The 144,179-nt window shown below is 42.7% G+C and overlaps 3 protein-coding genes across 6 annotated transcripts in view; 1 reads left to right on the top strand and 2 right to left on the bottom strand.

Moving 5' to 3' along the window:
* The window catches only part of akt3a (AKT serine/threonine kinase 3a), a 134,044-nt gene extending 91,987 nt beyond the window's left edge, over positions 1-42,057 (bottom strand). The window contains exons 1-2 of one of the 2 annotated variants that reach the window (XM_021576349.3): positions 41,743-42,057; positions 24,709-24,973 (exon numbers count right to left, since the gene is read on the bottom strand). In XM_021576349.3, coding sequence (XP_021432024.1) covers positions 24,709-24,754 — 46 coding nt within the window. In that variant the 5' untranslated portion in view covers positions 24,755-24,973; positions 41,743-42,057. Of the gene's footprint in view, positions 1-24,708; positions 24,974-41,524 lie in introns of both variants that reach the window. The other variant, XM_021576348.3, reaches the window with a different exon arrangement.
* A 36,567-nt stretch (positions 42,058-78,624) lies between these two features.
* Positions 78,625-87,769, top strand: zbtb18 (zinc finger and BTB domain containing 18). 3 transcript variants are annotated; one of them, XM_021576345.3, is made up of 2 exons: positions 78,625-79,050; positions 83,107-87,769. In XM_021576345.3, exon 2 carries the CDS (start codon positions 83,121-83,123, stop codon positions 84,765-84,767), a length of 1,647 nt encoding a protein of 548 aa, XP_021432020.2. In that variant the 5' UTR covers positions 78,625-79,050; positions 83,107-83,120; the 3' UTR covers positions 84,768-87,769. The 3 variants fall into 3 exon arrangements, with proteins under 3 accessions (XP_021432020.2, XP_021432019.2, XP_090069043.1); XM_021576344.3 differs by having other exon boundaries at positions 78,712-81,138; XM_090212917.1 differs by lacking the exon at positions 78,625-79,050 and adding an exon at positions 81,402-82,776.
* Positions 87,770-99,224: 11,455 nt separating this feature from the next.
* Positions 99,225-124,990, bottom strand: adss2 (adenylosuccinate synthase 2). The gene is made up of 13 exons (XM_021576342.3): positions 124,650-124,990; positions 110,259-110,361; positions 109,388-109,456; positions 109,217-109,267; positions 107,453-107,519; positions 105,945-106,052; positions 105,754-105,835; positions 105,504-105,630; positions 104,598-104,752; positions 104,029-104,153; positions 102,960-103,057; positions 102,601-102,750; positions 99,225-102,449 (listed from the first exon to the last, which is right to left on the bottom strand). The coding sequence occupies exons 1-13, from the start codon at positions 124,863-124,865 to the stop codon at positions 102,397-102,399; spliced, it is 1,404 nt and encodes a 467-aa protein (XP_021432017.1). The 5' UTR covers positions 124,866-124,990; the 3' UTR covers positions 99,225-102,396.
* Between the last annotated feature and the right edge of the window lie 19,189 nt (positions 124,991-144,179).

Raw genomic sequence — 144,179 nt, 5'->3', positions numbered from 1 at the left:
TTTAATGCCAGAGGCTGATACAGGAGAGAGAGAGACCAGCAGGAATACAGTGACCTGAATCCTCCACTGTGGTTAAAGGGATGACACTTAATGTCAGCCAGTTGTAGGCATTTTTCTCCCACAGCCTACTATGATTGTTCAATTCTACATATGGTCAAGAACAATATCTAAGTTCTATTACCAGTTAGTAGAAGAAGAAGTGGGGGCTAAACATTATTTAGTGTGGCTGGTGGCATGATGACAGAGGCAACATGGCTTGTGGAAGCTGTGACTGAGACGTCTGGAGTGGCTGGAAGCTGTGCTGCGTCGGCAGGGCTGGGGATGGGCTGCAGGGAGAAAGCTTGTCTTGCGTAAAGCACACACACAGGGTAAGCAGCCTCAATAACGTCACAATCTTAGATTACTAGCCCTGAGCTCCACATAATCACATTAACATCCTGGGCTCTGTGGCCTTTAGGAACATTAACTAGGTAATGAGGGATTCGGCTACTTTACTGCCACATGCACTGACTGTATAAGGTTCAAAGTTTTTTTTAAATATCTTTTATTGTTACATACACCAGATAGGTGCGGTGAATTGTGTTGTTTTACAGGGTCAGACATAGTAGTACAGCACCCCTGGAGTAAATTAGGGTTAAGTGCCTTGTTCAAAGGCATATCAACAGATTTTTCACCTTGTCGGCTCAGGTATTCGAACCAGTGACCTTTAGGTTAGGTCCCCTAGATGTACCTGAGAGAGCATCACCTCTGGAAAGGAGCTGGTGAGAGGATGATTAAAAATGCTGTGTACAAAAAAACAGGGAACAACAAGGGGATCAGTCAAAAGGAGCTTCATAATGCAGCTGCTGCTGAAGTGGATGGAAGGTGGTCATCACGTCACCAGTAGGCAGTCCCTTTCACCTGTCAGGGCTTTAAGTCTAAGCTTTGCCCTTTTGACATCTTAAAAAGAGTTTGTGAGGGTTGTGAAGATGCAGCTCAAAATGCACATTATGTGTGGTTCAGAATGTGTCCCTAACCACCACAGACAGTATAGAGGTAGTTCTGGCACCCAGAACCAAATCTTCAGAACGTACTGGCCAGGAACTCAATTTACAGTAACATTTTAATGTAGGTCTGTCACAAGGGCCTACATAGATGGGTATGGGCCTTGTTGTGATTGTCACAGATAGGATACAACATTCTGTTGGTGACTGCCACCACACAGTTGGAAGTGAGTGAGTCACTGCTCAACAATGTACACAGTTTGTTAAACCGCACTGTATCCCTTCCTCCGGATGTGGGTGTGGATGTCATTCACTACAAAAGCCCCCAGTGTCTGTCAGTGTGGCTGGCGCAAGCTGGCTGTGAGTGCGCATGTTTATCACTGTTGTATGTAAATGAGGGAGGAAGAGAATAAAAGAGAGATGCAAAAGAAGAAAGGGAGGAAGATAGTCAGAGAGGTAAGGAAAGAGGAGAAAGAGAGTGTTTTGACTGTCTACTCTGTGCTGCAGTCGAGAGGGAGAGAAATGGGCGACACAAAGACAGCGGCGGCGGGTGATTGATATCAGAGCGGTCTGGCACTGCCACCTGATCCACTCGGCTCCAGCAGCACTGAACTCACTGAACTCACCGAGCCAAGATGGCCGTCCAGCTGGAAGCGAGGGGATGGGTGCACAGCAGCCCAATGCCCACTCGCTCATCACTGATGTCTCAACACTGCTGAGGGGTTTGTACTGACAGGCAAGCACAGTGGCATTCCCATGCATAGACACACCCACCCACACATCCATTTATTCTACACATGCTACAGTGCATCTTCTGGCCATGATTAAAGAGAAGTATGGATCATCATTTTGGTTTATGTATTTTAACATCCTACTGCCTCTCATTATAGCATGTCTTAGGGACATCGATAATATGCATCTAGGATTTCCTTTTCTGAGATACTAGGCCTATACAGTTTAGAACTCTGTGTAGCCTAAGTGCTAATGTGGGAAAGTGTGGATGTGACCTTCGACAGGAAGCCTCACCTCAACCCTCACAGCCATTAATCTCCTGGGTTACCATTCTAAAATCATATCCAATCATATACCTGGTGTATCAATGTCCCATCCTAACTCGTTCCAGACGAAAATCTATGGTTTAAAAAAAAAAGTTGAATTAAACAGGAGTCTAAATGCCTTCCTTCCTTCCTTTAGAAATGACTGGTCTTTCTGGGGTTCCAGTTCCAGTGCCTACCTGCCAGATGCAAACACTTCTCTGTTCTGCCTTCTTCCAAATAGAAATGAGCAGCAGCTCTCTGCCATTGAAAATGTGGCTTTTCTCCGGTCTGCTGCCGGAAGATTAGCAGTTGAGGGGAAGCTTGAGATGCATAGCTGTTTTCACACAGAAAGGACTACCTTCACACAGAAAGGACTACCTTCACACAGAAAGTTAGAACACATGAAACAAGGGAAAGATGACAGGATATTTTTTCTTCCCTTCTTCCTCATATGACATCCGCTGAAGACGTAGTTGACTTTGCATATTCTCATTGGGCTGTTAGCAGCACAGCTTGCTTGCCTGCCTGCCTGCCTAGTCGAATGTAGTCCAGCAGAATACTGTAGTCAGATGTGCTACATACATGGCAGTCATCTGACAGCCTAACTATGATGATGAATGTGAGTGAGGGCCAAGGCCCCAGTGTCCCAACCAAGACCCCAGGGTTAAGTAATAGAAGCACACTTTGAAAACAACCGTTGGCCATCTTGGATGCTGTCTCCAGTTCAAATACTGAACAAAAATATAATATAACTATTGTAAAATAGATTATACAGATTTTACTGGCACAATATGTATAAAATGAAGGTAGAAGCGTAAGTGTTATTGTTTCTTAGTTTACTCCAATTGGGGGAGGGGTGGTAGGTTTGCGGGGAATAATAAAGGTATATTAAAAAAGAATGTATGTATATATGTATGTAGGTATGTATGTAGGTATGTACGTAGGTATGTATGTATGTATGCAAAGCACACCCACAACATGATGCTGCCACCCCCGTGCTTCACAGTTGGGATGGTGTTCTTCGGCTTGCAAGCCTCCCCCTTTTTCCTCCAAATATAACAATGGTCATTATGGCCAAACAGTTCTATTTTTGTTTCATCAGAGGACATTTCTCCAAAAAGTCCGATTTTTGTCCCCATGTCTTCAAATAAAATCATTTACCTTTGAAGAACTTCTGATGTTTTCAATGAGGATACTCTCAGTTAGATAGCAGATGCTCAGTTTTTCCAAAAAGATTCTTTGTGTATTAGAAATAGCTCCGTTTTATACATCACATTTGGCTACCAAAAAAAACCCGAAAATTCAGTCCTCAAAACGCGAACTTTTTTCCAAATTAACTCCATAATATCGACTGAAAACATGGCAAACGTTGTTTAGAATCAATCATCAAGGTGTTTTTCACATATCTCTTCATTGATATATCGTTCTTGGACGCATGGTTTCTCCCCTATATCAAATGGAAAAGTACAAGCAGCTGGCAATTGCGCACCGAATTCCACGCAGGACACCAGGCGGACACTGGGAAAATGTAGTCTCTTATGGTCAATCTTCCAATGATATGCCTACAAATACGTCACAATGCTGCTAAGACCTTGGGGGAACGACAGAAAGTGTAGGCTCATTCCTTGCGCAATCACAGCCATATAAGGAGACAATGGAAAACAGAGCTTCAGAAATTCTGCTAATTTCCTGGTTGACACATCATCTTGGTTTCGCCTGTATAATGAGTTCTGGGGCACTTACAGACAATATCTTTGCAGATTCTGAAACTTCAGAGTGTTTTCTTTCAAAAACTGTCAAGAATATGCATAGTCGAGCATCTTTTCGTGACAAAATATCGCGCTTAAAACGGGAACGTTTTTTATCCAAAAATGAAATAGCGCCCCTAGAGATCCAACAGGTTAACATACTCACTAGTTAACTACACATGATTGATGATATTACTAGTTTATCTAGCTTGTCCTGCGTTGCATAAAATCGATGCAGTGCCTGTTAATTTATCATTGAATCACAGCCTACTTCGCCAAACAGGTGATTTAACAAGCACATTCGTGAAAAAAGGACTGTCGTTGCACCAATGTGTACCTAACCATAAACATCAACGCCTTTCTTACAGTCAATACACAAGTATATATTTTTAAATCTGCATATTTAGTTAATATTGCCTGCTAACATGAATTTATTTTAACTAGGGAAATGATGTCCCTTATCTTGCGTTCTGTGCAACAGAGTCAGGGTATATGCAGCAGTTTGGGCCGCCTGGCTCGTTTGCGAACTGTGTGAAGACTATTTCTTCCTAACAAAGACAGCCAACTTCACCAAACGGGGGATGATTTAACAAAAGCGCATTTTGTGAAAAAAGCACAATCGTTGCACGAATGTACCTAACCATAAACATCAATGCCTTTCTTAAAATCAATACACAGAAGTATATATTTTTAAACTTGCCTATTTAGTTCAAAGAAATTCATGTTAGCAGGCAATATTAAACTTGGGAAGTTTTGTCACTTCTCTTGTGTTCATTGTACGCAGAGTCAGGGTATATGCAACAGTTTGGGCCGCCTGGCTCGTTGCGAACTAATTTGGCAGAATTGTACATAATTATGACATAACATTGAAGGTTGTACAATGTAACAGCAGTATTTAGACTTATGGATGCCACCCGTTAGATAAAATACGGAACGATTCCGTATTTCACTGAAAGAATAAACGTTTTGTTTTCGAAATGATAGTTTCCGGGTTTGACCATATTAATGACCTATGGCTCGTATTTCTGTGTGTTATTATGTTATAATTAAGTCTATGATTTGATAGAGTAGTCTGAGCGGTGGTAGGCAGCTGCAGGCTCATAAGCATTCATTCAAACAGCACTTCACTGTGTTTACCAGCAGCACTTCGCAATGCTTCAAGCATTACGCTGTTTATGACTTCAAGCCTATCAACTCCCGAGATTAGGCTGGCAATAATAAAGTACCTATAACAACATCCAATAGTCAAAGGTATATGAAATACAAATGGTATAGAGAGAAATAGTCCTATAATAACTACAACCTAAAACTTCTTACCTGGGTATATTGAAGACTCATGTTAAAAGGAACCACCAGTTTTCAAATGTTCTCATGTTCTGAGCAAGGAACTTAAACGTTAGCTTTTTTACATGGCACATATTGCACTTTTACTTCCTTCTCCAACACTTTGTTTTTCCATTATTTCAACCAAATTGAACACGTTTCATTATTTATTTGAGACTAAATTTATTTTATTGATGTATTATATTAAGTTAAAATAAGTGTTCATTGTTCATTCTGTACTGTTGTAATTGTCATTGTTACAACAAAAAAAAAAATATATATATATATATATATATATATATATATATATACGTACATATATTGCATCCATAAGTCTATATTATATATATATATATATATATATATATATATATATATATATATATATATATATATATATATATATATATATATATATTTAAAACAATCGTCTGATTAATCAGTATCGGCTTTTTTTGGTCCTCCAATAATCGGTATCGCCGTATAAAAATCATAATCGGTCTACTTCTAATCACAATCACACCATGAAACATACAGCCCTGCCCTTTTTCTTCCCAGAGAGATATGTATTCCTGTCTGCACAATGAACTGAGAACCCAACTGGCTGAACGGACTCAGACAGTATATCCCGAGAGAGCCATGTTTCCGTGAAACAGAGTATGTTACAATCCCTGATATCGATCTGGAAGGAAATCCTCGCTCTGAGCTCGTCAACTTTATCATCCAGAGACTGAACATTAGCGAGTAATATGCTCAGATCGGAAGGTGGTGTGCACACCTCCTGAGTCAGACTAAAAGTCCACTACGAGTACCTCTTTTCCACCGGCGGTGTTTTGGAATTGCACTGGAGGGTATGAACAAAGGATCCGATTCGGGAAATTCCTGGTAGTAATGCTGATTAGTTACCACCGCTCTGATATCCAAGAGTTCTTCCAGGCTGTATGTAATAACATGAAACATTTCCTGGGCTAATAATGTAAGAAATAACACATAAAAAAACAAAATACTGCAAAGTTTCCTAAGAGCTAGAAGCACGACAGCCCTGTTTGTCGGGCCCTTTTTTTAAGCCGTCTCCAATGTTGTTTTAGAGAATTTGGCAATACGTCCAACCGGCCTCACAACCGCAGACCACATGTAACAAGGGCTATTACGGTGACCATATTACCACAAAACACTGGTGGTCACGAGTCATGAAGGCAGTCAAATTCTACGTGATCAATTAGGTTTCTCCAAGCTCTGACGCTGCTGTTGGTCATTAGTAGCCTACCAAATGTGCTAACTGCCTGGTACTCAGCACTCTATTGTCCCTCTAACCACTCTGACATCAATGCAAACGTAATCGAAAATCTCATGAAACACTTGAGAGCCCATAAACTCATGTTGTGCAACATTTATATAGGCTAGGCAATTGCGTGAGAAAACAATGGTGGCCTCTATTAAAAAGATAGCTTTCTATGAGCTAGGCCTACAATATTTATTTCTCAACTTACCTAATATTAAGCACATTGCTTCTCTTTACAACAGGAGTAAAGCCTACCTGGCTGGCATTAAAAAATGTATCATGGAAAAAGCATCCTCCATTCGCTATTTACGTGCATAGATGACCTGTATTTTTTCCCATAACCCTGTTTCGAGACAGGTGCCTGATAATGGTCCATTCTAAATCAAAACAAATTTCGCACATATAGTAAATAGTATATGTAAAGACAAGATTAAATAAAGAATAGTCTGATGGGTGACAATATTAGCCTATCGCTTGTGAATTATATATTATCCCTTGTAAATGATGCCCAGCGTAAGGAAAGAAACAATGCCTTTTTTTGTGACTTTTTCAAATCATAGTTGCACATCTCATGTAGTCTAGCCCATAGGCCTATATGTTTTGATAAGGTTTGTATCACAACTAACATTCTGATCTGGTGCGTCAGCCTCATTGCGTAAATTAGGTTTTTTGATGCTAGTGGATGTATTAATTTGGGATCTATCGCATCCCACAACTGTCCCAGATTATGTTTGAAATATGTATTTCTTGCACACAATAGGTCAACTTTTATACTATGGGGATAGTAGATTAATGTAGGCTAGTGCTTTTGCTGTTTGTTAGGCCTACTCATCTTGTTCTTCCAATATCTTCAATATGCACCTCAGAATTGGATAAGGATGCGTGCAGTTGCGTCCCCAATGTTTCGGTCTCCACTTGTAGCCTGTGAGAAAGACCCGATCACGTGATGGAGAGCCATATGAGTGAGAGGTGCTTTGGAGCACACAGCACTCAGGGAGAAGTTAATTATAATTATTATATTCAGCCCAAGGGCACAACAGCCACTGGCAGCAAAATACATGGATTTTTTTTAAGGGGCATTATGGCCACACAAAGGGGATGACGCCAGAAAGTTTGAGGCATTATCAAGTGCTTGTCAAATTGTGAATGAGAGGCTGATGAAGTGTGTAAAGCCTGCACAAAAAAACAGAGCTCACGCCTTTCATACAACTTTTTTCAAATCATTGTTAGAGTCGTATCATGCAGAATTAGAATGTATTAAAAAAATCAAAACATATAGCCCAAAAGTTGTAGAACAACTAAGGTTACATAAATAACTCTAAATTAAGCGTATAGGAGGACCTGTTTCTTTGTTAACCATTCAACACAGAATAGCAGTGTGTGCTCACTCCCTCAAATCGTTAGGAGAAAACATCCTATCTATTTTATTCAGCTTTGTTCAATTGTATTCTTCATACCATAAAATTACATCAAATAATGCACGGGAATTGCAAGCAAATCTTGTCTGCTAAATGAACTAGCGTAGCCAACAGCCAGATGAGGACCTAACATAAGGACAACTCAGAGTATGCTATTCTGTTCTTCTGAAATAGACTCCATTTACTTCATATCATGCTTCTTTAGACCGGTCTAAATTCTGGATTTATTGTGAAGGTGTAGGTTATATTACATTATTATTAGACTTTTGAAAATGTAGATGTTCCAAAGGTCTACGTCAGTGGCTTGAGATGCTGAATGTGTTTATGTTAATTAACGGTCAATTACAGTGAGAGCGGCAGTTATTTGCTTGGCAATCACTGGCTGACGAAATTTCATGACCGCCACAGCCCTACGTGTAAAAACGCCAGCCCAGGACCTCCACATCCGGCTTCTTAACCTGCGGGATCGTCTGAGACCAGCCACCTGGATAGCTGATGAAACTGAGGAGTACTTCTGTCTATAATAAAGCCCTTTTTGTGGGGGAAAACTCAATCTGATTGGCTGGGCCTGGCTCCCCAGTGGGTTAACCTATGCCCTCCCAGGCCCACCTATGGCTGCGCTCCTGCCCAGTCATATGAAATCCATAGATTTGGGCCTAATGAATTTTGACTGATTCAATTGACTGATTTATTTATGTGAACTTTAACACAGTAAAATAGTTGAAATTGTTGCATGTTGTGTTTATATTTTTGTTCAGTATACTGTATGATCCCAACCAACTGCTCCTCACAGAACAGCGTGCACACGTCTGACTCTTCCATACTGATGCCGAAGTGGGACACTTTCCCATGAAAGATTCATTGAACACTTAATGAAAAGTGAGCGTATAGTTCGGATGTTCCACTGCTAAAGGCAAACGCGTCATCACCACGACTGATCAGTATCTGTTGCCTAAACTGATAGTTCAGGTCAGCAGATACTGCATGCGTGTGTGGCATCAACCATGAAGACTTCTGGCATGGTATCCCAATGTTCCTAATGCCTCACAGCTGATTACATATTTATGAGCATGGCCACTATATCCTCGGATTAAAAACAAAGGAGACCACTACACTGAAATCCTTTCAAGAGCTCTGCAGTGAATTCGATGTGCCAAGATCCCATTTTTTTTTAAATATCTTCAAATTAGACATGTAATTTCCTCATTTACCTCCAAGAGGAGGTTTAGAACTCAGTTGAATGAAGTTGAAACCCTTCTTGTCACAGCACAATCCATTAAAGGCAAAATATCTTACATCTATAGACTCCTTTCTGAGAAAGGAAGCTCCTCTTTTACTCCTTTGAAAATAATCTGGGAAAAGGACCTTGGTCTGACTATCAGTGATGAGTTATGGGCGGAGGTTTGCGACAGGGTATACTGCTCCTCTACCAGTGTAAAAATGAAAGAATCTAATTACAAATGTTTGTACAAATGTTATTATACTCCTTTGAGACTCCATAGAATGAAAACAGATATGTCTCCTAACTGTAAAAGATGTACCTCTGAAAGCGGAACCTATATGCATGTATTTTGGAGCTGTAGGGAGATTGCCAGATTCTGGCAATCTGTACATACTGCTGCACAGAAAATACTAGAGGTACAGTTTGATATGACCCCGTGTATCTATCTTCTTAATGCCCAGCAGGACTTTGTTCTTGATCCTGACAGAGAAAATTTGCTTATGACTATTACATACTTTGCTAAGAAATGTATTCTTCTATTGTGGGCCTCTAATACCCCTCCTACATTTAAAATGTGGATTGACCAGATTGTTGACTTTCTTCCTCTTGAAAAGCTCACTTATGACCTCCACAAGAGACAGCCCAAGTTTGATAGACTCTGGTCTCCACTATTCAACTATATTTCAAACTGGACAGAGTGAACGGGGTGACTAGGGAAATGCGCAGATACATGTTGTGTAAGGTACTGTAAAACCTAAAAATGAACTATTGGCCCGTCGTCTCAGCGAATGCTTGAAATAGCTGATAAGAACCTTGATAGTGCTGCTGCAAGTGTTATGTTTTTTTTTTTGTGTGTTTTTATTTTAATTTAGTTTTTGAGTATGTGTGCGTATGTGTGTGTGTGTATGTATATGTGCGTATGTATGTACGTATGTATGTATGTATGTATGTATATATATATATATACACAGTGCCTTGCGAAAGTATTCGGCCCCCTTGAACTTTGCGACCTTTTGCCACATTTCAGGCTTCAAACATAAAGATATAAAACTGTATTTTTTTGTGAAGAATCAACAACAAGTGGGACACAATCATGAAGTGGAACGACATTTATTGGATATTTCAAACTTTTTTAACAAATCAAAAACTGAAAAATTGGGCGTGCAAAATTATTCAGCCCCCTTAAGTTAATAGTTTGTAGCGCCACCTTTTGCTGCGATTACAGCTGTAAGTCGCTTGGGGTATGTCTCTATCTGTTTTGCACATCGAGAGACTGACATTTTTTCACATTCCTCCTTGCAAAACAACTCGAGCTCAGTGAGTTTGGATGGAGAGCATTTGTGAACAGCAGTTTTCAGTTCTTTCCACAGATTCTCGATTGGATTCAGGTCTGGACTTTGACTTGGCCATTCTAACACCTGGATATGTTTATTTTTGAACCATTCCATTGTAGATTTTGTTTTATGTTTTGGATCATTGTCTTGTTGGAAGACAAATCTCCGTCCCAGTCTCAGGTCTTTTGCAGACTCCATCAGGTTTTCTTCCAGAATGGTCCTGTATTTGGCTCCATCCATCTTCCCATCAATTTTAACCATCTTCCCTGTCCCTGCTGAAGAAAAGCAGGCCCAAACCATGATGCTGCCACCACCATGTTTGACAGTGGGGATGGTGTGTTCAGCTGTGTTGCTTTTACGCCAAACATAACGTTTTGCATTGTTGCCAAAAAGTTCAATTTTGGTTTCATCTGACCAGAGCACCTTCTTCCACATGTTTGGTGTGTCTCCCAGGTGGCTTGTGGCAAACTTTAAACGACACTTTTTATGGATATCTTTAAGAAATGGCTTTCTTCTTGCCACTCTTCCATAAAGGCCAGATTTGTGCAATATACGACTGATTGTTGTCCTATGGACAGAGTCTCCCACCTCAGCTGTAGATCTCTGCAGTTCATCCAGAGTGATCATGGGCCTCTTGGCTGCATCTCTGATCAGTCTTCTCCTTGTATGAGCTGAAAGTTTAGAGGGACGGCCAGGTCTTGGTAGATTTGCAGTGGTCTGATACTCCTTCCATTTCAATATTATCGCTTGCACAGTGCTCCTTGGGATGTTTAAAGCTTGGGAAATCTTTTTGTATCCAAATCCGGCTTTAAACTTCTTCACAACAGTATCTCGGACCTGCCTGGTGTGTTCCTTGTTCTTCATGATGCTCTCTGCGCTTTTAACGGACCTCTGAGACTATCACAGTGCAGGTGCATTTATACGGAGACTTGATTACACACAGGTGGATTGTATTTATCATCATTAGTCATTTAGGTCAACATTGGATCATTCAGAGATCCTCACTGAACTTCTGGAGAGAGTTTGCTGCACTGAAAGTAAAGGGGCTGAATAATTTTGCACGCCCAATTTTTCAGTTTTTGATTTGTTAAAAAAGTTTGAAATATCCAATAAATGTCGTTCCACTTCATGATTGTGTCCCACTTGTTGTTGATTCTTCACAAAAAAATACAGTTTTATATCTTTATGTTTGAAGCCTGAAATGTGGCAAAAGGTCGCAAAGTTCAAGGGGGCCGAATACTTTCGCAAGGCACTGTATGTACCAAGGAAAATATATAGATTAAGAAAAATAAATGCTTTTATTTGACTTAATCATTCATTTTAATTGTATTTTTATTTTTTCAAAAGTATTATTATTATTATTTTTTTTAAAGCCTGTCACATCTGTGAATGTGGAATGTGTTTTGTTGGTTGATTGAAAAACCAGAAAACTTAATAAAACTTTAAATTGAAAAAAAAAACAAAGGAGGTCCTACACACCCACACACTCACAACACCGAGTGAGTCTACAACACAACAGCTCTGATTGGCTAGGTAGGGATAGGCTTATGGAAGACACCATACGTACGTCAATGCAGCATAGACCGGCAGAGTCCAAATACTCTACAACCCAGCTAGCACAACATGTTCTAAGAACCATATGTTTCTTAGAGGTTGGTGAGAGTGTTGTACTTACTATGACTGTGATATATGGTTGTCTTACCTAGGTACCTTAAGATGAATGCACTAACTGCACATCGCTCTGGATAAAAGTGTCTGCCAAATGACTACAATGTAAAATGTTAGATGTTGCATGGAACCTTCCCACAACTTTCTGGGAATGGTGCAGGATATTTGCTTAGCTTTGGAATACTCTCACCACATTTAAAGAACTTGACAAAAAAACATTTCATTACTTTAACAGAATGTTTTCCACATGGTTACATTTAATTACAATATTCTAGGAATGTTATCCAAATGGTTTGACATTGGGAAAGTTCTGAGAACTTTAAGAACCAACATTAATTTTGGGAAATGTCAGTACTTCTATACTGTATGGTTCTATAGTTGCCATGGTGCCTAGTGGCAGAATCACTGTATCAAGGGAAATATCATTTTATTTCTGACAAAGATCTACATATATTTCAGGATGCTGTGTATCCCTGGAAATAATACAAATTCATGTAAACATCGCAGTTTTGAACACATAGCTTCTGCAAAAAAGTATCTTGGCACAACCCGGGTATGGGGTAACTGGAGCCGCAGGACAGGGTAAGTTAAGTTGAGCCGCAGGACAGGGTAAGTTAAGTTGAGCCGCAGGACAGGGTAGGTTAAGTTGAGCCGCAGGACAGGGTAAGTTGAGCCGCAGGACAGGGTAAGTTAAGTTGAGCCGCAGGACAGGGTGAGTTGAGCCGCAGGACAGGGTAAGTTAAGTTGAGCTGCAGGACAGGGTAAGTTGAGCCGCAGGACAGGGTAAGTTAAGTTGAGCCGCAGGACAGGGTAAGTTGAGCCGCAGGACAGGGTAAGTTAAGTTGAGCCGCAGGACAGGGTAAGTTGAGCCGCAGGACAGGGTAAGTTAAGTTGAGCCGCAGGACAGGGTAAGTTAAGTTGAGCTGCAGGACAGGGTGAGTTGAGCCGCAGGACAGGGTAAGTTAAGTTAAGGCGCCTACAAATTTCGGAACTGAATTTAATATTACCACTACCTTTTTAAAACCATGTCTATGTTAATTTCCCAAAAACAACTCAACGCAATCACTTGTTTGCCTTTTAATAATTTTAAGCATATTTTAACACAGTTGACAGTTGTACGTTGTTGAAGAACAGTAAAAAACATTCCCTCTCTGCTTCAGTAAAACGTTTCCTACAGGTTTTCTCATGGTTCCATTTAAAGTCATTGAGCTTTGTGTAAAAGGCAGTTTCAAGCAAGAGACCCGTTCTGGGGTATAACGTGTTCTCTCAGATCGACACCCATGAGTTTAGCCAAAGCCAATCAATACCAAGAGTGTTCCTCAGATCGACACCCATGAGTTTAGCCAAAGCCAATCAATACCAAGAGTGTTCCTCAGATCGACACCCATGAGTTTAGCCAAAGCCAATCAATACCAAGAGTGTTCCTCAGATCGACACCCATGAGTTTAGCCAAAGCCAATCAATACCAAGAGTGTTCCTCAGATCGACACCCATGAGTTTAGCCAAAGCCAATCAATACCAAGAGTGTTCCTCAGATCGACACCCATGAGTTTAGCCAAAGCCAATCAATACCAAGAGTGTTCCTCAGAGGTTGAACCAAAAAAGTAATAACATCTTGAGTCAAACCAGCCTCCATTCCTACAGCTCGCCTCTAAGCCTTGCCCCCCAGACCGAGGATCAGCCTAACAGTGCCATAGGTATGGGCCACCCCCTGCTCCTTTTCCCCTTCAATGGCAACATTAAAGCGGGTGGCAGCTGACACGGTCACACTAGCCAAGATGTCCGTCCCTGATAAGACCCTGAACAGAGGTCCTGTCCCGTCTGCCCTGAAACCTGAGCACTGGACGGGGAAAGAGCACAGACAGACATGGCTGAGTGGTCTCTCTCCCCCACTCACTCCTTCTCTTTCCTCCTGACTCGAGTCATCAGACTCTTGACATTGAGCTCATCATTACAGGAGTGAACTCTATGATCCTGCAACTCTTCACACCAAACACCAAGTTTGAGCCAGCATATGAGCAGAGAAACAAGGGCCTGGTAATACGTACCAATGGAACCCTATAGAACAGGGCTGCCCAACCCTCTTCCTGGAGATCTACTTTCCTGTAGGTTTTCAGTCCAACCCTAATTTAGTATATCTGATTCAGCTAGTTAAGATCTTGTTGAGCAGCTAATTAGTAGAATCAGGTGTGTTAAATTAGGGTTGGACTGAAAACCCACAGAACCGTAGATCTCCAGGAAGACGGTTGGGCAGCCCTGCTATAGAACATCCCTGCTGAAAAAAACAGCATAGACCAGAATAGGCTGATTATGCTGGTCACCTGCCTTCGCTGGGTTTTCGCTGGTGCCTTGTGTTTTTGCTGGTGCCTTTGCTGGTGCCTACGCTGGTGCCTTCGATGGGTTTTGGACATTGGTGACCAGCATCAAAGTGCTTTATTATTTAAAGACAGTACATGACATATCATAAGGCCTTCATTTGAGGGCTTCGTTTTTCCCTAATACAGTGGCCAAAACAGGCCTGCAAGTCACATTCTGCTGGCTTGCAAAGTGATGTTTAATTCCTATTAAATGTTGGTATCCAACTATTTCAACTTTTATTCGCCCACAATCTGCATTCAGAATGACTGCCAGGGTTAGAAAGAGGGTCAAAATGGGAACAACCATTTCAGTACCGTGTGCAATAAGTCCAACTAATAAGTCCACCAAAATGTATGTTATTTATCTTTGTGTAGAATAAGATGAATTCATCAAATCAATGTACATGCAAAAGCACAACAAACCAAAAAGATATTGAAACAAACAATTTAAAAAATCTAACTGCAGCTCACTTATGACCTCCACAAGAGACAGCCCAAGTTTGATAGACTCTGGTCTCCACTATTCAACTATATTTCAAACTGGACAGAGGGAACGGGGTGACTAGGGAAATGCGCAGATACATGTTGTGTAAGGTACTGTAAAACCTAAAAACGAACTATTGGCCCGTCGTCTCAGCGAATGCTTGAAATAGCTGATAAGAACCTTGATAGTGCTGCTGCAAGTGTTATGTTTTTTTTTTTGTGTGTGTTTTTATTTTAATTTAGTTTTTGAGTATGTGTGCGTATGTGTGGGTGTGTATGTATATGTGCGTATATATGTACGTACGTACGTACGTACGTATGCATGTATGTATATATATATGTACCAAGGAAAATATATAGATTAAGAAAAATAAATGATTTTATTTGACTTTATCATTCATTTTAATTGTATTTTTATTTTTTCAAAAGTATTATTATTATTATTATTTATTTATTTATTTTAAAGCCTGTCACATCTGTGAATGTGGAATGTGTTTTGTTGGTTGATTGAAAAACAAGAAAACTTAATAAACTTTAAATTAAAAAAAAAAAATCTAACTGCAATAGAGCATGCTGGGAAATATGATAATATGTGTGGTTTTGCCAGACCAGCTTGACCAGCTAGACCTGGGATGGGTAACTGGCAGCCCCCCTTTTGTAGGCCCATGGAACAAAAGGGAACTCAGTCTTGCTCTCAACTTACTGTTTAGAGTTAGAATAGTAGGATACACAAGGCACAATTTCAAAATTAGTTTGTGCATCAGCAGTTACGTTATGTCAGTCACTGACTGTCACTCAATTAGCCCATTAAAGCAAAACATTTTTAGATTGGTATGTTAGCTGGCCACTAGACCATATCCATTTGTAGTAATCATGGTCAAATGGGGGGGACAACAACATTTTGCTTAGGGCCCCGAAAAGGCTAGGGCCGGTTCTGACTGCATGTGTGGGTATGGATGCAGGTTTTCAGACACGTGAGCCACTGCGGCCCTTCGTGAGTTAACTTTTTTGTGGCCCCACTCCCATCAAAGTTGCCCATCCCTGAGCTAGACCATGTTGGACCAGTATAGACCAGCTTGGTCAACAGCATACCAGCATAAACTGGTCAACAGCATACTAGCATCAACAGCATCCAGTACCAGCATGAGCTGGTCACAAGCATACCAGCATGAGCTGGTCACCAGCATCACCAGCTGGTCAGCCAGCCTAACTAGCTAGGCCATGTTGGTCACACCAGCATGACCAGCATAGACCAGCATGTACCATCTTGAAATTTAAGCTGGTCTATGCTGTGGATGTTAGCCTTGCAGGGGGATACTGGATCTAGAGAATGAGTGAGAAGACTCTCTGGATGGTATGACGGAAGGCGGAAGATGATTGAGTGCCAGTGATGATAGCAAGCAGACAGAACATTCCAGGAATGTTTAATGAGGGAGAGGAATGTTCTAATGAAGTAATTTAAGCTGCTCGATGCGTCCCTGTTGTTGTTCTGACTACTTTGATAAATGTGTTGACTGCAGACAGTGAAATATGTCTTCAGTGAGAGTTACAGTCTCATTCAGAGAGGAGAGAAAGGAGTTGACTATCTAGATGAAAACAACCATTTGCTAATTAAAAAGTAGAGAGTGTTTCTCTGAAAAAACTAACTTTGAGGCTCCTTTTGGGAGGAATGCTCTGTTACATATCTAGTGTATGGCCAGTAATAACTCTTCCATTATCATTAGACTGTTACAACTAATAAAGCCAACTTTATCAAAGCATGCTTTTCATTCAGTAAGCCTTAATCAATCAAATCAAACATCTCATTTTATTTGTCACATGCGCCAAGTACAACAAATGTAGACCTGACCTTGAAATGCTTACTTACAAGTGTAGACCTTACCTTGAAATGCTTACTTACAAGCCCTTAACCAACAATGCAGTTCAAGAAATAGAGTTAAGAAGAATATCTACTTAATAAACTAGTGATTTCTTTTTTTAAAGTAACATAAGAAAATTACATAACAATAACGAGGTTATATACAAGGGAGGTACCGATGTGCGGGGGTACAGGGGGTACAGGTTAGTCGAGGTAAAGTGACTATGCATAGATATAAAACAGCGAGTAGCAGCAGTGTAAAAACAAAGGGGTGGGGAGGTCAATGTATGGCTTTCAGCAGTCTTATGGCTTGGGGGTAGAAGCGTTAAGGAGCCTTTTGGTCCTAGACCTGGCGCTCCGGTACCGCTTGCCGTGTGGTAGCAGAGACAACAGTCTATGACTTGGGTGATTGTGGAGTCTTTGACAATTTTTTGGGCATTCCTCTGACACTGCCTAGTACATCACTGGGGCCAAGCTTCCTGACATCCAGGATATAGGTCCTGGATGTCAGGAAGCTTGGCCCCAGTGATGTACTGGGCCGTACACACTACCCTCTGTAGTGCATTACGGTCAGATGCCGAGCAGTTGCCATACCAGGCGGTGATGCAACCAGTCAAGATGCTCTCAATGGTGCAACTTTTTGAGGATCTGGGGACCCATGCCAAATCTTTTTAGTTTCCTGAGGGGGAAAAGCTATTGTCGTGCCCTCTTCACAACTGGCTTGGTGTGTTTGGACCATGATAGTTTGTTGGTGATGTGGACACCAAGGAACTTGAAACTCTCAACCCAGTCCACTACAGCCCCGTCGATGTGAATGGGGGCCTGTCCAGCCCTCCTTTTCCTGTAGTCCACAATCAGATCCTTTGTCTTACTCACATTGAGGGAGAGGTTGTTGGTCTGGCCACACTTCCAGTTCTCTGACCTCCTCCTTATAGGCTGTCTCATCGTTATCAGTGATCAGGCCTACCACTGTTGTGTCGTCAGCAAACTTAATGATGGTGTTGGAGACGTGCTTGGTCACGCAGTCATGGGTGAACAGGGAGTACAGGAGGGGACTAAGCACACACCTATGAGGGGCCCCAGTGTTTAGGATCAGCTTGGCAGCTGTGTTGTTGCCCACCCTTACCACTTGGGGGCGGCCCATCAAGAAGTCCAGGATCCAGTCACAGAGGGAGAGGTTTAGTCCCAGGATCCTTAGCTTAGTGATGAGCTTTGTGGGCACTCTGGTGTTGAACGCTGTGCTGTAGTCAATGAACAGCATTCTCACATAGCTGTTCCTTTTGCCCAGGTGGAAAAGGGCAGTGTGGAGTGCGATTGAAATCGGGTCCTCTGTGGATCTGTTGGGGCGGTATCTGAAGCGGAGTGGGTCTAGGGTTTCCGGCATGATGGTGTTGATCTGAGCCATGACCAGGCTTTCAAAGCACTTCATGGCTACCGACGTGAGTGCAACGGGCGGCAATCATTTAGGCAGGTTACCTTCGCTTTCTTGGGCACAGGGACTATGGTGGTCTGTTTGAAACATGTAGCCTACAGACATTAAATTACATGTCATATTGATATTGATCCTGTCCTATACATTCCCTGCTACAGGTTACAAGTACAAAGTAAGAGTAAACACATGCTGGGCATTTTCATTACATTTGGTAAAGATCAAGCACTTCAACCCTCAACACAGACATGGCAATAGCATTTAGAGTCTAAACACCCCAACCTCCCTAGTCCTCCTCTCTCCTGCTCAGACAGGGCTCAACACACAGACAAGACACGCAGCAGACGTTTACACACACAGAGTGCAGTTTGGACTGAGGGATGGATGAGGGTAGAGCAACATGAAGAGCCTAGTACTATGTGATCCACTATCTGAGGATCAGAACACATGGACCACATCAGTCAGCAGGCTGATGACTAATAATAATGCAGCACAATCATTAGAGAAGGCCGGCCCTGGGCCATCCACACACACACACACACACACACACACACACACACACACTGCAGTCATGGCTCTGGATTGGGCCGTGAGTCAGCAGCACCCTAACCCTGTTCCTCTGGCCTGCACCCCTCCCTGGACAGCAGCAAACAAGAACTCTCCCAGCCAGTCAGACAGACAGCCAGCAAAACCTCACGCAGTCAGCCAGCTAGTCAGACAGACAGCCAGCATCAAGACCTCTCCCAGTCAGCCAGCAAGTAAGACCACTCCCAGCCAGCCAGAAAGACAGTGAGCAAGCAAGACCTCTCCCAGACAGCTAGTCAGACAAGACTGTCAGCCAGCCAGCCATTCAGCAAGCAAGACCTCTCCCAGTCAGCCAGCAAGTAAGACCACCCCCAGCCAGCCAGCCAGTCAGCAAGCAAGACCTCTCCCAGACAGCTAGTCAGACAAGACTGCCAGCCAGCCAGCCAGTCAGCAAGCAAGACCTCTCCCAGCCAGTCAGCCAGCTAATCAGAGAAAGCCAACAAACAAGACCTCTCCCAGTCAGCTAGCAAGTAAGACCTCTCCAGACAGCAAGCAAGTAAGAACTCTACCAGACAGCCACCCAGACAGCCAACCAGCCAGCCAGCCAGAAAGACAGTGAGCAAGCAAGATCTCTCCCAGCCAGCTAGTCACGTACAAGACTGCCAGCAAGCCACCCACCCAGCCAATCAGCAAGCAAGACCTCTCCCAGCCAGACAGACAGCCAGCCAGCTAGAGAGACAGCCAGACAGACAATTTTCTGTATATACAGTAAGTCTGTCTGTGTGCGTGTGTGTCCTTGATGCATCACACAGACACGCGCGAAAGGCTGAGTCGTGACTGTGGAGGCTGCACTCCTCCACTTAATATGCGTAGATGGAACGCGCTACCAGGCAGGCATACGCACGCTGGGGCCCATCATGAGGAGAAGACTGGAGGCAGACAGGTCTGATAGTAGTGAAGCCACACTGTATTATCTACTAGTGCTCTTGGAGAGGGGAGGAGCAGCTAGACATGTACCATAAGTGTGATAAGTTGATAGCAAATTATGGAAACAGACCAGACAGGTCACATCACATTGGCTGCTGTCTGTGTCTCACTTTCTTCTGAGTCATGGAGGAGATTTCCAGGGAGTTCCCACTAGCAGCCCCCACCCCACCACACCCCACCATGAGGCCTGGGCGGAGGGGGAGAGTGGGGAGCCAGAGGAGTGGTTCAATGGCCACTGAAGTGTTGCTCTGTGTGGGGTCAGATGGGTTCTCCCTGCCAGAGGTGACTGAAGGTACAGCACAGTCAGCAGAGCTGGTACCACCAAGGTCAGAGTCAGAGAGATAAAGAGAGCGTGAGACAGAGCTTCATTCATGCCTCTGCACAGCTTCCACCCCCTCCCACCCCCACTCCCATTTTTCCCCAGTCATAACCCCTGCAGTACACAGTGTTCCATCACTGTTCTGACTGAGACCGCAGCAGAGCAGCCATGTGATCCCAGCAGCCCCAGAGCACTCATTATGCACACACACACACACACACACACAGGGACAGGGAGGTCTGCTCTTAACCAGAGATGATGACACAGACACGCCATCCAGAACCAATCCAAGGGGGCCATGTGGGATGCTTATCTGAATGGTGCAGATGCCATCCATTTCCCTCTGTGCTTCACCATATGCTAGAGAGAATCCATGTAGATCTGTGAGGGAGATATCTAAGAGATCCACACTGCAAAAGTCATCGAATTATATTAATACATGTCTTTAAGTGAGCCCCAGAAGCAGTTGGACTTATTCCATCAAACCCAGTGACCGGATTTCAGGAAGTAGCTGAAAACAATTCACTTTGGGTTGCAATAATACACACATGGAAGAATGCTGCTTTTGATTGAACAGGGAAACCCGTTTACAGATTTGGACTGAATAGAGCCTAGTAGTGTATTGTTCTACCTTCGTCTCCGATCTGCTGCTTCCAGGGGATGAGGACATCATTGGCCCAGAGTTCAATCAGCACTTAGTGAATTGAGTGTGAGAGCATGGATGGATGGAGGGATGTAATGCAGGGAGGAGGACAGAGGAGCTGGTCAATCATCCTCTCTTCAGCTGGCCCCCTCTCAGAGAGACCCATTCAGCTGGTCCGTAAACAGGAAATTATGTCACCCCCAGGCGCCCCCCTTTCCCCTTGTATCACAGCTCTGTTTTCACAAACTCACCCAGTAGACACAGCCTGTGTCAGGCCAGGGACAAAATAACTTTACTGCAGCAAGGGAAACACAAGCAGGAAGGCAGGCGGTTAGAATGGAGTGGGACAGAGCGCAGAGGGAAAATAGATGAGCGAAGGATGGAGAGAGGAGAGGGAGGGGCAGAGAAAGAGAGGGTGAACAAGGTCATGTTGGCCGGAGTCCAAGCCCAACAAAACGTGCTCTGTTTCCCAGGCAGCTTAGGGCCGAGGCTCCTCTCGTCTCCCCATCTGCAGGCTGCATGGCTGGAGAAAGGCGTGGCCCCTCCCCTCCTTGGGAGGGAGGGAGGGAAGTTTGAACGGATCCCCCAGGTTCCCACATGGCTTTATATGGGATGGAATGGACAGCGCTGGAGCATGTGCACATCTGGGAGGCTCCGAGAAGTTGACTCACACACACACACGGTGTGATTATGCTTAATCTTACTAGTGTGCTCAAACGGTGTTGTGTCATACACTGCATTATCTTTCACTCACCTACCCGTGTGATTTGCATTGAAACCGATGCAACGGCTGCACACTCACATGACCTCTGCACAGCTAGCATTATAAAGCTCTACGGTTCAGACATTTCCCAGATAACTCAACAGCACTCTCGCTCCCACCCGTGCTTCTGGTTGTCTCCCTCCCACCCGTGCCTCTGGTTGTCTCGCTCCCACCCGTGCCTCTGGTTGTCTCGCTCCCACCCGTGCCTCTGGTTGTCTCGCTCCCACCCGTGCCTCTGGTCGCTCCCACCCGTGCCTCTGGTTGTCTCGCTCCCACCCGTGCCTCTGGTCGCTCCCACCCGGGCCTCTGGTTGTCTCCCTCCCACCCGTGCCTCTGGTTGTCTCACTCCCACCCGTGTCTCTGGTTGTCTCGCTCCCACCCGTGCCTCTGGTTGTCTCGCTCCCACCCGTGCCTCTGGTCGCTCCCACCCGTGCCTCTGGTTGTCTCGCTCCCACCCGGGCCTCTGGTTGTCTCGCTCCCACCCGGGCCTCTGGTTGTCTCGCTCCCACCCGTGTCTCTGGTTGTCTCGCTCCCACCCGTGCCTCTGGTTGTCTCGCTCCCACCCGTGCCTCTGGTTGTCTCGCTCCCACCCGTGCCTCTGGTTGTCTCGCTCCCACCCGTGCCTCTGGTTGTCTCGCTCCCACCCGTGCCTCTGGTTGTCTCGCTCCCACCCGTGCCTCTGGTTGTCTCGCTCCCACCCGTGCCTCTGGTCGCTCCCACCCGTGCCTCTGGTTGTCTCGCTCCCACCCGTGCCTCTGGTTGTCTCCCTCCCACCCGTGCCTCTGGTTGTCTCGCTCCCACCCGTGTCTCTGGTTGTCTCGCTCCCACCCGTGCCTCTGGTTGTCTCGCTCCCACCCGTGCCTCTGGTCGCTCCCACCCGTGCCTCTGGTTGTCTCGCTCCCACCCGGGCCTCTGGTTGTCTCGCTCCCACCCGTGCCTCTGGTTGTCTCGCTCCCACCCGTGCCTCTGGTTGTCTCGCTCCCACCCGTGCCTCTAGTTGTCTCGCTCCCACCCGTGCCTCTGGTTGTCTCGCTCCCACCCGTGCCTCTGGTTGTCTCGCTCCCACCCGTGCCTCTGGTTGTCTCGCTCCCACCCGAGCCTCTGGTTGTCTCGCTCCCACCCGAGCCTCTGGTTGTCTCGCTCCCACCCGTGCCTCTGGTTGTCTCGCTCCCACCCGTGCCTCTGGTTGCCTCGCTCCCACCCGTGCCTCTGGTCGCTCCCACCCGTGCCTCCTCGCCCCCCCCCCCCCAATGCATTTCACTGGAATCCCTTGCAGAGCTTAAAGCCTTGATTCAATCATGTCTGATGAAAAACAAGCTTTGTCCTTAAGCTAATTTCTTGGTTTAGGCTAATTCTGCTTGGAGTGAATCAATACTTCAATACCATCAAATAGCACTTCAACTGCAAGCCTTGACACTGTGTAAGACCACAAAAGCATTGGAATAATGGTTCTGTACTATGGTCTGGAAAATTGCATGCAGACGCCTCCTAAAAAGCTGCATTCCATTTTGATAGACAGACATGAGCTCTGGGAGCTTTAGAGACAGAACACAATGTGACTGTGCTGCAGGCCTAAAACCCCAGAACAGACTGTGGCTCATCACATCTAGAATAGATGCCATTTAACAGACGCTTTTATCCAAAGTGACTTATAGTCATGTGTGTATACATTTTACATACAGGTGGTCCCGGGAATCAAACTCACTATCCTTGTGTTGCAAGCACCATGCTCTACCAACTAAGCTACGGAGGACCAAGACAGCTAGAGATCCTATTATAATAAGTCTGTAGTCTGTAGCAGAACCCCTAGGGGTCAGAAACCCCACAAATCACATCAGACATTAAGGTCCACTGACCATCCACTTCACCACTTGTATTTTGTCCATAAAAATCTATTTAGGCAGCAGCTCAATGAGAGAGCAGGAGCTGGAGGAGTGTACCTGGAGTCTTCTAAATCAACTCAAGTGTGTCAGACATGGACTAGGGGCTCATAATTCAACCAAATGGGGTGGCAAGAGTGACTGGAGCCAGCCAGTGCCATTGCTGCTCACATGCTTGGATAGACACACACACACACACACACATAAACTAAGGATGTAAGGCAAACTAAGGCTGTCTCTAATTTAGTACAGCACTGAGAATTTTTAGGTGGTTCGAGAAAAATGTTGAACACTCACAATCTGTCAGAGAGGGCACCCACCCAGGGCACCCACTCAGGGCACCCACTCAGGGCACCCACTCAGGGCACCCACTCAGGGCACCCACTCAGGGCACAGACTGAGGGGAAATAGAAGGCCATCAAACAGACAGAGACCAAGACAGAGAGTGAGCAAGGCACCAAGACCAGTGTAGACCAGGGGTGATGTCAGGGGTGATGTCTTGTCCATCTTCATCAAAAGATCTCAACAGAGAAACCGGCCAGTGACCCACGACCCTGAGATGACATGCTCCTCACATGTCAGAGCTGTTGTGCAACAGGCCAAGTCCATAACATCAAATCAAGCTTTATTTATACAGCACATTTCAGACATGGAATGCAACGCAATGTGCTTTACAGGAAAAAGATAATAAAAAACAATGAAAATAAAAGCTGAAATATTTAAAAACCAAATCTAACAAACTTTATTAAATTAACTAATTAATTAATTAACTGAATTAAATGAATTCTCTCTCCTCAGGGTTTATGTCAGATTCAGCACAGCACCCCTGAAGGACTAGGACCAGAAAGGGACACCAGCATTGAGTCAGGGACAAGGGAGGTTGTTTCATGTCTAGTAGAAGCAGAAGCCGGCAGCAGACAACAGCTTAAGGCAAATACAATTTAGCCTCTATTCCACACACAGTAGGGGAGACCAAGTCAAATCGGAGTAAAACAGCCTTGCAACATCAACACTGGGGCACTCCTTCCCCTTCATTTAACAACAGCAGCCAAACACGCACGCACACACACACGCACACACACGCACACGCACGCACACACACGCACGCACACGCACGCAACCACAGCAAGCTAAGCTCAGACAGACACTCAGAAAACCATGTACATACTACAGGCACATGCTGTGTGCTCCCACTTCCCCTCCTCTCATACACCCACACACACTGTTCTCTTCAGACACAATCAGACTGAAGCCATGCCCTGGCGTAATGCAGCCAGCCAACCATAATAAAGAGACTTGTCTCTGGGGAGACACACAGAATAATCACCCATCCATGTGTTTACTCATTTTCTCTCTCTCCCTCTCAAACACACATCTCCATGTTCTCTCTCACTCTCACTCATCCCAGTCGGTTACAAAACAGCCCATAAGAGGAGAGGTACTACTTACCCCTTTTTTGCACCCAGCCTTCTTTGACGATGGTGACATCGCTCATGGTGCCTCCCAGCCTCGATGCCGGCGGTGTTTCTCGCCCTCCCTTACTCGCGCTCTCCCGGCAGCTCGCTCAGTTGCTCTCGCTCTCTCTCACACACTCACATACAAGTGGTGTGTCGCGTCTTCTCTTCCTCTCGTGGTTGTTTCTTCTCTCCCTCCCCTCCCCTCTCTCTCTCGTTCTCTCTCTCCAGACCTTCCCACTCTCCAGTGGTGACTCAGCCTGGAAGGAAGTAACAGGGGGGGAAATAATACATGGATTATTTTCTCTCTCTCTCCTTGTCGTTCCCCCTTCATTCTTACACAATCTGACATGACAAACAGCAGTCATTGTGAAGCCAAATAACATCCCTCCATCCCACCAAAGCTGCTTTTCCCTTGTTGCATTGTTTTCCCCTCAGCAGTTGGACTCTCCTGTTGATACTTCCTATTCTTCCCTGAACCACATTCCTATGCTGTTTATTATTAAATAGCTATATTGCAATGTTCCTGTCTTTATTGGTATTTTTATATCCGTATATTATTCAAAACAGGATAAAAGAAAGTGACAAACATCTAACCTAAATGTTCCCTCTAGTCTAAATGGCCAATAAGATAAAACAAAGTCAATCAAGCATCAAAAAAGGTATTGATTATGCTATTAACCCCATAGAGTCGATGTCCGCGCCCCTGCAGAAATATAATTGGTATAATAAAAAAATCCCCATCAAAATCCATCAGTTTAAGCTGATCAGTTGTTTTGCCTGGGCTGCATCTCAATCCACCGTGTTTGTCCGACCATGATAACATTTTAAAAAAGGTATTCTCAAGGAAACCGCTGTAGCAAACGAACGGTTTGGCCTAGAAACTATTATGACCCCTCTAATGAAAGATGAGACTCTCACGAACACAATCTGAAGGTAGCCAAGTACCTGTTACAAAGATGTATGGAAGTACAAGGGGTTAAATACATGTCATAAATACATACAAAAATAGTTTTCTGATATTTCTTATCTCTCAGGTATAGGACAGACACTTCAGAACAAACTTACTTTTGATCATTTTTTGGACTATCTATTTATCCATGTAGGAAGCTGTTATTCAATGTGTTTCTATGGGCAAATAGCAGTAAGGCCAAATTCAATATGTTTCCTCCCCCCCCAAAAAAATATATAAATGTTTTATACCTTAAGGGGGTCCTACAATTCAAAATCAAATAGCTAAAAATGATCCTTGGTATGACCATCTTAAAACAATCCCCCCCCTCACCCGGCTTAGACTCTCAAGGATTAACAGGGTGAAGATCAAGCTGACCCCGGATTTGATGAAACAGACAAACAGGAAAGACAAACAAAGTGTCTCTTCTCACCTATGCTATCTAATCTAATACCTTGCTGACTTTACTCCACTAATGACTAGACTAGTAGGCACACTCAGAGGAAACATTCTTCCTTATTAGAGTTCAAACCCCCCAGCACCTTAACTAGAGGGCTAAATTAAAAACCTGAGTAAAACAGTACGACACTCAGTTACTTCATCTCTCATCTGATCTGAGCTAAGGCCTGAGGATTCATTCATAAACGGTGGTAGTATTGGAGGGGGCGGTGGGTGGGCAGCTGGAGCCTCTGGTGAGAAGCCAGGAGAACAGGATGGAGGCTGTAGTGGCCGGGGAGAGGCTTGTGTGGGCTGTGGGGGCACATCACTGACCTGAAACTCTAGGATACGATACGCCATTCCTAAAAATAACACTGTTGTCAATGACCCTATGCTACCTTTCAAAACTTCCATCGAATAGGCTGTTGAGTGAGCCTCTTCTTCAAGTCTGATTTATCTAAGCTATCATCTTATCGAAAATGAACTTCGATTCGTAAGCCAATGCTAACTAGGGTTAGCAGAATGACTGGAAGTGTAGCATGCTAGCAGTTACCATAGACTTCCAGTCATTGTGCTAACACTAGTTAGCAATTGCACTAATGCTAGTTAGCAACTTCCTTCAAACTGCATGTAGAGATATTTAAATTATATCCATGAGTTCATCTGACTCTGGAGAAGTAAAGGGCTTCATTGCCAAATTCCGGAAGTATCCCTTTAACTAGGTTATGTGTTTAATGTTCAACAGCAGGAGTTGATTTCCCAAGACCACTAGAGCAGTATTGATTTTGCCAGAGTGGTTACTTACTTACTACTTCTGAAAACAGCATGTTCTCAAAACATTACAGACCCACTAAATTGTTCAATCAAATTTGTACGACACTGAGGAGTTCAAAGCGCCAGTTAACCTATCGACCTAATGACCAGCTACAACAGAAGCCTCAGAGAGTCATGTGACGATCTCTAGTACTGCTACAGGAGTGTGCCTGGTCTTCACTGGAGGCGCAACATAACCATTGTTCCAAACAGTATTAGAAGCAGTGGTCACTCTGACATTCACGAATTCAGAAGTGTCTGACCAGTAGACAATATTAATTAATTGGATTACTGTCCTGTAAACGTAGGCTACATAATATACAGGACAGTATGTCATAGCCTTAACCTATACACAAATGCTATTTTATGTGTGTGTCATAACTAGAGTTGCAAAGGGTCGGAAACTTTCTGGTAAATTCGTGGAATTCTTCTGGAAATTTTGCATTTTTTTATTTCATTTTTATTTTACCTTTATTTAACTAGGCAAGTCAGTTAAGAACAATGGGACGTTAAGCCAGGGAATATGGGGAATTTAGCTTAAATTCATCAAAAAAAGTTAGCTTATAACAGTGAACCTTTTTTTGTGGGATACACACAAGGCAATTCTAGGTCTTGTGGCATATTTTTGTTAAACTATCCCTAATTCAATGGAATTGTAACCCTCTGCATGCACAGTGCATTCTTCCATCACATGTACAGTGCACTCCATCACATGTACAGCTGATTCTCAATATCTTGCATACTAATGAGATGCTATTGAGCCCACACTACTACACTGTCTGAGCCAAGGATTACATGCTTTATGGTACATTTTCATTACAATACTGGGTGGGGTGAATATATTTTTTTATGACATGATTTTTTTGTAAATAGTAGCCTACAGCAAAGTGTGTTTAAATCATTTTAAACTTGTTAACAATTTCTGCTAGTTAGTTTTTGCTACCATGTGGGTTTTAGCATTCCTTAGCCTGCTAACTGAGGAGTATTAATTCACCCGTTTCCATACATGTTTCATTTTAAAACATTTATCTTACAAAGGAGTTGTTTAATCTAACTGCTTAACTATTTATCTGTACATAGAATTGTATTTGGGGATTTTTACGATTTTTTTCCTAATCTTTACAGGAAAATGCCACGGGCACTATCTGATGTGTGGAGGCATTTCACTGCAGCTAATGTAGAAGTTAAGGCTGTGTACATTTGAAAATACTGTGCCAAATCATATGTGAAGAATGCAACAAAGATGCAGAATCATCTGGCCAAGTGCATAAAGTTCCCTCAGCGCTCACAACAAGCAACCTCTGACAAAAGTCCCTCTACTACTATTCAGGGTGAAAATTATGATTCAGACACCTAAAGGCAGTCATCAATGACCTTGGACCACAGAAGGTATTTGCACTGGTGACAGACAAAGCAACAGTTCATGGTCCTTCTGAAATCAGACGTTTTTTTGACACAATGGTGGAACGTAGTCAGAGAAATGCTGATGAATGTCTTGCTCGAGCTGTGTATGCAACTGGCTCACCCCTGATGCTCACAGGCAATGTGTATTGGAAGAGATTTCTGAATGTTCTTCACCCAGCATACACCCCTCCAACCAGATATGCTTTATCTACTCATTTGCTGGATGCAGAGTTCAACAGAGTTCAAGTGAAGTTCAAGCAAATCATAGAGAAAGCAGACTGTATTGCAATCATCTCTGATGGGTGGTCGAATGTTCGTGGGCAAGGAATAATTAACTACATCCATCCCTCAACCAATATTCTACAAGAGCACAGACACGAGGGACAACAGTTACACTGGTCTCTACATTGCAGATGAGCTAAAGGCAGTCAACAATTACCTTGGACCACAGAAGGTATTTGCACTGGTGACAGACAATGCTGCGAACATGAAGGCTGCTTGGTCTAAAGTGGAGGAGTCCTACACTCACTTCACACCAATTGGCTGTGCTGCTCATGCATTGAATCTGCTCCTCAAGGACATCATAGCACTGTAAACAATGGATACACTCTACAAGAGAGCCTAGTAAATGGTTAGGTATGTGAAGGGTCATCAAGTTAAAGCAGCAATCTACTGTACCTCACCAAACAAAGTGAGAAGAATAAGAGCACCACATTGAAGCTGCCCAGCAACACCTGTTGGGGTGGTGTTGTCATCATGTTTGACAGTCTCCTGGAGGGGAAAGTGTCTCTCCAAGAAATGGCCATATCACAGTCTGCCGATATGGACAGCCCCATCAAGAGGATCCTCCCGGATGATGTATTTTGGGAAAGAGTGGTAAGCCTGAAACCTATAGCAGTAGCCATTGCACCGATTGAGGGAGACAATACCATCCTGTCTGATGTTCAGACTCTGCTTGCAGATGTAAGTGAAGAAATCCATACTGCCCTGCCCACTTCCTTTGCTACAAGCAGAGGAAATGCAGTTCTGAAATATATCAAAAAGTGTGAAGACTTCTGCCTGAAGCCCATAGACGCCGCAGCGTACATGTTGGACCCCAAGTATGCTGGCAAGAGCATCCTGTCTGGTGCAGAGATCAACAAGGCCTATGGTGTCATAACTACCGTGTCTCGCCACCTTGGCCTGGACGAGGCCAAGGTTCTTAGCAGACTGGCGAAGGACACTTCCAAGCAAGGGCTTTGGGATTGAGATGCAATATGGCAGTCGTGCCAACATAGCTCATCAGCCACCTGCTGGAAGGGACTTTGTGGATCTGAGGCTCTTTCCCCTGTTGCCACCATCATCCTCCAAATCTCACCAACATCAGCCGTCTCAGAGCGCAACTGGTCCTTGTTTGGGAACATACACACACCAAAGCACGCAACAGGCTGACCAATACAAGGGTTTAAAAATTGGTGGCCAACCGGGCAAATTTGAGGCTTTTTGAGCCTGACCACGAGCCATCCTCAACAAGGTTGGAAAGTGACAGTGAAGATGAGGCCTCAGAGTCTGATGTTCAAGAGGTGGACATTGAGGAGGTCCAGGGAGAAGACATGGAAGCCTGAAAGGAAGACAACCAAAGCTTTAGTTTCTAGACTATCATTTTGTATGTTGAAAATGTTTTTGGGAGATGCAGTGGATCATTGGGAATCATTCAATATTCCCTTTCTTTGGTTGTTCAGTGAAATCATCCCATGTGAAGAGTCAAATTGTTTTTTTATTTCTATTATGTCTACTTATGATAAGGTAAAAGGTTTATGTTTCTGTCTCCATATGATATGGTAAATGTATCCAATATAAAAAAAACATCTCAATTTAAATGGTATTAATATTAATTTGTATATATATATTTCAGTTAATTCCCATATATTCCTGTTAATTCCCACGGAAAGTTTCCACCTCTGAATATTCCCCAAAATGTGCAACAATGCATCAATGTATCATGGTCGCCTGTTACTTCCTGTTTACTTAATATGCAAATAAAGGATTTGACAGACAATAGTTTTGTGAATGTCTATGTTACGTCAAGGACCAGAAGAGTACTGTGAAATGTACAAGGAATTCAACCAAATCCGATAGCCAGTCCAGAGAGAATCAAACCTGCAAGCATTTCAATTGTGGTGCCATAGAACCTTGCCTTGCCACATTGTACTGTGTAAAGACTCACCATAGGCTAGCTTAATAAATCAAAGTTAGTGTATTCCACTGTGGAGCTCTGCCTAGCATCAGTATTCAGATCAGACCTGCTGACACATCTAAGAAAAGCCTTGTCATATCAGGCTGGGGAATAAATGACACACAACTCCACAAAAGTGCCAGTTATCAGCAGTGCTTGACTTAGGTAGGAGCTCACCCAAGCTGAGTACCAGCACCTAAAAATGTTCTACTGCTTGAGCTCCTGTTCCTCTTATAGAATATTAGCTCAAAAAGTATTGTGGAGTTCCTGCACCTAAATGTAAACAGTACCGGCACCCAAAATGAGCACCGGAACCAATTTCAATCCAAGTCAAGCATTGGTTTTTAGAGCAAATCTCCTGACGGCAGTTTGTGGTGAACACTCGGAAGACCCACAGTCATTCATTAAGCTAGAGCCGCATCAACATGATCCACCGAGTGTCTACCACAGAGCCGGTGTATGCACAATACACCCAATACTCTCTCTCCCACACCTGACTGTCTGTCACAGTAGAGTAACTCACACCTTCACTACATCGCAAAATCACACAGGATTACTGACACATGCTACAGGAAACAGTAGAGCTAAACTGTTTGGCAGAATTCCTCTGCAGATGCATTTGCTATTTGTTTTGGCTCTCGTTTTCTTCCGTGACATTTTTAGATGTACAGTCACACAACAGGTCTTTAGGTATCTAGTTAAGTCAATTTGACCAAAGATGCCCATTGAGAGAGCTACCGTGGAGTTGGCAGTGCAAATGATGCTAACTTAATGAAATGTCACCCTGGTTTCCAAGGTTCTGTAGCCTATATAACGCGATACGCATTTACAGTGGGGCAAAAAAGTATTTAGTCAGCCACCAATTGTGCAAGTTCTCCCACTTAAAAAGATGAGAGAGGCCTGTAATTTTCATCATAGGTACACAAAATGAGATGACAAAATGAGAAAAAAAATCCAGAAAATCACATTGTAGGATTTTTAATGAATTTATTTGCAAATTATGGTGGAAAATAAGTATCTGGTCAATAACAAAAGTTTATCTCAATACTTTGTTATATACCCTTTGTTGGCAATGACAGAGGTCAAACGTTTTCTGTAATTCTTCACAAGGTTTTCACACACTGTTGCTGGTATTTTGGCCCATTCCTCCATGCAGATTTCCTCTAGAGCAGTGATGTTTTGGGGCTGTTGCTGGGCAACACGGACTTTCAACTCCCTCCAAAGATTTTCTATGGGGTTGAGATCTGGAAACTGGCTAGGCCACTCCAGGACCTTGAAATGCTTCTTACAAAGCCACTCCTTCGTTGCCCGGGCAGTGTGTTTGGGATCATTGTCATGCTGAAAGACCCAGCCACGTTTCATCTTCAATGCCCTTGCTGATGGAAGGAGGTTTTCACTCAAAATCTCACGTTACATGGCCCCATTCATTCTTTCCTTTACACAGATCAGTCGTCCTGGTCCCTTTGCAGAAAAACAGCCCCAAAGCATGATGTTTCCACCCCCATGCTTTACAGTAGGTATGGTGTTCTTTGGATGCAACTCAGCATTCTTTGTCCTCCAAACACGAAGATTTGAGTTTTTACCAAAAAGTTATATTTTGGTTTCATCTGACCATATGACATTCTACCCAATCTTCTTCTGGATCATCCAAATGCTCTCTAACAAACTTCCAACGGGCCTGGCTTAAGCAGGGGGACACGTCTGGCACTGCAGGATTTGAGTCTCTGGCGGCGTAGTGTGTTACTGATGATAGGCTTTGTTACTTTGGTCCCAGCTCTCTGCAGGTCATTCACTAGGTCCCCCCGTGTGGTTCTGGGATTTTTGCTCACCGTTCTTGTGATCATTTTGACCCCACGGGGGTGAGATCTTGTGTGGAACCCCAGATGAGGGAGATTATCAGTGGTCTTGTATGTCTTCCATTTCCTAATAATTGCTCCCACAGTTGATTTCTTCAAAACCAAGCTGCTTACCTATTGCAGATTCAGTCTTCCCAGCCTGGTGCAGGTCTACAATTTTGTTTCTGGTGTCCTTTGGCAGCTCTTTGGTCTTGGCCATAGTGGAGTTCGGAGTGTGACTGTTTGAGGTTGTGGACAGGTGTCTTTTATACTGATAACAAGTTCAAACAGGTGCCATTAATACAGGTAACGAGTGGAGGACAGAGGAGCCTCTTAAAGAAGAAGTTACAGGTCTGTGAGAGCCAGAAATCTTGCTCGTTTGTAGGTGACCAAATACTTATTTTCCAACATAATTTGCAAATAAATTCATTAAAATCCTACAATGTGATTTTCGGGATTTTTTATTCTCATTTTGTCTGTCATAGTTGAAGTGTACCTATGATGAAAATTACAGGCCTCTCTCATCTTTTTAAGTGGGAGAACTTGCACAATTGGTGGCTGACTAAATACTTTTTTGCCCCACTGTATAATGCACAATACTTTGCCGACTAACAAGTACAGTCTCTATAAAACTACTGATGCCACCAAGTACATTACAATATAGCCTAACATTTGACCTGAAAGTGTGTGTACGAGACAGTCTACAGCAGCATGAGTAACATACACATTATGTAGTCCTCAAAGTGAACACTGGCTTGAGTGGAGATATGCAGGCCTCGGGTTATCACAAGTACTGGCATGATTTAATATACTGTCCCCTTTCCTGTGTTCTTGGCACTGTATGTTCTAAGACCCAGGCCAGCACTTCCCTTTTTTCTTGGAAAACCAAACTGGACAAACCAGATAGCAAATGTCTTGTATCTGACTTTGTGTCTTACTAAAGGTGCTTTTGACCCCAATTGTATGAATGAACCCGACTAACTGAGTGGACAATGAGTTGACGAGGTGAGTGAAATGAACCTCCTTATTGAATACAATGTACAGTACATGCAGGGTGTTATAGTCATTAGTGAGTACCCTGCTCACCTCGTCCAGATATTTACGTTATTATCCTGTTGATATGGTCCAGATTCTGGCTGAGTGTTGAAGGGACAGGCAAGGGAGGGGAGGCATCAATGAACATAACTTTTAAAATGTCAGTCATTTGTAAAGACACTGTACTAGGCTAACAGGGTCAGCGCAGTACTAACGTTAGCCGCTTGGCAGTAGCTGTTGGTTGACAGAATCTCTTACAGGTGAAAATCCCACAGGTAACTTTATACAGTGCCTTGCGAAAGTATTCGGCCCCCTTGAACTTTGCGACCTTTTGCCACATTTCAGGCTTCAAACATAAAGATATAAAACTCCATCAGGTTTTCTTCCAGAATGGTCCTGTATTTGGCTCCATCCATCTTCCCATCAATTTTAACCATCTTCCCTGTCCCTGCTGAAGAAAAGAAGGCCCAAACCATGATGCTGCCACCACCATGTTTGACAGTGGGGATGGTGTGTTCAGCTGTGTTGCTTTTACGCCAAACATAACATTTTGCATTGTTGCCAAAAAGTTCAATTTTGGTTTCATCTGACCAGAACACTTTCTTCCACATGTTTGGTGTGTCTCCCAGGTGGCTTGTGGCAAACTTTAAACAACACTTTTTATGGCTATCTTTAAGAAATGGCTTTCTTCTTGCCACTCTTCCATAAAGGCCAGATTTGTGCAATATACGACTGATTGTTGTCCTATGGACAGAGTCTCCCACCTCAGCTGTAGATCTCTGCAGTTCATCCAGAATGATCATGGGCCTCTTGGCTGCATCTCTGATCAGTCTTCTCCTTGTATGAGCTGAAAGTTTAGAGGGACGGCCAGGTCTTGGTAGATTTGCAGTGGTCAGATACTCCTTCCATTTCAATATTATCGCTTGCACAGTGCTCCTTGGGATGTTTAAAGCTTGGGAAATCTTTTTGTATCCAAATCCGGCTTTAAACTTCTTCACAACAGTATCTCAGACCTGCCTGGTGTGTTCCTTGTTCTTCATGATGCTCTCTGTGCTTTTAACGGATCTCTGAGACTATCACAGTGCAGGTGCATTTATACGGAGACTTGATTACACACAGGTGGATTGTATTTATCATCATTAGTCATTTAGGTCAACATTGGATCATTCAGAGATCCTCACTGAACTTCTGGAGAGAGTTTGCTGCACTGAAAGTAAAGGGGCTGAATAATTTTGCACGCCCAATTTTTCAGTTTTTGATTTGTTAAAAAAGTTTGAAATATCCAATAAATGTCGTTCCACTTCATGATTGTGTCCCACTTGTTGTTGATTCTTCACAATATATATCTTTATGTTTGAAGCCTGAAATGTGGCAAAAGGTCGCAAAGTTCAAGGGGGCCGAATACTTTCGCAAGGCACTGTACTTCATACTGTACAGATGGTGATAGTGCGAGAAAAATGTGAGAGACTCTGAACTGAAACCTTGTGATCAGAGTGTTAGAATCCTACTGTAGCACCATACTGTAACACCATGCAACCAGAGTACTGTATCCTTAGAGTACTTTACAACTGCCAACATCCTCCACCAAAATATATCATAAGAAAATGTTCAGTGAGGGGCAGCAATGCATGCATGCCTCATTTCAAATTCCTAGGTGGTATAACAGAATCTATTATCCTGAGATCAATATCAAATAATGCCTCCTTATAATAATCAAAGGGGCCTTAGAGGCTCTTTAATCCATGAAAATGTGTAGATTGCATTTCAAGACAATAGATCATATTTCAATTTCATTGTCTCCGAATTGCTGTGCTGAATACTTGAAGTAATAGCCTATTGCTTAGGGAACGTTTGTTAGCATCGTAATGAGTGAGGTTAGAATTCTAAATGTATTTTGGACTGAGCTGTGAAAGCAGCACACCAGATAACAGCAGTCTTATAGGGAGAAAAACAGATCAAATTGTGTGCCATGTTTTATAAAAGATGAACCCACCCTGGCATCACCCAAACATAAAAGTGAACTTGGAGATGGAGCCTCCCAGAAAGATCTGTTGTTGGCTGGCTGTGTAGCACATTGAAGCCTATAAAATCACTGGGGTGTACAAAATGGGTATATGATGGGGCTGGAGGGGGTTTCAGCCACAGCCTTATGGGTTACGGAGCTTCCCAATCATTGCATTGCACAGAACGCTGCTGGATTTCATATGACTGTCAATGAATGACCATAGTATAAAGGATAGGGCACATAAAATAATAAAAGGAGTCATAGAGGATGTGGTGACTCAGCCTGTCTGATAGCTCAAGTCTGTGTAGTACTAGTCTCTAGTAGTAGAGAGAGGCGGAAGAAGGACCGAGAACTGACTGTCGATATCATGCCTGGCTCTTCATGTGTGGCAGAGGCAGCAGTGTGTGCTGCTGGCCACCATTCCACAATGTTCCCCTGCACCCTCCCTCCGCCTCAGACAGATTGAGTGACAGACACGGTGGCGAGCTGAGATCCAGTGTGACGAAGCCCCAGCCCTGCTGTTGTAAGCCTGTCACCGCAGAACAGTCTTCAGCTGTGCTAAAACCAACAACGCTGAATTCAATGTCTTGATGTAGTCAGAGAACGTTGAGATAGTAATTTCATTTCACACACGGGGATGGAGAGTAGTGATGGTGTACCTATACCAAAACTCCAGTATTTTTCCTTCATAGCTTGTTCTCCATCTTCTTTGTAAATAGTGAGCCATCTTTTCAGCACTTTTATTTCTCGTTTCTCAAAATAACTTGAATTATCTTCACAAGGCACTGAACATATGGAGCCATACACATGGAGCCATACACATGGAGCCAATAGTGACTATGTAACCTCCAACACTGGGTTGTACTTAGTTCCCATAGCAATATGAAAGGCCAATTAGTGCCCACTGCCCATCAACACATTTACAAATAAAACACTTTCAAATCAGAACTACTAAGTAAACTATAGAGTGAGAGGCTGACCTGACTCTCACTGTGGGGATGGACCTAGAGGATACAAGCAGAAAAAGAATCTGAAACGCCTCATTCCATTCAAAAATACACCATGAAGCATTTACAATTCCCTCAGCCCTGGAGGCTGGAGCATACAGCAGCAAGAATATAGGCTAGGTACACATAAATTAATTCACAGCTGCTGAAATTTAGGAAATAAAGAATACCTAGAATGATACAAGCACCCAAGCATTTCTGGACAAAAAACACTTATTTGGCTAATGCCTGGCTTGATTCTGTTTTGGGGGATTTACAACAACATTGAATTTACTCAAATGTTTTCTTTCTCTAAACTAGATAGATAGTGTGCAAAAACATAATGCTTCATCATGCAAACACTGTGACTAGTGTTGCAAAATTCTGGGAATTCCCTGGTTTTCACAAAATCCCGGCTGGGGATTTCCTGCCTATTCTCTCCTGATTCCGGGAATCCTCCAACCGGGATTTTGGGAAAACCAGGGAATGTATTGAACGTTCCCAGAATTTTGCAACCCTAACTATGACAGGCCTTGTTCCCCCAAGAATCACTACAGAAGGATTAAGTAGCCTAAATCTATTTCAGGAGCCAAATGGGCAATTCCACAGTAACAGAGTGATGCTGAGACTCACTTTTTCACTTTAAAATATATGTCAAACAAAAAACGATGATTGCAAAGTTCAACTTTACTCACAAGGACTACTTTTAACAATTTCCACAGAAAATTTTACAAAAACACATTTAGCCTACCTGAAGAACAGTGCAAATGCAAAGTTGGGTAATAGAATGATGGTTTGTACAGTCATTCTGTTACCAAATTTTGCATCTGCACTGTCTCAGCATCACTCTGTTACAGTGGAATTGCCCGCAGCCTCCTCCCATTGAGAGCCTTTTAAGCAAATAGCCTACTATCCCAGACAGACCATCCACATTCCCATTGCCTACACAAGAGAAAAGTCATGGTGTTATATAGGGCTGGGAATTGCCAGTGACCTCACGATACAATAATATCACAATACTTTGGTGCCGATACAATATGTATTGCGCTTCGATGTTCCAAACATATTGCTCACCATTTGTCTGCTGCAGAGGGACAAGAGAGAGTCATGAGAAAAATGTTTTAATCAGTCGTGGAAATAAAAGACCTGAAAACAAATTGGCACCATATCTAAAAATTAGATGGAGAACAAACTATGAAGGAGAAATACTGGAGTTTTGGTGCAGGTACAGCTAACTAGCGCACAAATAATATTGTGATATTGTCAAAACTAGAGGTCGACCGATTTTTCAACGCCGATACCGATTATTGGAGGACCATAAAAGCCAATACCGATTATTCGGACAATTTTTTTATTTTTTATTTGTAATAATGACAATTACAACAATACTGAATGAACACTTATTTTAACTTAATATAATACATCAATAAGATCAATTTAGCCTCAAGTAAATAATGAAACATGTTCAATTTGGTTTAAATAATGCAAAAACAAAGTGTTGGAGAAGAAAGTAAAAATCCAATATGTTCCATGTAAAATATGTGCCATGTAAGAAAGCTAACGTTTCAGTTCCTTGCTCAGAACATGAGAATATATGAAAGCTGGTGGTTCCTTTTAACATGAGTCTTCAATATTCCCAGGTAAGAAGTTTTAGGTTGTAGTTATTATAGGAATTATAGGACTATTTCCCTATTTCATTAACCTTTGACTATTGGATGTTCTTATAGGCATGTAATGTTCTATTGGATGTTCTTAACCTTTGACTATTGGATGTTCTTATAGGTGTAACAGTATAGCTTCCGTCCCTCTCCTCGCTCCTCCCTGGGCTCGAACCAGCAACACAACGACAATTAGCGCGCTCTAACTAGCTAGCCATTTCACTTCGGTTACACGAGCCTCATCTCGGGAGTTGATAGGCTTGAAGTCATAAACAGCGCAATGTTTGACGCACAGCAAAGAGCTGCTGGCAAAACGCACAAAACTGCTGTTTGAATGAATGTTTACGCGCCTGCTTCTGCCTACCACCGCTCAGTCAGATACTTGTATGCTCAGTCAGATTATATGCAACGCAGGACACGCTAGATAATATCTAGTAATATCATCAACCATGTGTAGTTAACTAGTGATTATGATTGATTGTTTTTTATAAGATAAGTTTAATGCTAGCTAGCAACTTACCTTGGCTTACTGCATTTGTGTAACAGGCAGTCTCCTTGAATAGTGCAACGAGAGCGAGACAGGTCGTTATTGCGTTGGACTAGTTAAGGTTGCAAGATTGGATCCCCCGAGCCGACAATGTGAAAATCTGTCGATCTGCCCCTGAACAAGGCAGTTAACCCACTGTTCCTAGGCCGTCATTGAAAATAAGAATATGTTCTTAACTGACTTGCCTAGTTAAATAAAGATTAAATAAAGGTGTAGAAAAATATATATAAATAAATAAAATTTTGCAAATCGGGCGCCCAGAAAGACCGATTTCTGATTGTTATGAAAACTTGAGATCGGCCCAATTAATCGGCCATTCCGATTAATCGGTCGACCTCTAGTCAAAACTATAGGATATATCGTCCCCAACAATATCCCGATATGTAACCGTATACATCTTTCCCCATCACTAATGTAATACAGAACATGACAGACAGCTGAAATAATAGAAAGATGCAAATTGCTGACCTATGTCTAAAAGCCTTGATTAGAATTATTGTATTCTGTAGACAGTATAGTGTAAACAAACAGTATGCACATGCCCTGGCTGGCATGTTTTTAATTTGTTTATCAACAGACTGCATAAGCTCCTTAAGATGCATTAAATAGTTTTTGAAGTGGATCTGAAATGCATTTAAATGACGCTCCCATTTGTGCATAATCAACAAGACCCTGGTCAAGGGTACAAGTGATTCCTTAGCGGAGGGATATCATGTTGCTCTACACGACTCCTGCAGCGCACTTAAGAATCCAGATAAAAACTAGGCCTACTGCTCTGTAACCCAAGATGGCTTCTGGAAGCACTTAGTACATTAAGCCTAGCCACACACTTCCTAACTTCCACTTCCTTTAGCATCAAACATCTTAGAACAGACCCAGGACAGCAGCTGTTGTCCAAAGGCATTTACCCTCCTAAGAAACTCTGGAGAAAAAAAAACTGATATGGAAGTAAAGCCAAGTCAAAATGAGTTGTCTATCAAATACAAATCTATTGCCATTATCATCTGCACAGACTAGCCCACAAGACTAGACATACTATTTTATTTGTGCCTTTTGAATTAGACATGGATTAGGATAATACCAAAGGAGCAGAACAGTGCCTGAACAAAGAATGAAAATTCATAAGGATCACACAGAGAGTAACAAGAGAGAGCGAGACCGGTGTTTTGGTTTGAAATTAAGGAAATGAAAAGGTGTGATTGAACGCTGGCGGATGCTGATGTCTGATGGATTCCAGGAGTTCCTCTTATCTTGTCAGATACTGAATTACCTCAGTATCACTTGTCAACTCTTATAGCCTACTGTATGATTTACATGGAGGCAGCGTTAGAATCCTAGTTGTCATAAAATGACAAAGCCTATCACTGTACCAGTGGTTATGGGCAGTGGTAGGGGTATATGAGGGCTCTAGGGGAAGCCATCTTCACTCCAAATGTTTATGTAAAAAGAGGAGCAGGCAGCAGTGTTAGTCCTCATTATAAAGTGACAGTGTCACAAAGTTGAGTGGGTCAAGACATCCTGAATTATATCAGTCTGAATTATTATAGAGTGCTGCAGAAATGCAGACATAAACAAAAAAAAAGATTTAGTAAACATTGTTGGCACACAAAGTATCAAATTGACATAGGGTTCAAAGGGTTTATGGAAACAATGTGGCTGCTTTTTGAAAATTAGCATGTTCCAGTTGTTAGGCTGATGCAGCCCACTGTAGACGAAAGTCGATGAGTGAGGTCGGGGGAGGTGCATCTGCGACAGTGGAAAGTCGGACACTGTTGTGGTTTTCCAACAGCATGGCAGTGTCAACGTAGTTCTCAAAATAAACATGTCTCTAACCCCCATATCACACACTCAAACTGAAATCATATGTCTGTACAATCAATTGATGAGAGATCATAAATATTATTTATTTGTATATATCCACTGTATATATGAATCACAGAAAAGTTTGTTCCCGTTTCGTCGCTGGCTCAAACAAAAACACCATAACGATTGGTTGAAAATAGATCCTCCTACAACGCAGGCGATTGCTCCAGGTTGAAGTTGGTGAGGAGCAACTGCAATGCAGTCAACATGTAGGTGGTGCAAGTCAGACAATTTGTATCCCCATAATGCAACACACTTTGAAAGGCGGTGACACAAACTTCACAAAATCTCCTTGAACGCGCCCAATGATAGCCTGCCAGCACAACAGTAGCAACTGCATCATCTCACCTCAAGAGCTGTCAAGCAAACGCATGACGCCAATAGCTTGCTAGCAGATGAGCTAAATAATTAAGAATCGACTTTACAGGCATGCATACATTATTCTAAACTATTCAGATACTTGACTGTATATAATATTTAATGCCTGACGTAAACAATTTATTCCTTCGAGATTTATAGTTGTTTTTTTAATTGGAGGAGGGGGGGGGGGGGCAGAAAGCAATGCTGAGAAAAAGCACACACTCTAGGCCAGATCCCGACCCAGACCACTCCACCTCCCTCCTGTCTACTGTCACGCACTCCCAGCCCCCAGCCTCGTTGCAGCATCAGCATCATCTTCACGTAGCAAGCACTACAAACACTCTCTGGCTAACGTTAGCTGTCAGTGGATATTTTATTTTTATTTTATTTTATTTTACCTTTATTTAACCAGGCAAGTCAGTTAAGAACAAATTCTTATTTTCAATGACGGCCTGGGAACAGTGGGTTAACTGCCTGTTCAGGGGCAGAACGACAGATTTGTACCTTGTCAGCTCGGGGGTTTGAACTCACAACCTTCCGGTTACTAGTCCAACGCTCTAACCACTAGGCTACCCTGCCGCCCCGATATATATAGCTTCCACCATTCTTGAATACTACTAACTTCACATAAACACAGTATCAGAAGTATATTTTCAACCGTTTTGTAGCATAACTATGGTTGCTGTCATAATGATATTACCTGACTGGCGCGGGAAGTCGTGGGGAGAGCAATGGGTTCCCCTATCGTGCCTGTACTTTTTTAAGCTCGCGCTTTTCTTGTGCGCATGTGAATAAATGAGAGACAAGCCGCTTTGGCCGGAAACACAACGAGAGGATGAACTGTGTCGCTGCTGGAATGGCTTCAAACAATACGGAGAGGTTGTGGTTGCAGAAAAAAGCGACAGCAACTCCTCTTACCCCAGGAACCGCCCACTGGGAACCGCCGCTGGCAGGTTCTGATGCTGCAGGTTGTTGTTGACGTTCCGAAAACTCGTGACGTCACGCCCAGCCACTTCTCGGACGGCTTTCCTGGCTCTGTCTATCCCTGTCCCCGTCTGCTCTGTACACCAGGCAGGCTGGGTGGTTGTCTGTTCCTTATTTTGCTCACTCTCCTCCGTGTTTCTCTCTGCTAAGTCAACCCTCGCGAGAATCAGGTACTTGGATAAGAGGCGCATCCCTCTGTATATTTCCAACACAGCCCATATCACACACACATACTGAGTTATTTATTTTACTATGCTGCAGTGTAATCCCCAACATTTCATACAGGATTATGCAATTCCATCATTATGTAATGTGTCGTGTAGCCTAAGGTACATAGGGTAAGTGAAAGAATATGTGAAATCATGAATGATGATCATTGCTTTGCCTGAAATATAATGTAATGTTAATATGCACTGTTAATATGCATCTGATACTCACTTGTTGGACGTAGTTAGAAAGTTGGACACATAGTTTTCACAAAGTGCGACAAAATCTACAACAACGTTTTTGCAATTGCCATAAGTAATATAATAATATAATAGAATGTTACTATAGAGCTATTCAATTGTATTATATTATATTTATCTCTGCTGTTTCTGTAGTGGAGGTTTCCGTGCCTGCATGTGAGGAGACATCATAGAGGAAGTGAAAACAACATAAACTGATCTGATTCACATTAACAGACGATCAATCTGTTTCACCTTAACATCTGGAAATAGCTCTGTTGAAGTTCTACATTGTGTTGCACCGACAGCTGAAAACTGCTGTGTGGTTGTCTCTTTTGGTATATTTTGCTATAGTTTACCATTGTAGCTTGAGGGGGTATTTCTAAGGTTAGAAGAGTAGTAACTATAGCTTATAGCTGATTCATTAATTCATTCATTTATATCCCAGTTTTTTATTTATTATTATTTTCTTCAAGAAGTACATTGGTTTTTGTTTTCTGTCTTTTTGTTTCATATTTAACATGTACAATAACATATTTTTCATTTGGATGTAATCACTATTGCTGTTCTGTCTCAGTTTCATCATGATATTATAACCTTAGCTGCCTGCAGTTCATAATACAATCTAATACAATTCTATTCAGATTAGTGCAAACTAGTACACCAGCCACCCATGTGGTGAAAGATTGAACTGCACCCTGCTTAGAGTTAAAGTGCCAATATGTAACTTTTTGTGTGGCCCCACTAAATTCACATAGAAATGTGGGTTATAGATCTATCACTCTACTAGAAAGCAAGTTTAAGATGCGTAATCACATATTATCATGTCATTACATAGTACTACTATATTGTTATTACAGTTACTACTGTGTAGAAAGTGTTACCGAGTTTCATGATGTGTCATGCCTAAATTAGTGCCTATTATTCTGTAATATTATGAAGGCTTGATTTCATTCATAGAGGGGATGTTTAGAAAACTAAGTTAACTTAGATGATATGGTAGGTGCTTAATCTCTCATTCAATGTTTTATCAGTCTGTAATTATTTTCTCTCCTGACATATTTCATCCGTTAATAGCAATGATTCATAGATGAATAGATACTGTCAAAAAATGTAATATATTTATATTTACAATCCACACTTGCGTGTCTTATTAGTATATTCTAAATATTTTTATTCAAACAAAGTTTCTGCTCAATCTCATATGTAGATGAGACAGTGTAAGTTGAATGATTTGGTCCAACAATTTTGTTTTCAGGTGGTGATGATGAGCTTGATATAGGCTACAGACAGCAGCTGCTCTAGAACTGTCCCAGTCAGGTACGCTAGAGGAAGCCTTGTGGGCATTGGGTCCCAGAGGCTGACTCCATACCCTCACAACTCCACGTGAGGCCTGGAGTGTGGGGGGTCAGACTGTGGCTTAGGCCCAGGCTCCCTGACTGACCCAGATGGCAGAGGGAAGGACACAGAGGTAGTATAGGGGGCAGAGGCCTGCTGGGGCTCTGCTGTTACACAGGTGGAGCTGGAGGCGAGCGTGCCACACTGTATTGTGTGTTCACAGGGCTATGGGCTCAACAGACGCCCTCCCTCTGCCATCCGTCTGCTCAGGGGGGAGCTCAACCTGACCACCACACAGGGGCTAAGGGTGTTCCTCCCTGCACACACTTACACACAAACAGACATGTGATGTGAACACATTCTCACACTAACACACACACACACAGACGTGCACACACAAGAACGTGCACACACATGAAAATGCTGACACACACACACATACACAAACATGTTTACACACATAAATTCATAACACCTCATCCACTCAAAAGGGAATCTTTTTCACACAAACACACAAATTACACCAAATTGTAAATTCTTGTTGACCAGAGATAAGCGTGCGTAAATGAAACAATTCTGTTTTTATACACTTTTCTCTCTGTGCATATAGAGAGACGTTGTGCAATATTTTGGGACATGTAGCATATTTGAAATGGAGTAGATTTATAGTATTATTGTTAAACCCTATTTGTACACTTTTTTTACACCTTCCAATATTTTATGGATTGAACTTGAGTATGAAAACTTTCAGGAAGAATCAAACCAATGTAACTTTTTTCATCAATATGTTTTGTGCGAAATGGCTCTCCAAACCATTTTTTTTTTCATACATACTTTCCTAACACTAAAATGTGCTTAAATAATCGACAAGATCAGAGTATTTTTAAATCTACTAGTTGGTGCTGAAACTGAGAGGAATATACATAGATGGCTTTCTTTCATTGATTCCTATATTCTGACCCTGTTCTCTTAATCTATTCTATTGTGTCTGTCAACAAAATTCTAATTAAAGGTACACTATATTTAAAGGGATAAATGTACTGAAGATAAATGTACTGAAAAACTCCACGAGAAAATCTGTTGGCCAGCAAGTGGGAGGGTTTTCAGGGGTTGAATGACATTTATTCAGAGAGCTCAAGGTAACCACACCTGCAGAGCGTGTTATTCGACTGAAAAATGTAAACCTGAATACCAAATAGTGAGAACAGAGTGCGTAAGAAAAGGAATACATTCCTAAATCAGGGATTAGGCCCATTGTGATTAATCTGGAGTTAGAATATGTAGGCTGGAAAAGGTCATTTCCATGCAAAACAACATGTGAGCATGTCAAATGTGGTGTCAAATGAATGCTAAGACTCTGTTTTTGATTCTTTTATTAAGACAAATGTTTCAACCATTTTCTATCCTAAATATTAGGAATAAGCAAATACTTTGATTTCTGGTCAAACAGATGGAAATCTATGAGAAAAAGTCTTAAAAGTTATTAGAAAAACATCAGAACACTATAATGTAAAGATCCCTGTCAACTAATTCTGTATCTTTAAGACATTTTCTAATTTCTCTCCCTCATGAGAAGGGAGGATAACTTCACAGAAGTAACAAGTTGTATTGGTTTTCTTCCGTTGAAGGAGAGGAGGACCAAAATGCAGCGTGGTTAGTGTTCAACATGCTTAATAAGGACAATAAACGTGAACACTACAAAATACAAAACAACAAATGTGGAAGGGGGGGGGGGGGGTGACTAACACCTGCCTCTGATTGAGAACCATATCAGGCCAAACATAGAAATAGACAAACTAGACATACAACATAGAATGCCCACTCAGCTCACGTCCTGACCAACACTAAAATAAAGAAAACACAAAAGAACTATAGAACGTGACACAAGTAAAGGTAGACATACCAATTAGTTCTAGTTTTTTTGCTGGTATCTATTTAATTGTATGAGTTATTAAGTGATTCAAACATGAATTATGTTACGATATTGGTAATAGAATTTCAGAAAAATCATTAATGGAATTATTCAAATTAAATTGGATACAATAGGATATCACAGTAGTCACAAAACACAGATGGGTCACCTGCTAAAGTCCTCCCTTCCACTGACAAACTGTTATGTTCAGCTCTTAGGGTCACCTGCTACTGTCCTCCCTGGCATGTTCTGCTCATAACTGTTTTCTTTCTCTTTCTGTCATCTGGTGGTCAAAGCAAGTCTGGACAAGCCCTCCCTCTCTCTCTATGCCTCTCTCTCTTCTCTCTCTCTCCAGTAAATGTCACCTTTCCAGGCTCTTATTGACCTGCCCATGAGCCCCCTCACTTTCCATTTCCTGTAAACCAGCATCCTTACCCACTGAGCACCGACCGACACCGGACGTCCATGGACGTTGAAAAGTAGTTGAAAAATGGTCATTTCGTCCTGGCCTTGATTTCAACGTCCCACAGACATCGTTTTTTCGAATCTGAACCAATCATAGACGTCTCTGTTTCACAAGTTTGGAGAGCATGGTACAGTACAGTAGAGCACAGTACAGCAAAGTAAAAAAATGTAAAGTTGCGTAGAGTGTTGCTCAGTACAGTAAAGTACAGTAAAGTACAGTCCTGTACTGTACTGTAGACAGTGGTGTAAATTACTTGAGTAAAAATACTTGAAAGTACTACTTAATGAGCGGTGCTCATTAAAATAATAGCCAGGGTGTAGAATAATACCCGAATACAAAAAGGAGGATATTGCATATTTCTACCTTTGTGCACCTTTTTGGATACATCACCATGAAGAGAATGTTATATCCATAATTATGTATTTCTGTGTAGTTCAGATCAGGGACCCATGATGAAATCTGTAACCGCAATTCAGTTACCGGGTGTAAATCCACTTCACTTATTGTAATTCAATAACCAAAATAGATGTTTTCAAAGTCAAGGTGTCATGTCATAGCTGACAGCCAATTATTTCAGCAGACATCTTAGAATTTTAGAGCAGATATTTTTGGAAAACGTGGTCACATGAAAAACTGAGGGAGATTTTACTAAAATTCTGTTACCAAATTTTGCATTGGCAAAGTTCTTCCAGTAAATGTGTTTTTGTCAAATAAAAACATGTTAAAAGTAGTCCTTGTGCATAGAGTTGCATGGTTTGTTAAACTTTGAAATCAGTGTTTTTTGTTTGGGATACAGTACATATTAAAGTGACATTTTTTTGTCTCAGCGCAATTCCATTTTCGTAGAATTGCCCAACACTTTATTTAGATTTTCATCTTGTCCTCTATCACTCTGGGGCCACATTTATCACTTGAATGCTGTTGTTAGCTGACCCAGAATTGACAATTCTGACCATATTTTCTCCCCTCCGAGAAAGCTCTCTTGCTGCACACCTTTAACTGTGGCTACAGCTGCTCTGCTCCCTCTGCCTGTCTGTCTGCAGCTGTCCCCCTTCTCACCGGGTCCCTCCCTCCCTCTATCCAGGGCCACATGGGCCCCAGTGACCCCTCTCTTGGACAGACATGAAAGGGCAGAGAGATAAAGCTTCCCTGGGCATGGCTGGACTGGGGCCCCTTGGCTGGCAGACCGCCTGAGCTCTAGCTCTGCTGTTGTTGTGGAATGTTGAGGGGTTCAGCTGGCAGAGTGCCCTCCCACCCACAGGGAAACGGGGGTCCAGGTTGGTGAGAGCAAAGTGGGCACAGTGGGCCATAGGTCGAAGTTGGGCATCGTCCCGGTGGTCCACGGCATTAGCGTGGTAATGGGACAGCAGAGTGTGTGTGTTAGAGTTTCATATTTTCCAGAGAGTCTACCAATTTTGCTTCCTGAGAAAATTGCATGAAATTACCGGGCATCCCGGTATTCCTGTTCAAACCAGAAGTGCTATTTAAAAGCATATAATACCAGCAACAAAAAAAAATGACATTATAATATTGTAAGTGGAGAAATATACACATTAATCTATCTTTTTATTTTTGTATTCATTGCAATTTAATCAACTCAAAGTTTTCTCAAATTCACCACACTATTTTGTTGTTGCCCAAAGGCCGGCAGATGGTGATATTGAGCTGTTTAATCTTACCGTCCAAAGGGAACGTATGGAGCCAGCTATGCACTCGTATCCCCCTGGACCGGTTCATACATAAAACATTCTCCATTCGGACTGCAAAGGCGTCGATTACCTCCTTAACTCGATTTATTGTCGATGAAGTGGGAAAAAACAGGAAAATATGCGTATTTTCTTTAAGGAACATCATTTTCCACCACCTAATTGCTAGTCATGGATGTGGCTGTTCGCGTTCAGCCAATCAGGTTGCAGCAGTCTGTTGTTTACCCTTGGTCTGAACTAGGGTAGCATTAGAATGCTAGGGTAGCATTAGCCACCCTACCATGGCGGTGGAACATTTGTTTTTTCCCTCCTTTTCAACATTAAATCGAGTTAAGGAGGAAATCGACGCCTTTGCAGCCTGAATGGAGAATGTTTTATGTACGAACCGGTCCACGGGGGAAATTAGTATATTGTCGGCTGCATATATTTCCTTTGGACAGTAAGATGAAATGACTCAATATCAACATCTGCTGGCCTTTGGGCTAATTTCGTTCATGTAGCGTAGATAGCCTAGGCCTATAGTTATGATGTCTAGTGAAAATGTGTTTTAGTCGACCTTGGACTGAAAGATGTCAGGCAGCTTGTTGACCCTTTTCTCTCCATTTGCACCTGGTTATTGGGGGAATTTGGGAAGGTTGTGGCTGTTTTTACTTCATGATAACCTGCTTATTGTGGTGACTGTCACATGGAACATAAGATTCTCTGCTAAACAAACAAGCCTAGGTTAGCGGAGATTCAGCAGTTGATCAATTGCCCACGAATCTGACCAGTATCCCACCGTGCTCCCACTTTTGTTAGCATAATATCATGAAACAATGTTGCAAATGTCTATTTCCTGAAGCGTTTTTTTTGTGGGAACAGTGTATCAGCCATTTTGTGATTAGAAACAGTTCATATTTGAGCCACTGCCAGTGCCACATAATACATGTTAGTGGAGATTTGAATGTGAGATGGAAATTGAGATTGGACATTGTCTACCATAACTGCGTCGAGAGGCTGTGTGTAGCCTGCACATACACTGCCTTCGGAAAGTATGCAAACCCCTTGATTTTTTCCATGTTTTGTTATGTTACAGCCTTACTCTAAAATTTATTAAAAAATCTCATCAATCTACACACAATACCCCAGAATGACAAACAGGTTTTTGGGGCCTCCCGGGGGACGCAGTCGTTAAGGGCGCAGTGGTTAAGGGCACGCCAGCTGTGCCACCAGAGTCTCTGGGTTCTCGCCCAGGCTCTGTCGTAACCGGTCGTAACCGGCCGCAACCGGGAGGTCCGTGGGGCGACGCACAATTGGCCTAGCGTCGTCCGGGTTAAGGAGGGCTTGGCCGGTTGGGATATCCTTGTCTCATTGCGCAACAGTGACTCCTGTGGCGGGCCGGGCGCAGTGTGCGCTAACCAAGGTTGCCAGGTGCACGGCACATTGGTGCGGCTGGCTTCCAGGTTGGATGCGCGCTGTGTTAAGAAGCAGCGCGGCTTGGTTGGGTTGTGTATCGGAGGATGCATGACTTTCAACCTTCGTCTCTCCCGAGCCCGTACAGGAGTTGTAGCGATGAGACAAGATAGTAGCTACTAAAACAATTGGATACCACGAAATTGGGGAGAAAAAGAGGGGTAAAATAAAAATAAATAAAAAAAAAACAGGTTTTTGGATGTTTAGCAAATGTATTAAAAAAAATAAAAAAATAAAATATCGTATTCAGACCCTTCGCTATGAGACTCTGTTTCCTCCTTGAAATATTTCTACAACTTGATTGGAGTCCACCTGTGGTAAATTGAAATGATTGGACATGATTTGGAAAGGCACACACCTGTCTACATAAGGTCCCACAGTTGACAGTGCATGTCAGAAAATAAACCACGAACGATTTGTCCGTAGAGCTCCGAGACAGGATTATGTTGAGAGCTGGCCGCCCGGCCAAACTGAGCAATCGGGGGAGAAGGTCCTTGGTCAGGAAGGTGACCATGAACTCGATGGTCGCTCTGACAGAGCTCCAGAGTGCCTCTGTAGAGATGGGAGAACCTTCCAGAAAGACAACCATCTCTGCAGCACTCCACCAATCAGGCCTTTATGGTACTGTGGCCAGACAGAAGCCACTCCTCAGTAAAAGGCACATGACAGCCCTCTTGGAGCATGAGACCATGAGAAACAAGATTCTCTAGTCTGATGAAACCAAGATTGAACTCTTCGGCCTGAATGCCAAGCTTCACGGCTGGAGGAAACCTGGCACCATCCCTACGGTGAAGCATGGTGGTGGCAGCATCATGCTGTGGGGATGTTTTTCAGGACTAGGGACTGGGAGACTAGTCAGGATTGAGGGAAAGATTTGTATTTGTGTTTGTATTTATTATGGATCCCCATAGCTACTCTTCCTGGGGTCCAGCAAAATTAAGGCAGTTGTTCAATTTTAAAAACATTATAATATATTCACTGTGTGCCCTCAGACCCCTACTCCACCACTACCACATATCTACAATACAAAATGAATGTGTTCATGTGTGTATAGTGCGTATGTTGTTGTGTGTGTGTATATGTATGTCTCTGTGCCTATGTTTGTGTTGCTTCACTGTCCCGCTGTTCAATGAGGTGTAAGTTTATCTGTTTTTTAAATCAAATTTTACTGCTTGCATCAGTTTCTTGATATGGAATAGAGTAGTAGTTCAGACAGCTCGTGCATTCAACATGTCAATTCCTCTCATAAATACAAGTAATGAGGAAGTCAATCTCTCCTCCACTTTAAGGCAGGAAAGATTGACATGCATATGATTAATGTTCGCTCTCTGTGTACATCCAAGGGCCAGCCGGGCTGCCCTGTTCTGAGCCAATTGCAATTTTCCTAAGTCCCTTTTTATGGAACCTGACCACATGACTGAACAGTAGTCCAGGTGTGACAAAACTAGGGCTTGTAGGACCTGCCTTGTTTATAGTGCTGTTAAGAAGGTAGAGCAGTGTGTTATTATGGACAGACTTCTCCCCATCTTACCTACTGTATCAATATGTTTTGACCATGACAACTTGCTCAATTTCCACGTTATTTATTACAATATTTAGGTGAGGTTTAGGGTTTAGTGAATGATTTCTCCCATATACAATGCTATTAGTTTTAGAAATATCTAGGACAAGTGGCGACCCATCATTCAGGGCAGGTGGGGCAGTTGCCTGGTTTGCATATTATTTTGGCATGGGGAACACCACATCACCGCCAAGTCTAAGGGTAGAGCTAGAAAGTTCTAGCCCCTTGGGTGCTGCCATACAGTTACATTAGAAGTGCCCATCCAAGAAGGCTCAAGGTGTCACGAACGTCGTCAGGGAAATGACTGGACCAAGGTGTGGTGAGCGTACATTTATTTTTTATTCTGAATGTCGCCAACAAAAACAAGACGCAACAAAAACGACCGTGAAGCTTACTAGGGCTATACAGGACACAAACAAAGTCAACTACCCACAACTAAGGTAGAAAAACAGGCTGCCTAAGTATGATTCCCAATCAGAGACAACGATAGACAGCTGTCCCTGATTGAGAACCGTACCCGGCCTAAACATAGAAACAGAAAACATAGAAATAAAGAAACTAGAATGCCCACCCTAGTCACACCCTGGCCTAACCAAAATAGAGAATAAAAGCCTCTCTGTCATTGGCCACAGATAAAATTACGTCAAATCACGTTATACAGTATGTACAGTAGCTTTGATTGTCAACATCATACTTTCAAAATCTTAGCTAGCAGTGATCATTATGAATCAAGTTGACAATCTACTAGCATATATTTTTTAATCCTTGTCATGTGAAGAGAAATAATGAAGAGAAATTATAGATAAAACCTATCGGTGCTCATCGTCCATTGGACATAAACTTTACACAACAAGTTGGAAATCGCAAATTCAACAATGAGTGGTTTGGAAGGAATCAGTGACAGTGTGACAGTGGCAACTGCAATGCAAGCATTGCAAAGCAATCACTAGCCTGCTATTCAGTGGAGTGGCTGTGTGGTCCCAAATCTGGGATTAAGGGGCTCTTTTCCAAGTTTAAAATTATAAACATTCAACTGTTAACTCGGAACTGCGAAAACTTGACATCAGTGAGTTCAAGACAACTGGGAAGTCGGGAATAAATGAGCTCCGACTTGGAAAATACGTTTTGAATGGTCATTCAAATTGGAATTGTTAATCTGGCCATCTTTCTAGAGCTACGACCTGAAGATCAATGAAGTCATCATGATTCAACCTTGTTTTTTCTGAGTTCCCAGTTGTCTTGAAAGCACCATAAATCCAGAGAATGCCAAACTTTGATGACAAAATTTGCCTACAAAGGACCGACGTGCCACCTTCCTGTTCAAGTGAGCACAGCCACAGTTTGTAGCCCATATGCCTCACCCTAATAATTTGGTCTATTTACCCCTCTTAATTTTGCCTACTGTTCTGACTTGGTGCTGCACATGTAGCCTATAACCTGTTTTAGAGAAATATAATCATCAAATATTGTCAGAGCTTTCATTGTCTGCTTATATGCCCCCTTTATTTATCCTAAGCTTCTGACTTGGTGTACAGGGAAAACACTGTAAGAACGGCCTATGTTCTGAATTCTGTCGCTGTACATTTCAAAAGTGCTAAACAAAAAGTTATATTGACTACGTCCGTCCTAGCTCGCTCATTAATGTCTTAATCGAAATGACAGATTGCCTCTTATCTGCTTGTTTTCCCCTTATGCCATAGTTGTACATCTCAATTGTCATTAGAAACCACATTTGTATAAGCAAGTCAGCCGTATCAGCTATGTTTTTTTTAAAGGCAGTAAATGAGGCTGAATTAACTGTTTCGCTGCCAGACAAGGCTCCGCTGATAGCCAGGTGTAGCAGTGGTAAGATGTTGGGACTGCTGTTGGGACAGCTTTATGTAGGCCCTAACAGTTTGTGGGCACCGTTTGTCACTTTTATAGTGCAATTAATGTATTGTTTAGTGTTGTTTTGTGTATTGGCTCTGCCGGCATGCATCCCACTTTTTTATTTTTTTGCCCCACCAACATGCTAAAATCAGCACTGTTTAGGACTAACTTATTCCTTGCCACCCACTCTGAAACTAACTGCAGCTCTTTGTTAAGTGTTGCAGTCATTTCAGTCACTGTAGTAGCTGACGTTTATAGTGTTGAGTCATCCGCAAACATAGACACACTGGCTTTACTCAAAGCCAGTTGCATGTCGTTAGTAAAGATTGTTAAAAGTAAGGGGCTTAGACAGCTGCCCTGGGGAACACCTGATTCTACCTGGATTATGTTGGAGAGGCCTCCATTAAAGAACACCCTCTGTGTTCTGCTAGACAGGTAACACTTTATTCACAATATATCAGGGGGTGTAGAGCCATAACACATACGTTTTTCCAGCAGCAGAATATGATCGATAATGTCAAAAGCCGCACTGAACTCTAACAATACAGCCCCCCTAATCTTTTTATCATCAATTTCTCTCAGCCAATCATCAGTCATTTGTGCAAGTGCTGTGCTTGTTGAATGTCCCTCCCTATAAGCGTAATGAAAGTCTGTTGTCAATTTGTTGACTGTAAAATAGCATTGTATCTGGTCAAACACAATTATTTCCAAAGGTTTACTAAGTATTGGTAACAGGCTGATTGATTCTTAGGTAGCGGAATTACTTTTTCTTCCCTCCAGGCCTGGTTGCACACACTTTCTAGTAGGCTTATATTGAAAATATGGCAAATAGGAATGGCAATATTGTCTGCTATTATCCTCAGTAATTTCCCATCAAAGTTGTCAGACCGCGGTGGCTTGTCATTGTAGATAGACAATAATATTTGTTTCACCTCTTCCAAACTCACTTTACGGAATTCAAAATTACAATGCTTGTCTTTCATAATTTGGTCAGATATACTTGGATATGTAGTGTCAGCGTTTGTTGCTGGCATGTCATGCCAAAGTTTGCTAATCTTGTCAATGAAAAAGTCATTAAAGTAGTAGGCAATGTCAGTCAGTTTTGTTATGATTAAATTAATGATGGGGCTGAATTAGCCTTTTTTCCCAAAATATAATTTAAGGTGCTACAAAGCTTTTTTTTTACCATCATTCTTTATGTTATTTATCTTTGTTTCATAGTGTAGATTTGTATTTATTTTTATTCCGTTTAGTCACATGATTTCTCAATTTGCAATATGTTTGCCAATCGGTTGTGCAGCCAGACTTATTTGCCATTCCTTTTGCCTCATCCCTCTCAACCATACAATTTTTAAATTCCTCATCAATCCACAAGGGTTGAACAGTTTTGACAGTCATGTTCTTAATGGGTGCATGCTTAATAGTAACTGGAAAAAGCCATTTCATAAATGTGTCAAGTAAAGTGTCTGTTTGCTCCTCATTACATACCAACAAATATTATTTATGTCAACTACATAGGAATCACTACAAAACCTTTAGTTTTCCTATATATGGCTGCTATATTGTGATTACTACATCCGATGGATCTGGATACTGCTTTCAAGCTAAATTCTGCACCATTAGTAAATATATGATCAATACATGTTGATGATTTCCTTCATCTGCTGTTTGTAACTACCCTGGAAGGTTGACTGATAACCTGAACCAGGTTGCAGGCACTGGTTACAGTTTGAAGCTTTTTCATGAGTGGGCAGATTTATGAAAGCCAGTCAATATTTAAAGCATTCAGAAAATGTACCTCTCGGTTGATATCACATACATTATCAAGCATTTCACACATTTCACACATATTATCCAGATACTAATTGTTAGCACTTGGTGGTCTATAGTGGAGAAAAGTACAGAGAGATCCTTGATTTAAAAAAAATTGCTCCAGAGCGCTCAGGACCTCAGACTGAGGCGAAGGTTCACCTTCCAACAGGACAACAACCCTAAGCACATAGCCAAGACAATGGCTTCGGTACAAGTCTCTGAATGTCCTTAAGTGGCCCAGCCAGAGCCCGGACTTGAACCCGATCAAACATCTCTCGAGAGACCTGAAAATATCTGTGCAGCAACGCTCCCTATCCAACCTGACAGAGCTTGAGAGGATCTGCAGAGAAGAATGGGAGAAACTCCCAAAATACAGGTGTGCAAAGCTTGTAGCGTCATACCCAAGAAGACTTGAGGCTGTAATCGCTGTCTAAGGTGCTTCAATAAAGGGTCTGAACACATAAGTAAGTGTGATCTTTAAAAATAAAAAAAATTTGAACGCACTTGCAAACATTTCTGGAAATCTGTTTTTCCTTTGTCATTATGGGGTATTGTGTGTAGATTGATGAGGGGAAACAACGATTTAATCCATTTTAGAATAAGGCTGGAAAAAGTCAGGGGGTCTGAACACTTTCCGAATGCACTGTATAGTAAGCAATTATATTTATAGAAGCCATGCACGTAGCCGAAGGGATGTTGTCTATAGGGGACATTATGTTGAATAAATGGTAGACTGCTAGCGCTGTGATGACTGCTCTAACGTTTGAATCTATAACTAGAGGACTCCTGATATCTCCAGGAGTAATAAGAATAATTTTTGTCTTATTCTGTTGTTGTCTAGTACTGCCTTTTTTGCTAGCTAGGGCCAGCTACTTGAATGTTGCTGTCTGTCTTCCTGGCCCTGGTGTGTGAATTTCTGAGTGCTCATAACTTGCAGTTGATTGTTGGGACATCAACCAGGAATAAGGGGCAGGGCAATTTGTGACTGTTGTTGTTTTAGTAATCATTGGCTGTTTTGGAGGGAGAGTATGGAAGGTGTGCTCTCAACCTTTGCTAGGAAATGAGCAATTAGTATTAGTACTTCAGTCTCCCCTGTTTTCTCAGCGGCAGCAGTGTCAGCAGCAGTTTCGTCTTCAAAATTAAGACTATCGCCAAAACAAAGACGGTTCTGCTGAGTTGTTCTGCGGAGTTATTCAAGGAAGCAAAGAGAGGAAGGCTCAACACCACTCTCTCCCTTGAGTATCTTACCTAGTAATTTTCAGATAATCTCGTTTTGCTCTTTTGTAGCTTTGTCAACTATGTGTTTTCTATACCTGTTCGCTCCTCTCCCTGTAAGCTTTACAGACACTCATCATCTCTTCATCTGACTACGTGTTCTCTCATAGACAGAGAGCATCTGGTCGTCATAGTGGTGGCACAGGGCTACTCATTTCTCCTAAGTGTTGTCATCTATCGCCCACCAGGTGCCCTTAAAGAGTTTCTCAATGAGCTTGACACCTTGATAAGCTATTTTCCTGACGATGGCTCACCGCTCTTTGTACTGGGTGACTTCAACTTCCCCACGTCTGACTTCGATTAATTTCCTTCCAACTTTTTCTTTCTCCTCCTTGCCTCTTGACCTCACTCTTTCCCAGTCCCCTCCCACTTACAAGGCAGGCAATTGTTTCCTTTTCTGTCTCCCTCTCCTCCAACCCTACCCACTCAGCCCCTACCCAGATGTTCATGCGCCGTCGCAATCTTCACTACTCTCTCCTCTTATATCCTATAATCTCTCCCTTCTGCTAAATCCTTCTCCCTCCTGACTCCTAATTCTGCCTTTTTCCACCTTACTCTCCTCCTTTTCTGCATCATATGACTCGCACTGTCCCCTTTCCTCCCGGCCGGCTCTCCCCTCTTGCTCCATGGTTGTGTGACCCATTGCGAGCTCACAGAATAGGACTGCAGGCAGCTGAGTGAAAACGGAGGAAATCTAAACTTCTGGGGGACCTATCATCCTTTCACTCCCTCCTCTTCCTCTGTAACCACTGCTAAAGCCACTTTCTACCACTCTAAATTTCAAGCCTGTGCCTCTAACACTAGGAAACTATTTTCCGCCTTCTTTTAAAACATTTAATCACGAGCTATTTAAAAATTATTTGGCTGCTGTACCCTGGGAGTTGATTTATCTAGAGGATGATTTAAATCACGCTACAGAATGTTTTATTGATTTGCTCACTGAGGTAATGTACCATCATGCCCCAGTAAGAAAGAGTACAGTTGGGGATAGTCCATCTCCATGGATTGATGATGAACTGGGTGAGGCTTTTTCTCAAAGAAATATGGCAAAAGTCTTAGCAGACAAATCAGAACTAGAAATTGATGAACAGAGTTATAGAACACCACGTAATTATGCAGTTAAATTAAATCGTAATAATTTTTATTTTATTTTACAACAAAAACAATTTTCTAAAAAGTATGGAATACAGTTAAGGGCTTACTTTGTACATCTATTTCATCATACCCATCTAGTGTGGAGGTTGGCAGGAGAACAATAACAAAACCAGCTGATATTGCCAATCATTTTGCAGATTTTTTTACAAAGCAAATTCATTTACTGAGCGATAATGTAAACACCCATTCTTCCAAATAAGCTATTGTCAAATGGATTGATGATCATATTATGAGCAAAAAAGCGACTCTTTTAGTCTACAAATAGTGTCAGTAGACTTCACTATGGCACAAGCCGATATGGTATCACCGCACGGGAGTTTTCCTACTGCCAGTAAACGTTTGTAGCAGGCGGGTCTAATGGCTGTTACAGGAACATTTCATTGGAAGTTGCGTACGGTGTAGCCTGCCGATTGGAGCAATGTCCTGGGGTTTGGCTGTGCAGGAAATTCCACATTTTATTTAGACAGACAAAAGGCTCTCAAGTCATCTAAAATAGCAATAGCCTATTCATATACACATTCAAATACATTTCATATAGTTTTACATAGGCCTGTAGACTCGACAAAATGAAAAATGGTCAGGATAGGGATAGCCCACATTTCCCTACGTCATGACGACTCGTAGGGCATGTAAATCTTTCCCTAAGAAAAATTCCATGCTACCTCCTTAAAACCATAATGCAATCATTTTTGAATTGGGTACAGTCATATCTAACTGACAGGAAACAGTCCACCTATTTCAATTGAACAGAACAAAGCAGCAAGGATTGTTTTAAGGTGGAGATATGGTTCTTCTGTTGTAGTCATGCTCAATGCTCTTGGTTGGTCATCAATCAACAAGATAATTGAAAAGAACATGCTTATTTGATGTCATAATATACACCATTTAAAACGGCCAAACTCTATTCACAACAGTATTCAGTTGGTAAGAGACAGACATTCAGTCAATACTAGAAATGGATTGTCCCCCTTCTATGTATTACCCAGACAGAAAAGAGAAATAGGCAATATAACATTTTGATTTAGAGCAATAAAGAAATTGAATAATTTATCTGAGCAAACCAGAAACCTTTCAAAATATAAATTCAAACAATGCTTGAAAACCATTTAAATATAATACATAGGAAAGTTGTGCTGGACTATGGTAGATGAAGAATCAATCTAGATTTTTAGACTGTTACAGTATTTATCTGGTCAGTATGTCCGTGTCTTATGTCTGTTTGTAACCGTGTGTTTTATGTGAAAATGTGATCGTATTATAAATTGTATTTTAACGTTTAAGGACTCTTGGGAAATTAGTCCAAATGAGGACTAAAAGAGATCCTAATAAAATAAAATAAAATCTCACTCCTCAATCCTCCACCCCCTCCCTCCTCCCTCTCTCGGACGACTTTGTCAACTACTTTGAAAAGAAGGTTGACCACATCCGCTTCTCATTCACTCAACCTAATGAGCCGACTGGTCCCACGCACACAGAAATACCCTACACCTTGACCTTTTTCTCCCCTCTCTCTCCAGATTAAATCCTGTGACTAGTAAAGTCCGGCCACCCGACAACCTGCCCGCTCGACCCCATACCCTCCTCCCTTCTCCAGACCATTTCTAAAAACATTCTCCCATTCCTTAATTCCCTCATAACCTCATCCCTGACCACTAGCTGCATCCCCACTGACTACAAAATGGCCAGAGTTGCTCCCCTCCTCAACAAAACAACACGACCCCTCTGACATCAAAAACTACAGACCGATATCCCTTCTTTCTTTTGTTTCCAAAACACTTGAGCGTGCTGTCTCTGACCAACTCTCTCAGAACGATCTTCTTGACCCTAACCAGTCAGGCTTTAAGACGGGTCACTCAACTGAGACTGCTCTTCTCTGTGTCACGGAGGCTCTCCTCACTGCCAGAGCTGACTCTCTCTCCTCTGTGTCACGGAGGCTCTCCAAACTTCTAGAGCTGACTCTCTCTCCTCTGTGTCACGGAGGCTCTCCTCACTGCCAGAGCTGACTCTCTCTCCTCTGTGTCACGGAGGCTCTCCACACTGCCAGAGCTGACTCTCTCTCCTCTGTGTCACGGAGGCTCTCCACACTGCCAGAGCTGACTCTCTCTCCTCTGTGTCACGGAGGCTCTCCACACTGCCAGAGCTGACTCTCTACTCTGTGTGATGGAGGCTCTCCTCACTGCCAGAGCTGACTCTCTCTCCTCTGTGTCACGGAGGCTCTCCACACTGCCAGAGCTGACTCTCTCCTCTGTGTCACGGAGGCTCTCCTCACTGCCAGAGCTGACTCTCTCTCCTCTGTGTCACGGAGGCTCTCCTCACTGCCAGAGCTGACTCTCTCTCCTCTGTGTCACGGAGGCTCTCCACACTGCCAGAGCTGACTCTCTCCTCTGTGTCACGGAGGCTCTCCACACTGCCAGAGCTGACTCTCTCTCCTCTGTGTCACGGAGGCTCTCCACACTGCCAGAGCTGACTCTCTCTCCTCTGTGTCACGGAGGCTCTCCACACTGCCAGAGCTGACTCTCTCTTCTCTGTTCTCATCCTCCTAAATCTAATCACTGCTTTCGAAAACTGTGGACCATTAGATCCTCCTCTCCACCCTCTCAGGGCTGGGCGTATCAGGCTCTACACATTCTTGGATTGCATCCTACCTGGCAGGCTGCTCCTACCAGGTGACGTGGAGAGGAGCTGGTTCTGCACCACGTACTCTCACTACTGGTGTCCCCCAGGGCTCTCTATACACCAATGCACTCGGCTCCGTCATATCCTCACATGGTCTCTCCTTTCATTGCTATGCGGATGACACTCACTACCTTTCTCCTTCCCCCTTCTGACACCCAGGTGGCGACATGCATCTCTGTGTGCCGGCAGATATCTCAGTTTGGATGTCGATCCACCACCTCAAGCTCAACCTCAACAAGATGGAGCTGCTCTTCCTCCCTCCCAAGACCTCTTCACCACATTTGACAACGCCACGGTGTCCCCGTCCCAGAGTGCAAAGAACCTTGACGTGACACTGGTTAACACCCTGTAGTTCTCTGCAAACATTGCAGTGACTCACTCTTGCAGGTTCATGATCTACAACATCCGTAGAATACGACCCTACCTCACACAGGAAACAGCGCAGGTCCTTCAAAGAGTATCTTAAATAACCTCACAGCACCCCACTCGCACCTCCTCCTCACCCCTCACCCTATAAAAAAAGAAGCTCTTTGTGAACTAACACTTTTTCCCCCTTACTAGCACTGACTTTGTTGATAGCTACTTTGAGGTAAAAATGTACTTACTATGACTGAGATGTGGTTGTCCCACCTAGCAGTCTTAAGATGAATTCACTAACTGTAAGTCGTTCTGGAGAAGAGCTTCTGCTAAGTGACTAAAATGTCAAGGTAAATGAATGAAGCCAGAGAGTTGATATGTTGCACGTGCATATTTTGTATTTTTGCATCTTGGCTAATTTGCCGTTCTCTTTCTCGGCATATCCTCTCACCAGTTGTGATATGTTCAAGGGATTGTTGAGAAGGGTAGGCTATGGCCATCTTTCTGAGCACTGATCTGTACAGACAGTTCCATTTCCCGTCATGCTGTTCATTGAAATAATTTATCAGCCTATAATTTACCAGTTTCTCAACATTATTTATCCCGGGAAACGAGAATGGGTTTGGGCGGGAAATCTCTGTATATCTCAATAACCCAGTTCCCGCTATTAAACCCTACCCAGCTAGCACATAACGTTCTGAGAACCATATGTTTCTTGGGGGGAATTTCAGTACTTTCAGTTTCAGTTTCTTCATGGTTCTATTTAAAGTCATATTTCCAGAATGTTCAGAGAACTTTAAGAAACAACATTCTGTGGAATTTCAGTACTTCATCATAACGTTTTCTGCAGGCTTCTTCATGATTCTATTTAAAGTCATGTTCTCAGAACGTTCAGAAACCATGTTCTGCTGTAGGAATTTCGTGATTTGGGTGGGTTTGGGTTTGGGTGGGTTGATTTGGGTGTGATTTGGGTGGGTTGTCTATGTTAGTGTTTCTATGATTTGCTAATTCTGTGTTTGGCCTGGTATGGTTCTCAATCAGAGGCAGCTGTCAATCATTGTCCCTGATTGAGAACCATATTTAGGGAGCCTGTTTTCTATTGTGTTTCGTGGGTGATTATTTTCTGTTTTCTGTTGTGTGTCTGCACCAGCCAGAACTGTTTTCTGTTGTGTGTCTGCACCATCCAGAACTGTTTTCTGTTGTGTGTCTGCACCAGCCAGAACTGTTTTCTGTTGTGTGTCTGCACCAGCCAGAACTGTTTTCTGTTGTGTGTCTGCACCATCCAGAACTGTTTTCTGTTGTGTGTCTGCACCAGCCAGAACTGTTTTCTGTTGTGTGTCTGCACCAGCCAGAACTGTTTTCTGTTGTCGGTTTACTGTTTTTGTTCAGTGTTCAAGTTCTTTCTTAAAAGATATGGCCACATACCACGCTGCACCTTGGTACTCTTCTCCTTCATACGACGACCGTTACAAAAGTCATGTTCTCAGAACACTAAGAATAAAACTTTCCATGACAACCATAAGAAAACACTTGTAACGTTCAAAGAACAGCATCAACAAAACTCTCTCTATCCTCTGTCTTGTGTTCAGGTGTGTTGGCTGTGCCTTAATTAGCGCAGCTTTCTATGAGTAAAAAAAAATGACATGGCATGCTTGCTCCATCCTGGAGGCGCAGTGGACTAATTGTAACGATCGTTGGTGGAAGAAGGTGAGGACCAAGGCGCAGCGTGGTACGTGTTCGTCATTTATTAAATAGAACTGAACACTAAATACAAAGTAACAAAAAGAACAGCAGAAACAGCTCCGTCAGGTACAAAAACACAAAACAGAAAGCAACTACCCACCAAACCCATGTGGGCAAGAGCTACCTAACTATGGTTCTCAATCAGAGACAACGATAGACAGCTGTCCCTGATTGAGAACCATAACCGGCCAAAAACAAAGAAATACAAAAACATAGAAAAGGGAACAGAATACCCACCCTAGTCACACCCTGGCCTAACCAAAATAGAGAATAAAAGCCTCTATGGCCAGGGTGTGACAATCCATGTATAGAGAAAACAACATCATCTGTTTTACCAGTCAGGAAACTTATGGCTTCGTTCCCAGAACCAATGGGAAACCAAAAACAGTTCTCACAACTTCCAAGGAACCAAACGTGCTAGCTAGGTAGTGTGTGTGTATGTTTGTGTCATGGCTGGGTTGGAGGTAGAGATAAGGACCATGTGGGACACATTTGACAGCATGCTTTAATGAACAGACAGCATCAGGAGAATTCCACTTGTTTTCTTAACATGTTTTCGCTCTTAGAATATGGAATGTAGCTTATAGCTTTCATTTATTTAAAATGGTCAACTAGTTCGTTATTTTCTGAAACATGAAGTACTTCTCTCAGAATACCAGCCCTTGAGGTTCTTTAGAGGTGTTTTGATACCGACCTATGATGCAAATGCATACAGTATAGGTAAAGAGGGGATGTGATTCTTTCCACTTGTGACAATTCAAGTACACATTGTAATTACAGTGTAACTCTTGTATATTGTTTTGAAATGCAGTAGCTGCCCAAGGTTGTTTATTGGCACAGGTAAGAACAAGACAACCTCCTTAGACATTAAATCCCCCTTGAACGTCAGACCTGAGTATTCAGGCCGTGAGATCACTTTTAAAGGCATTAATTAAGACTAATGATTGTCCAAGATACTCATTAATCAGAAAGCTCAGATCTAGCTAGATGACAAGAGAGAAAAGAGATGGAGAGATGGACATCTCAGGAAGGTAACTCCAGGGTGTGTGTGTGTGTGTGTGTGTGTGTGTGTGTATGTGTGTGTGTGTGTGTGTGTGTGTGTGTGTGTGTGTGTGTGTGTGTGTGTGCACTCGCGCTGTACATGACAGGGACACTTCTGGCCAGAGCCAGAGAAACAGAAGGGTTCAGGTCTCCACTGCAGAGAGTCTCTATTCCTTTTCAAGCTGTCCCTGTCCTCCTGCATCCCCCTGCTCTCCCCAAGGCCAGCACAATCTGGCCTTCACAGGTTGGGTCTGACTGCAGCTGCAGCCCCCTCTCCTCTGTTCTGCCCTCAATTTAGTTCCATGTTGGAACGGTTCAAATACTTTCAGATGGCAAACGTTCAAACGTCCTATCTTTTGGATGATCATAAATGAGAGTAATGATTTAGTTACATCATTTAGGTTTGAGATTAAACCCATACATACAGTAAGTACTTGTCTAAAACATCTAAACATATGTTTGTGTCTGTTATTGCTACGTTCACCACAGATTGCAGTGCTCTATATGTTTGCTATGACGTGAGCTTTACAATGTAAGACAGCGTCTGTTAGTAAGCCTGGCATATTACATACTCCCCATTTCTCACATGGCACACTGACACATCAAATCAAATATAACAAATCATATAGCTACTGCATATGGTGCATATCGGCACAATATGATTGTGGGGAGCCACCAATCAATGAAAGATAGATGTATTGCTTAAACTACACCAATCTTGACATATCATAAATGTTCCCTAACTTCCATTAACGGAGTCGTTTCCAGACAAAGTGGCCCGCGGCAGGTCTTCTGGACAAACCAGAGGGTCGACCTCTCCGTGTCTGCCTCTGGCCAATGCAGCTGTTACATGAAGGAGGCATTCGGAGTGTCATCTTGCCAGTGGTGCCACAAAGATCCTGAGGCAGCGGGCTGCTGTATGCTCTCCCCGTGACTCCCGTTTTCACTGCTCTCAGCTGCATGCTGTCGTGCCACTGGGTGCCATCAAATCTCATCACACATTGGTCCTCTAGTCAATGGTGCAACGTCTGGGAACCAAGCCATGTGTCAAGGTTATACTTGGGTGATGGCGGGCACAGGCAGGCATACCTTCTTCTCTGGAAGAGAATGAAGATAAATTAACTGTATTGCACATCCTCACCATGGGGGCTTGATCCAGAGCTAAAGACTCCATAACGCTATGATAATGACAACAGAGGAAAACATAAGGCCAACCTAGTGAGTGAGATTTTTGAAAGATGGTATGTCCACATCGCTGCTTTTTATAATGACACTGGCTCTGACCTTTCTATCTTTCATGGACACTTTAAAGGAGATGTGTCCTCCACCGCCACCCCTGGCAGAGCAAAATGAACAGTTTCCACTCTTTAGGGACATGTGGGGGGTCACTAGGGAGAACTGTGCTGTCCCGACTCCCAGTCCCCTGGGTCTCCCAGCTGCCTCGGCACCGCTGTGGGACCTCTGTCAGTCTCCTGAGTCAACACGGCTGGATAAGACTCCCTATACACTAACACACACAGCTGGAACGCCCCAGAGTCCCTCACATCCTCAATACTTTATTATCATGTGTTGTTTTTTGGGAACATTGTTGACTTTGCGGTTCCGGTGGGGCCATCATGACCTCTCACTGGGGAATAGTGGCTGTGGTGCACACATCTGGACATCCAGACTGTGTTTAGTTTTCAACAACTGGATAACATCCGTTCCTCCCACCACCACCACCACTCGCCTCTGTGGTGGTTCTGTCTCTGTCTTGAAGCCTGCATTGTTTGTCTTTGGTCCCCCTCAAGGCATTCTTCCTATGGCCCACAGTGTCCTTAGGGAAGCTAGGGGAATCTTCCCAAAGTCTTACTGCAAACTTGGAAACAAATATCTGTTTTCCTATGCATGAGGCGTGAGGGAGCACAGTTGCCAGACAACAATTTGTCTGTGTTATAACCTCTCTTGAGTCAAATAAAACTTTAATCAAAATGTTGATTTCCCAAAGAACAATATTGACAATAGTGGCACTACCTTTTACACTGTGATTGTGGTATAGAGAGAGACAAGAGAAAATATGTAGGCCATCCATTGGTTGATGTAGATGGACGATATGACCACGACGCAAAGCCACAAAATACTGTTGTAGATTCAACATATTTAAACACTATACATTTTTTTCAGTTGTTATTTAGTGCATTCCGAAAGTATTCAGACCCCTTCCATTTTTCCACATTTTGTTATGCTACAACCTTATTTTAAAGTGGATTAATGTCCCTCTTCAATCTACACACAATAAATAATGACACATAATGACAATGCAAAAACAGGTTTTAGAATGTTTAGCAAATGTATTACAAATAAAAAACAGAAATACCTTATTTACATAAGTATTCACACCCTTTGCTATGAGAATTTAAAATGAGCTCAGGTGCATCCTGTTTCCATTGATCTAGTAGAATGCCCAGATGGAAGCCACACCTCATTAAAAGATACATGACTGCCTGATTGGAGTTTGCCAAAAGGCACCTAAAGGACTCTGACTATGAGAAACAAGATTCTCTGGTCTGATGAAACCAAGATTGAACTCTTTGGCCTGAATGCCAAGCGTTACATGTGGAGGAAACCTGACACGATTCCCGCGGTTAAGCATGGTGGTGACAGCATCATGCTGTGTGGATATTTTTCAGTGGCAGGGACTGGGAGAATAGTCAGGATTGAGGGAAAGATGAACGGAGCAAAGTACAGAGAGATCCTTGTTGAAAACCTGCTCCATAGCGCTCAGGACCTCAGACTGGGACGAAGATTCACCTTCCAACAGGACAACTACCCTAAGCACACAGCCAAGACAACGCAGGAGTGGCTTCAGGACAAGCCTCTGAATGTCCTTGAGTGACCCAGCCAGAACCCGGACATGAACCCGATTGAACATATCTGGAGAGACCTGGAAATAGCTGTGCAGCGACACTCCCTATCCAACCTGACAGAGCTTGAGAGCATCTGCATAGAATAATAGGAGAAACTCCCCAAATACAGGTGTGCCAAGCCATACCAAAGAAGACTCAAGGCTGTAATCGCTGCCAAGGGTGCTTCAACAAAGTACTGAGTAAAGGGTCTAAATACTTATGTAAATGTGATATTTCAGTTTTTCTTTTTTATTACATTTGCAAACATTTCTAAAGCCCTGTTTTTGCATCACCATTATTGGGGTATTGTGTGTAGACTGATGAGGGGGGAAAACGATTTAATCCATTTCAGAATAAGGCTGTAACGTAACAAAATGTGGAAAAAGTCAAGGGGTCTGAATACTTCCAGAAAGTGTTGTATCCAAGTATTTATATGGAAAACTTTCTTCATGTTGCACATTAGTTGAAGCATCACTATGTTTTTTGAGAACATGTCTACAGATATAATTTTTTTGAGCCAGTTTACTTCAGCAGGAAAATAATGTGAATGTGAATAATTATGTGGATTATAATTAATGGACATTTTCGTAGGGGTTGATACATTTTTCGTAAGGAAAATCAAGTCTGAAATTTCCAAGTGGAAACTACAAACTTCAGAAGCCTTTTAAAACTCAAACTAGTGTTTTATTTCCCCTCCAAAAGGTGATCAAATTAAGATCCTGTAGAGGAGGTATGTTTAATGCTGCAGGTGTGGTTAGAAAGCAGAGGGTATATGCCCTCCATATGGTCATCAGCTTTCATGGAATTAGCACACTGTTGAGGTCTGAACTCTCTGGAGGTACCTTGGGAAGAGCCTTCACAGTATAACCCACTGAGAGGGTATTTACAGTAAGTTCCACCAGTGTCAAAGAAAAATGCCATGTGGAATCGACAGCGTGATTGAGAGCATGTCTCTTGGCAATTCTCTCAGAAATATGCTTGCGAAATGGAACAGTGGATTATATATTTTTTAATGTTTTTATTATTCTCATTCAAATGTAGATTTAGAAATTAGACACATTTTAGTGTCATTGTTTTGTAATCATTTGCAAATGACCTGAATTTGCAAATTATTATTATTTTTGATTATATCACTAACCCACGCCACATTTTGGATAATCAAAAACAACCCATGTCCAGTTGTTGTTTACGTTGGTGTCATTGGACAGTGGACAATGGTTGCCATGCAGTAGAAGATAGTCCCATGCAGGATGTCCAGACCAGGAGGTTCTCACCATCTGTCAGGAGGCTCTAAGCCGCGTGCAGCCCTGCACATGGAGGCCATGCTGATAAACCCTGGCAGATGCCATCTTAGTGGGCACCACAGCAAAACATACCCCAATCCACCCAACACCTAAACGATGCAGATGATGAAGCTCATTTTCGGACTCTGTTTATGCCATTAACATGTTTTTCCACAAATGGCCATGTCTCATGTTTACTAAATGTTTATTATATAAGTTTCATATATTTGTCCTTGCAAACCCACTCTAACACATCTGAGGTTGAAATCTAAGGCCTCATGAAAGCCACATCTGCCTCCCACCCCCTTCTTAAATACCTTCAACCACTAACATAAACTCAAGTCTTCCCACTGATGGATGGTTTGTTGGGGAGAAACCTACAAACAGGGGCACTTGCAATTTACCTGTCCTGAATAATGAGCAGAGAACTACATTCATTTAGCCTGGGGCTTACAGCTCGAACATCTGGCACAGTTGGCAGGCTAGCCATGGCAACCAATGTTGGAAGGCTTTCTATAGAAGGTCCAGATGCAGAGAGGGTAGAATTGGTACAAATGATACAGATGGAAGTGCTGGAACTGATGATCCAGTGGGCAGAGCCGACACTGTTGGCAAAGGTAGCTTGTCTCCAACAGCTGGCGCAGGTTAGGCATTCCTGGGAATTCATTCCACAAGGCAAATGTTCACACACACTGGCTGAGGTTGTGATTGTGGCTATGACACACACATCCACCCACCCACCCACCCACAAACAGCATAGGTAGGCCTTTCATCAATCAGTGTAGGAGGAGACAGATTGGTAAGAGCATAAAATACTCCTACACAGCCTCCCCTCTTATTTGGCACTCCCCACATGGAGCCACCATTACTGTGTGACTACTACTGGAAAGCTGTTTTTATTTGGGATTCATCTTGTGGCACCATACAGAAGCTACTTAATGTGATACGATTAGATACAGTAATCATGAGTGAGTGAGTGCTAGAGTGAGTGCTTGAGTGAGTGAGTGAGTGAGTGAGTGAGTGAGTGAGTGAGTGAGTGAGTGAGTGAGTGAGTCAGTGAGTCAGTGAGTCAGTGAGTGACTACCTGACTGAACTAAAAGAAGCTGGACCAGATGTATTGTGTTCTCGTGGCTAGGCAGCTCAGACAGACAGAGCTGTGCAGTACTGGCCCCTGCCCACTGATGGACATCTGGAAGGCAAATTGGTTAATGGCGCCTCCAAGCCAAGAGGTAGTCAGCCATTTCCTCCTCCAGCAATGCGAGGGCTGCCGCCGCATCTGTCCTCTGCCTACCCCTGGAAAACATCCCCCCTGAAGGCCATACTGGGCAGGGAGATGAGAGGGGAGTGCTGGCTTATCCATAGCCACATTTCCAGAGGGGACATAGTCGGGACTGCTGTGTCAATGGAAATTTCCATGCCATGTGGCAGTGAGGATAGAGGACACAGATCTTGAACATCGGTTGGTCAACTCCCTCAGAGTAAGGCAGTGTCTGACGTTATAACTCTGAAGTAAACTATTCTCTCCTCCAATACAACTTTTGAAGATATAGACAGCTAGAAATTAATTGGGTACCTTTGCGATTTTAAGTAAGGACTGTGAAATGTTTAACCTTTTAACAACATTCTTGCTGCGCTATGTCAATCTTGGCTAGAATTTGCAAACACCTGGTTGTATTGCACTGTCACATAATGAAGCACTGTTGCCACTTCAAAGTGTTGAAGTTTCTAAAGGGCCCACAGGGCCTACATTTGGCATGGGACACTGCACCCTGTCCAGATGTCGGAATTAGACAACAGCTGTGTGAGGAAATTAGCTCGGAGGCTAACATTTGTAATACCTTCATATTAAAGAGAAAGAGAATCCAAAACACACATCACAAATGCATGATTAGATGGGGTTTATCCACTAGACCCATCTAATCTTACAATAAATCAAACCACAAAGCCGCCGTCCATTACAGAGTTAAACGTTGCTGTAAATTTCACCAGCACCACGCTGTCATCATGAGAGATGCTTGATTGACAAACGTTAATCCAAAACAGATATGTCTAAAAACTGGGCCCCGCCATCTGTTGATAAACAAGTTAAGCACACAGTTGTGTCTCCTGATGCCTACACCCCAGAGAGCCCCCCCCCCCCCCCCCCCCCCTTCCCTAAACAGATGCTGCACCTCAAGAGGCTTTCTCTGGGCTCTGGGAGACAGCAGCTGTTCCCCTGGCCCAATGAGATGGGTGCCTTCGAAATGGATAATTCATGAATTATTTACACTCTGCAATATTGTCTTTAGTGGGTGCTAATCAACTCCCCAAGCCTAGCTCTTCTTCCCAAGCTCCCCCAGCTCAACATGATTGGTTACCTGAACATTCTTTTGGGGTTATTTTAAGGCTATATTTTCTCTTTCTATAAGCTTCCCATCATGATTCAACCATCCCTGTACTTTTACCAGCACATCCATCCATTATACAACACTCCATATGCATTGTATTAACTCTTCGTTTCACAGGTGACACAAGTCCACTTTCCTCTCTCCTCTGGTGGTTTTCCTGATCTTGTTTCATTCCAGACACACTCACCCTCAACCGCGAAGGAAGGGCTCTATGTTGGTGCAATATGGAAGGTGGCTTGGTGAATCTTTCACCTCCCAGTGTATACGGTAGTACCATCCATCATCCCTATGGAGAAAGAGGCAGGAGTATCCATCACATTCAAACAAGTGATCCTCTTATCCACTAACACAAGAGAAAATGGTTTGGCTCTGAGGCTTCACACAGACTGTGGCCAGTGGCATAGCAATATATTAGAAAGCATGGTGGCTGTATGGCTGCCATTATGTTGGGAAGCAGCGGGGCAGGCAGCCAGGTGTTTTTCAGGGCAGGTCACTTTATGCTCAGCACAGTCTATTCATCTGAAGCTCAGCTCTGGGGCTCAGTGTGAAATGAAATGACACTTTGGATAAAATATGGAAATAAAATATTCTGTGTATTCTCTATGTACTTAGACCAAGTCTAAATCAAATCTAGCTTTCTTGTAAGGACATTAAACATTGCAAGACACTTCAGAGAAAAACAACCATAATTAAAGATTGAAGGCTACTGTACAGGCAGACATTAAAATGGACATCAAAGTTAGTCGAAGTATTCAGACACAAGACCTCAGTAATGTGCCGCCCGCATGTATTCTCCTGTTCTCCATCATTGAGTTGTAAACCTTAATTTATGGCCCTGTACTTCCAGGGTAAAAGTGGATCACACCATATGGCCTGGTGCTTAATGTTAATTGTTATGAACGTTGATTGTTGAAATTGGCATGGCTCGGTCCTCTCAGAAGAGGCTTGTCATGAGAAAAACAACTCTGCTCTCTACTGTCCTTTGAGGGATAGCATTCTCTGAAGAGCTCCTCTTTCTCTCTCAACACCGCCTTCAATTTTCTTATAGTGAACTGCTATTAAGTAACACTTTAATATTAAATGTCCTTTTTCATTCCAATTTACTACATGTTTTCTATTGAAGGAATATAGATTTAATATTATCTATTTTTCCTAGCTGCCTCTCCAGTCTGTAGATGTAATACATATTTGACTCTCCAGTGGCATCCATGGCCTGATGCTTGGTTCTATCCTGGGCTTGGTAGTGAGGATCCACTGGCTCTCTGAGAGAGCTTCCTGGTTGTGAGAGAGAGGCTGGCCAGCTGTGTTGGTGGATGCAACCAAAGCTAATCTCATCAAAGGCGGCTGTGTATCAACATCTGCCTAATCCTATCCAAAGGCAGGCAGGCAGGCGCCACCCATAACATTCTTACCTCCAAGCTATATCTATTAGCATAATTATCATGGGCGCCCTGCCCTGCCCTGGGCAAATGGGATGTTGAGTGGAGGCCTACTAGGTTGAGCAACCTGGTCTCAGAGCATTTCGTATTATTCTGTACGTACATCCGAGACACTCCATTTATGATGATATGTTAAGTTTCATATGGTAAAGGGAGAACCCCTTTGGGTTCCATGTTAGAACCCTCTTTGGAAAGTGTTCTGGAGGTCTGAAGGACATTGAGGAGGATGTTGTGTACTCATGTGAAGAGACCCTCTGACAGACTGTCCTTGCTTAAAATGCGATTTTCGTTTTGTGCTCTTGGGTCTTTTTGGAATTGTGGTGGCATTTGCATCCCTCGCCATGAATAACACTTTAAAAAGGCAAATAGTTACACATAATACGTGTTTTTGTTTATATTGAACTGTTTAGCAATGATAAAACATATTGCAAGTCCTTCATAATGGAAAACTTTGTTTATGCACTGTTTAAAGTACATAAGGCAATTAAATTGGCTTGTCCCAATAGTGAGGAGTGGAGTTGTCGTGAAATATTTTGGGGATTTAGAGATATTTGAATCCTAGAAAGTAAACAAGTATATAATATATTGTATAATAAAAAATAATAAAAAAAGAAGGCTATTAAAATACTTTTTTTGTTACTAATGTGTCCTTAACCTACAGTGCCTTGCGAAAGTATTCGGCCCCCTTGAACTTTGCGAACTTTTCAAACATAAAGATATAAAGCTGTATTTTTTTGTGAAGAATCAACAACAAGTGGGACACAATCATGAAGTGGAACGACATTTATTGGATATTTCAAACTTTTTTAACAAATCAAAAACTGAAAAATTGGGCGTGCAAAATTATTCAGCCCCTTTACTTTCAGTGCAGCAAACTCTCTCCAGAAGTTCAGTGAGGATCTCTGAATGATCCAATGTTGACCTAAATGACTAATGATGATAAATACAATCCACCTGTGTGTAATCAAGTCTCCGTATAAATGCACCTGCACTGTGATAGTCTCAGAGGTCCGTTAAAAGCGCAGAGAGCATCATGAAGAACAAGGAACACACCAGGCAGGTCCGAGATACTGTTGTGAAGAAGTTTAAAGCCGGATTTGGATACAAAAAGATTTCCCAAGCTTTAAACATCCCAAGGAGCACTGTGCAAGCGATAATATTGAAATGGAAGGAGTATCAGACCACTGCAAATCTACCAAGACCTGGCCGTCCCTCTAAACTTTCAGCTCATACAAGGAGAAGACTGATCAGAGATGCAGCCAAGAGGCCCATGATCACTCTGGATGAACTGCAGAGATCTACAGCTGAGGTGGGAGACTCTGTCCATAGGACAACAATCAGTCGTATATTGCACAAATCTGGCCTTTATGGAAGAGTGGCAAGAAGAAAGCCATTTCTTAAAGATATCCATAAAAAGTGTTGTTTAAAGTTTGCCACAAGCCACCTGGGAGACACACCAAACATGTGGAAGAAGGTGCTCTGGTCAGATGAAACCAAAATTGAACTTTTTGGCAACATTGCAAAACGTTATGTTTGGCGTAAAAGCAACACAGCTGAACACACCATCCCCACTGTCAAACATGGTGGTGGCAGCATCATGGTTTGGGCCTGCTTTTCTTCAGCAGGGACAGGGAAGATGGTTAAAATTGATGGGAAGATGGATGGAGCCAAATACAGGACCATTCTGGAAGAAAACCTGATGGAGTCTGCAAAAGACCTGAGACTGGGACGGAGATTTGTCTTCCAACAAGACAATGATCCAAAACATAAAGCAAAATCTACAATGGAATGGTTCAAAAATAAACATATCCAGGTGTTAGAATGGCCAAGTCAAAGTCCAGACCTGAATCCAATCGAGAATCTGTGGAAAGAACTGAAAACTGCTGTTCACAAATGCTCTCCATCCAACCTCACTGAGCTCGAGCTGTTTTGCAAGGAGGAATGGGAAACAATTTCAGTCTCTCAATGTGCAAAACTGATAGAGACATACCCCAAGCGACTTACAGCTGTAATCGCAGCAAAAGGTGGCGCTACAAAGTATTAACTTAAGGGGGCTGAATAATTTTGCACGCCCAATTTTTCAGTTTTTGATTTGTTAAAAAAGTTTGAAATATCCAATAAATGTCGTTCCACTTCATGATTGTGTCCCACTTGTTGTTGATTCTTCACAAAAAAATACAGTTTTATATATTTATGTTTGAAGCCTGAAATGTGTCAAAAGGTCGCAAAGTTCAAGGGGGCCGAATACTTTCGCAAGGCACTGTATGTACGTGTATGGATAGGGGAAGCTAGTGTGTATTTTTGTGTGTTCGTGGGCAGGTGTGAGCAGGCATGGGTATGTGTGGGTAGGTGTGGTGTGTATCAAGTGTGGTGGTTGTATTGTTTTTGTGTTGTGTTTCTGTTTATATGGGTTTCATTATTGCTTTGTTGTTTGTACTTATATTTCCCCCAAAAAAATAGATTTAATTTTTTTTAAATGCTCTCAATTGTGCAGCTGTAGATCTTTTGGAGGATCTGAGGGCCCATGCCAAATCTTTTCAGCCTCCTGAGGGGAAAGAGGCTCTGTCATGCTCTCTTTACAACTGTGTGGGTGTGTGTGGACCATATTAATTACTTAGTGATGTGGACCCCAAGGAACTTGAAGCTCTCGACCCGCTCCACTACCGCCACATCGATGTCGATGGGGTCCTGCTCACCCCTCCGTTTCCTGTAGTCCACGATCAGCGCCTTTGTCTTGTTGACGTTGAGGGAAAGGTTGTTGTCCCTGGCACCACACTGCCATATCTCTGACTTCCTCCACATAGGCTGCTTCATTCATCGTTGGTGATCAGTCCTACCACCGCTGTGTCGTCAGCAAACTTGATGATGATGTTGGAGTTGTGCGCGGCCACGCAGTTGTGGGTGAAAAGGGAGTACAGGAGGGGACTAAGCACAAAAGCCTTGAGGGGCCCTCGTGATAATGTTCTGCTTTGCGGATGTGTTGTTTCCTACCCTGATAGCTTGGTGGAGGCCCATCAGGAAGTCCAGGATACAGTTGTAGAGGGAGCTATTTAGTTCCAGGGTCCTGAGCTTGGTGATGAGCTTGGAGGGGACTATGGTATTGAAAACTGAGTTGTAGTCAACAGCATTCTTACATAGGTATTCCATTTGTCCAGGTGGGTGAGGGCAGTGTGGAGTGCAATAGAGATTGCGTGATCTGTGGATCTGTTGGGGCGGTATGTGAATTGGAGTGTGTCCAAGGTGTCTGGGATGATGGTGTTGATTGATGTGAGCCATGACCAGCCTTTCAAAGCATTTCATGGCTATAGATGTGAGTGCTACGGGGCGATAGTCATTTAGGCAGGTTACCTTGGCGTTCTTAGGCACAGAGGGACTATGGTGGTCTGCTTAAAACAAGTTGGCATTACAGACCGGGTAAGGGATAGGTTGAAAATGTCAGTGAAGACACTCTTAGCTCTTAGTACCTGTACTGGTATTCCATCTGGCAAATATTGACCTGTTTAAAGCTCTTACTCACATTGGCTACGGAAAGCGAGATCATACAGTTGTCTGGAACAGCTGCTGCTCTCATGCATGGCTCAGTGTTGCTTGCCTCGAAGCAAGTATAGAAGGCATTTAGCGCTATTTAGGTCTCCCTTTGTAATCCGTGATAGTTTGCAAGCCCTGCCACATCCGTCGCGTAGTAGGATTTGATCTTAGTCCTGTATTGACACCTTGCCTGTTTGATGGCTGGTCGGAGATTTCTTAAAAGCATCTGGATTAGTATATTGCTCCTAAAAAGCGGCAGCTGTACCCTTTAGCTCAATGCAGATGTTGCCTGTAATCCATGGCCTCTGGTTGTGGTATGAATGTACGGTCACTGTGGGGGAAACGTCTTCGATGCACTTGTTAATGAAGCCGGTGACTGATGTGGTAAACTCCTCACTGTGACTGGATTAATCTGTTTGAGTTTTAGCTTGTAAGCAGGAAGCAAGAGGATAGACTTATGGTCACCGGCGAAGAGAAACGCTGCCTCTGAATATGCATTTTTTGTTTGATTATGGTCCTATACAGCTTGTTGAGTGTGGTCTTAGTGCCAGCAATGGTTTGTGGTGGTTAATAGAGCTACGAAAAATACAGATGAAAACTATCTTTGTAAATAGTATGGTCTGCAGTTTATCATGAGCTATTCTAACTCAGGCAAGCAAAAACTCTAAACATCCTTAACATTAGAGATTGCGCACCAGTTGTTGTTAACAAAGGGACACACCCCTCCTCCCTTTGTCTTACCCGAGTCTGCTGTCCAGTTTTGACAATGCATAGAAAAACCAGTGAGATGTATATCTATGTCCTCGTTCAGCCACGACTCTGAGAAACGTGGAATATTACAGTTTTTCAGATCTCGTTGATAGGATAGTCTCGAATGGAGCTCATTCAACTTGCTCTCCAGTGATTGCACGTTCGGCCAATAGATCAGAGGGCAATGGCGGTCTATTTGCTCGCCTACATAATCTTGTCAGGGTACCGGTTCACTTGCCTCTCTTTCACTGCCGCTTCCACTTTCGAGTCCCTGAGATTAGGGCCTGGTCCGGAGTAAGCAAAACATCCAGAGCTGCCAACTCATTGAAGTAGAAATTTTTGTCTAATACTAGGTTAGTGATCACTGTTCTGAAGTCCAGAAGCTGTTTTTAGTCATAGGAAATGATGGCGGAGACATTATGTATATAAAAAAGTTAAGATCAGCGTAAAAAAAACACAAAATAGCAGAATTGGTAACGATTCTGTAAGACAGCTGCTATCCATTGCAGCGCCAACTTGCTATCAAAGATATGCAAGGACCACACCCTTTTAGTATGTCAATCATTTAAGGATTCTATTGATCATGTGATGTGTAAATAAAAAGAGTCATTGGTGTTACTCAATTTAAATTAAATGATTAATAATATCATAAATGATTTCTAAAGGTAAATGACCATCGATTTGAGCATCTGTGGCCTTCATTGAAGAAAATCCTAAATTACCTACATTTTGTCATTGGTGTTACTATCATTGGTGTTGCTAGGCCTACTCAATTGGGTGGCACAATGTTGTCATAATGGTAAAAAAGTATTTAAAGTCATTAAACTATCATATTAGCTGATAAAATGGGAAGATGTTTGTTGTCTGTATTATGGTACATCTAGAAAGTACATTTTTTCCAAAATGCCATGATCAAATGACACCACAATTCAAGAACAAGTTGCCTCTTCTTTTAGCTTGCAATGTCGAATAGAACTACATAACAAAATCCTAACATAACTTTTGTGAGAGTATATAAAAGACATTGCCTTTTGGCATCGATGTCATGTAAACAAAGTGCAACAACGAAACAAATTAATCAAGACCTTATAAGGAACATTGACAAATCACTATGTCATCTGCAGTAAAAGGTATACCTTTTGGAATAAATCAATAATTGATTTATCATGATGCACTATTTATTAATTTATCATCATTAACAAAATGTATGTTGAATATTTGACTGCAATAGCGAGTGTCGATCATTATCAATTATGTTCTGCCTGTACTTTGACGATCAGAGAGAAGTGGAGTCCAAACATGGAATCCACAGTGACACCAAGAGGAAGGAATGCAGAAGGCTGTAGTATAATAACTGTAGATAGAGACAGGCCTTTTCTCACTGAGCTCTAGCTCTCTCTTTTCCTGAAATGAAAAATAACAGAGAAATGAATTTGCTTCTATATGTCAATATCCAACCTTATATTAAAGACACCTATAGGAAGGTAATAAATGCTTTACTATCAATAATAGTTGCAAAGAAATGCAATGCATTTGTGAAATGTTTAATATTCACATACATTATGTTGCTCAAAATTAAACTGGTGCCAAATCTAAGCATTTTCATCCTTTATATTTTTAGGTGTGAAAAGGACGTTTCTCAAAATCCTTCACTGCTCAATGAAAAGTAATCTTTGAATGGGCAACAGAGTTATCTTTTCACATCTTTGACATAGGTTTTGAACAGGGAATTGCAGAAAGTATTACACAGTATCAAACATCTCTGTTTTTGGCACAACACTGTTCCAGCCAACATCTGTTGACTCAAAAAGAATGTTGGGATCAAAAGGAGTTGTAAAGTTAAAAGGTTTATGTAAATCACATGGGATTGTAAATGATGGAGGAGCACACAACTGGCTTCAGGTTTACACTACAGACGGTTATTTTGAGAGCATCTGGTTTGTACTGTACCTCTATTAATGATACACATTTCAGTTGTGAAAAAGTGAAACCGAAGTATCCATACAGATCATTCATGTCAAGTCATCCACAAATAGAGTCTTTATCAAAAGAAAGAGCACGTTTTTTAAAAACATTGTTCAAATATGGAAAAACTTTTAAAAATGGGTATTTTCTCTATCTGCTTGTTGTCTAACATCTTTAGAAGATAAATAAGTAGTTATTAATATAGGGTACATATTGACATATCATCACATCATTTTATGTGATAATTACTCAGAACTTTCCTATAATAATACCAAAACTCAGAATTGTGTATGTTCCAGAGAGAACAACGACTAGATTGTAATCTGTTACAAACAATGCTGGTAACATTCACTAATGGGTCACATAATGAGGTCATTACTTGCATTTAAAGATGTGGTTTAGTTTTGATTCAACACTGTGAATACATTAGGCTACATGTAGTAGTAGGACTGTGTGGTTGGTTTTGAACTGTATTAGTAACGCCAATTAGTTTACTGGGACGAATTTAGGAATCTAAATGTCCAGACTGGATTTCCACTAAGCCTCAACACAAACAACCTGCTATTTGTATTTTTAAACATATGGAACATACATAATACATGTCATCACACCACTTTGAACATTCATGAAATACCTGTCAATACATACACTTTTTGGGCACTACATCTTTATTCGATTTGATTCTAGTCCCAAGCTGATTCTCTTGTGCCCCAGATTTACGGACGGTCCTGCATGGGTGATTACTGCTCTGGCACTCAGTGCAACTTTTCACGTTGCTTACAAAACTGGATGCACTAATTAAAAGGCTAGAAATAGACTGAAGTTTGAACCTCCTTAATAATACAGTATATAGTGTTTTATAACGTGTTTATTACCTATAATATTTTCACAAGTCTCAGAATATAGCCCGAGGCTCACATCAAAGGAGACACGCATGTTAAGCATAGTGTTGCCCCTCTCTTAATAACATACAATATAGCCTACTACAAATAAAAATACAAAGTAGCCTATTCGTTTTGAAATGCTTTAGGCTAAATATTGACGTGAGAGTGGACGTATTCGACATAAAATCAAGACATGGTTATATGTCCCTAAGACACACTATCACTATCGAATGAAACTGATGATGGTTTATTATTGCCTAAATCAAGGGTTCTCAAAGTGATCTCATATAAATATATAGATTTATTTGAATTTATTTTTTCTTGACATTACATTTTTTTTAAATGAATATAACAACATATTAAACGAATTTCCCAGGGCCCGAGACTTGGTTTGTCCGGTGTCGATATATAATTTCTTGTATACATTTTTTTCCTTATCTCACTCGAGTTGTGTTCTGATTATGAGGGAATTTGCTATAACAAAAGGGGTCCCAGGCCCCAAAAAGTTTGAGAACCCCTAGCCTAAATTATACTATATAGCCCAGGACTACTAGGGCAGGCTACCATATTCATCATGACGTTATGTATGCATTGACTAACTAAGTTACTATTCGTGCAAAACCTATAGGCTACACCATGGCGATAGAAACATTACTATAGTCTGAAATAATAGCCTAGAAAGAAAATCACTTTATTCAAATAAATTAATGAACAATTGATTGTGATACCTTGATTTACTTTGCATGCTTCCACAACGCTGTCATTATACGCGTCAACTGCCTTATATTCGCAGACCTTGTCGTTGCAGTCCTAATTGTGTTACCGGTGACAAAAGTTTTTCTTTCAAGAATATGAATAACGTAATGCACCTGTTCCACGCTCCACTAGTCGAAGCCTGACTACAGTACCCACGACACCTTGCGCTCACTCTGTGCTCTGCGCCAGTCTGTTCAGGGAACCAGTTCGCTTAGCCTTTTTTCTGCCTTCTCACTGTTGCCTGGTGTCAACCTACGCCGAGAAGATATCCCTCCCTCTTCCCCCTTCAGCGGCTGCTTCCAATTTGCCTTCATTTTTCTTATCACGAGCACTATTGGCTTTTGTGCTGCCAGTCAGACGCCTCTACCGTAGCTGGAGTTGAGTAGCAACAGCTCGGAAACATCTGGCTGCCGCAGCCCTTCTCTCTCCGCTCGCTCGCTCCGTCTTTTTTGCCACTGCAGGTTGTTATGGAAATTTGTTGAAAGTCAATCTAGTTATTTTTCAACCCCAAGAGGATTTGACGAAGGAAGCAGGAAGACATTGGAGCTTGTTGTCTGTAAGTGCCTTTAATACCAGAGTCCGATTAAGGGTGATGAAAGGGGGTTAAAGAATGGAAGGGGAAAAAGTAACAATCCTTTGTAGCGTGTGTTGCGTTCATATAATAGTTGATATATTAGCTCCTTCGAGACCCTGTAGTGCCATAGTCTGCATAGCATCGGGGCCTGCTACAGAACTGCAATACTACTGATCGAACGTTTACTTTCTGCCACCATGGCTAGCTAGCTTGATTGCTTGGGTCAGTGTGTGTGTGTGCGCGCGAGAGATATTGTAGTCTTGCGAATGTTCTGTTGTGTTGCTGGCGACGGTCTTACATTCTGTAACCAGCAGCACAGATACATGTTGGTAGCCAGCCTATAGTCACCCTTGAGGACTAAGTTGTCTACAGAGCTTGACAGACACATTGATCAGATAGTTGCTTGTATCGAGAGTAACGTGTCATGTCCGGTTTCATGAAGTTTATAGAAGTAATGGCTAATTTCTGACAGTTGTTTCTTGGCTTTGGATATTTTTCTGTAGACAGCTATTACGATAAAAGGCAATGGCAAAATAGCCTAATGAAAATGCTATGCTGAAATGAATGATGTATCATTGGATAGTCTAGACTAGAGTGATGTGTGTGTGTGTGTGTGTTGCAAGTTGTAATATTAATGTTGCAACATTGTTACCAACATTCACTAGGGCTATTTAATGATGCATTCTACCATTTTCTGTGAAAGGAATATGTTCTGTGAAAAGTTATCATATCCGGAATCAGTAATATCGTAGCCTAATTATTTAGTTGCAACTCTAATTTTACAATTTTGCATGCAGAGTCGTTGAAACTTTGAAGGTTATGTATGAATAACATAATAAGATATCTGGCCAGAGATTTGTTCTTGTAGCCTATATTTTCGTGTTTCTCCTCCTCTTTCTTAAGTATAGGCTACACTCAGCATATATAGCAATTGATTCCTAAAGGTTTTGATCTTGTAAATATTCATAATAAACGTGTGGATTTTAATACCCTTATGTCAACAGGAACATTTTGAATATCTTGAATATCTATAGATATTAAGTTCATATCTATAAAGCCTACACAATAATGTGAATATGTTATATAGCCTACTGTTATTGTTTGATATGAATAATAATGGACTGTATATAGATGCGTCGTTGTGATCCACTCGCATAGCAGAGAAATAAATTAATTCCTTGTGGAATAAAAAGACCACCTGAAAAATTCACACGGAAGAGTGAAATACTTTCACCAAAGAAAGCCGAGGCTGTAGTCAGTTTTAGCCGGCCCAACAAGGAATAGTGTAGCTTTTGTTTAGAATCTCACTCATGAGGTCTATACTATTGTTCCCATTGTTACTTTTTAATTTTTTTCTGTCAATTGTATGAAGGGTTAGGGAAATGAATGATGGTAATGGTGAGGGCAGTGAACCGTAAAGAAGTCGAAAACAATATCAGCTGCGTGGGTCTGTCAGTTGCAAATGTGCTGTGCTGGCCTTTGTTTATGGTTACTGGAAGTTGAGCAGGCAGCAAAAAAAACTTGATGGTATTTAAATTCACTGAGCAGGAAACTAGTCTGGGAAACTAGGTTAGAAAAAGTGTTGGATTTCACACAGACCTATTTTCTAAAGTTCTCTTTTACTTTAGAGTAAAGAGGTAGGGGGAAGTTGGCTAGTTTTCCACACAAGCACCTCACTACATTTACCTCATTTTTTTTTTGAGAGAGGAGAGAAAAAGAAACAAAGTTGTATAAAGGAGAGGCTGGTGGCAAGAGTGTAGAGGAGTAGCATATGGCTGTAAAAGGAGCACAGCTGGAGGTAGCATTTCCATCTGAACATGATGTCAGAGCAGCTGACAGGCTGCCATCCCCCAGTCTTTTATTCTAACGCACAGACTGGGAGTTAGTGTGTGTGCGGATCTGTGTGCAGGAGGAGGTATCTCATTCCCCTCCAACATCTCCTCCACTTTGCATCTGTCTCTCACAGTTAGCTTTTTTTCTCTCATACCCCCTCATTGATTCTGCAAAAGAGCTGCAGCCGGCCCAGCTTTTCTACTACAGCGGACTTAATCAAGTTGATGCATACTGCAGGTACTGTCTATGGGAAAGGGTCCGGGGCACTGGGATGGTTTTGTTTTGTACGGGAAGCTCTGGCTTTTCCCAGTGTCTGGCTACTTTTAGTCAGAGCTCTATGGAAAGGGAAGTGAAAGATTTGTATGTGTACAGTAGTTGTGTACTGTAGCTAAGCAGGAGCCTGGTGTTTTTGTTGTCAGGAAGAGGTTTCCAAGTGAGATTTTAACTGATCTATTTGTTTGTGGGTATAGTTTTTCTCTGGTTTGTTGTGAGCAGGTTGGGCTTGGGGTTGATTGTTGGTCCTTTGATTGTTGAATATATGTTGAAATTATTATCCGTTTTTGGGGAAATTGTTTTCATTTGTTTCAACCAAAATATATTTCTTAATTTGTGTGAACTAAAAAAGCAATTTAACATGTTTTTATTGTCTGGTCAACACACTTACTTTCTGCTACTATCAACATGTTTGATATTTTTCCTCAAAGTTATTCTGGATAAACATCCCAGAACCATGTAAAAAAAAAAAAAAAAAAATCAATATGATCATTTTTACTAAGAACAAGTCAATGTCTTAAATCTAAATGGCTGTGAAATTACTCGAAAGCCCAATGTCCTCTTTCCCAGGCTTGTGTTCATTTTTTCTGTTGGTGGTGACTAATTTAGAACTTGCAGATTTGAGCTGCCTGAATTGGCTAGACAGCTGTAATCGCACTCCTTCTAGTCTTAATCTCTTTATCTGGGCAGCAGCTGCCATATGGCCCCAGTCAGCTGGATCAGATGTTTGTAAGCCTCCTTGTCCGTCCCTCTCTGTCCTCGCAGACCCCTAATTTGATCGCTGCTACCTTGTGAGTTGTCCTGCTATCTTTATTTTTAGCCATTTTAAGGATTAGGATTGATGTAGACTTCAGGGCACTTAGAGTGATTGTATTCTAAATCTTCAGTGCTGGTCTCTTTGAGAAGGATGTGCAGTTTCTTGAAAGATTTGGGGAGGGGGAGCGTGGGGTGGTGGGGGTTTGCTGGGGGGTTGGACATCCTTGTCCTTGTAAGCCTCTCATTAAAGAAAATCTGAACTCCGCTCCAATGAGGGGGATCGCACACTTGTTCACTCACATTGAAATGGGTTTATTTAACTGCTTTGGTTGATGTTCAGGCTCATGTATTATTTCAGACAAGAAAAAGCTATTTGGTTTATTTAGAAAAACTTCAGAGAAATATTAATAAAATATATTTTATGAATAGGATTCTCCTTTTTTTAATTGGATCTAACGAACAGTGGGAGTTAATAATAAATGCCCTTTTGTAATTTACCAACAAGGCAACTTGTTTTTCAAACCCTTAAATTCCGTGTCTACAGTCATCATTCTCAGTGTACTTAGGCCTCTGGAATAGGTAGCTTGTGTTTGTGAGGACTGTTTGTGTACCTGAAAGCCTGTTACCTAAAGAGGCTGGCCAGGCCAGTCCAAAGTGGGTTATTAAAAATAACCACACTAGGAGCTGAGAGAGTAAAAGCGTGGAAGCAGTTCAGTTAGCAGGCAGGCGGGCATCTGTGTGACCAGGAGGAGCTCAGCTGTTGAAGCCTCTCTGTGATCATGTGGAACGGCCATAGATCGCAGTCTAGAGCAACACCTCTCCCAAATATCATCTGGAAACATTTAGGTTTATGGCGCAATTAGACTTTATCAGTTTTTTATTTGGTGTTTGTGTCTGAAAGTTTGAATTTATTGATGGTAAAACATGTTAGACTTTAAAAGGAAAATGTCTCTGGTGATATTTTAGAGACATTTAGTTTTGTAGATATAGTTTAAAATTTCATGTGTAGGCTAACTTGTTTTAATCTGTTCCTTTTTGAATGCGAGTGAGTGCAATTGTGTGTGCATGAGGTGAGAGAGTAAGATCTGAGTGGATCCAGACAGGTTGTCTCCAAGCTGAAACAAAACAGTAGCTGTTCTAAAATAATGTGCCTCTAACATCTTCTGTCTGTTCTAGGTTATGAAGACAGCATGGAGTTCCCAGACCACAGCAGACATTTGCTACAGTGTCTGAGTGAACAGAGGCATCAGGGTTTCCTTTGTGATTCCACTGTGCTGGTCGGCGATGCCCAGTTCCGAGCCCATCGAGCAGTGCTGGCTTCATGCAGCATGTACTTCCATCTCTTTTACAAGGACCAGCTCGACAAAAGGGACATTGTTCATCTGAACAGCGACATTGTTACAGCCCCGGCGTTCGCTCTCCTGCTGGAGTTCATGTACGAGGGGAAGCTCCAGTTCAAAGCCCTGCCCGTGGAGGACGTGCTGGCTGCAGCCAGTTTCCTACATATGTACGACATAGTCAAGGTCTGCAAGAAGAAGCTGAAGTACAAAGCCACTGCGGAGGCAGACAGCACCAAGAAGGAGGAAGACGCCTCCAGCTGCTCTGACAAAGTAGAGAGCTTCTCTGAGGGCAGCACGGGCCACCCCGCAACGGCCGACCTACTGCCCAGTGACGATGAGGACCTGGAGGCCAAGCAGGACCCCAGCAACCTGTGGATGAGGCTGCCCTCTGACCGCCCGGGCACCCCAGCCACCGCCACCAGCCCAAGGGAGGCTGACACCCATGTCAGTCCCCCCAAACTGCAGTCCCCTGCCGGCAGCCCCAGCAGCTCTACTGGCTCCCTGTCCCGGAGGTCCCTGGGCTCCCGTGGCTCCCGAAGCTCCCGTAGCTCTCGCAGAGTGTCGGCGGATGCAGACTGTGTCCTGGACTTGTCTGTGAAGTCCAGCCTGACGGGGCCCAGCGAGGCCTTGTCCAACAACCCCTATTTCTGTGGCCGGGTGACGCCCGACAGCCTGCAGGGCACCCTGGTCCAGGTGAAGCAGGAGAAGAACACAGGCTCAGATGATGAGGGCCTGGTGAGTGGCGACTATGAGATGGACCACAGCGGGCCCAAAGCAACCCCTCCCAGAACCAACGGAGGACTGAACCACCACGGGGTCGGCAGCCATGCTCACAGACGCCTGGGCCTGGAGGCCCACCTCTCGGCCCTGCGTGATGCCTCCCTGGCCAGCGAGCTGGAGCGTGACGACAAGGTCAGCGATGATGACATGCTGGGGGGAGAGAGTGAGCGGGCCCAGGTCGAGGCAGCCAGCATCGACAGCACCCTGCTGCCCTACGTGTCCAACATGCTGAACGCTCCTCACACTCAGATCTTCATGTGCCCCCTGTGCAACAAGGTGTTTCCCAGTCCGCACATCCTCCAGATCCACCTCAGCACACACTTTCGCGAGCAGGAGGGTGTGCGCGCCAAGCCCGCCAGCGATGTCAATGTGCCCACCTGCTCCATCTGCGGCAAGACGTTCTCCTGCATGTACACCCTGAAGCGCCACGAGCGGACTCACTCCGGGGAGAAGCCGTACACGTGCACCACGTGCGGTAAGAGCTTCCAGTACTCCCACAACCTGAGCCGGCACGCTGTGGTGCACACCCGAGAGAAGCCACACGCCTGCAAATGGTGCGAGCGGCGCTTCACCCAGTCTGGGGACCTGTACCGCCACATCCGCAAGTTCCACTGCGAACTGGTCAACTCGCTCTCTGTCAAGAGCGAAGGCCTCAACCTCCCCAACCTTCACAGGGACTGGGCCATAGAGGATAGTTCTCAAGAACTGTGGAAGTGAAGCCTGCTGAAATGATCAGGACTTTGTTTTTAAGCTAAATGAGACAGGTGTCAGTGAAGGTTGGGCAGAGAGGTAAGGGGAGTTGGAGCAGGGTATGGGTGGGAGAGGGGTCTGAATCAGTCATGTTTCTTGTACGTAACATTGCAAAATCTTGTTAAATGGCACTTTAATAGCACATGAACATGTTACTACTGTTTTCTGTTCCAGTCCTTTGTTTTATTCTATTTTATTTGTTCTGATTTTGTTTAAAAAATGTATGTAAACATGACCGCTGGTATCAGTAGCCAGTGTTTAGTTATTTTTAGATTTCTTGTGTATATACACAAATGTCTATACACTCCTTAATCTAAGGCACACCTTCAATGACAACCATATGAAGTGTTCAGGTAATACACACTGAAGTTAGACTATTAGAATACACTAAACGGGTACTGTGATCATGAATATATACCAGTACACATACATGTGCGTATGCATACATGTGTGTATAGTGCACTACTCTAATTTCATTTTCAAATTTAATCTGTGTGAATGTGTGTGCGTTTTAAATTGTTTTACTCTGCAAAGAGGTCTGATTTAAATATAGCTACAAGCTTCTGTTCCTTAAGCTCTTGTACATTTTGACTTGTGATAGGAAACTTGACTGATGAAAGACAAATGGCACTCATGCAATGTACAGCTTCATTTTTCACATTAATTGAAGTATTTTCTAAAACCCTTTATAAATGATTATTTTAGAATTTCTTGAATCTCTATCTGCAGCTTTAAAACATCCTTTGTTGAACAGAATTTAATTTAAGTTGGCTGTATTCTATCGGTTTCTGTAGTGATTATATGGATTTATTTTTGGAAAATGGGATCTGTTATTGCATGAAGTCCAACCTGTATATTTGAAATGTGAATTGCTGTATTACTGTACACTGTAATTGAACAAATATAGAACAGACTATGTGAATACTCCAAGGGTGCAGTCTGTTAAAAAAAAAGTGAATTTTACAGCTATGGAAAATGCATGAATATGATTTATTGACCTTTTGTTGTAGTTTTTTTTTTGCATTTGAGGAGTGTATTTTAAATTAACTAATTATATTCTTAAGTAGTTTATTTCTTTTCTCTGCTCCTTTTGAGAGTCCGTTAGGACTCCTTTAAAATGTTCTGCTGGGCTGTGAAGATTTTTTTTGTCAATGCACTGGTCTTGGGTTTGAGTTTGTGTAACGGTATGTGAGGTGAAGCTTGTCGTCAGACAGACAGAGGTGGGCAGTGTGGGCAGAATGCCAGCAGTGACCTAACTAACAAACTAATCTACAGAAGATCTCCACTAGTGTGTTTGCCTCCCGTCCACACAGCACTTCGTCACCGTCTACTCTGCTGCATGGTGGTCAGGGAGTTAAGGTTCCCAACTGCTATATCTATCCAGTTAACGTTCTTCTTTGGTATTTTCTGCTCTCTCATTGACATCAAGTAAGCATTGTGGGTAATTGATTTATTTATATTTTCATTTGGCACTTGTTTCTAACTGTGTGGCCAATGAAAATGTGTCACACTTTTCTATCAGAGAGAGAGACTCACCTGCTCATATCTGAGTACTCCTGAAGGTTTATTCTGTTTCAAAACAAAGCTGAAGAATCGGAGAGCAGCACTATGCTTAACATCACGCTCCTAATTTGTATGTCTGTGTGTATCTGTTTGGATGCTCCTATGTACGTACTGTATGTCTGTGTGTATCTGTTTGGATGCTCCTATGTACGTACTGTATGTCTGTGTGTATCTGTTTGGATGCTCCTATGTACGTACTGTATGTATGCGCGCGTGTGTGTTTTGTACTGAAAGCGCAATCCTTACTTTTGAAGGGGGAGAATTGGCATGCTTGACTGCACCTTTTAAAGCTTATTTAACTGAGATTTATGCTGAAAAGATGCCTTTATGAAAATTATAGTTAAATTATAGATTCAAGAAATCATGGATACTATTACATTCAAGAGGTGAAATTGAATTAACTTTAAATTATAATTTATCATTTTTTAAATTAAATTTGAACTGTTCTTTATTTTAATATTTTATTTAGAACTTATTTTTTATTTCTTTTTAATGAATGAACATTCTGGGGAAAAAAATCTGCATTCAAAATACTTTTGTGTAGAAAGATCATGGAATCAAGTAAATGCCCATTCTTGAGAACTGTCAAACAAAAGCAAAACTTTAACTATACCCAACCTCAGATGATAGTAAGTAGAGCTATGAATGTCCGCACTTGTGGGGAGATACTGGCATGCCCACACTGGCCCGGGGGTTTGGTTTGCTCTTCAGAGGATGTGGTGGTGGCAGCATCAGCTGGTGACATGGGTGCTCCTTGCCAACTGCACACAGTGTCATGGCATTTTGCACAGTGGTAATTGATCTGTTTGCAACCACAAATATATCATGGAAAATATCACATGTGGATTAACTCTATTTGAAGACTTATTTACAATTATTGATGGCTTTTCTTATTGTACTTGACCGCCTTAAACTACTGTAAACAGCTTCTTTTTTTTCTCCACGTTAACACTGTAAGTTTGTAACTGGACTGTTTATTGACATTTTTAAAATAGAAGAAAGAAAGCTGTGAAATGACCTGATAAGCATCTCCATTTATCATCAATCCAACTTTGGTTACTTGAAAACAGGAAAGGTCCAGTGGGGGAAGAACATAAAAAAGTAGAAGACGATATATGAAGAGCTAGGAGGGGTGAATAGAAATACATCTGTTGAAAAGGACAATCACTGTCTGAAAAAGAAGCAGATTTTGATTCAAATATATTTGCTTCCCTGCGAGATTTTGTTTCTTTGACATTGTTATTTTTCTGGATTTAGACATTTTAGCTTTGACAATCATAGTATGTTTTATGTTCTCAAGGGGAGTAAATTCTAAGGCTGTTTAGTTTTGTACTTTTTTGGTGTGCTGTTGTTGAAATTTTCAAATTGTGTGCAAACTGCAATAAATTATAAGAACCTTAACTCAATTCCAATGTGAATTTGTGTATTTAATTTGTCACCGAGTAAATAACATGGGTACCATTCAGTCGGTGTTGCATTAACAGGCACAAAACTACAGCACATTTGGAAGATTACTTAAATGCTTATTAATATAGCTTAGAGCCACAGTCATATTTGAACACAAGGAAGATGTAATCTGTAGAAATTGATTTTTTTTCTTCTCCCATTTAGTCTGTGTTATAACAGACTAGAATCCAGAGGCCTGCCTATATGTATTAGATACAAGCTCAATCAAATGTTACAATTACACACAACCCTAAGTGTATCATGTAATGGGTTATCTAAGATATACCCACATGAGTTATTCAACATATTCTAGCATTGCTCTTCATAACAGTATCTATAGTGGCTGATTCTGTATAATGCATTTCCATATACTATATTTTTCAGCAATGAAAGTAAGAGAAGCGTTGGCATCATTTATTTTTCTATGCCATGTTGTGTGGGTGGGTGTGTGGGTGGGTGGGGAGGCTGTGGATCTAGATTGGGCCCAGGTTGGGCACAGTGTGGTGCCCTGCATGGCCAGTGCGTGTGTGTGGTGCTGATATATCTAGCTGTTGCACTGGGTAAGGCGTGGGCTGGACCTGAGAAAAAGTGCAGCAGCTTGTCGAGAACCACCCCCCTCAACACATACAGCCTCCTGCCAAAGCTCCTCAAGTACAGTTTTCCAAGAAACAAATCAGCTTTATCTAATGTCTTGCTGCTCTGCAAACCTGGCCTTACAGATGCATTAAAGACTGACCACTTTGAAGTACGTGAGTGTTATTCATTAGGGCATCGCTACAGATGGTCATATGCTGTAAGCCCCCCACCCCCACCAAGACTAACACCCTCATCTCCTAATTACTGGAAGATTTTCTTCTGTTTTCACAGGCATGATATTGTTTAAGAAACATGTAAGTGTTTGTAACTCTTTAAATGATTTATGTTGACTATAAAGAGAACTATATCAAGGCATAACATTCTTTCTAAACGGTTTAACTATTCATTACACCTTTATTTCTATTTTAAATGACTTAACTATTTTCACTTGTCCATGTAGTATTGCCCCACACATTGACTTGGTGCCCCCTGTATATAGCCTCTTCATTGTTCTTTTTTTATTACGTTTGACTAGTTTATTTGGTAAATGTTTTCTTAACTAATTCTTGAACGGCATTATTGGTTAAGGGCTTGTAAGTAAGCATTTCATGATAACCTGTTGTACTTGGCGCATGTGACAAATAAAATTTGATTTGATGATCACATTTGCCCCCTTTTCATTATTTAGTTAATTGAATGTCACTCCTTAGACAGGAGCAATGACGTCACGCTGACACTCAATTCCCCATAATAGTCATTAGAAATACAAAAAGATAACTGACAAAGGGATATATAAGTAACTATGTATTGTTTTAAAAGTGTCATGAAAAATAATGAACCTGTAACATACTTCATTATTGCTTCCTACACTGTTCCTGAACATCTGCTTGAAGAAGACAATTTGCTCTCAGATGGGGCTGAGTGTTTTGCTCTGAATTTAGGTCATTAATTTGTATCTGTCCTTTGTTTACTTAAGGAACGGGGACAAAAGGGCAGCTGCAGAAACATTTGGCTGTGCCGAAGGGTAGTGGCTCAACATGTTGGAATCGGCGACCAGCTTGGGCGACTGTCTGTAGCAGCTAAAACACAGAAGTTTGTGTGAGCCAGCCCTCTTCCAAGCTGTGAGCGCCTGGGCTGGGGAGAGACAAGCACATGCTTCCACAAGGCCAGCTATGGCTGTGAAGTTACAAACATCAGAACAAACTAGGACTGTACTAAGTGTCTAAATGGATGGATGTAAAAGAGTTTAGGACACCTTTTCACCATAAAAGGCTGATTTGCTTGAGATGATTGTTTGGCAACACTGTTGAGGTTAAAGAATTAGAAGTCTTGCAATAAATAGATTGTAATGAAGCTACAGGGGATACTGTTGCATCAGTATACTTGAGAAAACCTTCAATTGTGACGACAACCTTAACCTTTGCAGAAGGATTTTAATTGAGGTAAAATATCTAGAGAGCAAATATTGTACATAAAGAGGGAATAAAAATTATCTAACCAATAACCATACAAATCTAAACTTGCAGATTTTTCAATGCCAAATGCCATGAAATGTTTGCAGTTGTGCCGTGGAATTCAAACGGATTGCGTGACACATTAAGTCTTAAGAAAAAAGAAGTGTACAAGGGCAGAGCTTTTGTAAGGTTACAATAACAGACAGGAGGGAGGAATGTGTCTTTCTATCGATTGTCTGCGTATTTAAAAAGCAGCCATTGTCAAGCACTCAGCATAGAGACAGAAGGCTAGCAACAAGCGCCGTCTCCACCCAGACAATGCAGTTGTGCTCCTAGCCGGCAGGCTGGCAGAGAGAGGTGCAAGGGGGTTAGTTTTGGTGGGGAAAGGGGGGGGGGGGTCCCAGAGAGCTATCTGCTCTGACTGCACCCATGAACAAAAGAAGACGCAATTCGAACTTGAATGTCAGTGTCTCTGTCAGAGGGGCCCAGACCATACCCCTCCCCCCTCCACACACACGCACAAACACACAACGGCCCCCACTAACTCTTTCGCAGGCTCGTATGGGATGAGATTAAACTCCCTACAACTCTTTTGTGTGAGACTTTCGAGGAGTGGGAAAAATTGTCGTGCCACAACTAAGGCATTGGATGGAAAGAGGAAAGAGTGGACTGCGTGGGAATGCAGTTAATTGTGTGTCATTAGTATTTGTTTTGACACATGTATTTGTGTGTTTTGACACATGTTTATTTGTGTGTTGAAACATGTTTCATCTGTAGAAATTGTGACATACATGATACTCAGATATTGTAATATGTAACACAATCCTAGAATACATGGTTATTGTTTGTCTCAGGCATGGTAATACTAAGTTAGCGACTAAGTAAGATACTAATAAATAAATCTTATTCTATGAAAATGGGGCAGACTATGTGCAGAGTGCAGACATTATTGTGGCATTGCGGGCTGAGTGCTCTCTCGACTTTACCAGCTGTTGGTAGCAGTTCTGTCCAGTGCAGATAACTGGGCAGGAGGGCGTGTGATGTTGATAGGGGTCTTGGCAGGATTTTGATGTGTGCAACTCAGCACTTTTCTGGGCACATCGCTTGGTGCGACCTTAAGGGTCCACAAGCGGGGGGGGGGGGGGGGCTATGACAGGCAGGAGGAGGGTGAGTATGGGAACCTGCTGTACCGATGGCTATGACAGGCAGGAGGAGGGTGAGTATGGGAACCTGCTGTACCGATGGCTATGACAGGCAGGAGGGTGAGCATGGGAACCTGCTGTACAGATGGCTATGACAGGCAGGTGGGTGAGCATGGGAACCTGCTGTACAGATGGCTATGACAGGCAGGTGGGTGAGCATGGGAACCTGCTGTACAGATGGCTATGACAGGCAGGAGGAGGGTCAGTATGGGAACCTTCTGTAAAGATGGCTGACAGGCAGGAGGAGGGTGAGTATGGGAACCTGCTGTACAGATGGCTATGACAGGCAGGAGGGTGAGCATGGGAGCCTGCTGTACAGATGGCTATGACAGGCAGGAGGGTGAGCATGGGAACCTGCTGTACAGATGGCTATGACAGGAAGGAGGAGGGTGAACATGTGAACCTGCTGTACCGATGACTATGACAGGCAGGAGGGTGAGCATGGGAACCTGCTGTACCGATGGCTATGACAGGCAGGAGGGTGAGCATGGGAACCTGCTGTACAGATGGCTATGACAGGCAGGAGGAGGGTGAGCATGGGAACCTGCTGTACCGATGGCTATGACAGGCAGGAGGAGGGTGAGCATGGGAACCTGCTGTACAGATGGCTATGACAGGCAGGAGGAGGGTGAGCATGGGAACCTGCTGTACAGATGGCTATGACAGGCAGGAGTAGGGTGAGCATGGGAACCTGCTGTACAGATGGCTATGACAGGCAGGAGGAGGGTCAGTATGGGAACCTTCTGTAAAGATGGCTGACAGGCAGGAGGAGGGTGAGTATGGGAACCTGCTGTACAGATGGCTATGACAGGCAGGAGGGTGAGCATGGGAGCCTGCTGTACAGATGGCTATGACAGGCAGGAGGGTGAGCATGGGAACCTGCTGTACAGATGGCTATGACAGGAAGGAGGAGGGTGAGCATGGGAACCTGCTGTACCGATGGCTATGACAGGCAGGAGGGTGAGCATGGGAACCTGCTGTACAGATGGCTATGACAGGCAGGAGGAGGGTGAGCATGGGAACCTGCTGTACCGATGGCTATGACAGGCAGGAGGGTGAGCATGGGAACCTGCTGTACAGATGGCTATGACAGGCAGGAGGAGGGTGAGCATGGGAACCTGCTGTACAGATGGCTATGACAGGCAGGAGGAGGGTGAGCATGGGAACCTGCTGTACAGATGGCTATGACAGGCAGGAGGAGGGTGAGCATGGGAACCTGCTGTACAGATGGCTATGACAGGCAGGAGGAGGGTGAGCATGGGAACCTGCTGTACAGATGGCTATGACAGGCAGGAGGAGGGTGAGCATGGGAACCTGCTGTACCGATGGCCATGACAGGCAGGAGGGTGAGCATGGGAACCTGCTGTACAGATGGCTATGACAGGCAGGAGGAGGGTGAGCATGGGAACCTGCTGTACAGATGGCTATGACAGGCAGGAGGAGGGTGAGCATGGGAACCTGCTGTACTGATGGCTATGACAGGCAGGAGGAGGGTGAGCATATGACCTGCTGTACCGATGGCTATGACAGGCAGGAGGAGGGTGAGCATGGGAACCTGCTGTACAGATGGCTATGACAGGCAGGAGGAGGGTGAGCATGGGAACCTGCTGTACCGATGGCTATGACAGGCAGGAGGAGGGTGAGCATATGACCTGCTGTACCGATGGCTATGACAGGCAGGAGGAGGGTGAGCATGGGAACCTGCTGTACAGATGGCTATGACAGGCAGGAGGGTGAGCATGGGAACCTGCTGTACCGATGGCTATGACAGGCAGGAGGAGGGTGAGCATGGGAACCTGCTGTACCGATGGCTATGACAGGCAGGAGGAGGGTGAGCATGGGTATCTGCTGTACAGATGGCTATGACAGGCAGGAGGGTGAGCATGGGAACCTGCTGTACCGATGGCTATGACAGGCAGGAGGAGGGTGAGAATGGGTATCTGCTGTACAGATGGCTATGACAGGCAGGAAGGTGAGCATGGGAACCTGCTGTACAGATGGCTATGACAGGCAGGAGGAGGGTGAGCATGGGAACCTGCTGTACAGATGACTATGACAGGCAGGAGGAGGGTGAGCATGGGAACCTGCTGTACAGATGGCTATGACAGGCAGGAGGAGGGTGAGCATGGGAACCTGCTGTACAGATGGCTATGACAGGCAGGAGGAGGGTGAGCATGGGAACCTGCTGTACAGATGGCTATGACAGAGAGGTCACTATCCTTTACCAGGGAGAACTTTGTACTGTACCTAGTCTGAAACAACAGCTTGACATGGCAGAGCAACTTCTTGTCAATATATTCCATGTATTTCCCCTCAACACCAACTGAAGTTACAGTACATATTTTGACAGAGCACTGAATATCTTTACAGTAAACGATACAATATTTGTTAACTTAAATATGTAGCTTTTACACTTGAATACCGAATTAATCCTTCACAGCCTCCTGCAATTCATCTGTAGAGCACTTTGTCAGTATGGTCGAGACTTTATTATGTTGATATTTTTAGCTTATTGCAGAATTTTCTTTGTAACCAATATGTCAAAAAGAGCCAAATTTAGTACCAACATTTAGTACTGTTAGTATATGTTAGTACAAAACGAAGTAAACAGTACGTTGTGGACTATTCAGACTCCACAACATATTGACGTGTCTCTTCCCTAAGCCTATCCCTACCTAACCAATCAGAGCTGTTGTGTTGTAGATGCCCTTGGTGTTGTGGCGCTGATTACTGATCGGCTCAGTGTTGAGAGAGAGTGTGTGTGTGTGTGTGTGTGAGAAAGGTTTGGACAGACTGAAATGAGAGAGCCCCCCCTGCACACGTCAGTCTGCTCCAGACCTCTCCTGCTGCAAAGGTGTGACTCAGCAGGCAACACACACACACACACACACACACACACATGGGGGCGAGCCAAGAGAGAGGGCGTCTCCAGGGAGCAGGCAGGCAGCTGTGGGAGATGAGGAATCCAGCTTTCCTCCCAGTCTAATATCGTTCATCATAACTTTACCAATCACTGCTAAACAAAGGTAGTGACAGTTACAGTAGACAGGGAGGAGGACAGGTGTATCAAAATGATGCCCTTCCATGTACAGTAGAGGCTGGTGGGAGGAGCTATAAGAGTACGGGATTTTTGTAATGGCTGAAATGGAATCAATGGAATGGTACCAAACACATGGAAACAGTGTTTGACTTCATTCCATTTATTCCAGTCCAGCCATCAAAATGAGTCCGTCCTCCTATAGCTCCTCCAACCAGCACCTCTGATGTACAGTGACATGTGGGAGCTACCACCATTGTATATGAGCTACCACCATTGTATATGAGCCATGAGTCATCTGAATGTACCCATTACCTATATTGTTTAATCTGCTTGTTGTAGATCGTTTCATTCCACTGCTTTTCTATGACAGGTACAGTGTACTCAGACAGTAGCACTGTAATAAGCAGAGCAGTGATAAGGTGTTTGTGTGTGAGAGTAGTAAGCCCTTAATTCCTGTAACCTATGTATCCTTGCATAGTGTTTGTGTTTGAGCGTGTGTGGATGCTGCCTGTGTGGTTCAGGCCTGGTTCAGTGCAGGAACAGGAGTGTCACTATGTTCTCTCACCCCAAGATGCCAACCTCTCCGCTCCCTCCCAGCTCTGGCAAAGCAGGCCCCATCTGTCGCCCCCCCTCCCCTTCCCCCCCTCCCAACCTGCAGCAGTGCTGGGGTGGCCCCAGGCCCACTCCCAGGATTAATGCTTGCATCCTGATCTGGGTTAGAGAGGGAGAGACGTGGGCCCAGCCTGTAGGACCTGGCACAGCCAACGCAACACATTCTGCTGTATTATTTAAGGCAACATAATACCATCAGTCGGATATCAAAGGGAACTGTTGAAATGTGACATGGGGAGATTTGTCCAATATCGGGTTGCAAGTGCATTGTGCAACACAGGTACTGTATGCATGTTGTCCATAAGGAAAAGGCCTTATACGTGCTTTGTACATAGCATTCCTAGACAACATCTGACAGGAGCAAATGGAAGTGGGAGATATTGTGATAATATAAGTATGATTCTGTTGCTGAAATTGTGTAAAATAAGAAAATCAGGACTCTAGTTGTGTTATATTCAGACTTATTTAATTGACTATGCACTAGTGTCCACCGCTTGGGGCAATTAGCATATCTAACAAGATTCTTCTGGAACCAGATATACAGAGTCCTCACAGGGAGACCATTATCTCACACCTCTAGTAATCCCTCTCAGACCATAACTTACTAAAAGGCCAATACTAACTCAGATCAGAAAGGCTTGAAATCTAATGCTTCAGTTTCAGTCTGTCTCCTAACCAGTCTCTGTTACACCTGTACAGCTGTGATGTGGAAGCTTCAGAGAAGTGTTTGTTCCTACAGAAGGTCAGCTCTGAGCAGGCTGGACAGCATCCGTCATAATGTAAGGAGGAGCAGGCCTCTGTAGACGGCTGTGTGAGTTAACGACGGCGTCCTCTCCCCGACCACATCTGCACATTGCATTATCATTAGAGCTCCTACATCTCCCAGGATTGCTGACAAAGTGAACAATACCAACAATCACCCCCGTCAGCTGCAACCATATGGGCACCATACTTAGATTGCAGGGGGGGAAGCAAGTGTACTAGCATCTGTTTGGCTTTCAGAAGTTACGTTTCAAGATGAATTTCACTGTGCGAAGAAAGTTTATCTCCCTCCACCGCTCTCTCTCTCGGACAGTAAAATGTATTGCTAGGTGCACTCCTGTCTGCTGTATCTTGAAACTACCAGCAGCCCCTTAATGTGGTATCTTAATGGGGCTGAGGGTTTGTCTCCTGTCCCAGATGGTGGAACAAGGTGCTTTCCACAACTCCCTCAGAGACTTTGAATCCAGCTGGATTACATTTTTCCCCAAGATCAGCACCGGATTTCTACCGTTTTGACTGTAATTAGCTCTAACCCCAGCCTACACAGTGTCTTTAAAATAAAGATATAGAAACATGTTCTACCTTTCCTCTAATGGTATAATCTACAGAGTAAATTAAGAGACTTCAATAATGCCTTTAAAAACAACCTGAAGGTTGGATGTCACCTTCATAGGCGTTTAGGATGTTTATGAGTCAAGACTCATGGAAGGAGGATTTGCACACAATAAAATGATAAAAAATGATTATTGAATGGAAGTAGAATTCAGGCCTTGTAGAACATTTAACTCAGGTGGTACTGTACATCCACTCTGCTGTTATCATTCATGAAGTGTGCGGCTACTTTTTCCTGTTTCTCTTATTATTTTCTTTACAATACTAAAACTATTTCTACAGAATAATCATTGCACTAAATGTGACGACATTAGATGGTAAATGTCACTTCTGTATAATTGTCATTTTGACTAGTGGGCCCATCTTCCTCTGTTCCACAATATCAAATTGTCCTCCAAGCCTGTTAACATTCCAAAATGGACTTGCAAAGACTTGGGAATTTGTGTTTTCCCCAAACACCCTTCCGTGGTGTCAAGTCAACTGTCTAAGTATCTTCTGTAGGTTTTATTTCCGTGACGCTGAGAAGCCACCCAGCTCTTTTCAACCCCTTGCCCAAACAGGGCTATCCCTCCTGGGCAAATATTTAAAGTCAAAACAGCCCAGGGTCCATAAAGTTGCCGGGTGGTGTGGCTACATCTGTCAGAGGGGGGAGGGGGTTGTGGCCGCAGCAGCTGCCGGAACGAGTCTGGACACTGCTGACGCCAACACCTGTCCGTTCTGGAGACACAGGGCCGGCAAATGTCCAGCCACATGCAGCCACAGCCTCATGCTGCTGCTGTTACTCAAGACAGAATGTTGTTTCTGTTTCTGGCCGATGACGACCACCACTGAGTCGCACTATATGGAGATTAGAGGGGAAAGGCACTACTGTAAGTCACACTGGATAAGGGCATCTGCTAAATGACTCAAATGTTAATGTAAGGCTGTGAAAGTTTTGGAAATCCTGATTTTGTAATGTTTCTTTGTTGTACAGTTTGTTTTATTTACCATCAAATAAAACCATTGACATGGTAGATATTGACAGGAGAGACTGTATCAGGCAGGATTTCAAAGCTACTGTGCACAACAACCCCTGCTGTACACATGTAATGGTGATAGGCTTTCTACCGATCTGTCTCATTATCATCCACAGAAAACAAATGGATACACGTGCAATGACTAATGGACGCTTCCAGTCACTCAAACAAGAAGTATTTTTCATCCCCATGTCTTTTGCCCTTGTGTTGACTGTCAGAGACCCTGGCTGTGGTGAACCCTCCCCCCCTCCCAACCCATACTCCCCCTCCCAACCCCTACTCCCCCATCATACGTCCAATCAACTCGAACCCTTTCAACCCAGTCAGAGCAACAGCCACCACTACTACTCCCTCATGAATTCCCCCTTTCCACCCAGCCTCACTCTACCCAAGGCAGGCCCACCCCTCCTCCGACCCACCCCCATCTGCTGCCTCCCTACCCCCATTAGGGGGTGAGGGTCAGGGATCAGGCAGGCGTTGGCCTAGGCTGCCCCTCAGTAAACAGCTGCTGGGCTTCTCAGGCCAATAGAAGCAGCAGAGGAAGGGGAGGGCAGAGACAGCCACAGCAGCACAGCAGACGGCCACTGCCTCACATCTGCTCTAATGAGACCGTTATGGGCCACCTGGCCTGGCCTGTTTGGCCCAGGCTACAGGCCTACCACACTTGGATGGGGAAGCTGGCCCATTTGCCCACTGCCTGGTGATGGCTCATTCGTGACCCTAGCACTTATACTGACCAGACCATCAGGCCAGAGAGAGAGAGAGCGCGAGAGACCCCTTTGTGTGTATTCTAAACAGGGGGGGGGCATGCTTTTGGGCGTGTGCTTTTTTCAGTCAATGGGATGTGGCGAGAACGGATGCAGTGCGAAGTGTGGACCTCGTAACCTCAAACCACTTTCAAGTAGGACCTGTATAATCTAGGTTGTGGATGGTGACCATAGAGAACATACAATTAAACAATGCAATACACACACTGTATTATGGCTGTGAGGAACGCTTAAATAGACATTTAGATGAAGCCATAAAACTGTAAATTCTGTCCAAACTGCAGAGCGAGTGACCATAAAACCTTAAGCTAAACACAGGTTTTATTTGGTGGTGTAACTGCACATCCCCAGGCTTCTATAGCATTCTTTGTGTCTAGGCCACAGGTGAAAGGCAAACAAACTGTCTTGGTTCCCGCAGCACTAATTTGGATGTCTGTAGGATCTGCTTAACCCTCTAGTATAATACAGTGGTGGCTGGCAAACAGAGGCCTTACTCAAGGATTCAAATATGAAGGGCAAACAGAGTGGAGTGCCCTGGGATGTATTCATTAGTCAGACTTGGTTGCAAAACCTTATGCAACGGAAAGTTTACTCCAAATGGAAAACGTTTTACAACTTAAACAAGCTTCTATTATACAAATTCAGGTAGGACCCTCCCTGTTTCGTTTACCGTTAGCTTTCGTTTTGTTCCTAGTGTAAACGGTAAACTTCCTTTCTAAACCGGAAAGAGAAGCAACAGCCTGCTGTGTGATATGGTCTATCCGTGACTGGTCACACAATGGAGATGAGCTGAAGGCTGGCTGGCCTAAGCTTGACACCAATGCTCTGTGTTGTGTAGTAGCTCGAGCTGCTTGTTTTATGAAGGTGATACATACCTGTTTGTATGGGCAATGATCAGCTGTTCTTATCCATGTCCTATCCCTGGTTGAGGTTTCACCCTCCATCTCCCACCACGACTGGAATAACTGTTTTTATTTAGATGTAGTCAAATTAGCATGACCACTACTGATAACTAGAAGACAATGAAATTGAGTAAAATACTTGAGGAAAGAGTTGGTACAGTCTATCTTATAGGCATTATTAATCGTCATTGATAGTGCGAACTCCAAAGATTAATATAAAACTATCCGTTATCCCATTTAGTTGTCTAATTCTCAGCTAGCAGTGCGTATTGCAATTTGACAAATGAAATACTATTCCAAGGTAAATGTCTCCCTCTGGTGGACATGTAATGAGGTACACAGGCGATTGTGATGGATTATGCAGCAACCGTTAAGACAATATTTCCCTCGAAGAAATACGCAGATGAATTTGATATAGATATATATAAACTGACATTTACAATGTTTTTATTAGTTGGAATCTTGTTCTAGATTTGTATTGCCAGTTTGTCATTTTATTATTACTAAGAGTCAGACCAGTACTGTACAAATGACATTTGATAAACATGCACAACTTTCCCAGCCAGCACCACCATCTCCAAAAGCATATGCAACAAGCTACAACAAAACCAAGATAATGGTACTGAAGTGCTACGCTACACACACACACACACACACTTAATACAGCAGCGATACAACGCAGAACTGAAAGTAGGTAAATATTCTCAAAACGGAGAAAACCAACATGTGTGCAAATATGCGTTTACCTGTGTGTTCAAATGAAAAAAATATTCAAAAATTGGAGTTAGATGAAAAGTCTAGTCGTCATCATACCAATTAAATGTTTCTCTTTTAAACATGACACACTGATTAAAATGCTGGAACCAGTTTAAACGCTTTGGTTACTTTACTGAGATGAGTAACTTTGGAAGGCAGTACTGGGAAGGGATAAACAGTAAAGCAAACTATTAACATGGATTTATCGCCAAGATCAGGATATACTGTATACATTTCCCTCTTCATTTAAAGATATCCTGCCTTTGTCTCACCTTAACGAGCCAGTTAAGGACTATTCACATCAAAAACTTATTTTGCACCCTACATGCTTGTTTTTGGCTAAAGGAGGCTTGTGAACTAATTTTACATGTTGCTCATCAAAGCCTAATTAACAGACAACATTTTTGTGTTTGAATGGGAGCCAATGTTGAGCATAGGAGCCAAACATTCTTCCAACATGTTGAGCTGATATGGTGGGATAGAGAAAGCAAAATACTAAGCTGCCTTGAAGAGCGGGGCAGTAAGAGCAGGACCCTGTTTGACCATTTCAATATACGCTTCTTTCCTTGACATCACTGTAACATAGGTGAAAGCAATGGTCTAACCATCTTCTCACCTATCCACTCACTTACAGATGAGCCTCAAGGTAGAAATATACATTTTAGAGGTATTCAAACCCAAATCAAAATGTGTATTTATCACATCAAATAAAATCGTATTGGTCACACACACACACACACACACACCTGAAGCAGATGCTATTGCGGGTGTAGCGAACAGGTGTAGTAGACCAACAGTGAAATGCTTAGTTACGGGCCATTCCCAAGGGCCCAGGTTAAGATTTATGGTAAATAAAAACATGTCCGGAGGCATATAGTTTAGGATTAGCAGACAGAATGCAGACAGAATCACCTTGTATGGGGAGTTTCAGGTGGGTGTTGACACTAACAGGGTAAGTATCTCAACTGATTAGTTGCTGCTATATGTAAAGCAGAAAATGTTTACCACATTGTGTGGCCTATGGGCAGGTCATCGGATAATCTATAGAAACAAGGATAAGCAGCATTTAAAGACATCCCATTAGTTTAATTTCCAGTGCATGTTTTCATCTTCACACCGAGTATACTTTAGCTGATATAATCACTGATATAATCTTAGAATCAAAAAGACACAGGAGAAGAACAAGACTGACATCATATAGGCCTAGCAGAGATAACTGCTCTACTGAAGACAGACCTAACAATGTACCTGACAGATAGTAACTATGTATTGTGACACTAGTTTGACACTTCCATATTTGAAAGAGAAAGCACTTCGCCACCAACGCAGAAACCCATTATTTCACAGGAGCCTACAGCCTTCTCTGTAGAAACCTACAGACACAAAGGCAAACTGATATTGTATGAGTAGTCCTCCATCTCTGCATGAATAGGCACCCTTCGAAAGCCAACCTTGAATACGCGCCTTTCCTAGTAACAATGTTTCCCTGAAAAATCAACCAATTCCGATGTTAATGTATGGATCGAGTACATAAACAGAAGAGATCCTTTCATGTCTTTAAAAGTCTTAATTTGAAATATTTAGATTGTATATCAGTGATGGGAAAACCCACGATTCAATTCCATTTCACTTAAACAGCTCCAGTTTATAAAAGCAAAAGTTCTATATGGTTGTTACTGAGTCAGGAGGCAATCTGCTGTCTAATACGCTACATCTGCAGAAAACCCCCACATCCAGCAGTTGCAGAAAATAATCCATCTTACCTAGTCCTAAAATCATTGAAATAGAAGTAAAATATATACACTGTTGTGATTGTGTAGAAGTCCTGAGACTAGAGTTCAGCATATCAACATCATGTGTTTGCGTTGGGAGTTTAAACTTAGAATAGCATTGAAATACATTCTTGCGTCATTTCAATGTGGCGTTTGATAGAAGATCACCTATCAAAATGTTAACTGACCCCTGTTTTAATGTCCAGTAGTAACACAGCTTTCTACTGTTTTGAAATAAAAACTCATTTCTAGTCAGCTGGGGAAATTACTAAGAGGTTGTTTGATTGTGACGCCTCTAAAATGCCCATTTAAGATTGTATCTCTAGTAATGGCAACTATGTTGCGTGGAACATTATAACATTATATCATTATAACAGTAGCAACATATTCTACATTTCCTGCCATTATTACAATTGTATACAGAGACATTGACAGTTGTCCATACAGAAACGGTGTATGTTAAGTTGCTCGTGTGGGTCGTTTCATGGCCATGGGCTCCTTGGCCCATGCTAGGCATAAGAACACATTTACACAAACTGTTTTCATCACAGAACAGGCACAGAAAATTGGTGTATGAATCAACCAAGTCCCACTGCAGTACTGTACACATGAACATGGTCATATCGTTTCTGACATTGGCTTGCAGACGGGTCAATGAATGACAGTGTCACACACCTGGATTTGAGTGTGGTTTTGTGTGTGATTTGAGTGTGTGTGGTGTGCAAGGATGTCAGGATAACAGATCCATAAAGAAAGGCCAGAGGCAGCTCTGAGGACTTTCTGACAAACCAAACATGGGGAGTAACAGACGTAGGCTGGCAAGCAACTGAACTGTACTTCCCTGTTAATGCCTGAGGAGGCCATTTTGAAGAGTCCCACACAGGTCTCCAGAGACAGAGAGAGAATAAGGAGAGAGCGGGATCATGGATAGGATGATAAGAGCATCCCCAGGAGCAGCTCCCAGGTTGGTGTCTGTGGTGTGGGAGTGAGTTGGGGACCGAGAGGAGTGGCATGTAGCATAGGACCAGTTTCCCAGGCCACTGGAACCAGGTAACCATCGGAAGAGAGGGGGGACTGAGGGTCTGGTCTGGTGGTGGCTGCAGTGTGGAGAAGACCTTAGAAGATCTGGATCATGGACTCCCGAGACTTGCCTACGCCAATCCATTTCACTGTGGGTGAAAAGTACTTATTGAATAGCTTTACCAATAAAACAACCAAATGTCCCCAAATATGGTCCACACCTGTGACCACTACAATGTATTTTCACCCCATCTGAATTAACCTGACATCTCCAGGTGTTTAGGAGAGGGGGGTTCTTACCGGGCACACCGAGGTGCTCCTCAATGTAGCGGACGTATTTCTGGGCGTTCTCTGGCAGCTCATCAAATGTTCTGGCGGTGGAGGTGTCACTGTTCCAACCTGGCAGGGTGTCATACTGAACCTCAACGCTCTGTAAGACTTCCTGGTTGGCTGGGGAGAGTTGGGTACAACGTCAGGCCATTGGCTGCCATAAACTTAAGACAACAGACTTGGAATACTGCAATTAAAAATATAGCATAGCTTCCTTATTCAGTTCACTTTATCCTCATTAACAAGTACAGAAGCATCATTGTTATTGTATTTATTGAGGATCCCCATTAGCTGCTGCCAATTGGTTGCTGTTTTGATGAGCAGCCTACCTGGAAAATTAGGTATATTTTCACCGTTCACAGAGTACGACACACCAACTTTGATCTCAGGGAGCACATCCAAGATGTCTAGTTTGGTGAGAGCTAAGCTGAATGGGAGGACAACAGAACATTGGGAGTTTAACAGGCATGTTCACCAACACCCAAATAGAGAATGTGTACAAAGCTGAAGTCTATTCAAGTACACTACATGGTATGTGGACACCGCTTAAAATGAGTTGATTCGGCTATTTCAACCGCACCCATTACTGACGGGTATATAAAATCTCCATGGACAAACATTGGCAGTAGAATGGCATTACTGAAGAGCTCAGTGACTTACAACGTGGCACCGTCATAGGATGACACTTTTACGACAGGTCAGTTTGTCAAATTGATGCCCTGCACCAGGTTATCTGTAAGTGCTGTTATTGTGAAGTGGAAACGTCTAGGAGTGACAGAGTTGCCATGAAGTGGTAGGCCACACAAGCTCAGAACCGGACCACTGAGCTCTGAAGCGCGTAAAAGTTGTCTGTCCTCAGTTGCAACACTCACTACAGAGTTAAAAACGGACTCTGGATGCAACGTGAGCACAATAACTATTCGTCAGGAGCTTTATGAAATGGGTTTCCATGGCCAAGCAGTCGCACACAAGCCTAAGATCCCCATACGTCAGCTGGAGTGGTGTAAAGCTCACCACCATTGGAATCTAGAGGAGTGGAAACGTGTTCTCTGGAGTGATGAATCACGAACTTGACCCCTGACCTCAACCCCATCGAACACCTTTGGGATGAATTGGAACGCCGACTGCAAGCCAGGCCTAGACACCCAACCTCACTAATGCTCTTGTGGCTGAATGGAAGCAAGTCCCTGCAGCAATGTTCCTCCATCTAGTGGAAAGCCTTCCCAGAAGAATGGAGGCTGTTATAACAGTGAAGGGGGGACCAAAATCATAATGCCCATGATTTTAGAATAAGATATTCGACAAGCAGGTGTCCACATACTTATATTGAGACAGTAAGTAAAAAGCGGGAGGTGTGGTGATTGACAGTACAGAGTTGAAGGGGGTGTGGGGACTCACGCAGTGAAGCCGTTGATCATGTGGGCATATTTGATGAGCACCAGGTCCAGCCAACCACATCTCCTTTTACGGCCCGTGGTTACACCCACTTCTTTCCCCCTTGTCTGCAGGAGCTCCCCAATGTCCTTGGAGAAGAAAACAGGCAGACCCTTAAGGCTCAGATTCACTTTAAGACCCTGACAAAGTCAAGCTTGAAATTTGTCCATTCTTCTGCCCTGTTCAGGTTGAGGAATTGGTTATTTTGGTTTTGCTGGGATTATTTCACAAGCGCTATCAGAGGGAATGGTTTAGCGACTATCCTTCCCAAAACCATTTGTTGTTTCAATACCCACATGCCTGAGCCTGTGGTGTTCACAGAACACTCACTGGAATTCAGAACACTGATGACTCAATCAGCAGCTATGCCATTCCCCCAACATTAACACTAGTCTACATTCCTCTACTCACACTGGAAACAGAGAGCAGGAAAGAATTTGCACCATGTGAACCAATTTGACTCTAGCCCGTAGCTTTCAAAGGCAAGAAGGCATGGCTTTCCTCAAGTTAGAAAGACAGGCTGACATTCTTACATTGAACTGCTCTGAGGGAAAGGCTCCGATGCCAACCCGGGTGGTGTAGGCCTTGACCACGCCATACACCTCACCCACGTTCTGGGGCGGCATGCCTAGCCCCGTACACACCCCGCCCACTGTGCAGTTAGACGAGGTCACGAAAGGGTATGTCCCTGGAAAAAAAACACAACATACCAAAACGATAAACATCTTATTTCCTCAGATGAAACAGATGACAAATTCATTCAACAGAGGATTATCATATCACAACAACTGTATTAACACAGCTTGTAATACGAGTAAAGGAAACTAAATGATTCAGTCTTAACATGCCATGCAAACAATCTGTCTGTGAGAGGTCTCTGACAGGTCTCTGTGACAGGTCTCTGTGACAGGTCTCTGTCTGCTTAAACAGAGGTGGACTTTCCAGTCCACACTAATGGGCCTTTCAGCTCAGAGGAAGGGAGGGAGAATTTCACCCCTCCCATACATGTCTGCACAGGTGCAAAAAACATTCTCCTTTATGCAAATAGCATTAGCACGGTCATACGACACCCCCCACTTTGACCTACTACCATTGTATCAATGAAAAAGAACATGGTGACCTTCAGTACATAGCAACCCTCTCTCTCATTAAGTTTTGTGTATGATCTCTAGAGTGCTTTGTGACTGAACAAATGAGGGAAAGTGACAATGACAAAGCAGCCAGCATTTCTCAGAGTCACGCATGGTGTAGGAGTGCTCTCTGGTGTTAGGCTCAGTGAACATGTTGTTCCAATCCTCTGACAGCTCTGATAACACTGTTTCAGTGGAATTAACTCACCAGTAGAAATTAGCTTGTTAAATTCAAAAGGGGTTAATTGGCCATTTACACAGTGACAGGGGTTAATTGACATTGACACAATGAAAATGGGGGATACTCACCGAAGTCAATATCCAAGAGGGCGGCGTTGGCTCCTTCCACCAGGATATTTTTGGGAGGTCCATGTAAGGCCCCGTACATGTAAAAGACCCCGTCTCTCACCATAGGCTTTACCTTCTCCACGTAATCCTGGACAAGAACACACCACGCAAACACTTGACCCAAGAATCACACTGACATGTAGGACATAACCCCTATGTTAAACCAGTGATGATAACTTTATTCAACTGATATGGAGGACCTGTAGCTCACCCTCAACTTCGACAACTCCCCATCGATGTCAATCACCAGGGTCGGATACATAGACTGATACTGCGAGGCTAAGACTTTAAATCTACAAAAAATAGACGTCACAGTTACATTTTCACCTAACTGGAGCTAGTTGTACTCTGAATAAAAGGATAGTGATTGTTGGCCATATGCGGACAAGGCCACACCCTCACCTTTCAGAGAACTGCGTGAAGTCAGACATGAGATCACATATCCGGAGGCCGCTGCGGGCTGCTTTGGCTGAGTACACCGGGCCAATCCCCTTTTTCGTTGTTCCGAGGCTGGGTGATGAATACGAAGTAACAAAGTAAATCATTAACAATACTGAGTCACTGACTGTCCTTCAGCCAGTATGTGTGTGTAGGGTCAGACATGTGACAGTTGTAGGGAAGTAGCTAGGCCAGGGGACTTTTCATGGGGCTGGAACGTCACCTGCTGCTGACTGAAACAATGTAGCTGCAATAAGGGTTGGAGAGCATCACAGTCACATGGTGCTGCTAGGGGATATCTGGTGACGTCAGGTCCCTGGTCTGATGTAAGGTAAGGTATGACTTCATGTGGGAAAATACTTATCAGTGGGAAATAAGTGGTCTTCTGGAACTGAGAGAGTATCATGAGTACTAACACCTTCAGTAAAGATACTAAAAGAATGCAGGACAGGTCCACCATGAGACAAGTCACGCTCAAACTACAGATGTAATCCAAGCCTGTTTTAACTTGGTTATCTGCCTCTCTCAGAGGTAAGAGTGAAGTTGTAATGCCTTAAGGTGTTGAAATTCCACAACTTGTGATATAAGCCTATAATGAGTGACTTGCCCTTTTACTACCCATGGGAGAGAAACGGGCACAATAACTAGCTGTTGAACATGTACCAACGCTGCAGATTGTTTTACACAAGAATTCTAATCGGGGCGGTGGGCTTATTTTGATGCCCAACAAAAGCTTAAAATGCCCAGCATATCAGAGCGATGTCCCGAGTCTAAGCCTGTGCTTACCACCCTCTTCTCAGAACTAGATTGGGCATCTCCATTACATGACTAACTGGTTACTGGTAAACTGGTAAACTGCAATAGCTACATTACTAACTGGTAACAGTAACCTCTAATAGCTACAGTGTAGGATTTGTTTGCTTCTTCCAGATGACATTGTCAGATAGTTTCTTTCCTGTTCTATTTCCAAACATGAGTAATACAATGATGTATCACTCACTATATGGGAGATCATGAAGGTTTACCATTGCATTAACCCCAGACTACAGTACAAGCACATCATCGTCACATTTCCTTCAGGCAGCACTCAAGGCAAAACTTTTCAAATACTGAAAACAGCTCCACAACAATGGTGCAGAGAGAGAAAAAAAAGTGCTATTTAATATTTGACATCTCTGGAGATTTCGCAGTCAGTGGAGGTTGTTTCAGTACTTATGCTACACTTACTAAGCTAAAAATGTTTTTACTGGGTATCTGCCATAGGACAGGGGAATCTTGTTTTTCAGCTCTGCTTCAAGCTGAAGTCAGTTGAGGTTGTTTCATCTAAGACTACACGTTTAGAAGGGCTAATATACTACACAATCGCCCATAGGAGAGGGAAATCCTGTTTTTCAGCGCTGCTGCAAGCCAAACCATTACTGAGCCATACTCTCTAATCCAGGAGAATGACAGGTGGTAGGTAGGGTTCTTACTTCTTGCCTGCTTGCTCTTGTCTCTGCTGCTCTTGCACACCGTCGACCGCTTGGTGGAAATCAAAAACTGTGGGAGGTAGAGAAGGGCAAACTCACAATCCTGTCACTTCACCCCCTTTTCTGCTCCTTACTAAAACCCTAGCGCCCCAATTATCTCCCCTCTCTCCCGGAAGTGTGCCCTTGTGCAGTTGACTCCTCCCGACACATTTAAAAGCATTGGATTGGTATAAGCTTGGATGAGAAGGAGTTGGAGAATCAACAATAAACTTACACCAATACTTTCCTTTTTAATCCATGAAGGGAAGTGAACAGTAGAGTCTCTCATCCAGTCAGAAATGGCCCCTCTTTCTCACACTAGTCCCTAAAGCGGCGTGCAAAGTCACTACTACGCAATCTCTGTTTATAAGAAGTGTCCTTTTTTGGCACCTCGCTGCGTTGACTTAACCGTTTGGCACTTCTTTGACAATGAGCAGGGAGACAAAATGACTCAAGGCACAACAAGTCTAGTGGAGCAGAGTTCACCACTCAAAGGGTAAAGAAATCTGTACATACTAAGGACCAATAACAACGCAACAATCAATTCACAGCTAAGGCAGTTTGCCTAATTTCTGTGAGTAAAATGTAATCATTTTTTCCCTCCACACCTATTCAGATAGCAAAATGGGCCGAGTACAGGCTAGTGGAAGGAGAAGACTGAATAACGTAGCCTAATACAAGTCATTCTGATTTTACAAAAAAATGTGCTATTTAACATTCAGAGCAAACATGACTTATCCTGGAAAACAAAGCCAGTTCACCGATATAAAAACAGGCCTTCGGAGTGCATCTTAGGTCAAATCAGTCCTAATGTATGCATAAAATACAAAAGGGCCCCAAAATAGCTAAGATAATTAATTGGCCACTTTCATCCCCCAACCCCCATATAACAGAAACATGTTCCCCACGAAAGCCATGCAGCACTTTTATTCGCTCGTTTATGAGGAACTCTTCTGGGCACCAGCTTTACACTGACACTGGCATTCACTAGCTAAGAGACCAACTGTTGATACTCAAAACACTAATGCATTCATGATGAAAAGAAAAACATTGATGATAGAAATTAAGCAGACTCATTATTCCCTTTAACAGCCAAACATGAGCATTGCACATCTGTCTCCAGTCCTACAGCCTTATAAACTCAGCAAAAAAAGAAACGTCCCCTCACTGTCATCTGCGTTTATTTTCAGCAAACTTAACATGAGTAAATATTTGTATGAACATAACAAGTCTCCGTGTAGCGCTGTCTTAGGCGTCTCACAGTACGGACATTGCAATTTATTGCCTTGGCCACATCTGCAGTTCTCATGCCTCCTTGCAGCATGCCTAAGACACGTTCATGCAGATGAGCATGGACCCTGGGTATCTTTCTTTTTGTGTTTTTCAGAGTCAGTAGAAAGGCCTCTCCAGTGTTCGAAGTTTTCATAACGGTGACCTTAATTGCATACCTTCTGTAGGCTGTTAGTGTTTTAACAACCGTTCCACAGGTGCATGTTCATTAACTGTTCATGGTTCATTGATCAAGCATGGGAAACAGTGTTAAACCTTTTACAAGGAAGATCTGTGAAGTTACTTAGATTTTTACAAATTATCTTTGAAAGACAGGGTCCTGAAAAATTGACGTTTCTTTTTTTGCTGGGTTTATATAGTAAAGAGACTATAGTTGGGCTGAAGTTGTGGATTTAAATGCCCTTTCAGTATAAAGAGGCCCGATGAGGCAGGGCTTACCAATGTGTGCTCTGTCTGAAATGATCAGCCTCTTGTCCCAGCCCTCCAGACCTGAACACACAAGGGTAGAAAAAACATTTGATATCACCATTAAGCAACATGGCAATCTTCAAGGCATGGAAGTAAAAAGGGACTTAAACTATTAAAAGAGGATAGCTCCTTCGTACTCACTTTTGCCTTTGCACACATTCTTCTCAGCCTCCTCGAAGAGGCCAGGCAGGTGGATCACTACCCCATTACCTGTGGGATAGACCGACACAGACAACATGGAAGATATGGAGAAACTGATGCATCAGTAAGCAATAAGGAAAGAGCAGTGAAAAAGCCAAAATGAATTTGATCTCAAGTGTTGTGGGCTATAAAGAGCTAAGTACTCCATCAGAGAAACAGGTCTGCTGTTCCGCTGAGCAGCGACCAATCACCATCAAGGCCAGAAATTACACTAGTGTTCTGCACAATCAGCCTTATTCAAGATGACTTTTTCTCATGGCAAACAGTGCTCAGGATTCTGAAGGGTCCCAAACACTTGTTTGGGCTCTGAAAGCCTGACTGTGGAGCTCAACTAGACGGAAAAGGATTGATCCACTTAACATTCTATATGTTGAACTGCTGACGAGCTGTGGGTTAAGAGCCAGAGGACATCATTGTTGTGTTGCCAAAATATGCTAGACGTCAGACCATTAGCAAAATGAAGTTACTGCAGATAAAATGTGATCTATAGCACTCTACTGCGTTAGCCTGCGAGTTGGCTCCCAGTCAAGTCAATCACTTGTGTGGCATCAGGCAAAGCTGGAGCTATTAGAATATAATAATACAGATTGGCTAGATTTAGACGGGAAAAGTCATTAATATTGGCTGCATGCATACAAAAGTGTGTATGGAAACTGCACAGGAGACATAAACAAACATTTATTTGTTCTTTAAAGACTAGAGATTCTAACTGACTTAGTAGTAGACCATGAGGGTTACTTCACAGCTCCATCCTTATTGTGAATTCATCTTTCCTGTTCATTCCTCGGTCCAGCGGCTGTTTTCTACCCACCAATGAAAGCAGTGACCTTGGGGTTGATAATGCCGCTGGGTAGAAGATGGAAGTCATACTCGACAGAGTCCACCACCACCGTGTGTCCTGCATTGTTGCCACCCTGCAGAGAGGGTCACAGAGTCAGTCACCATAGAGACACACATGACATTCAAAATTGTGAAACAAAAATCACACCAACAGAAGCAATGTGAAAGGCTATAGCTTTACTTTTCACAATTTAACATTGGACATGGAAGAAACAAACTTGGCCCAATATTTTGGAGAGTGTGATGCTCTTTTGAACACACATGGTTTGAGATGTATTTTTATTTATTTTATTTCACCTTTATTTAACCAGGTAGGATAGTTGAGAACAAGTTCTCATTTACAACTAAGACCTGGCCAAGATAAAGCAAAGCAGTTCGACACATACAACGACACAGAGTTACACATGGAGTAAAACAAACATACAGTCAATAATACAGTATAAACAAGTCTATATACGATGTGAGCAAATGAGGTGAGATAAGGGAGGTAAAGGCAAAAAAAAGGCTATGGTGGCAAAGTAAATACAATATAGCAAGTAAAACACTGGAATGGTAGATTTTCAGTGGAAGAATGTGCAAAGTAGAAATAAAAATAATGGGGTGCAAAGGAGCAAAATAAATAAAATAAATACAGTAGGGAAAGAGGTAGTTGTTTGGGCTAAATTATAGGTGGGCTATGTACAGGTGCAGTAATCTGTGAGCTGCTCTGACAGCTGGTGCTTACAGCTAGTGAGGGAGATAAGTGTTTCCAGTTTCAGAGATTTTTGTAGTGCGTTCCAGTCATTGGCAGCAGAGAACTGGAAGGAGAGGCGGCCAAAGAAATAATTGATTTTGGGGGTGACCAGTGAGATATACCTGCTGGAGCGCGTGCTACAGGTGGGTGATGCTAGGGTGACCAGCGAGCTGAGATAAGGGGGGACTTTACCTAGCAGGGTCTTGTAGATGACATGGAGCCAGTGGGTTTGGCGACGAGTATGAAGCGAGGGCCAGCCAACGAGAGCGTACAGGTCGCAATAGTAGTATATGGGGCTTTGGTGACAAAATGGATTGCACTGTGATAGACTGCATCCAATTTGTTGAGTAGGGTATTGGAGGCTATTTTGTAAATGACATCGCCAAAGTCGAGGATTGGTAGGATGGTCAGTTTTACAAGGGTATGTTTGGCAGCATGAGTGAAGGATGCTTTGTTGCGAAATAGAAGTCAATTCTAGATTTAACTTTGGATTGGAGATGTTTGATGTGGGTCTGGAAGGAGAGTTTACAGTCTAGCCAGACACCTAGGTATTTGTAGTTGTCCACGTATTCTAAGTCAGAGCCGTCCAGAGTAGTGATGTTGGACAGGCAGGCAGGTAGCGATCGGTTGAAGAGCATGCATTTAGTTTTACTTGTATTGAAGAGCAATTGGAGGCCACGGAAGGAGAGTTGTATGGCATTGAAGCTTGCCTGGAGGGTTGTTAACACAGTGTCCAAAGAAGGGCCAGAAGTATACAGAATGGTGTCGTCTGCGTAGAGGTGGATCAGAGACTCACCAGCAGCAGAGCGACATCATTGATGTATACAGAGAAGAGAGTCGGTCCAAGAATTGAACCCTGTGGCACCCCCATAGAGACTGCCAGAGGTCCGGACAGCAGACCATCCGACTTGACACACTGAACTCTATCAGAGAAGTAGTTGGTGAACCAGGCGAGGCAATCATTTGAGAAACCAAGGCTGTCGAGTCTGCCAATGAGGATGTGGTGATTGACAGAGTCGAAAGCCTTGGCCAGATCAATGAATACGGCTGCACAGTAATGTTTCTTATCGATGGCAGTTAAGATATCGTTTAGGACCTTGAGCGTGGCTGAGGTGCACCCATGACCAGCTCTGAAACCAGATTGCATAGCAGAGAAGGTATGGTGAGATTCGAAATGGTCGGTAATCCGTTTGTTGACTTGGCTTTCAAAGACCTTAGAAAGGCAGGGTAGGATAGATATAGGTCTGTAGCAGTTTGGGTCAAGAGTGTCCCCCCCTTTGAAGAGGGGGATGACCGCAGCTGCTTTCCAATCTTTGGGAATCTCAGACGACATGAAAGAGGTTGAACAGGCTAGTAATAGGGGTGGCAACAATTTCGGCAGATAATTTTAGAAAGAAAGGGTCCAGATTGTCTAGCCCGGCTGATTTGTAGGGGTCCAGATTTTGCAGCTCTTTCAGAACATCAGCTGACTGGATTTGGGAGAAGGAGAAATGGGGAAGGCTTGGGCGAGTTGATGTGGGGGGTGCAGTGCTGTTGACCGGGGTAGGAGTAGCCAGGTGGAATTTTAATTTTACCTTTATTTAACTAGGCAAGTCAGTTAAGAACAAATTATTATTTTCAATGACGGCCTATGAACAGTGGGTTAACTGCCTGTTCAGGAGCAGAACGACAGATTTGTACCTTGTCAGCGCGGGGGTTTGAACTTGCAACCTTCCGGTTACTAGTCCAATGCTCTAACCACTAGGCTACCCTGCATGGCCAGCCGTAGAAAAATGCTTATTGTAATTCTCAATTAGTGGATTTATCAGTGGTGACAGTGTTTCCTATCTTCAGTGCAGTGGGCAGCTGGGAGGAGGTGTTCTTATTCTCCATGGACTTTACAGTGTCCCAGAACTTTTATGAGTTAGTGTTGCAGGAAGCAAATTTCTGCTTGAAAAATCTAGCCTTGGCTTTTCTAACTGCCTGTGTATAGTGGTTTCTAGCTTCCCTGAACAGCTGCATATCACGGGGTATGGTAGGATGTGAATACAGTGGAGGTAAGCCTAGGTATTGAGTGATGATGAGAGAGATATTGTCTCTAGAAACATAATTGAAACCAGGAGATGTCATTGCATGTGTGGGTGGTGGAACTAATAGGTTGGATAAGGTATAGTGAGCAGGACTAGAGGCTCTACAGTGAAATAAGCCAATAAACACTAACCAGAACAGCAATGGACAAGGCATATTGACATTAAGGAGAGGCATGCTTAGTCGAGTAATCAAAAGGGTCCAGTGAGTAGTGAGGTTGGTTGGGGTCACGGCGATTCAGACAGCTAGCCGGGCCATCGGTAGCAAGCTAGCAGAGGATGGAGGTCTGTTATTAGACACCTCGTGCGTTTCCGTCGGTAGGATTAGTGGGGTTCCGTGTGGTAGAGGAAAAAAAACAAAAAAAGATATAGAGGCCCAAGAAAAAAATCAAATAAATTGTCCGATAGGTCTATTCAGATAGCAGCCGATAAGACAGCTAACGGTTAGCGGACCACAGATCGGCGTTCAGGTAACGTCGCGACGAAGGAGCCAGCCGGATAACTCCCTTGGGTAGATAACGTCGGTAGTCCAGGTGTGAAGGCCCGGTGGGGCTCCGCGTTGGCAGTAAAACTGGTCCGGATAGGTGATTGTAGCACAGGAGTGACTGATGGAACTCTTCAGCTGGCTAGCTCCGGAATAATTTAGGTTTGCTCCGGAATCGACGAAAGCCGATAGTCACACGGAGAGCAGCTAGCTAGCTGCGAGATCCAGGTATAAATGTCCAGAGTTAGCGGTTGAAATCCGGGAACATGGAGAGAAAAATAGGTCCGGTATGTTCCGGTCCGAGCCACACAAAACTGGCGATAGATTTTCGAGCTAAAGGATAGCTGATGACCACAAACCGTGGTTCGCTGAATACTAACGATTAGCCAGTAAAGAAGCTAACTAGCTTCTGATTAGCTTCAGGCTAGCTTCTGGTTAGCTTCTGGATTAGCTTCTATGGAGGATTACAGATTTGAGGTAAATAATACTTTATTTTTTAAATATAAATTGATGAGGCGGGTTGCAGGAGAGTGTTTTGAAGATGAGTTTATGGGAAAAATCAAAAAAATATATATAAAAAAGGTATAATACTTTATTTTTTAAATATAAATTGATGAGGCGGGTTGCAGGAGAGTGTTTTGAAGATGAGTTTATGGGAAAAATCAAAAAAATATATATAAAAAAGGTATAATACTTTATTTTTTAAATATAAATTGATGAGGCGGGTTGCAGGAGAGTGTTTTGAAGATGAGTTTATGGGAAAAATCAAAAAAATATATATAAAAAAGGTATGCGAAGAAAGTTGTAAATATATATATATATATATATATATATATATATATATATATATATATATATATATATATATATATATGACACAACAAGACGAGGATATTTGTAAGCTTAAGTTCCATCGCTATCAGGAAAGCGTACCCTGGGCTATTCCTGGCCATGGCAGTGCTTGGACGAGTGAAGGGGTGTGCGTAGATGTCTCTCCTTTTTTGTTGCATTTATGATGTGCCCCCAGCTGCCTGACCTGCAACAGAGGGCTGCGCCAGACGTGTATCGTTACTGCCGCTCGGCTGCTTTCAATGAATGGGACCCACCTGGTTTGTGTGAGGTTTCAACACGTGAACATAGGCGGACCAAAAAACCTGACCTGCAAATCTGAGAATGTGGATAGATTTTTAAATTCTGCCTATACCATGGCTTCTACCCTTTTATCAGTTTGAGATATGGCCTCATCTCCCACTGCTGCATACTTCCCATTTGTCACTTAAGGCTTGCTTGACCCACTTGGCAGCCATTGCCATAAAGACATTTTTTTATATGAAGCAATAGTTCACTCAGAGACACTTGCTGAGATGAACCAAGTCATAATTCCCAACAATAACCTGGAACATTCTCTGTGATATGTATCCGTTCGCCTCCCGTGACTGTCACAGGACTGCTAGTCTCCCTTGGACGGCGTCCAATGCTCTCCACCTAAAATTGGCTGGTGCGATTAATCCCATTGGGTCTGAAGGGGTGAGGGGGGCACAGGGAAGAGCAGCCTCTGTGTGGCAGGATTTGCAGGTGGTAGGATTAGTCCATGGCTTGCCACTTTAGCACCTCAGTTGAAATAGTCACAGAATACCATCAATTTTGTGTTTTCCTGAATAGCATGCCTGTGACAGCATAATTCCCTATGAACTGATATAATTAGAAAATTGTATTAATTTGACCATCTACAATTCTGAGCCTGGAGAGTAATGCAGCCACATTGACTTACAGCACATTCTGAAAGTATTCAGACCCCCTTGACTTTTTCCACATTGTTACGTTACAGCCTTATCCTACATTTCCCCCGCTCAATCTACACACAATACCACATAATAACAGGCTAAGAAATCTTTGAATATTTATACATATAAAAAAAATGAAATATCACATTTACATAAGTATTCAGACTAGGTTCAGTACATTGTTGAAGCACCTTTGGCAGTGATTAAAGCCTCAAGTCTTCTTTGGTATGACACTACAAGCTAGGCACACAGGTATTTGGGGAGTTTCTCCCATTCTTCTCTGCAGAGCCTCAAGCTTTGTCAGGTTGGATGGGGTGCATCGTTGCACAGCTATTTTCAGGTCTCTCCAGAGATGTTCGATCAGGTTCAAGTCTGGGCTCTGGCTGGGTCACTCAAGGACATTGAGACTTGTCCCAAAGCCACTCCTGCATTGTCTTGGCTGTGTGCTTAAGGTCATTGTCCTGTTGGAAGGTAAACCCTACGCCGCAGTCTGAGGTCCTGAGTGCTCTGGAACATGTTTTCTTCAAGGCTCGCTGTACTTTGCTCCATTCATCTTACCCTTGATCCTGACTAGTCTCCCAGTCCCTGCCGCTGAAAATGTGACACTTGGCATTCAAGCTAAAGAGTTCCATCTCGGATTCATCAGACCAGAAAATCTTCTATTCTTTAGGTGCCATTTGGAAAACTCCCAAGTGGGCTGTCATGTGCCTTTTACTGAGTAGTGATTTCATCCTGGCCACTCTACCATAAAGGCCTGATTGGGGGAGTGCTGCAGAGATGGTTGTCCTTCTGGAAGGTTCTCCCATCTCCACAGAGGAATTATAGAGCGCTGGCAGAGTGACCATCGGGTTCTTGGTCACTTCCCTGACCAAGGCCTTTTTCCCCCGAATGCTCAGTTTGGCCAGGTGGCCAGCTCTAGGAAGAGTCTTGGTGGTTCCAAACGTCATCAATTTAAGAACAATGGAGGCAACTGTGTTCTTGGGGACCTTCAATACTGCAGAAATTTTTTAGTACCCTTCCCCAGATATAGGACTCAACAATTCTGTCTTGGAGCTCTACGGACAATTCCTTCAACCACATGGCTTGGTTTTTACTCTGACATGCACTGTCAACTGTGGGACCTTATATAGACAGGTGTGAGCCTTTCCAAATCATGTCCAATAAATGTAATTTACCACAGGTGCTCCAATCAAGTTGTAGAAACATCTTAAGGATGATCAATGGAAACAGGATGCACCAAAGCTCAATTTCAAATCTCACAGCAAAGGGTCTGAACACTTACGTAAATTATATTTCCGTTTGTATTTTTCGTTATTTTTATTACATTTGCAAACCTTATAAAATCCTGTTTTTGCATTGTCACTATGGGGTAGTGTGTGTAGATTGGATTTAAATGTTTTCCCCCCTCATTTTACAATAAGTCTGTAACCTAACAAAACGTGGAAAAAGTCAAGGGGTCTGAACACTTTCTGAATGCACTATATATACACACACACACGGCATAATTAATCTTTCTAACCCTCTTGTTTCTCTGATTTGTCAGTGTTTTTTGGGTTATGCCAATAGCTTGGACATGATCCTCCAACATATAAACATTTAAATAATTGAGATCACTAGAGGTGTTCTGAACAACCTGCAATTACTAGATTAGAGAAAAAGAGCATACACCCAGAACAAGAAAACATCTCCATAGCAACGATGTGCCAAACAGTAGCCCCATGTAAAGCATTAGGCCTAGCTATGTAAAGAGATCTGTTACCTATTACTAGCCAGTGGGGCATTTCCTGGCAGACCAATAGGCTCAATAAATGAAAAAAAGGTACAATAACTGAGGTCGAGGTAGTAAAATGAGAGTATAGGTTCTTTCAAGAATAATACAGCCACACAAACATTCCTTGTATAACCCGTAGAACCTGTTTTACCTCCACATGCAATGGATGGCCTGAAACAGGACACTAAGACAGCAGGTGGCAGGACTAACATGCTGACCACACCGGTTGTGTGCGTGAGGGTTGCAAAATAAATTGACACATACATGTTATTCAATCATTGCACCCACACTGCTCGCAAGAATCTGCATGGCCAGGAGCTAAAATAGAAATAGGTTCTATTTGTGACGCTCAACGCGCTGCAAGTCTGGCCTCTCCCATCTCCTCTTTGGTTTTAAGATTGAAAGATGAACTGACCCAGTCGTAGTACTGCACCGTAAAGTTGGTTGTCAGCCGCCATATAAAGCCCAAATAAGTAAAAAAAGAAGCCTGAGGAAGGAGTAGAGATGAGAAATGAATTTGGTTTACCGTTTTATCTGTGGATTAAAAGTCAGATTAGAGGACCTTGTGCATTTCAGGTAACCGCCCAATGTTTATAGCTAGCTAAATTGCCCTTTTTTTTATTGCTTTTCGACATAACCCTTAACTAATATAATTAGTTCAGAGGACGTATTGATGTTTCAAGCTGCGTGTCCTGATCACTTCTGGTGTGGGTGAACAAAATCAACACGCGCGTGTCCGGTTTGGTCAGCAAATAAGAACCCTGCTCTAAGAACTGGCTTGCGCTAAGGACAGGCTCGCTCTAAGGACAGGCTCGCTCTCACACCTTGAAGATATCTGTGGACCAGGGAACAAACCCAAATTGCTATCTATAACTAGGTTTCCATCCAACCTTTTTATGAGTGTAAAGTACATGACAGATAAAAAAATAAAAAAAACATGTCATGACAGGCCTGATGGAAACAGCATGTCAGTAAACTTTCCAAATAACTTATCCATAACAATGTAGGTAGCCTAGCCACACTGTATCTGCTAGTTGTTGGCTAGAGCGCTAGTGCCTAGACCAGAGCAGACAGTCGCTATACAAAACATTTGTTTCTGACAGAGTTGAAAATGTGATACAAATCTCAACCATAAAAGTTCCTTATATGTGCACTGTGTCATCACACACATCCTTCTGTCCACAACAAGTCAATTTGATGGAAACATCTCTGGTGGGAAAATGCACAGAAAACGTACATTGTTTTTATGCCGATTTTTAGAATATTGGCATGAAAATCTGTCGCCAAATGGAGCTCATGAGAAATGTCTGTCTTTGTGCAAGACATGTCCGGAATCAAGCCAAAGGCTGAAAGAGGTGTCAGGTAAAACGCAGCAATCCAAATTCCTGCCTTCCTTGTCTCATCATTGCTTTACAGAGAATGACTAAGCTTTGACAGCATTAATTCTCAGAACTGTGGTAGTTGAATAAGAAATGAATTCCCCATGATAGCCTAGCAACAGCTTGCATTTAATAGAGTTGGAATGCATTCCCAAGTCCTGGATTTGTATTTTATTTTATTTTTTACACAAAATGCATCTGATTTTATACTCCTGTTGGGGCTTTTTATACTCCATTTTGAGCTTTTTAAATCAGGAACTCTTTTTCACCTCCTCTGGCCATCATACAACTTGGTGGTGATCATAAATATCACAATCACTTTGGTGTGATCCCCAAAGACAACAATTCACTGTCATGGTCACTTGGGCAGCCACTTGAGAGCAGCAGAATAGAGTATCAGCACTGATACTTAAATAGTAAGACTTGGAAATGTGCTCTTTGTTGTCCTTTCAACCTCATGTTGCAAGTAAGAAAAACTTCAGATTTCTGTCACAGCTTCTATTTTTTTAATAAAAAGAGGAACACTATATTCTCCCTCTTACACACATGCCATTGTGTAACATAGCATTCCATTAAATTATACTCAGTGAGAAGCATTGCAGATACTGAGATGAGCGCGATGCAAAACGTCTCTCACACAGCTTCTACAACATGGTAACTACAGGACTCAAACAGCAGACCCAATGATGTGTTTCAGTAAGGGATGCACAATAAATATGTGAACATATCGGAATCGGACATTATTAGCTAAAAATGCCAACATTGGTATCGGCCCGATGTCTAGTTGAACGCAGATGTTAAAAACCAATGTCAAAGCGATCGTGCATACCTTTATAACATAGGTACCGGACATAACGACACCACGTAAAATTTTTCGCTACACAGTGCAACACAGCATTCCTAACCTAGCCTACAATGTTTGCTGTGTGGATGGAGCAGTCCAGTGGAGCAGTCATTTGAAAGAGTAAGAACATTTCTGCAAGACAACTCAAAGGTGAAATCCATTAAACCAAGATAATGGAATTCATTGCACTTGGCAATCAACCGTTCTCTGTCGTGGGTGATGTTGGCTTTTGCAGATTGGTCGAGCACCCTACCAAAAGCGCTATTTTTAAGATGTTGCCTTACTGGAGTTACACTTCAATAGCGTCACCGCTATTAGCTTCACGACATACATACTATGGAACACCGTGTGGGTCTTTGCATGACAAAAAGGATACAGTAGCACTGTCAAAGCTGTACAAAAAAAATCAGCAAAAACCAGCCACGAACAATGTGTTTACAATACCGCGTTGGTAATAAAGCATAATTTGTTCGACCGCAACTTCTGGGGTTGCTTTAACTTGGTACCTAGCTAGCACCAATACAAGCAGCCTGAAAACAATGACCAGTAGAATCCTTGTGAGGAAGTATTTGCTAAGTTGCCACTTGCTGTTCGCCTACTGAAATTGAACTTCAGTTCATGAAAATAAATAGCCAGCTACTTAACCCTGTCGCCCAAAGCTAACGTTATAAGCAGCCAGCTAGCTTCCTATGGCTAGTGAGCTCAACCGGAACGGGTTGTGTGTTGTGAAGCTAGCCACAATAAGGACAGGGCACAAGTGGAATTTACAGTTAGCCTTCAAAATAAAAATGTAATTGACAGTGATGCAAATTAATACAAATAGTAGAATTATGCCATACTTTTTTTAAGGCTTTCCGCAAAATCCACGATTGTGGCTAATCCTTATTGTGGCTAGCTTCACACAGATGGGTCCAATCACCAATAAGAACGGTCTTATAACTTAGGGTTATTTTAGATGACACCTAGCTATATAGTTAGCCAGGTAACTATAGCTACTGAAACAGATGTCGTTTTTTGTCGTTGGAATACTATTGAAGATTTATGATAAAAACACCCTAAAGGTTGATTATATACATTGTTTGACATGTTTCTTCAAACTGTAATGGATGTTTTTTTAATAATTTTTTTACTTTGACTGGACTTAGTCGAGTAATCCAAAATGCACAAGGCTAAAACGCGAACAAAAAGGAGGTATTTGGACATAAATATGAACTTTATGGAACAAAACTAACATTTATTGTCTAACATGGAGACCTGGGAGTGCCATCAGATGAAGATCAAAGGTAAGTGATAAATTTTAACGCCATTTCTGTCTTGTGACACCTCTCCTTCTTTGGAAAATGGCTGTATGGTTTTCAGGGGCTAGGCGCTGACCTAACATAATTGCATGGTGTGCTTTCACCGTAAAACTTTTTTTAAATCTGACACAGCGGTTGCATTAAGGAGAAGTGTATCTTCAATTGTATGTTGAACACTTGTATCTTAGATCAATGTTTATGATGAGTATTTCTGTAATTTGATGTGGCTCTCTGCACTTTCACCAGTTGTTTGTTTGAGACAATGCATTTCTGAACATAACCTAATTTGAAATTGGTGCGTTTTTGGACATAAAGATTAACTTTATCGAACAAAACACGCATTTATTGTCTAACATGGAGTCCTGGGAGTGCCATCCGGTGAAGATCAAAGGTTAGTGATTAATTTTAACGCCATTTCTGTCTTTTGTGACACCTCTCCTTCTTTGAAAAATGGCTGTATGGTTCTCTGTTGCTAGGCGCTGACCTAAGATAATCGGAAGGTGTGCTTTCACGGTAAAGCCTTTTTGAAATCAGTCACTGTGGCTCGATTAACAAGAAGTTTATATTTAAAATGGTGTATAATACTTGTATGCTTAAGGAATTTTAATTATGAGATTTCTGTTGTTTTGAATTTGGTGCCCTGCAATTTCACTGGCTGTTGGCGAGGTGGGACGCTAGCATCACTTGTACCAGACAGGTTAAGCTGTTTGCACTGAACTCACATGCATGAATGCTGCTGACACTCCAATGTATTGCTTTTTGAGCTCCAGACATCGATTATCTGAAGAAAAATGATAAACACTCTCTGAAGATGGTATTCCTCAGCGCAGGAACAATATAGTGAGGACAGAGACTGGTCTGCGCACATTTTTTTGTGCGTTTTTCTTTTGTTGCAGGCCATCCAATAATTCAGTCAGGTAATAGTTGTTTAACTAATTTCAATATCTGACAATAGTAGGCTTTAAATTACATTGACAAAGAGCTGTTTGGGAGCAAAATGAATGTCTCTTTTAGGTTAACGGAATCAAATGATTGCATTAAAAATCGATGGCAATTTGAATGCACCGAGATACCATGACGCGCTCCTGAGGCCCAATCTTGTGCAATTTATTCATGATGCAATTGTACACAATTCCTGGAAGATGAAAATGTCCTAGTTCTTCTATGGCCTGCATATTCACCAGACATGTCATCCATTGAGCATGTTTGGGATGCTCTGGATTAACGTGTACGACAGCATGTTCCAGTTCCCGCCAAAATCTAGCAACTTCACACAGATTAGGGCCTAATGATTTTATTTCAATTAACTGATTTCCTTATATTAACTGTAATTTAGTAAAATCTTTCATTTTTGCATGGTGAATTTATAATTAAGTGTTAAGTGTAAAAATAATTTCTGGGCTCATTTCTTGAAGTGGAAATGACATTTTAGATGGTGTCAGCATAACTTTATTTTTCATTCATTCATTTTGGACCCTTTTAAAAAGGTCACCAGAACTGAGCTTCAGTCCAATATAAAAATTATCCTGAGGACCTAGTCTTTTGTGTCATTGTGCCTGATCACCGCACATTGTGGAGCTCACAGTAGAGGCTGGAAAATATGTATGCTTCAGGGGAAAGTTGAGTAACTTTCACAATAGACACTTGATACTTCAATGGCAGGTGAGAAGGTACACACAGAGATGCACTTGCTTGTACAGTGCCTTCAGAATGTTTTCAGACCCCTTGACTTTCCACATTTTGTTATGTTACAACCTTATTCTAAAATGGATACAAAAATACAAATTCTCTCAATCTACACACAATACCCCATAATGACAAAGCAAAAACAGATTTTTAGAACACAACATTTGCATAAGTATTCAGACCCTTTATTCAACCTCCAAGCAGGCTGTCATGTGCCTTTTACTGAGGAGTGGCTTCCTTCTGGCCACAACCATAAAGGCCTGCTTGGTGGAGTGCTGTAGAGATGGTTGTACTTCTGGAAGGTTCTCCCATCTCCACAGAGGAACTCTAGAGCTCTGTCAGAGTGACCATTGTGTTCTTGGTCACCTGATCAAGGCCCTTCTCCCCCGATTGCTCAGTTTGGCTGGGCGGCCAGCCTTGTGGTGCCAACTTTTTCCATTTTAGAAAGATGGAGGGCACTGTGTTCTTGGGGACCTTCAATGCAGCAGAAATGTTTTGGTACCATTCCCCAGATCTGTGCCTCGACAATTATGTATCAAGAGCTCCAAGGACAATTCCTTCGACCTCGTGGATTGGTTTTTTGTCTGACATGCACTGTCAACTGGGGGACCTTATATAGACAGGTGTGCACCTTTCCAAATTTTTTTATTTACCACAGGTGGACTCCAATCAAGTTGTTGAAACATCTTAAGAAATATCAATGGAAACAGAATGCACCTGAGCTCAATTTAGTGTCTCATAGCAAAGGGCCAGAATACGTATGCAAAAGAATGTTTGTGTTTTTGCTTTGTCATTATGGGCATTGTGTCTAGATTGATTAGGGGAAAACAAATAATCAAATCAATTTTATAATAAGTCTAACTTAACAAAATGTTGGAAAAGTCAAGGTGTCAGAATACATTCCGAAGGCACTGTATGTGCAACAGTATTAGAAGTCTGAATCACCTTGCAACGCAAGACTGTACTAAAATGAAAATGCAAAACTAGGCCATCTTATCTGGTGTTAAGTCGTACAATATGAATGTGGCTAGCTATAGATGCGATTTAATTCAAGGTGACATTAGCAATGCAGTGGACGTTCATCATCGACAATTTATTTGGTTGCTCAAGTAGCTAACGTTAGCTAGGTTTCTGGCTTAGTTAGATTTTTTTAATTTTTAATTTTACCTTTATTTAACCAGGCAAGTCAGTTAAGAACAAATTCTTATTTTCAATGACGGCCTGGGAACAGTGGGTTAACTGCCTGTTCAGGGGCAGAACGACAGATTTGTACCTTGTCAGCTCGGGGGTTTGAACTCGCAACCTTCCGGTTACTAGTCCAACACTCTAACCACTAGGCTACCCTGCCGCCCCGGGGATTGATAGCTAGTAACCAACTGCAAACCAATAATTGCGCTAGTTAACAAGTACAAGTCTGACCAGGACCCGCATCTTCCATACATAGATAACTACAACATTTTTACCTAAGTTAGTTTACTAATTACAACAAATCCAGCTTTAACTAGCTAACGTTAGTTAACTTAATATTCTGGCTACGTCGGGGGCTAGTTCTCCTTTTAGTACAGCCAGTACACAACGGTGGCTAACTTGTTAGCTTAGAGATAGATATACAAGTAGACCAATATTGGACAAAAGGAGTTACTCTTTACTCCAAAAACCTCACATGTTCTGTTTAAAAGGCAAATTGGCTCTGGAAATACTACATCGAACGTTAAACGTGAATCGATTCGCAATTGCGGTACGGTTATAGAAACAAATCACTAACACCAGGTCAAAATATTTACACAAGTGTCAAATAAAACACTTCACACCGTTATAATCGTTTAAAAGTTGCAGACGACAATATTTTTTAGTGACAAAACATTTGTGGCGTCTGTACCGTTTTTACAGCAGTAACAGTTACAGGGGTTCGGGGACGCAGATACTAAGCTAATTAGTAAAGGTACTGTAACATTAGCCCACTTCCGTCTTCCGTAAACAAGTGCTGTGACCTGGACATATGGCCGTGTAGGAACCCTATAAAAAGGTGTATCAATTTAACCGTTTGTTTTTTGAAAATTATGTGTCGCCGATATGAAAGATAAAGTCCTAATTTGGTTCCAAAATGTGTACCTTAGGCGATGCGTGTGCGTCGAGCATCACAGCTCTGACTTAAAAATACTCCCCCCTACAGAAGACCCCTTAGACATTTGACTTTGTGTACGGCACTGAGTCAGGATCAGAGGCTAGGTAGTTAGCTACACGTTATTTGTAACCGCAACCACATGTTTCGAATGTCCTCCAGCTAGCTAGCTAGCAAGCATACATTATAATTTACCTGGCATCTGCAAACGATATCAGCGTCCTGAGCGAGCAGGTCCACAACCTTCCCTTTGCCCTCGTCGCCCCATTGAGCCCCAAGCACTACAGTCACTCTGTTGCCAATATTTGGTCTGGCCACGTGTGGCTCTGTACTAGTGCTATGGGCTGCACCGTTCGGTACCGCATCTTTGCTCCTACTCTCCGACATGACCATCTGCGTCTCTCTCTCCATGGCAATCTGGTTTTGGTAGTCGTGGTGGCAAACTAGCTAGCTCTGCGCGCGCTGTGAAAGACGTCAGCAAAAAAAAATGGACCCCGTGTCACGGAATTTCGAAATGTTTCAAAATAAAAGTCCCCTCATAATAATAAAATAAGTGTTATTAAAGGAAAAATCCACCAAAAACCACTCATTCCTATAATGCACGGTGTTAACACTAATATGTGAGAAGAACACCAAGGTAACCTGTCTAAATGACTACCAACCCGTAACACTCACGTCTGTAGCCATGAAGTGCTTTGAAAGGCTGGTCATGGCACACATCAACACCATCATCCCAGAAACCCTAGACCCACTCTAATTTGCATACCGTGCCAACAAATCTCTGTTGCACTCCAAAATGTCCTTTCCCACCTCAACAAAAGGAACACCTACGTGAGAAGGCTGTTCATTGACTACAGCTCAGCATTCAACACCATAGTGTCCTCAAAGCTCATCACTAAGCTAAGGACCCTGGGACTAAACACCTCCCTCTGAAACTGGATCCTGGACTTCCTGACGGGCCTCCCCCAGGTGGTAAGGGTAGGCAACAACACATCTGCCACGCTGATCCTCATCACAGGGGCCCCTCAAGGGTGCGTGCTTAGTCCCATCCTGTGCTCCCTGTTCACTCATGACTGCGTGGCCAAGCATGACTCCAACACCATCATTAAGTTTGCAGACGACACAAGGGTGATAGCCCTGATCACTGACAATGATGAGACAGACTATAGGGTGGGGGTCAGAGACCTGGCAGTGTGGCAGGTCGCATGCCTATTCCCCCTTAGGAGACTGATAAAGATTTGGCATGGGTCCTCAGATTCTCAAAAAGTTCTACAGCTGCACCATCGAAAACATCCTGACTGGTTACATCACCGCCTGATATGGCAACTGCTCGGCCTCCGACCGCAAGGCGCTACAGAGGGTAGTGCATTTGGCCCAGTACATCACTGGGGCCAAGCTTCCTGCCATCCAGGACCTATATACCAGGCGGTGTCAGAGGAAGGCCCTAAAAATTGCCAAAGACTCCAGCCACCCTAGTCATAGACTGTTCTCTCTGCTGCCACACAGAAAGCAGTACAGGAGCTCCAAGCCAAGGTCCATAAGGCTTCTTAACAGCGTCTACCCCCAAGCCATAGGATTGTGGAACAGCTAATCAAAAACTGCATTGCTGGTTAAGGGTTTGTAAGTACGCATTTTACAGTAAGGTCTGTTGCATTCGGCGCATGTGACAAATGCAATTGTATTTTATGTGAAAATCGTTGTGGAAGTCTGTTGCAGTTTAAGTCGACTACAAAGTCCACAATGCAATGCTCTCTCTATGGTCGGGCTGGTTGGCTTGCAAACATAGCTACTGTACACACAATAATACCAAAGAGGAGAGAGAGATTGAGAGAGAAAGAAAGTATCCCACCACAGAAGTTAAAGAACAAAAAATAAATAACAATGAATCTAAGACCCTTTTGTAAGCATCTGAGTTGTTTGGATTTAAAAAATGGTTGACCAATAGTATTACTGTAAAGTTAATCTCCAATCAGATATCAGACCAACATGATGTAACCTCTGCTTCTCAGAGGTGAGACAATGGGGGTTGGAGAGATCAACACAGAGAATGCTGAATTCCTAAGACAATACAGAGGAAAATCTTGCATACAGATAAAAAGAAGAGTCAATTCAGAGGCTGGACTGCCCTACAAAAGCTTAAAATGAGGTGCCTGGACACTATATGGTACGAATATAACACTGGAAGAAATAGAGCCCCACACTCTGTCCAAAACTGAGGTTTGAATGCATATACATGTGAATAAATAAATGGTGAAAACAAAACAAACGTTTCAGCCTCAGGCCATCATCAGTGCAAATTGTTGGCACACACACCTGGTTTCTATTTTAATGTCTATTTTATGTCACATGATCGGGCAAGAAAATGCATCAAAATCAGTAGAGGCTGCTGAGGGGAGGACGGCTCATAGTAATGGCTGGAACGGAGTCAATGTAATGTTATCAACCAACGTGATTGATACCATTCCATTGACTCCAATTCAGCCGTTCTCCCCTCAGTAGCCTCCACTGATCAGAATATACATACAGTATACCATGTGAACATTTCATCAAAATAAATGACACAGGATTGTAAGAGTAGAGCTCTAGAGACGCCTCTAGATTGGGTATCGAACACAAATAAGAGGCAATATGTCAGTTACAGAAAACACTTCAATAACAATTTTTAATTCATGCCTGATGGGTGGATAGTTTCTAAATAAAACATCCCCCTGCATTCTGTCTGGAGAAGACTTAATTCAAGATTACCATCCCTATGTGAACATTTTATTTGCTGTATAGCACAGAAGGATATGGTATAGACTGGGTGAAGAGTTGCATGTGAGGAACTGTTTTATAGTGTATTGTTTGCAGTGGCTATTTTAGCATGTAAATCTTGGTGGGGCAAATGTTTTTACTTTTTTAGATGCATGCCAGCAAAGCCACTACACTACACAACACAACACTAAACAATACATGAATTGCACTATAGCGGTGACAAACGATGCCCACAAACTGTTAGGGCCTACATAAAGCTGTCCCAACAGCAGAGCTTTCTTTTCAGCACCATGGAGTGAATCCTTACCACTGCTACACCTGGCTATCAGTGGAGCCTTGTCTGGCAGCAAAACAGTTAATTCAGCCTCAATTACTGCCTTTAAAAAAAATGTAGGTGATATAGCTGACTTGCTTAAACAAACGTGGTTTCTACTAACAATTGAGATGTATGAACTATGGCATAAGGGAAGGTAGCACGGCGGTCCTTTTTGTGGGCAACTTTTGTCATCAAAGTCTAGCATTCTCTGGATTTATGGTGCTTTCAAGACAACTTCTGTGATCTTCAGGTCGGAGCTTTAGAAAGAGGCCCGAGTTCCCGACTTGGAATTCTGAGTTGGATGACTGTTCAAAACGTATTTTCCCAGTTGGAACTCGTTTTTTCAGAGTTCCCAGGTGTCTTGAACTCACGGAAGTCTGAGATTTACAAGTTCTGAGTTTCCAGTTGTTTTGAACACAGCAGAAGTCATGCTGGATTGACAGCATGGCCAATGTATTCAACCTTGTCTGGCCCATGGTGTTGCATGTGAATGTTTATCCTTGGAAAAGAGACCTTTAAACCCAGACTTGGACCACACACCCTCTCCACTGAGTAGCAGGCTAGTGATTGCTTTGCAACGCTTGCAGTTCCAAACCACTCATTGTTGAATTTGTGATTTCCAACTTCTTGTGTAATGTTTATGTCCAATGGCCGATGAACACCGATATGTTTTATCTATAATTTCTCTTCATATGACAAGGATTGAAAAGGATTTTCCAATAGATTGTCGACTTGATTCTTGAAGATGACTGCTTGTCTAGATTGCTAGCTAAGATTTTAAAAGTATGATGTTGACATGATCAGTCCAATCAAAGCTGCGGTAGAATTAAATAAGATTTGACGTCATTTTATCTGTGGCCAATGACCTTGAGCCTTCTTGGATGGGCACTTCTAATGTAAATTTATGGCAGCACCCAAGGGGCTTCAACTTTCTAGCTCTCCCTGTAGATTTTGCAGTGACGTGGTGTCCCCATGAGTTACAGAACACTGAGCCTATCATGGCGCAACTAGAAAACATTACCAACCCCTTCGCTCTGTATTTCCCGCTAGCTGCCCCACCACCACAGAAAGCACTGAGCTAGGCTGACACACCTGCATTTTGGAGCTGCCTTACTCAAGAAAGGAAAACAGAGACCATGTTAGTATGCGGCTTTATTAACTCAATTTTTTTTAAAACATTGTTTGCAAAATTATATTTGACATGAATTACTGCCAAAATAACATACAAAACAGGTGTTCGATACCCCCACCTAGTGGTGTCTCTAGCTCCCTACTCTTACAATCTTGTGTTATTTATTCTGAGAAAATGTTCACATGGTATATGTATAAGCAATAATTGATGATGTTTCTCTTGTCCGCTTTTGTATATTTTGCATATTTCATATATAATCTAGATCATGCATTCTATTGTACTGGGTACTGATTTATAGACTTTCTAATGTATTTTCTTGCCCGATCATGTGACATATGCCATTATCATTGAAATAGAAACCAGGTGTGTGCCAACAATTTACACTAATGATGGCCTGAGGCCGATTTTTTTTGTGGTTTTCACCTTTCATTTATACACTTTCTTGCTCTATGATCTATTCTTTGGGCACCATGATGTTTTAATAAACATCTTTATTTTGCATTCAAGCTTCAGTTTTGGATCCAATTATTTTTTCGACAGTGTGCGGGTCTCTTTCTTCCATTATTCTTATTTTGACTCCTACGCACCTGGACAGACACTTTACAGTAGTAAGGACCTTATAAGAGCGCAGACGGCCTCTGATCGTTTACAAATATAGCACTGTACAGGAAAAAACATTATTTTTGCCGATGTTCCACTCACAAGTTCTTTCAGTAATTGCAGTGATTCAATTTCATCAGAATACAAAACGTTTTTTGTGCAATGCTCAGATTTTGTGTTTCTCAACAATTAATTAAACTTTTGATTCTTAAGTATATTAAAACCAAATACTTTTACACTTTTACTTCAGCAGTACTTTACTGGGTTATATTCACTTTTACTTGAGTAATTTTCTACTAAGGTATCTTTACTTTTACTCAAGTATGACAATTGGGTACTTAGTTCTTATACATTACACTTCTATATTGCATAATTGAACAACATGCACAAGTAAATAAACAAGAATCCTACAATCAAAATAATACTTTTCTTTTTTATTCTATATTTTATACCAGTAGGTTATTATGTTCCTGACATTAATTTTCTTAAACTCCAACCATTCCTGAATGTACTCTACTTTATAATAATCTGCATTTTATATAAAGTAGTAATTCTCTCGACCCCCCCCCCCCCCCCCCCACTCCAATACATCGTTTTTTTACATTATGTTTTTATTACACACTATGCTAAACTGCAAAACATGTTGATTTCATATCATACACATACAGTAGTGTTTTACCGCGGATTTTTATTCTGAAGGCAAAATCCGAAAACGATAGAACTACTATGCTATATGAGTCCAGTGTTGCTGCCGTGACGTTTAGGGTTGCATTCGTTTTGGAACGGGTGTGGTGAAACTGACGGTTTGTTGACAACTGTAGCATTTTAGCCATGCCTAACCCAGCTACGGACAGAAGTGACTTTACGTAGCAGGTTAGAATAATTAACATAGCAGGTTAGTAGAATGAGGTAAAGCCGATTAGGAAAACTGTTGTCCACGACGCGACAACAAGATGGAACTGTGCTCCATCTATTCTACAAGGTACAAACAACCGAGGTAAAGACAGATTCTGGTTGGATATTCGCCAGTAGTTTTCCATACGTCCACCAACAGCAGTTAGGGACCGTCAACATAGTGACAAATCTAAATTTTCAAATTATAATATATCTTTAACCATTACTCCTAAACTTTCAAAATTGGTTCTAGCTAACCCGTTGGCATAGACACACATTGCACACACTTTTTTTGTTGATTTACATTTACAACTATTTAAAATTATTTCTTTACATTTTTGAATTTCAATAGCTCCTTGGTCATGTGACCAACTGACCTCAAACAAGGTTCAGAATGTCCAGTGACTAGGGCCTAAACATTGCACACCCTTTAGTTTGTCCATTTTCATCTCATGCAATTGTATATACATTTTCTATATTTTTCAGTGTTTCTAATTTCAATGGCTCCTTGGTCATGTGACCAACTGACCTCAAACAAGGTTCAGAATGTCCAGTGACTACCCTTCTATATTGCACACTCTTTAGTTTGTCCATTTTCATCTCACATGTTTTTACATAAATGTTTCTAACTTTCTAATTTCAGAATGTCCACGGACTGGTGGAGATGGTCGCAGTGAGGCATCCTGTGAGGTAACGCGACAGATCCCGGGGGAAGCTGGCAGGAGCCCCTGGGAGAGTTCTCTTTTCTTTTCTTGTAAAGGGAAGGGTGCCCAAGGGAGGGGCCCAAGCCCTGGAAAGCGTTGCGGTTTCGGCAGCGTCCGGTGAGCTCTCCCTGGCCTTTGAAAATCCGGGGGAGAGGGTGTAAATCTCATGCCGGGCCGTACCCGTATACACATCAGGTCTCAAAGGGGAACAGCCTTGTTATAACAATGTAGGTAAGGGGAGTTGGCATTCTGAACCCTGTTTGAGGTCAGTAGGTCACATGACCAAGGAGCTATTGAAATTAGAAACATTGAAAACATTGAAAATTCATGTAAAATCGTTTGAGATTAAAAGGGACAAACTAAAGGATGTGCAATATAGAAGGGTAGTCACTGGACATTCTGAACCTTGTTTGAGTCCAGTAGGTCACATGACGAAGGAGCCATTGACATTTTAAAGTTTGAAAAATTAATGTAAAATCGTGTGAGATGAAAAGGGACAAACTAAAGGGTGTGCAATGTGTAGGCCCACTGAGTGTACATTCTGAACCTTGTTTGAGGTCAGTAGGTCACATGACCAAGGAGCTATTGAAATTAGATTGTAAAAATAAATTGTACTTTTTTACGCTCCCTAACTAACTCAACTAGGAATACAAAATGCTGCTCACATTTCCATGTTTATTGGCTTTGCATAGCGAATTAACGTCCAAATCGTGAAAATAAGACCTGTGCAATGTTGTGCGCAATTTTTCCAACATCATGACATTTATTTCAGGGCAGCAGCGTAGCGTAGTGGTTAGAGCGTTGGACTAGTAACCGAAAGGTTGCAAGATCAGAATCCCCGAGCTGACAAGGTACAAAATCTGTCGTTCTGCCCCTGAACAAGGCAGTTAACCCACTGTTCCTAGGCCGTCATTGAAAATAAGAATTTGTTCTTGACTGACTTGCCTAGTTAAATAAAGTTAAAATAAATACAAAAATTGGAGTCTGGTGCTCAAGTGGTTTGGAAGCTATTGAGGAAGCGCAAATATCCGTTGAATATCCAACCTGAAACTATCTTTACCTAGGTGTACAAACAATCAGTCCCAACAAATCATCAGTATCATAACACCGGACAACAGCCGTGAACTTTTGGTTGGTCGTATGGGATGTGTGGGTGGGTGGGATGTGTGGGTGTGGGTGCACTGGGCATCGTCATGCTTAAACAGGAAAGGGCCTTCCCCAAACTGTTGCCACAAAGTGGGAATCACATAATTATCTAGAATGTCATTGTATGCTGTAGCGTTAAGATTTCCCTTCACTGGAACTAAGGGGCCTAGCCCAAACCATGAAAAACATCCCCAGACCATTATTCCTCCTTCACCAAACTTTACAATTGGCACTATGTAGCATTCTCCTGGCATCTGCCAAACCCAGATTTGTCTGTTGGACTGCCAGATGGTGAAGCTTGAATCCTCACTCCAGAGAACGTGTTTCCACTGCTCCACAGAGTCCAATGGCAGTGAGCTTTTATTTTTAATTCATTCAATTTTTATTTCACCTTTATTTAACCAGGTAGGCTAGTTGAGAATAAGTCTCATTTGCAACTGCGACCTGGCCAAGATAAAGCAAAGCAATTCGACACATACAACAACACAGAGTTACACATGGATTAAACAAACATACAATCAATAATACAGTAGAAAAATCTATACAGCATGTACAAATGAGGTAGGATAAGAGAGGTAAGGCAATAAATAGGCCATAGTGGTAAAGTAATTACAATATAGCAATTAAACACTGGAATGGTAGGATGTGCAGAAGATGAATGTGCAAGTTGAGATACTGGGGTGCAAAGGAGCAAGATAAATAAATAAATAAATACAGTATGAGGATGAGGTAGATGGGATGGGCTATTTACAGATGAGCTATGTACAGGTGCAGTGACAGCTGGTGCTTAAAGCTAGTGAGGGAGATAAGAGTCTCCAGCTCCAGAGATTTTTGCAGTTCGTTCCAGTCATTGGCAGCAGAGAACTGGAAGGATAGGTGGCCAAAGGAAGAATTGGCTTTGGGGGTGACCAGTGAGATATACCTGCTGGAGCGCGTGCTACGGGTGGGTGCTGCTATGGTGACCAGGGAGCTGAGATAAGGCGGGGCTTTACCTAGCAGAGACTTGTAGATGACCTGGAGCCAGTGCGTTTGGCGACGAGTATAAAACGAGGGCCAGCCAACGAGATCATACAGGTCGCAGTGGTGGGTAGTATATGGGGCTTTGGTGACAAAACAGATGGCACTGTGATAGACAGCATGAGTGACGGACGCTTTGTTGCGAAATAGGAAGCAGAGAGTTTACAGTCTAGGTATTTGTATTTGTCCACATATTCTAAGTCAGAACCGTCCAGAGTAGTGCTGCTGGACGGGCGGGCAGGTGCGGGCAGCGATCGGTTGAAGAGCATGCATTTAGTTTTAATAATCATGGCCTCTAAACCTTCAAGCTGCATACTGGACCCTATTCCAACAAACTACTCAAATAGCTGCTTCCTGTGCTTGGCCCTCCTATGTTGAACATAATAAACGGCTCTCTATCCACCGGATGTGTACCAAACTTATTAAAAGTGGCAGTAATAAAGCCTCTCTTGAAAAAGCGAAACCTTGATCCATAAAATATAAAACACTATCGGCCTATATCGAATCTTCCATTCCTCTCAAAAATGTTAGAAAAAGCTGTTGCACAGCAACTCACTGCCTCCCTGAAAACAAACAATGTATACAAAATGCTTCAGTCTGGTTTTAGACCCCATCATAGCACTGAGACTGCACTTGTGAAGGTGGTAAATGTTATTTTAATTGCGTCAGACCGAGGCTCTGCATCTGTCCTCGTGCTCCTAGACCTTGGTGCTGCTTTTGATACCATCGATCACCATTCTTTTGGAGAGATTGGAAACCCAAATTGGTCTACACGGACAAGTTCTGGCCTGGTTTAGATCTTATCTGTCGGAAAGATATCAGTTTGTCTCTGTGAATGGTTTGTCCTCTGACAAATCAACTGTAAATTTCGGTGTTCCTCAAGGTTCCGTTTTAGGACCACTATTGTTTTCACTATATATTTTACCTCTTGGGGATGTTATTCGAAAACATAATGTTAACTTTCACTGCTATGCGGATGACACACAGCTGTACATTTCAATGAAACATGGTGAAGTCCCAAAATTGCCCTCGCTAGAAGCCTATGTTTCAGACATAAGAAAGTGGATGGCTGCAAACTTTCTACTTTTTAACTCGGACAAAACAGAGATGCTTGTTCTAGGTCCCAAGAAACAAAAAAATATTCTGTTGAATCTGACAATTAATCTTGATGGTTGTACAGTCGTCTCAAATAAAACTGTGAAGGACCTCGGTGTTACTCTGGACCCTGATCTCTCTTTTGACGTACATATCAATACTGTTTCAAGGACAGCTTTTTTCCATTTACGTAACATTGAAAAAATCTGAAACTTTCTGTCCAAAAATGATGTAGAAAAATTAATCCATGCTTTTGTTACTTCTAGGTTGACTACTGCAATGCTCTACTTTCCGGCTACCCAGATAAAACACTAAATAAACTTCAGTTAGTGCTAAATACGGCTGATAGAATCCTGACTAGAACCAATTTTTGAAATCATATTACTCGAGTGCTAGTCTCCCTACACTGGCAAGGGCTGATTTCAAGGTTTTACTGCTAACCTACAAAGCATTACATGGGCTTGCTCCTATCTATCTTTCTGATTTGGTCCTGCCGTAGATACGCTACGCTACGGTCACAAAACGCAGGCCTCCTAATTGTCCCTAGAATTTCTAAGCAAACAGCTGGAGGCAGGGCTTTCTCCTATAGAGCTCCATTTTTATGGAATGGTCTGCCTACCCATGTGAGAGACGCAGACTCGGTGTCAACCTTTAAGTCTTTACTGAAGACTCATCTCTTCAGTAGGTCATATGATTGAGTGTAGTCTGGCCCAGGAGTGTGAAGGTGAACAGAAACGCTCTGGAGCAACGAACCACCCTTGCTGTCTCTGCCTGGCCGGTTCCCCTCTCTCCACTGGGATTCTCTGCCTCTAACCCTATTACAGGGGCTGAGTCACTGGCTTACTGGTGCTCTTCCATACCGTCCCTGGAGGGGTGCGTCACTTGAGTGGGTTGATTCACTGACGTGATCTTCCTGTCTGGGTTGGCGCCCCCCCCTTGGGTTGTGCCGTGGCGGAGATCTTTGTGGGCTATACTCGGCATTGTCTCAGGATGTTAAGTTGGTGGTTAAAGATATCCCTCTAGTGGTGTGGGGGCTGTGCTTTGGAAAAGTGGGTGGGGTTATGTCCTTCCTGTTTGGCCCTGTCCGGGGGTATCATCGGACGGGGCCACAGTGTCTCCTTACCCCTCCAGTATTTATACTGCAGTAGTTTATGTGTCGGGGGGGCTAGGTTCAGTCTGTTATATCTGGAGTACTTCTCCTGTCTTATCCGGTGTCCTGTGTGAATTTAAGTATGCTCTCTCTAATTCTCTCTTTCTTTCTTTCTCTCTCTTGGAGGACCTTAGCCCTAGGACCATGCCTCAGGACTACCTTGCATGATGACTCCTTGCTGTCCCCAGTCCACCTGGCCGTGCTGCTGTTCCAGTTTCAGCTGTTCTGCCTGCGGCTATGGAACCCTGACCTGTTCACTGGACGTGCTACCTGTCCCAGACCTGCTGTTTTCAACTCTCTAGAGACAGCAGGAGTGGTAGAGATACTCTTAATGATCGGCCATGAAAAGCCAACTGAGATTTACTCCTGAGGTGCTGACTTGTTGCACCCTTGCCAACTACTGTGATTATTATTATTTGACCATGCTGGTCATTTATGAACATTTGAACATCTTCGCCATGTTCTGTTATAATCTCCACCCGGCACAGCTAGAAGAGGACTGGCCACCCCTCATAGCCTGGTTCCTCTCTAGGTTTCTTCCTAGGTTTTGGCCTTTCTAGGGAGTTTTTCCTAGCCACCGTGCTTCTACACCTGCATTGCTTGCTGTTTGGGGTTTTAGGCTGGGTTTCTGTACAGCACTTTGAGATATCAGCTGATGTACGAAGGACTATATAAATACATTTGATTTGATTTAGTTTTACTTGCATTTAAGAGCAGTTGGAGGCCACGGAAGGAGAGTTGTATGGCATTGAAGCTCATCTGGAGGTTAGTTATTAACACAGTGTCCAAAGAAGGGCCAGAGGTATACAGAATGGTGTCGTCTGCGTAGAGGTGGATCAAAGAATCATCAGCAACGAGAGTGACATCATTGATGTATACAGAGAAGAGAGTCGGCCCGAGAATTGAACCCTGTGGCACCCCCATAGAGACTGCCAGAGGTCCGGACAACAGGCCCTCCGATTTGACATACTGAACTCTATCAGAGAAGTAGTTGGTGAACCAAGCGAGACAATCATTTGAGAAACCAAGGCTGTTGAGTCTGCCAATAAGAATGTTGTGATTGACAGAGTCGAAAGCCTTAGCCAGGTTGATGAATACGGCTGCACAGTAATGTCTCTTATCGATGGCGGTTATGATATCGTTTAGGACCTTGAACGTGGCTGAGGTGCACCCATGACCAGCTCTGAAACCAGATTGCGTAGCGGAGAAGGTATGGTGAGATTCAAAATGGTCGGTAATCTGTTTGTTGACTTGGCTTTCGAAGACCTTAGAAAGGCAGGGTAGAATAGATATAGGTCTGTATCAGTCTGGGTCTAGAGTGTATCCCCCTTTGAAGAGGGGGATGACCGCAGCAGCTTTCCAATCTATGGGAATCTCAGACGATACGAAAGAGAGGTTGAACAGGCTAGTAATAGGGGTTGCAACAATTTCGGCAGATAATTTTAAAAAGAGAGGGTCCAGATTGTCTAGACCGGCTGATTTGGAGGGGTCCAGATTTTTCAGCTCTTTCAGAACATCAGCTATCTGGATTTGGGTGAAGGAGAAGTGGGGAGCGCAGGTCTGTTGACCGGGGTAGGGGTAGCCAGGTGGAAAGCATGGCCAGCTGTAGAAAAATGCTTATTGAAATTCTCAATTATTGTGGATTTATCAGAAGTGACAGTGTTTCCTAGCCTCAGTGCAGTGGGCAGCTAGGAAGAGGTGCTCTTATTCTCGATGGACTTTAGTGTCCCAGAACTTTTTTGAGTTTGTACTACAGGATGCACATTTCTGTTTGAAAAGCTAGCCTTAGCTTTCCTAACTGCCTGTGTATATTTGTTCCTAACTTCCCTAAAAAGTTGCATATCACGGGGGCTTTACACCACTCTAGCCGATGCGTGGCATTGCATATGGTGAGTTTAGGCTTGTGTATGGCTGTTCGGCCATGGAAACTCATTTCATGAATCTCCCAACGAACAGTTATTGTACTGACGTTGCTTCCAGAGGTAGTTTGAAACTCGGTAGTGAGTGTTGCAACCGAGTACGCGCTTCAGCACTCGACGGTCCAGTTCTGTGAGCTTGTGTAGCCTACCACTTTGCGGCTGAGCCATGGTTGCTACTAGACGTTTCCACTTCACAATAACAGCACTTACAGTCAACCGGGACAGCTCTAGCAGGGCAGAAATTTGATCAACTGTCTTGTTGAAATGGTGGCATCCTATGAAGGTGCCACTTTGTAAGTCACTGAGCTCTTCAGTAAGGCCATTCTATTGTCAATGTTTGTCTATGGAGATTGCATGGCTGTGTGCTCGGTTTTATACACCTGTCAGGAACTGGTGTGGCTGAAATAGTCAAATCCACAAATTTGAAGGGGTGTCCACATACTTTTGAATATATAGTGTATGTGGGCCTTGTCATATCCCAGTAATCTGAGGGTGTGGGAGCCAAATGAACTTGAAATGTACATCATTATATATTTTTTGTATTTGGTAGGTATCCGATACACGTGATTGGTCTCAGATCTGCACAAATACAGAATAGTTTCTGGAAATTTAAAAACAGTTAACCTTCCAGTAACTCCATCACACGGCTGCATACTTTGTTGGCCAAAAATGATTTTAACCGTCTCTGTGAGCGAGCCACAGCAGAGTTAGTTATCAAGTGGCTAAATATCAAGCTAGAAACGATTAGGGGGGTAAAATAAAAAAAAGACTCTTCTTGTACTTCTAAAAACCTCAATAATTGTCCGGGTATGGAGGTAATTTAACTAGCTAGCTACCCATTACACCCAAAATAAATTCGATATCTAGTTAGCTAACATGGGCTAACATTCTTAGCAAGCTTACTTAGCTACAGTAGGTAGCTACAGTAGGTAGCTAAGAGTGGAAGAGGCTAACTTTAGCTAGCTCAGCTTACAAAAAGAGCAAGCTTTTAGGTAAGTAGCCAAACATTTTTTTTTTTATATCATCTTTGAATTTATTTTACAGATACAATAATATTTTGTAGGATGAAACTTATTTACACTAAAAATGTAGTATGTATGCCAACTTAGCTAGCTCCCTAGCTAACTATTAGCAAATACCCTAGCCAGGTAGCTAACAAAATATCTTTATAACTAACCCAAGATAGACCACAGCCGGTCATTTCCAATGGGAACAAATTAGTCATAGTGGGCAGAACAAGCAAGGAGTGGGGCAGAGCCAGGTACTAGTTAGCGAGATCCTATTGGCGTGTTCTAGTATGTACAGTATTTGCATATTTCCATTGGGGAATGCCTACTCTGTGAAGTGCGCAGGTGCAATTGCTAAATCCACCCTTGCACTTCTAAACAATTTTCTTATTTGACAAAGGGTAAAATCAACAAAAACATTTTTAGTCCACTCTGTTCAAAACAGATTAAAGTTTTGGGAACAGAAAACTATTGAGAAAAATGTGCATAATGTCGGCCAAAATCCATCTCGCTCCATCTTCTCCCACTGCCGGCCACTGGGCTTCTTCTCATCATCATATTTGGTAGTGACTGGAAACGCCGAACGAGCGCTTCACACTTATACAGCCAGGGAAATATCTGGCTCATTGTCCTGTCTGTGAGCAAACATCAGCTATATTAGCCAAAAAGATGATACACTGAACAAAAATATAAAACACAACATGTAAAGTGATGGTCCCATGTGTCATGAGCTGAAATAAAAGATCCCAGAAATTTCCATACGCACAAAAAGCTTATTTCTCTCAAATGTTGGAACAAATTTGTTTACATCCCTGTTAGTCAGCATTTCTCCTTTGCCATGATAATCCATCCAACTGATAGGTGTGGCATATCAAAAAGCTGATTGAACAGCATGGTCATTACACAGGTGCACCTTGTGCTGGGGGCAATAAAAGGCCACTCTAAAATGTGCAGTTGTGTCACACAACACAATGCCACCGGTGTCTCTCATTCTGAGGGAGTGTGCAATTGGCATGCTGACTGCAGGAATGTCCACCAGAGCTGTTGCCAAATAATTGAATGTTCATTATAAGCTGCCTCCAATGTCAATTTAGAGAATTTGGTAGTATGTCCAACCGGCCTCACAACCGCAGACCACGTGTAACCACGCCAGCCCACGACCTCCTCATCTGGATTCTTCACCTGCAGGATCGTCTGTGGTAGTTTGGGTCTGGAGGTACAGCGCTCCACTTTACTCTTTATATAGTTATCTTGATCTGTTTACATTTCTAACTGCCAGAAGTATATCCTGTCATTGTTCTAGACATTTATATTCTTCTTATCCCATTTGTATTTTATTTGTATTTTCCAGTATAGCTAAGCTGTCTGAACAGTGACATGATTAGCCTGAAAGCCTGAGGGAATTTATTTGGAATTTGTGGAATTGTTGGGGATAACATTGAATTGGGAATTTAATTATTGGAATTTACCTAACATTGGAATTGAGGGTTATTTAATTATCTCTGAATTCAAAGACGTACCTGGAATTTGAATTGAATTCATTGGAATTTACAGAGCGAGGGAATTTATTTAAAATTGAATTTGTGGAATTAATCTCAACCCTGCCACTGTCCTGTGGTTTTATCTGGATCCCCCAGTGGTTGCAAAACAAATAACATACTCCATCACATTTGAACCTGAAACACTATTGACCAGAGGGCAGTGGTGTAAAGTACTTAAGTAAAAAATAATTTAAAGTACTACCTAAGAAGTTTTGGGGTATCTGTACCTTACTTTACTATTTATATTTTTGACAACTTTTACTTCACTACATTCCAAAATAATTTTTACTCCATACATTTTACCTTACACCCAAAAGTACTTGTTACATTTTGAATGCTTAGCAGGACAGGAAAATGGTCCAATTTGGGCACTTATCAAAAGAACATCCCTGGTCACCCCTTTTGCCTCTGATCTGGCGAACTCACTAAACACACATGCATCTTTTGTAAATTATGTCTCGGTTGGAGTGTGCCCCTTGCTGTCCATACATTTTAAAAACAAGAAAATGGTGCTGCCTGCTTTGCTTAATAAAAGGAATTTGAAATTATTTATACTTTTACTTTTCATTTTGATACTTAAGTATATTTTAGCAATTACATTTACTTTTGATACTTAAGTATATTTAGAACCAAATACTTTTAGACTTTTACTAAAGTAGTATTTTACTGGGTTACTTTTACTTGATTAACTTTCCATTAAGGTATCTATACTTTTACTCAAGTATGACAATTCAGTACATTTTCCACCACTGCCAGAGGGGTATACTACAAAGCAAAAGCAATGAGTTAGTTAGCTAACTTTGATAAACAGCCATAACTAACTATTGATTTTCTGATTCATTCAGAAAGATAAACGTAGGTATGTGTTTTTGGTTGTTGAGTGAATTACAGTGCCTTGCGAAAGTATTCGGCCCCCTTGAACTTTGCGACCTTTTGCCACATTTCAGGCTTCAAACATAAAGATATAAAACTGTATTTTTTTGTGAAGAATCAACAACAAGTGGGTCACAATCATGAAGTGGAACGACATTTATTGGATATTTCAAACTTTTTTAACAAATCAAAAACTGAAAAATTGGGCGTGCAAAATTATTCAGCCCCCTTAAGTTAATACTTTGTAGCGCCACCTTTTGCTGCGATTACAGCTGTAAGTCGCTTGGGGTATGTCTATCAGTTTTGCACATCGAGAGACTGACATTTTTTCCCATTCCTCCTTGCAAAACAGCTCGAGCTCAGTGAGGTTGGATGGAGAGCATTTGTGAACAGCAGTTTTCAGTTCTTTCCACAGATTCTCGATTGGATTCAGGTCTGGACTTTGACTTGGCCATTCTAACACCTGGATATGTTTATTTTTGAACCATTCCATTGTAGATTTTGCTTTATGTTTTGGATCATTGTCTTGTTGGAAGACAAATCTCCGTCCCAGTCTCAGGTCTTTTGCAGACTCCATCAGGTTTTCTTCCAGAATGGTCCTGTATTTGGCTCCATCCATCTTCCCATCAATTTTAACCATTTTCCCTGTCCCTGCTGAAGAAAAGCAGGCCCAAACCATGATGCTGCCACCACCATGTTTGACAGTGGGGATGGTGTGTTCAGGGTGATGAGCTGTGTTGCTTTTACGCCAAACATAACGTTTTGCATTGTTGCCAAAAAGTTCAATGTTGGTTTCATCTGACCAGAGCACCTTCTTCCACATGTTTGGTGTGTCTCCCAGGTGGCTTGTGGCAAACTTTAAACAACACTTTTTATGGATATCTTTAAGAAATGGCTTTCTTCTTGCCACTCTTCCACAAAGGCCAGATTTGTGCAATTTGGACAGAGTCTCCCACCTCAGCTGTAGATCTCTGCAGTTCCTCCAGAGTGATCATGGGCCTCTTGGCTGCATCTCTGATCAGTCTTCTCCTTGTATGAGCTGAAAGTTTAGAGGGACGGCCAGGTCTTGGTAGATTTGCAGTGGTCTGATACTCCTTCCATTTCAATATTATCGCTTGCACAGTGCTCCTTGGGATGTTTAAAGCTTGGGAAATAAACTTATTCACAACAGTATCTCGGACCTGCCTGGTGTGTTCCTTGTTCTTCATGATGCTCTCTGCGCTTTTAATGGACCTCTGAGACTATCACAGTGCAGGTGCATTTATACGGAGACTTGATTACACACAGGTGGATTGTATTTATCATCATTAGTCATTTAGGTCAACATTGGATCATTCAGAGATCCTCACTGAACTTCTGGAGAGAGTTTGCTGCACTGAAAGTAAAGGGGCTGAATAATTTTGCACGCCCAATTTTTCAGTTTTTGATTTGTTAAAAAAGTTTGAAATATCCAATAAATGTCGTTCCACTTCATGATTGTGTCCCACTTGTTGTTGATTCTTCACAAAAAAGTACAGTTTTATATCTTTATGTTTGAAGCCTGAAATGTGGCAAAAGGTCGCAAAGTTCAAGGGGGCCGAATACTTTCGCAAGGCACTGTAGATCAAGCTTATTTAAAAATTAAAAATAAACAATGTTTTTTCTGAATATTTTGACAAGTCATTGAACCTGCTTTGTTGTATACACCTCAGAAATGTTATTTAGGTGACATTGTTGAATGGACTTGTTTGTGAACCTTTCTTAGGTCCATGCCTAACTGCCTAAAGTACAGTCATTGGTCCATGTTCATCCTTTCTTGTAGTAACAGGTGAAGGCCACAAGTTGGCAGCTGTCAACCACATTTTGAACTCATCAGTCATGTCCATCAACCATGTCCATAGACTGTCACTGTTTTTTAGCAGGTCTTGGGAAAATACATTTCTCTATACCAGGGTTTCTTGAACTGGGCCCTGGGCTTGTGAGAGGTGGGGCATGAGTAATGAGAATACATCCATAATCACATTATTTATTCTTAATTTGGCCGTTGGAGAACAATTTGGGTCCAGGGAGAACAAACCATTTCTCTTTTGGATCTCGAGGTGAAAGAGTTAATGATCCCCTGCTCTCTACCAAAGATTCAAATGAAATGGAATTCTGCCTTCAACCAGCTTTATCTCTTTTCTCTTCTCCACTTCTGTGACCTTCATGTTGTGTGTGCAGTCCAGACCTACAGTTGAAGTCGGAAGTTTACATACACCTTAGCCAAATAGATTTAAACTCAGTTTTTCACAATTCCTGACATTTTAATCCTAGTGAAAAATTCCCTGTCTTAGGTCAGTTAGGATCACCACTTATTTTAAGAATGTGAAATGTCAGAATAATAGTAGAGAGTATGACTTATTTCAGCTTTTATTTCTTTCATCAAATCAAATCAAATTGATTTATATAGCCCTTCGTACATCAGCTTATATCTCAAAGTGCTGTACAGAAACCCAGCCTAAAACCCCAAACAGCAAGTAATGCAGTTGTAGAAGCACGGTGGCTAGGAAAAACTCCCTAGAAAGGCCAAAACCTAGGAAGAAACCTAGAAAGGAACCAGGCTATGAGGGGTGGCCAGTCCTCTTCTGGCTGTGCCGGGTGGAGATTATAACAGAACATGGCCAAGATGTTCAAATGTTCATCAATGAACAGCATGGTCAAATAATAATAATCACAGGCAGAACAGTTGAAACTGGAGCAGCAGCACGGCCAGGTGGACTGGGGAAAGCAAGGAGTCATCATGCCAGGTAGTCCTGAGGCATGGTCCTAGGGCTCAGGTCCTCCGAGAGAGAGAAAGAAAGAGAGAATTAGAGAGAGCATACCTAAATTCACACAGGACACTGGATAAGACAGGAGAAGTACTCCAGATATAACAGACTGAACCTAGCCCCCCCGACACATAAACTACTGCAGTATAAATACTGATGATACCCCCGGACAGGGCCAAACAGGAAGGATATAACCCCACCCACTTTGCCAAAGCACAGCCCCAACACCACTAGAGGGATATCTTCAACCACCAACTTACCAACCTGAGACAAGGCCGAGCATAGCCCACAAAGATCTCCGCCACGGCACAACCCAAGGGGGGCGCCAACCCAGACAGGAAGATCACATCAGTGACTCAACCCACTCAAGTGACGCACCCCTCCTAGGGACGGCATGAAAGAGCACCAGTAAGCCAGTGACTCTGTAATAGGGTTAGAGGCAGAGAATCCCAGTGGAAAGAGGGGAACCTGCCAGGCAGAGACAGCAAGGGCGGTTCGTTGCTCCAGAGCCTTTCCATTCACCTTCACAGTCCTGGGACAGACTACACTCAATCATATAACTCACTGAAGAGATGAGTCTTCAGCTTTATAGGAGAAAGCCCTGCCTCCAGCTGTTTGCTTAGAAATTCTAGGGACAATTAGGAGGCCTGCGTCTTGTGACCGTAGCGTACGTGTAGGTATGTACGGCAGGACCAAATCAGAGAGATAAGTAGGAGCAAGCTCATGTAATGCTTCGTAGGTTAGCAGTAAAATCTTGAAATCAGCCCTTGCCTTGACAGGAAGCCAGTGTA

Source organism: Oncorhynchus mykiss, chromosome 20 (genome assembly GCF_057628025.1).
Source record: "Oncorhynchus mykiss isolate SJ-2025 chromosome 20, ASM5762802v1, whole genome shotgun sequence".
Taxonomy (NCBI): Eukaryota; Metazoa; Chordata; class Actinopteri; order Salmoniformes; family Salmonidae; genus Oncorhynchus; species Oncorhynchus mykiss.
The sequence above is the reverse complement of the archived record's forward strand: the minus strand, read 5'-3'. Positions and strand labels throughout refer to the sequence as shown.

Coding starts and splice junctions, on each gene's coding strand:
- zbtb18 (XM_090212917.1), top strand. CDS start 82,710: ATGTGGAACGGCCATAGATCGCAGTCTAGAGCAACACCTCTCCCAAAT. Junction 82,777..83,106: donor TATCATCTGGAAACATTTAG/GTTTATGGCGCA, acceptor TGTCTGTTCTAG/GTTATGAAGACAGCATGGAG.
- adss2 (XM_021576342.3), bottom strand. CDS start 124,865: ATGGAGAGAGAGACGCAGATGGTCATGTCGGAGAGTAGGAGCAAAGAT. Junction 104,154..104,597: donor TTCCCTCAGAGCAGTTCAAT/GTAAGAATGTCA, acceptor TTCTTCTCCAAG/GACATTGGGGAGCTCCTGCA. Junction 103,058..104,028: donor ATGATCAACGGCTTCACTGC/GTGAGTCCCCAC, acceptor CCTCCCATTCAG/CTTAGCTCTCACCAAACTAG.